The sequence below is a fragment of the Sus scrofa genome, chromosome 7 (assembly GCF_000003025.6).
Source record: "Sus scrofa isolate TJ Tabasco breed Duroc chromosome 7, Sscrofa11.1, whole genome shotgun sequence".
Taxonomy (NCBI): Eukaryota; Metazoa; Chordata; class Mammalia; order Artiodactyla; family Suidae; genus Sus; species Sus scrofa.
The window spans coordinates 107800768-107944946 of NC_010449.5; the positions used below are offsets into that span (position 1 = coordinate 107800768).

Sequence of the window (144179 nt, forward strand, 5' to 3'; positions counted from 1 at the left end):
ATACGCAAGGATCAAGAAACAGTTCCATAGCTGCAATTCACAATGCTCAGTCCATTATTCAAAACACATTGACATTATAAATATCCATTAATCTTGTTATTAATGATTCTAACTGACCCCCCACTGCAAATATTTAGATATACATTTTGACTAATTATTCTTCTTGTTAGCAATTGTTTAGTTTGAATCGCACTACTTTGAAATACATGCAATGTCTTTGTTAGTATGAAAGAGGAGAAACATTTAGAAGATAGAGGAGCAATAATAGGATCACTGATGAAAATGAACAAAATCACTCTTATAGGTTTTGGAAATACATGCTTCATTTTTCGTAAATGTAATATTAATTGTGACCTATTATTGGAATGCCCTCTATCTTAAGCTGTGGTTATGCATTATCTTGGATCCAGCTATACCCTCTTTCCTTGTGAAAAATTATGATTCTACTGTAAGATATAAAGTGTTCCATGTTGTCGATAAAAAGAGAAGATATCTTGCTTATTATATAAACTCCAACATTTGCCTTATTTGGCCAACATCTGGCCACCAAAGCCATGGCTTTTCCTGAAGTATAAATGAAAGGAGGAGGCAAAAGGCAAGAAATGAAATTTGTACTAAATTTACTGTATCTGAACCTTGCATAACAACTTGGAAACTGGGACTTACTATCCTTTTCTTCAACTAAATTGTAAAATTAATTATTAAAATATGCATTGATAGGTTTTTATACCAGTTTCACCCACAGAGCTATTTAAAATGGCATTGTTTGCATTCATTCTGCTGAGGTATTTGCTATTATAGCTAAAAAGATCTACAGTCCAATGGCTAGATGTGCTTTAAAACATTTCCATGAAAGAAAATATTAATTATTAAGTAAATAATAAAATATTTACACACAAGAGGATTTTAGAGACTTTGGAAGCTAAGTGTTATCAAAATATAACAAGGAACGTTGAACAGATTAATCCTCGTGAATGACCAATACTCTCTGATTCTTAGTTCCTGAGATGGCCTGGCTTTCTCCATTGTCTCTTAGTAGCACATTCATATGTGAAAAGACTTTGCCAATAGAATGTATAAATCTGTAAGAAGTAACACTGGCCTTTTAATCTCACCCAAAATATCCGTAAGAAGGATCGTCAGCATTTTTATATTCTAACTATAACTTCACGGCATGAGTTTCCAAAGGCAAATATAATGTGGACTATTATGGGATTCACATAAAGGATTTGACTTCTCCTGAGAAAGGAAACCCCCCTACCGTTCTTAATGGTGATGTGACTAGGACAAGCCACGTTTGGACTGTTTGAATACATATCCCCTTACTCCTGCCTGGTGGGATTCACAGTCACCCACCAGGCAGGGTTAACTAATGACTGAAATGAAATCCAGTCATTTGAGGAAATCTCAAAGGCTTCCTGGAGTTAGGTTGGGAAGATGTCACCAATGAAGGGACTGTGCTTTAGGCTTTTGCAATGTTTACAGGACCTATAACACAATGGAGCATGATTAATGAGGCTCTCCAAACTTGAGGCCAAGCATGGGACTTTGTACTTGTCACATCTGAAGATCAGTCCTGCATCCCCCTCCTAATATAAAAAATGTAAGCCAAAAGCTGATCATTTCCTCAAGGAGTTACCCTGGCTTTCATCCTCAAGCAAACTAAAGGGTTAAAGAGGAGACAGTCTCATTTTTAATAAGAATGACACCTTCGCTTAGGGACATGCTTTTCTCTTCGATACTCTTGCATTTACCACTTAATTCTCTGCTTACAAAATGATACATAGAAATTATTATTACCTATGTGATGAGACACCCGGGGCCTATGAAAGTTGAGCGGCTTTCCTAAATCCTCAGCTACTTAGGAACATATTTGATACCAGAACTCAGCCTGATTCTACTCCAAATAGACATGCAACATGCTCTTACATTTAAACACGTCTAGGAGGCATTGATAAAGAACTTGCCCAATTAAGAAATTCTCCCAATGCCCTACAAAACCTAGTCTTTTCCTAAAGTCTGAGAGTACATGATGTGAAAAATGAAAAATACATGTGCTATATAGCCATGATAAAATATTTTAAATATTTTTCATTGTATCACTTCAAGAAGCTGAACTCCACACCTTCAGGCTTGTGTTTTTCTGTCCATTCAAAGCTCACACCTCATTAGATGCGCTCATCCCCATCTCTCTGCCGTCTGGAATACTCTTGTAAACGGGTGATGGATGACCCAGGGCCCTGTAGATCTAGTCACAGTTCTAACCTCCTTCATTCTATCAACAGCTTCCCAAGGCCTGAAAAACAAGGTCTGCCTGGCCGTAAAAAGGCCATTAGAGAGCACACAAACTCCATTTCACCACCTCCAGTGGGCAAACTCCTGTTTGAGAAAAATGAACACAGAAATACCAGTCAGGGCCCATTTTCCACTGGGAGCAACCATGTCACTTGTGCTGAAGCACCTCATAGGAGGATTATAAACCTGTCCTTTGGATCCTTTTCTATTTTGAGGGTAGAGTATTTTTCTGGAGCATGTTCATCAGTGGTACCCAGAAAACTGTGTTGACAGTTTATCCCATTGTAAGAGACATGGCAGGCCCTTATTCATTTCTCTTTTCTTTTCTTGGCACACTAACTTTTTTTCAGATAATCTTCCTATTAAAATGACATATTTGTCTATTCCGGACATTAGAGTAGAAATCATGGAGAAACATCCTTAGTGGGCTTATTTATTTTCCGGTTGCTCACAGCTCTGGAGCTGTCATCATTTGAGAAAAGAAAGACTCTTGATCTGAGCTACTTGATGGACAAGATGTTGTCTTTATTTTACTTTTTTTTTTCCCTTTGGCAACTGATACTGTCTCTGACTTTCTTCTTAACCCATCTGTCTTGTGCTTTCTTGTTTTGCCAGAAAAAAGAAAAATTTGACATCCACACAAAATGATATTTATATTGCCTTAACTGGACAGAAAGAAAGAAGTTTCCTGATTGATGAATATCTGAAAGAATTAAACCGTTCAAGGGCTATGTTAAAAGAACTGGTAATCCTATTATGAAACATAGATTTTTATTAATAAAATATCATATTTCCTTGAGCCATAGTAAACAAATGTACTATGGATTGTAAAAAGAGAAGAATCTTTTGCAGAGGAATCTGGTAAGCAGAGAACTTAACACAGAAGCAGAAAATTCATTTGCCCATAGTGATTCATAGACCTTCTTAAATTTTTTTCCCGGAGATATCACTCGGTATTTTGTTTATTTTACTTTGGAATTTTACAGATCATGTGGGTAGATTTGCTAAATGACCTGCTGTTTTGAAGAAGTGGGAAGAAAGAATTGTTGAGGCTTGCATATTAGTTTACTGTTTCTAATACTCTCCTGTTCTTTATTTATCACTCCTAAGATATTTCAAGTCCTGTTTACTGGTGATGTACGAAGATCTAACATGAATATTTACAAGATTAAATATTCAATGTTAACATCAATCCTCTTAACTTTTAAAAAATAATTTTATTGAGATGTATTTGCATACTACATAATTCACTCTTTTCAAGTGTATGATTCAAGGATTATTTTAAATAAATTTACCAAGTTATGAATCCCTTCACCGTGAATCAATTTCAGAACATTTTTGTTACTGCATCGTGACCTTTCATGTACATTTACTGCCAATCTCCATTCCTTCTTCTCTCCCACAGTTCCTCTTCACCCTGGCAACTACTATTCTGATTTTTGTGTTAATAAACTTTGTCTTTTTTATATATTTCTATAAATTAAATCCTAGAGTAGAAAGTATCTTGAATATGGCTTATTTCACTGAATGAGCTATTTTTGAGGTTCATCCATGCCTTAGCATATATGCCTACTTCGTTCCTTTTTATCCCCAAATAGTGTTTCATTGCATGGATATGCCACAATTTGTCTACCATTCATCAGTTGATAGACATTTAGATTGCTTCCAATTTAGGATTATTACAAATAATGCTTCTAAGGACATTTATGTGAAAATATTTGTGAGAAAACATATTTTCCTTTCTCTTGGGTAGATATATCTAAGAGTGGGATTTCTAGGTCATAGGATAAATTTTTATTTAACTTTGAAAGAAACCTTTATATCAAACTGTTCTCCAAATTGGCTGTTAATTTTACATTCCCCTCAGCAATGGATGAGGCTTCCAAATTATTTACTTTCTCACCAACACTGGTTAATGTTTTAAGGTTTTATTACATTTTTTTTTGGGGGGGTGGCTGCCATTATAGTGAGAGTCAAGTAGTCTCACTGTAGTTTTGATTTGCATTTTCTTAATGATCCCAAGTCTCCTTTAGCTTATTATTATTGTTATTAATTATTATTATTTATTTTAATGGTCATACCTGTGGCATATAGAAGTTCCTGGGGCAGGGGTTGTATCCAGATCACTTAATGCCCTGTGCTGCCAGGGATCAAATCTGCACCTCCACAGCAGCCACCCAAACCACTGCAGTTGGGTTCTTAACCTACTGTGCCACAGCGAGAACTCTGAGGCTCCTTGAACTTTTATAAGCTTCCTTCTATAATCTTTAAGTCCATCTGCTTAGGACAGACATATAAGGAATATCCATATCTTTAAAGGAATGTGACTTTTAATTCACAGGCATTTAGAAAAAAATTAAATAACCTTAGGTTTTATTCAAAGAGACAAGAAAAAAAAATTCCCGCTGATAAGAGACTAAAATGTACAGTAGGTCAGTGAGCTAAATTCTAGACAGGCTTCAGGAGAACTGGTCCCACTGGTTCTGGGACATATGTGAGGGCTGGGGTGCTCTCAGGTCAAATGATTAATTTAGAAGTTGGTGAGGGATCAAGGCTCTACAAATGAAGGTATTCTTTATGTTGACTGCTTGCCTTTCACCAACTCAGATCTATAATCCATATTCTTATATCTGCTGTACTTAATAATCTAACACTAAACCTTTTATAAAGCATTAAGGTGAAAGGGAGAGGAAATCCCACTAGGTAAACATGAAAATAAAGCAGAATCCCTAAAAATAAAAATTAATACATAATTTGGACTTCCCCCTGTGGTGCAGTATGTTAAGAATCTGACTTCTGTGGCTTGGGTGACTGCAGAGGTGCCTTTTGATCCTGCACCTGGCACAGTGGGTTAAAGGATCCAGCATTGTAGGCATAGGTCACAGCTGCAGCGTGGATCCAATCCCTGGCCCGGGAACTTCCATATGCCATGGGTGTGGCCATAAAATTAAAAAAAAAATACATAATCCAAGAATAGAAATTTAGGTCTGTCTATGGCTTGACATTGCATGTGGGATTCACTAGACATCTCTACAAAATACCAAGGAATGGGAAGACCTTTCAAAATCAGACTCTTAATGACTTCTTTAGAGAAATGAGCCCTATGGCCTTTGTCAGTCTACAAATAAACTGGGAACCACAATGGCTCTTCAGTTTTTAGGAAGTAGAATTTAACCACTGATAAAGAGTAAACACCAAATGCTGGTAAACTCACATTCATGATACATGATTTTTCAGCTCTAGTGAGGAAGTGTTTCTTTAAAATTTTGTATTGTCAAATTTTATTGTTAATTTTACCTTTCAAAAATTTTTCAAGTGGAAAAGGAGGAACATGAAATCCTAGTTGTTCTAACTGAGTGAACAAATTAGATGACTAAATCTAGAAAACTCTAGCACTAAAATAATCCAACCATAAGATGAAAAAAGAAAAAAAAACTAAATAAATAGATCTCTTGAAAAACTTTACTTCTATTAGCTAAGTTGAGGAACTTTGGAAGAAACTTAGCCAACAATAGTCAGATAGAGAAAGACAAATATCATAGGATATCGCTTATATGTGAAATCTGATTTTTAAAAAGATACAAATGAGATTATTTACAAAACAGAAACAGACTTGCAAATTTCAAAATTGAATTTGTGATTTCCAAAGGGGAAACATGAGGGGGGAGGGGATAAATGAGGAGTTTGGGATTGACATCTATGCATTACTATATATAACATAACCAACAAGGACCTGCTGTATAGCACAGGGAACTACACCCAATATTCTGTAGTAACCTGTATGGGAAAAAATCTGAAAAAGAATAGAGATATATGGATTTCCCATCATGGCGCAGTGGAAATGAATCCGACTCGGAACCATGAGGTTGCAGGTTTGATCCCTGGCCTTACTCAGTGGGTTAAGGATCTGGCGTTGCTGTGGCTCTGGTGTAGGCCAGCAGCAACAGCTCAGATTAGACCCCTAGCCTGGGAACCTCCATATGCTGCCGGTGTGGCCCTAATAAAGACTAAAGACAAAAAAAAAAAAAAAAAAGAATAGAGATATATATCTATATCTGTATCTATATCTATCTATCTATCTATCTGTCTGTCTATCTATCTATCTATCTATCAGTGATTCACTTTACTCTACACCTGAAACAACACAACATTGTAAATCCACTATACTCCAATAATTTTTTTTTTAAATTAGCCAACAGAATTTTATGGGAATTTTGTAATGCTATAGTAAGAAGATAAGCCAAGAATTCCCTAGTTTGAGAAAGTTTTTTTTTGAGAAGTTCAACACTTAGTAGCAAACAGTAGTACCAGAAAGCATTGTTCAGAGCAACTTTGCAGAAACTCAGTAGCTTTGAATCTTTGAAGTTCTGAGACAAAGTTACTAGACAAGCAAACACTACAACAAAAGTAAAGTCCATGGCTTAAGGTTATACAGAGTAAAACGCATCTCACATTAAATTAAATTATGTCCTGGAAAACACAATAATTGTATAAATAATGAGAATGTGTTTTTATTTTGGAGCTATTTATAACATCTAATTTATTCTTTATATAGCTATCCTTGGAGGTTTTTGTTTTTGTTGTTGTTTTTGTTTGTTTTTTTAATGGTCCCACCCACAGTGACATATGGAAGTTCCAAAGCTGCAGCAATGCTGGAAACTTTAACCCACCACACCGGGCCTAGGGATCAAACTCTTGCCTCCTCAGTGACCTAATAAGCCTCCGCAGTCAGATTCTTAAGCCACCGCACCACAGCAGGGGGTCTTTGGTTTTACTTATTTGAGAGAAGAGAAACTGAGGCTTCAGGCAGTTAGTGATTTCCATGATAACACTGGAGTGGCTTGAAGTACCATCTTAGTCCAAGTTCAGGGCTTTTGCAATTATACAAAATTTAACATAGTATATTTGTTCTCATAAAAAGAGTCAGTCTCAAAAACTGTCTTTGTGTTTCTAAAGAATGCAATTTTATTTTTCTAATATATTAATAGATTGTAAGACTTGTACATATATATGTGTGTGTGTATATATGTATATGTATAGTGTATTGGGAAGTTTTTTTTGTGTGTGTGTATAAATATATATATATAAATATATATACACACATTCCAATTCAGAATCATATATACTCATTCAGCTGTTTGTATTTTAAGGTTAAAATGGCACTTCTCTCCTCATCAGTACTTCAGTCAGATATAGAAGGTTTAGTAATATTTTCTATGGTGCTTGTGACCAGGTTCAAATAAGTCCCTGGGTAGATCTTTCGTCTCTTCTTAAAATAACTTATGTCATTACATTGCCCCCCTACCTGTTAAAGAGGCATTTCCCTCACTTATTCTTCCCAGTGCTGTTGGAGAATGTTTGCTTCAAGTTTTTTGCCAGCTTCCCTTTGGAATAGAGAACCACTGCTTAACAAATGGCAGGTTCATGTAAGAGGAAATCTCCATGGTTTAACGTGCTTTTGTTTCCTGTCAGTATGTACCTTCTGTTTTTGTTCACGCATAATCATCTTGTAACCCTCATGGAAAGTCAAAGAAACTGAAGCTTGGGGGAATGGATATTTAAGCAACTATTTCCATGCTGACTTCCCCATTCTTGGCCCCCAGAGCTTCCCATGAGACAAGGGACTCTAGTTGGTACCTATGGCTGATATATGCAGAAAGCTGGATATAAAACAAGGCAGCAAAGTGCCCTCTAAAATCAACATATGATCAAAAAATCCTCTTCATCACTTGGATGAAGACTTTCTTCTGGAGAGAATCTGATTTCGAAGTAGTGAAAAACTTTGCATACATCTAAACTGTTATTTTTACCAAATGAATGTATAATTACTTACCTATGTGTCTCTATTAGACTGAGAGCAGGTTCATCACAGACCTGCTACCTGTTTTGTGCTTTCTACAAATGTCTGTTGGATGAATGGATGGACCACATACGGTAGCAGGTGTTTCACAATCAGAAGGGTATTCATTTCAGTGTCACCGAATCACATAAACTGAGCCACATGCACAGAAAGGGTGTCACACATTAGGGCAGGGAGTATTTTGTACTCCCTGCCCTAATGTGTGACACCACTTCTCCACACTCTGTTAACCACGGGTTTCCTTAAGGTGGTTCTCATCTTAGGAGACAGAATGCATGTCTCTCTACCTGCTGGAGGAGCTTGTTCATGAAATCCACAGGTGTTTTTTTTTGAATATTTACTAGAAGAATAGAAAAATAAGACCATTTCAATTCTTTGATGCCCTTAGATCTAGTCCAGAGAGAAAGATGAAAATAGCTACTATCGCTTTGAGGGAGAACTAAGTCAACATGACATGATCAGAAGAGGAGAGAGAAGAAGTCATGGATGTCACCTTACCATAGTGGAGTTGGAATCTGCCACCTGCTACCAGGTACCTGGGGCAATAAGGGTTGGGAAGAAAGGGGAAAATAAATACATACCCAAGAGGAGATCATTGAACACTTTCCTAAGGATATAGACTATAGGAGGATTTTCCTTGGAAGTTATTCCTGGATAAATTTCATATTTGGGGTGTTTACAAGCCACCTTAAATACTTATTTTGCCCATCTTAAAATTCTGAATTCACGAGGGTGATCAGGAACTACTGAGTCACTTCCAAACAACAGGGTATGGAAATGGACAAATAAATCTATAGTGGAAGAAACTTCGCACACAATACCTTAAACAGTGATGACTTTAGCATCAGTGATATCGTGCTGATATCTCAGACCACCTGATAGGATGTGATGAGAATGACACTCCACCTCCACGGTGTTCTTTCCCCCAACCCATAATTAGAGTCGAATCTGGAGTCCAGTCTGAGACAACATCAACCAAACCCAAACCGAGAGACAAAACACCTGACCATGGCTCATTCAACACTCTCAGGGTCATGAAAAATGTATAAGACTGAGGAATGGTCACAGAACATAGGACATATGATGGCTAAAGGCAACACAGTACCTTAGATGGAATCTTGAAACAGGAAAAGGACATTAGTGGGAAAACTGACAAAATAGGAATAAAGTCTGGAGTTTTGTTAATAGCAATGTAACAGTGTTGTTTTCTTCCTTTTGATAAATGCTCCAAGGTCATGTAAAATGTTAACATTAGGGGAAACAGGCTACATTTAGTATGATGTCATTTTCCTATGTTTTGAAGGCTGGGACTGTGTGATGTAATGATAATAGTATTAGCAATGACAACAACTAAAATTTCTAAAGCACCTTTATAAATACTGATTTATGATTCTATATATTATAAGGCTGGTAGAACAAGTATTTTTATGTCCATTTCATAGAAGAGTGAATGGTGGCTTGACGCTGAACTTACCCAGAATCAAAATTTTCAGTGCCTTGGGTTTAAACTGCAATCTGATGAATCCAAATCCAATGTTATTTTTCACTTTCACAAAGTATTAGAAAGCCAAGGTACATATGTACGTATAGATAGGGAACTGGACAGGAAACTGGAGGCAGGAGCTGGGGGGGAACGCTAAAATATTTGAGAAGGCAAACTTCAACTGAAGCAAAAATTCCATTGAAGATCTACATCCTAAGAATAAACTGATTTTCTGGTGTTTGAAGCTCACAGATTTGCTCTTTGTTTCTCTAGTTCTCTTTTCTTATGTGCTAGTGATAGTTTTCCTATAAAAATAAAGTAATCTAATTATCACAGTTTTGTGAGTTTGCAAAATCATTATCCTCTGGAGCCCCTGAACCACATTTACTATCCTTTTGCTTCCTCTGACCCCACCATTACACATTTCTAAAGCTGACTCATGGGTCATATGCCTAATAAATTTGTGCCAGTGATTCTGTTCACACCTTTAGTCCAATATTTTCCATACTTAAATTTCCTTGTCCTGATTTCAGTAGTTGCACAAATTGTCTTTAATAGGGAGTGCATCCACATGACATTGTTTTCTTATAATTAGAAAGAGCAATAGTGTTATATACAAATTCTGTACATCTGCAACCAAGCCCTCTCCCTTTCTCAGTCTTATTACATTTCCTGGAGCATAAATCAGAAAGCAAAATCTGTACAGGGTTCCATTTTGCCATTACACAAAAATGTATTCTTAAAGATGAAGTAATTATATTGTTATCTCAGATCAAGATTTCAAAGGAAGCACCTCACCTGGATCCCTATGTACACTTACACATACAAAAGTGGAAGTTTAAAAGCAGGTAGATGAGTATTTGCCCTAAAATGTGGTCTCCTGTGTTGATTCTGCAGCTTGAGGAGCTATTCCTATGCTTTGCTGCCACCTTGACAAACCAGAAGGATTTACAACGGAATTCTGCACCCAGAGGGCTGGAAACAGCGTTCCCATTGACTCGGTGGGCTGGCCTGGCTCAGAGATGCCTTTTAAATGGCTATTATGTAGCAGAGAGAAATTAGAACATCATCTATCCGGTGGATTTTCTCTATTTAGACATTTTCTCTATTTAAAATAACTCAATTTCTGCAAGATTCAAGTGAATGATTTTTAAAGGCTCCGTCTTTCTTTCTTTAGTCCGAAATGGAGAGGGAGAAAGAAGGAATCCTTGGAAGACTTCTGCTTTTGCGCTCTGGGCACTGTTCTCGCTCTTTTGGGTGTGACGGTGACAGCAGAGGAGCCCTGCTGTCAGTTTTCTCCTGTCTTAGCTTTCCTTCTGCGTCTGAGAGATGACTCGCTGCCTCCAACTCCAGTTAACTTCTTGGGAGTCCAGAGACTTGGTCGAAGATATTTACAAAATGCAAAGCATCTGGGTGGCCAAGGCGCTATTTTTTTTTTTTTTTAAACAGCTTCCAAAGAAACTGGGGAAATATTGCTGATTAAAATCCAGGGGCTTAAAGCTGACCTGATGCTTTCAACGTTGGGACTCAGATATATTTTCTGCATCGTCATTCTTGTTTGTCTTTAACCTGTTTATTTCCGTTCTAAGGCTCTCGCTCTCTCCCCCCCCCACCTCCACCCCCTTCCATACCCTCCACGTCTACCTCCTCTTTCACATCTTAATATCCCTCGCCCTCCATCTTCCGTTTTTTAAATCTTATTTGAATATGTGGTCCTTTGGCTTCTGCAGACATGGGGTGGGTGGGTGGCTGGGAGGCAACTTTCCTTGCGGTTTCATTTAAATTTGGCGTGAGTGGGTGGGTGCCTTCCACAATTCGTCTTGCACACGCAAAACAATTACAAGCTAGAGTTAGAATGAGCAGAGAGTTCCATGACTTCAAAGCACCCTCTAGGAAAGGAAATAATCCAGGGGTCCGGAGGGGCAGGGGAGGGAAAAGGAAAAAAAAAAAAAAAAGGAATAAAACCTAACTTCGCTGGCAACTCCAATAAATGTGGTAACTGTAGGCAAAAAATAGATTCCGAAGGCTGGGTCTGGTCCGGATGAAACGCTAGGGCTCCTTCCCATGCCGGAGTCTGGCGCTGGAAGCCTGCCACTGGCGTCTTGCCACGCGAGTGCCCCCAGACAGCAACACACCCACTGGAAACGCACGTGAACAAAGCTCTCGCCCCGGGAGCCGCCGCCTGCGGTTTCCTAGTCGATTACAGCTTCTCCAGGGAGTGCAGGGCGCACACAGGGTTAAGTCAGTTCCCTCCCCGGTAGGAGGGAGAGGCGGGGGAGGGGAAAAGCAGCTTACTGTCTCAGGGTGGGTACCTTGTAGTTAGTTGTACGTTCGAAACCTGTCGCCGTCACTTGTGAGTTTGGCATCTTCCACCGTCTCCTCAGAGGAACGAGGAGGGCTCGGAGATAACACCAGTGGCTGCAATCTCGGCGCTAGAAGCTCCGCGACTCCCGCCCCGGGTGCGTCTCTGGCCTTCGGCCCCCTGTGTCAAGGAGCAGGGAGGGAGCTCTGCGCCCGCCGCCTTGTCCACTAAGCCCCGGGATCAGGTTGGCAGTTTTCAACGATGGGCAAGAGGGACCTTGGCGGCGACCCCTAAAATAATACCATGCCCCGGGAGCCCCGCTACTGCCGAGCCAGCTTCTTCCCTTTCCACCTCCCCGACCCTGTCGGATTCGGATGAGCCCACTGAGAGGAGCCGCGCTCGCCAGGTAAAAAGGGGCTGAGGTACCAGGTGGAGTTTCCAGGAACCGCCCTGGCTGCCGCTCAGCGAGCACCACGCGGTTTTTTAAGGGGGATTTTTTTTTAAAATCAGGTCGTTGGGGGTGGAAGGATAGGCTTTATCTTACATCCAGGGGAAAAAAAAAAAGAAAAAAAAGACTGCTTAACCTCCCTCGATTTGGAGGAAGTCATTTGCAAGCCGAATATACCTCTTCTAAGGAGTTTTGTAACTGAGCTCTGGGTCAAAATGCAAATTAGCTAGCCCCCTGGAACATCGATCCTAAATTGGGGTTTCTAGATACACTAAGCTTGCCTGAATCCAACGTCTCAATCTCCCAGAATGAGTAACTTCTACGAGTAGCAATCCCCTCCTGCGCCCACTCCATCTGCTGTTAATGTCACCAGCGTTATTGTCAAGCAGTTGCGTCTAAAGCCCTCAGCCCGCCCCCTGCCCGCAAGCTGGGGTCCATTAGTGGCTAAGAAGATGCAGCGGGTGCCGGTTCGTTTTCCTTCGAGTAGGGGAAGGGGTTATTTCTCCCTAGACCAAGTCTTTCTCCAGTCCTGCTGTTCTTTAGTGGCCTGGCACTAAGCTCCTACCAGCGCGTCTTCTAAGCGCCCCAGCGGTGACTGCTGGAGAAACCCACCAGGCTGAACTGGGGTTGCGTTCTGCGCTCCGCGAGCATGGGATGCAGGAGGGGGCGGATTACGCCGTCCAGCAGTAAGTGTAGGAGCTAGGCCACAGCGAGGAGCGCAGGAGCCTCGCCTCGTCAGCTGCCACCGCGTCCCAGCGAGGGCTCTGAGATGCCTGGAAAAATCCCTCTGCCACGCTGATCGTTTCGGGTCTTGTCCCCGCGATTTCAGCGCCAGCGCGATCACTTCTGTTTTGTAATCAAGCCCAAGATCTAGTTGAGGTCGGGGCACTAATCAGGGAAAGGGAACATCAGGGAACAGAGGGACTGGGGCGGGTTTAACCCGCACTCGATGCCAGGGAAACTCCTGGAGCTCTTGGGGCTCCTGCCACGGCAGCTGCTGGTGGAGAAGGAGGGCACCGCTGCTGTCGTCGCTGGCGCTTTGCTCTTGGAACCTCCCATCAAGATGGCATTCACAGTCTGTCCCGGTCCAATTAACTCCCCCAACCTTCCGCCGCCTCCTCTGGATATTTATTAGTCACACGCTACATGTGGGGAGAAGAGCGGCATGTTACCTTTAAGTCAAAGCATTTCCCCAGCAAGCTTCTCAAAATGCAACAGGAACAGCGACCGGTGGGCACGACCCCAGGGGCGCGTAGGCGCCTGTGTGCACGCGTGTGCCAGCGTGCGTCTCGGGCTTGCGTCTGGGTGGATCCATGCGTGTTTTGTGCTCGGGAGGCAAATTGGGCATTTCTCCAAGTCTGCTTAACGCGTCTTAGGCGCTCAAAAACGTGAAGGCGATAGACACAACAGGGATGCGAAGGAAATAAAAACAATTAGGAAAGTGGCGCCAAGTGACTCAGACTTTAAACTGAGGACAGGGAAATTATCCCTAGCCAGTTGTGGACACCGCCCCTGCCTTACTATTCTGCTGCGATAGCCGAGTGGATCCTTAGGGAGTTGGTCCTGAGCTAGTTTCAAGCTCTCGGGTTGCTTCCCGCATGGCCCCACCGACGGCGCTTCTCAGCGCAGCGCTCGACGCGAACTCGCTCTCCCTCTTCTGTTCAGATTCAGCCTCTCTCCAGACTTGTTAAAACATGACAGCATTTTACTGGAGGCAGGAGGAGCGGCAATGAAATGAGAGGAGAAAACCAGAAGCTTAAAAAAAATTTTTTCCCAAGAAAGAAACGTGCACCTGGTTTTCTTACCTTGCTCTTTAACCTTTGCAAAGAGATTGTGAAGTGGAAAGGTAGCCTGTTATGCAAATCAGGCTCTTCCCCACCCGCCCCCGCTGTCAAACCTGTTTCCTGAATCTGAGGCTGAATTTGGTTGTTCCTCCTAATCAATAGGGAAAGTGAACAACGCTCTCTCTCCTTTCAGTGCCAGCGTGAAGGGAGAAAATGGGATGTTTAATATAATAGTTATATTAAACTTCAGATTATTTTCCCTTTTAAGTTATTTACGAAGGTTCGGGATGAGGAAAGTAGTGATGGGGTGGGGATGGGGGGAAAATCACCAAGGTTGCCTGCGTTTGAAATAACGCCATCTTGGTTGAGAGACTTGTTATATTTTGACCCTCTAATCTCAGGTTTCGATCACATCTCAGTGTCTCAGTAATAGATTTTCTGGTTTAGAAGTACGACCCCGGGCGTTCAGGGGGATATCAACTTTTGGCGCTCTGACGGTAGCACTACCCTTTGGAGTTGGGGGTGGGAGGGTGCAGAGTCAAGAGAGAGCGGAAAGCGTGCATGGTCCGGGTGGCATCCGGGCTGTTAGCCCCGGCGCCCGCTCAGCAACTCTCTTCAGGGAGGACAGGGTTAAAAGCCGAGTCTCACTTTGCCTCTTGGAAAGCTTTGGGTTGCAGCCGCGCCTCCCAAGCATTCTTTAAACCAGAAATGTGGGAGGGACTCGGAGAGGGAGGGAGTAGGGGAGGGAGGGAGAGAAAGAGGACTCGAGGAGGGGAGCGCGCCAGAGCGGGTGGGACGGAGGCAGAGAAGGAGCGCGGGAGCGGCGGAGGCGATCCCGCGAATTCATTACTGTAAACACCTCCTGGGGGTGTCAGGAGGGTGGGGTGGGAGCCGCGGCGTCTACATTAGCCCGGCCGGGTTGGACTGAGGCAGCAGTGAAGTCGGAGCCGCCTCCGGACCCACGCTGGGCGGGCTCTGCACTTGGAGAGAGCCCCGCGGCCGCCCCCGCGTACCCCGCGCAGCGCCCCAAGCCCGGCTCCGCTCAGTTGGCGCACAGGCGTCGGAGTCGCGCCCGCCCGGCTCTCTCGCAGCCCCCCGGGGTCCTCCGTCTCCGAGGGGCCCCGGCACCGCGGGGCTGCTTTCCGCCGCCTTCCCCGCCCGCCAGCCTTCTTTCGGGACTCGTGGGCTCAGTGGAGGCGGAGAGGGGGAGGCAGAGGAGGAGAGGAGGCGGGGGCCGCGGCGGCCGGAGCCGCGAGGAAGTGGCATGCCCGAGCCCTGGAGGCGGAGGTGGCGGAGGAAGGGGGAAGACGATGCCGCGGCTCAGTAGGGGAGGAAGGAGAGAGCGAGCTAGGCGAGCGGGGCGCCCGGGCGCCGGCCGGCTGCGGGGAGGCGCGTGCCGCTCTGAGGCTCCGGCCTCCGCTCCCCTGCGCCCCGACGCTGCGGGCGACAGGCCCGGGCTCCGGCAGCAGCCACCGTCCCCGCCGCCACCACCCGGAGGACCGAGCAAAAGTTTGGATCTGGGGGAGGACGCGGCGCTGAGAGGGCTTACCGCCAGGGCTCGAAGGAGACCTCGAGAACCTTCGCAGGTAACTCGCACCCCCAACCCTCTCCTTCTCTGCTCCTCTGCTGGGCTCCTGCTCCCTCCCAGAGCCTTTCCGGACGCTCGCCCGATCCCGCTGAAAGTAAGAGGGAGGCGAAGTTCAAGATCCCGCGGAAGGGCGTCTAGCACAGGGAGATCTATGGTATCGTTAGGGGATCCGAGGCGCGTCTGTGCGCCGGGTGGGCAGCTGTGCAGGGAGGCGCATCTCCCCCGGGAATGGGTGAGAACCCTCGGCCCCAGCTGGTGCCTCCTCTTGTAGCTCTCAGGAAATTTTGACTGTTTATTCAGTAGCTTTTAGTATTCTTCAGTCAAGGGGAATAATACCTAGATTTCACTCATTCCCACCTTCACCCTTCCGCTCTCTCACCCTTATTTAGTATCTTTAAAAAAAAAAAAAATGATACGAACCCACTCTTTCGCCCACTCAGTTTAGCTGGTGCAGGAAAGCAGATGGGGAGGGGAGTTGTGAACATTTCAAACAAAAGGGAAAATTTATCCTTTCCCTTTTTTAACATCCCCGGAGCCCTCCCCCCACCCCTTCCATTCACCTTCTGGCGTCATAAAATGGGAACTTTAGGAGTCATTTTGATTGAGGAGTGAGCTGGAAAGTGTTAACCATTGGTGGCGTGAATTTGCAGTGACCATTTGCCTGTGTATGTATGTCTGTGTAATTGTGGGGGTTAGTGGTGTTGCTGAGAAGCCAGTTTTTCTCCGTGGCCTAGCGCACGGTTATTTTGGGGGGGGGGGGGCAGTGAGTGGTCTTGTGTGTGCACCGAGGCAGGCACAGCCAAGAGAAGACAGTCAGGTTTCCTGAACAGCAGGCTTTCTTACGCTGGTAAAATAGCTCCTGCTTTTCGCTCCAGAGCAAAAGGATTCCAGCCCCAACTCCCCAACGTTCCCTTCCCCCCAGTCGGATTTGAGTTTCTAAGCAGCTCAACGTTTGCTGCTCTATCATCTTTATTATGATCATTATTTATTCACTTGGAAACTCATCGTGCCTTCTCTTATAAATGGAAATCAGCCTCGAAGAGCCTTTGATTAATTTTAGTGGAGGGAATCTCTTGTAAAGCTTACAGTAAGCTAATCAAGTGCTAGGCACAAATCCGTGTAAATGCTTGCGCAGGAGTGCAAGGTGCTGATTAGATTTCTTAACATGCTGCATTTGCTATGCAAAGCCTCTTCTAAATGGGAGCTATTGCTCCCCACTCCACTGGGAGACTCTTTAATCACATAGGGTCAGGGAGCTTTGGGGCACGTCCACTGGCTCACAGGCTTATTGCTAAATTTATTATGTCTAACTTCTCCCAGCCAAAAGCTAATATGAAGGCTACCCTCCATATCGGTGCCAATATTGTCTGTGGATTTAAGCGGTTTGACCTTATTAAATCACCAATGAAAGAATCCCCTAAACATTTTGAGGTAAATAGAAACAGGTTGGCATTTGTCCAGGAATTGTATTTGATTGTTGCAGTATGAATGTAAAATTTTAGGTCAGTATCTGAAGTGTCAGAACCGGACTTTTTTTTTTTTTTTTTTTTTTAAATCCCTGAGCAACATGCACCAGATACATAAGATCCACAGGCCACCATATTAGATGAGACTCAATCTTTGGATAATATGCATACCTTGAAAAGTTGCTTTTTTTCCCCTCACAATGTCACTAGTCCCTCCAATGCAACTTTTCTTCCTCCCCGCAGCAGAAGCCCCATAACAGGATAGGGTTAAACCATTTATGGATTTTTAATAATCTCTGGTGACAGTGCAACACCATACTGTCATGTTGAGTTGCAAATATCTGTGACTGGAGGAGGTTGGAAGATGAAATTTCAAACATTATTCTATGTCTCTGGCAGTAGGTACAAGAAATTGTAAAAGGAATTGAGCTAGCTGTACTGTAGCAGACCTATTAGAAACCTAGCATAGACGGAATGCTTTTTTTTTTTTTTTTTAATGCCCATGTCTTAATACTTCAGTAGTTTCATTGCAGTTTTAGAAATTCCAAGGGATGCTTTTAACAGAAGAAAATAAATTCCCAAGTGACACCGTGCTGGGCTGCCTTGTGGTCCCCAGAGCAGGCAGGGGTTTTTCCTGTATGCTAGGTTTCAGATGATGTGATCTTATCCAAGTTTGACTTTGACCGCCTGGATCTAATTTGAACCTCCTCTGATACCCGTTACATTTATATTCTGGCCTGCTGGAGAGTTTGATTTAGGATTTAGACCTATCTCCCGAAGGCAACCTTATATCTTCCCAGTTTGAAGCTGCGGTTTCAAGAAGTCTCAAGCATGTACAAGTGCAGAAGCCTTCTTCTGTAGAGACCCAGTGTGAACATTTGATCTAGTCTGACTCTTCAGCTTTGTGCTCTACAAGGAGGAATGGCCACTTCTGCGATCCACACTGTCTCAAGTTGAAAAACAGCAAGGGTGATGGGCAGCCCTCGGTTTGGCTCTGTTTAGAAGATTGAAAAAAGGTCAAGGTGATGTAATTTTCTTTCTCTTCAGGTCAGACCTTTCTGGATAACTGTCTTTTGGTATCTTTAATTTCAATTCAAGTTCATTTTTCACTGGATTACTTTACTCACGTTGAGGTTTCTGCCACAGTGATTCAAATTCAGGCCATTAGTGACCTCTGTCTGTGAGAAGTGAGCACATTGTTTTTCTTTCTTCTCATGAGCATCTACACATTATATGTGTGGAAGGGAACCCCAACAGCACTGTAGTTCTTTCTGAATATTTAGATTTTCGAACTTGATTTTTTCTAATACAGACTTCAGCATGGGTAATGATATTTAACAGTGGTAATAAAAATGTTACAGGCTAATAGGCTACTAAATGCTTATTCCATGTAGCATCTACAATATGATCCAGCATAAATAAAACACCAGTGCGATCCACTGCCAATGAAAGGATTGTACAGTCAAGTAGACTGATGTTTTGAGACTCACAATACTGCTGGATGTAAGTGAAGTTTTATTGCCCTGATGTGCTACCTAACAAGGGAAACTCGAGACATGCCCAGAACATATATGTGGGGAATGAGACTTCATAGTAGCTGTGCATATATGTCTTTAAATTCAGCTGTGCTTCTACTGTGAACTTATGGTACAGATCAAGGGTGAGGAGGGATCTGAGAGGGGTATCTTTAAACAGATGGTCTCTTAAGGAGACTTTTAAAATCTGATTCCTAATCCAGCTTTGTCTTCTGAGCGTTTTCAAATCGAAATTTCCATTTGAGTCGATTATCCTAAATGGTAATTGAAGACAAAGTTTACTGACTTTGCTAGGTGGGCGGATACCACTATCTGACATTTTCCAGATGGTTTTTGATCTCCTGGTATTTGGGGATATAGAATTTTTAGAAGGCTTTCTTTCTTTTCCCTTGGGCAGGTTTTATACCAAAGACATTTTAAAAGACCAATTATTACTATTATTATTAAAGTTATACAACTCTTATAATATCCCAACGTTCCTACTTTTCCCCACCCTCCAAATTGCTTTGCTTTTTAAAAAAATTATAGTTTTCTTCTAAAAGTACATGTTGAAGATGGGATTATCATTTTACTCCTTTCAGCATGTGACCTCCAATTAAATATCTGTTTGTAGTAAACCACACACACTCACATACACATCAAGGACCATTTTAAGACAGAGATCCTTTTCAAGGTTTTCAATATGTTTCTTTTTAAAGGGCTATGACACAAATATTGTAATAAAAATATCCTGTGTTCCGATGAATACAGAGACTTACTTCAGTCACATGGAACAGTAAAACACTGTATTAGCAAAATAATCAGTGGTATTTTCAGTACAGGGTCAAAATCTGTTAGAACCTTCATGGTTTTTTTTTCTTTCCTTGGTGAATTTTGCATCTACTGGTCTTTTTGGTTTTCTTTGATTCCTTCTGCTGTGGCTCTTTGAAGTGATTCAAAATTAAACAGTAGCTACTTTTTTAGGAAAATTCATCATGTTCTGTTCAGGATTCCAGAGGAGTTAATGATGCAGAAAAAGTCCTGTAAAACATCTTTCTAAAAGAAGGCCTTCTCTTGCAGGCTTCCCACTTACTGGCCTCCTGTACCATTTGCAGTGAATTGGAACTCCGTTATTTATTTATTTTTCAAATACCACCTTTAACTTAATTTAATGTGGGATGTGTTTCTGCAGAGGTCTAGAGCACCATGTGTTGCCTGCACAAAGCCGTGTCGTTTTTTTTTTTTTTTAGGGATCCGTCATAAGGGAAGGTCAAAGAAAATATCCTTGTATAATTTGGGAAGTCAAAAGGCCACATTCATGATTCTTAAACACCAATCAGTTGTTCTGCAGATACTCAAAAAGGGCACCCAGTTTTTTTCTCTGCAGTTCAGTGCTTGAAGACCTCAGCCATTTTTTGGTAGCATTCACAAAATAAATCTTCGGTGTTCTTACCCATTCCTCGCTCATTAGAACTGGGCAGTTTTTCTCCCTTTCTTTCCAGGTTGTCTTTAAGGGAAATGTGCAAGAAGCTTGGCAAAAGGTTCGCTCTTCCCCTCAGTTCACAGGTCACCTGTTATATTTCAGTTCCCTTTATTAGAGCTTTCAAGACACCGATAAAAGAATCTTCCATCTGACCCTTTTAAGAACCTGAGGGCTTTTGGATTGAAACCCACCAAAAAATATCAGGTCTCCAAGTTCATCGATGCTTTTAGGCCTCAGAACATTGAAACCTTTTCCACAGGGAGTAAAAGAACAGCAGCTCCTAAAATTGGTTCACAAATAGAGGGTCCGTGGAAGTCAACAGAGGTCATGTGGCTGAATGGAAAACATTAGACTCCTGTCAGTCCCTAAATAGGCCCACGTGCTGGTGTCACTCTTCGCCCAGCTGCCTGTGGGTGTCTCTTTCTTGAAAATCCAGGGCCAAAATAGCCTCTGCGATCGTCTCCTCTCCCCTTTTGCTCCAGAGCTTGGACTCAAATATTTTGAAGAAGGAAATACTGCAGGGACTTGTCATATTCCATGGAGATAGAAGATAAAGGGGAGGTGAAGTTTGGGGGAGTAGAGTGGATGAGCATTGGGCATCAAGGGCCTCTGGGAGGCCATTGATGTTAAAACAAGTTCATCTCCCTCATTCATGCCCCTCGTCCTTTAAGTGTCCTAAGTCTCACCTACAGGATTTCATTCATTCCTCACAAGGGCCTCTTAGGTGAGCTGAGCCTTCTGAGAAAGCCACACTCACCTCGCTTCTCAGTGGGTAACGGGAGCCAGAAACAAGTCGAAGCCTACCTGAGCCTGCACCGAGTCCTCCTTTAAACCACCTGGCTTTGGAGAAAGTAATGAACATGACATTTTATTTACCCAGATGGTAAATTCTGATACAGTTTAGAAGTTTCCTTCTTTGCAGATTCACCCAAAACGATCAGAGTCAGATTTTTAAAATTAAAACCATTAAAACACTGAAATCTAAAATATGGCCCAAATGAACCCATCTACAAAACAGAAACAGATTCACAGACATAGAGAACAGACGTGTGGTTACCACGTGGGAGGTGAGGGGAGGAATGAGATGAACGGGGAGTTTGGGGTTGGCAGATGTAAACTGTAACATTTAGAATGGGTAAGCAATGGGGTTCTAATGTATAGCATGGGAAACCACATCCCATCTCTTAGAATATAATGGGAGATGATGTAAAAAAAAAGAATATATACATGTGCGTGTGTGTCGGGGGGTCACTGGGTGACCGGGTCACCATGCTGTACAGAAGACATTGATAGAACACTATAAATCAACTATACTTTAATAAAAAATAAAAAGTATTGAAATCTTGTAAATATTTAGCATTGATAGCATTTCACTCTCTCACCCACGTTTTACTAAATGCATTTCTGCCAGTTACAATGAGGGTAATTTTATGAGACAGACTGTGATTTGGGACTGTTCGGTGATGGGGAATGAGAAATGGGTTGAGAATGAAGTTGTTTTGGAGGGAAGAAAAGATGTATTTTTGTAAAGAAACCCTACATTCTCATGTCAGCACCCTCCCTTCTACACTGATGACCTTGGACAAATTACTCCATCTTCTGGAGACTTAATTTCCTCTGTGCAGAGTTCAACAGGGTTGTGTGGGGTCAGATAAGATGAATGTGTGTGAAAATACCTTGATAACAATTCAGTCTTCTATTCCCATACAGAGGCATTATTCAAATTGATAACATTTATCACTGCAGGACTGTCATGTGCCAGGATACGTCTCAGTTTTATATAAAGAGAAGGGTAACCAAACACAGCGTCCTGCCCTCCAGGAGCTTTTGCTTTTCGTAGGTGCCCTGGGTTACCACCCAACCAGTAAAGTGTCTGTGGCTCTGCGTCACTTCCCCCCCTCATTGACTGGTGCATTATCTCTTTTTGTGTAGGTTGGCTCTGTGTTCATGCAGGTATTCTGATTAGGTGAATTGGGTGCAAGGGGCCACACCTTCCTTTCTTCGTGGTTTGGTTTGCCTTGATGTTGGAAACAGAATTTATCACAAATCGTTCCACGGAGGATCATTCGGGAGGAAAACCATCAATGTTCCCTGAGTTCCCTGAAGTCAGGTTGTTTCTTTTTGGCTGGCTTTTCTACCTTAGCCAGCCACGTTAACCTTTTGCAAAAACACAGTCATTACTAGACTCTGTGATGATTTTTCAGACTTTTCATTTTGCACAATAATGCAGGTCAGTGCAAAAGTCTATCTTCTCAGTAGTTTGGGAACCTCCTGAGCCCGTTACCAATAAATGGCCTCATTTATTAAGAAACAACATAATTGCCAAATCTCGGCCTTATTTTGACTCATTAGTGTCACAAAACCCTTGTGGAACAGTTTTTTTTTTTTTTTTTTTTGGCTGTACCTCAGGCCAAAGTCACACCTACAGGATTTCATTCATTCCTCATTCATTCCTGGGCCAAGGATGGAATCTGAACCACAGCAGTGACAACACTGGATCTTAACCCACTGAGCCACAGGGTTACTCCCTGGAACAGTTCTTGACAACTTATTTTTCCATGGTTTGTTCAGTTGTATTTTTGTGGTTGTCGAACCTGAGCTACTTCTAATTTTAAATGTTCTGAGAGTGAGCACATTTATTTCACTTCCCTGATTTGTGTACACATAGGCCCATTGTAAAGATTAATTTTTAATTGTTTTAAAGTTACTTGATGTATGCATATGCATACGTGAAGTGTGTATTTATAAAACAGATATTTGGGTCCTGCTTTTTGATCAGAAGAGAATCTTCCTATCAGTGATTTGAATGTATGGTTATTCTTTTCAATTCTGTATTTACTCTTTGCCCGTGTTAAAAAAGAAAATTTAAAGCTGTTTGGTATGTTAATGGTACAGTGTAAAGGATCAGGCCACAGAGCTGTATGTTTTCATTAATGATTTTATTTTTTCCATCATGGTTGACAGTGTTCTGTCAGTTTCTACTGTACAGCAGACTGACCCAGTCAGAACTATATTTTTACATGACAAATTACTTTCATCGTTCGGAGAAATTAATCTGAATACGTTTTGTTCCGGCAGTGCTGAATGATATAATATTTGAGAAAGAGAATGTTGGCAACTATCCCAAAGAGTTCTGCTAACAAAATGAGAAGACTCTGTAGATAGAAATGTAGAGACTTAGTATATGTTTGTGTGCATCTTTGAAACATGCAAATATATCTGTCTTAGATACTGTGGCATGGGAGTACAGCTGTAGCCTTCTGCTAGGTGCTGCAAATACAGGCCTTATGTCCCCAGTTGAATAGAGTGATGAGATAACCCAACTTATTTTTAATTGGAAAGTTTCTTTTCCAAATAGGTGTTAGGGAAGCTCTAAATAGTTAAAAACGCACATTGCTACGAGGTGACTCTGCTTTTGTGTGAATGGACTAGGAGGCAGCTATACTTTTGTACTCATGAAGGAGATATTGTTCTTGTAGAGGCAGAAGGCATCCAGCAGATGATGAGCTTTTTCATTCATTCAGGAGATATTTTGACCGATTACCAGGTACCACACATGGAGGAAGACCAAGGAGGCAAACAGAGGTGAGGCAGGCTCCCCCTGCTGAGCCCACCCAGGCTGGGGAGGAGAGAGAAGACAGAAGTCCTAACCTCATGGCAGTTGCTATTCTTTTTCTTTTCTTTTTTTAACAGCTGCACGCAAGGCATATGGAAGTTCCCAGGCCGTGGATGGAATCAGAACCGCAGCTGCGACCTACTTACACAGCTGCTGCAATGCCAGGTCCTTTAACCCAGTATGCGGGGCTGGAGATAGAACCCATGTCTCCGCAGTGACCTGACCAACTGCAGTTGGATTCTTAACCCACTGTGCCACAGCAGGAACTCCCTGCATGGCAGTTTCATAAGTGATGGAAGACAGTGCAGTCAGCCCTGATGACTGGGCCAGGAATACATAGTATTAATGAAAAGAGCTTTGCGTTTGAAGAGAGATGGTCTTGGGTTTTGATGCTGGCTCTGTCACTTGCTAGTTTTGTAAACTTGGGCACACTTTAAAATGTCTTGTAGTCTTTGCCTCCTCAAGTTGAAAAATGGGGAGGAAATTCTACTCACAGAGCTGTTCTTCTGAGGATTGAGATAATTACTTAAAACGTCTGCCTGTCTGGCACACAGTAGAGGTTTAATAAATGCTGACTGCAGAGCCTTCTCTCTCTGAAATGATAATGATTTCATTATGTTACTCTCCCCATCTACAAATACCTTCGCATTTCTCTGGAATCCCAAAGAAGGCTTTTGACCCCTTGATCCTGTTCACTAACAAGATACAGCCTCTTCCGAAAAAAATGACATTTTGTTATTCATGCACATACCCAAGCATGAAGAGGCCACCAGAGGAACTGGGCACCCCACGCAGTGGTGGAGTGAGGAGTAGTGGGGTTTAGTGTGGGCCCTTGGTGTGAGAGGGCACAGAGAGAAGGGACAGAGGACAGAAGAGAGGACTCATCTCAATTTGGGGAATCAGAAGGTGGTGTCAGCTGGATCCTGCCTAACTTGTAGTTTTTTCGGTCATGGAAAACAGAGCCTTGCCCCCCCCAAACACACACACCACCACCCCTACTCAGATCTGTGCACCCTTCCACGGGGACAGCACCTGCCACTTGCAGCAAATCCCATGTCTGGACAGTGCCACTGGACATAGTGAGCTGTGGTTATGATGTCTCTGCCGAGCTACAGAGATTTTTATCAGGGTGAATTTTAAGCACTTGCTTCACACAATTCATCTCACACGTGATTCTTGGCAGAGTCAAGAAAATATTTCATTGTAGAAGATTAACATGTAAATTGTTGTTACATTTCTGTAATGCTGCTTCTGTGCTTATAGAATGATCAGGCCTTGCTTGTATAAGAATAGATGTTCAAATCAGAAAACGATGCTCTTGGGTTATCATTTCTGTGTGGCAGTACTTCTTTCAGAAAGGCATTTTCAGTTCATTGAAGTTAGGGAGCGTCTTACTGCTTCTTTGTCACACACTTCTGAACAGCACTCAGAAGCACTGGTCGAAATACACAATACTGGGTTCATTTTCATTTATTATTTTGATTGCTTGTACCCCTAGTATATTTTTTGCATTCTACTCAACACCTGAGGTTTGTTTCTCTCTTTTATTTTTTTTTGACATGCTGAGTCTGTAAATTGATGAAGGAAAGTTGTATTTAACAAGATGTTAGATACCCTCAACTTCCAAGTTCAGAAACACAAAGGCTTTTTCTGTTAAAATAACATAATACATATGCCATATATATATATATATATATACACACACACACATACATACATATGTGTATAAAATCAATACATACATTGATTAATATACACATGTATCAATATATGCATTAATCAGTATATTTATTGAAGCAGAGAGAAGCAGGTACTAGAGTGAACTTTGCAAGCTCTTAATATCCTAGTAAGTAGCTTCTGAACAATCTACCCAACATGAAACAATAAGACTTTGTTTTTCTGCTTTAGAACATGTAGGAGAGATTAAAATTCTTTGGGAAATGATTTAAAATAATTTTTTTTTTTTTTACCCAAATAGGTAAGGAACAAGTCCAATAGTGCTGACAGCAATGGAATTTAAAGCTCAATTCTAATAATCTCTGAGTCCCAGAGGAATGCAAGGCAGACATCCGTTCAAGTCACAAGCTTGTAACTGGGGGTTTTACAAAGGTTGATTTTTTTACCATGTGCCAGGCACCATGCTAAGTTTTATGCTGAGCATTTGGGATAGTCTTTCAGAGGAGACCTCCTCCCTACTCACCAAGAAATCGGATGGATTGACCCAGAGTCGCCCTTTTCCAAACTTGACTCATCCATCTGAAGTAACTGGAGAAGCTGGCAATAAATCCAGGTTCCTGGGCCTGTGGCCTGGAGATCTTGATTTGTTAAGTCTGTGATGAAGCCTGGGAATGAGGGTGTTCAAAAGTTCCCAGGATTAGGGATCACCAACTGATCATTTTTAGAATTTCGTTTGACCTAGACACTCAGTGATTTTATACTTGTCTGGTTTAGAGTCATTTATTAATCTCTGAAAGTATTTTTTCTCTGTATTTTGCCACATAGGAAATATTGCTCCATTTAGCCCAGCTCTTCTAGAAGAACATGGAGAGGGACCAGATGTCAGGGCTGGTTTCACCCTTGGTCGCCATGGCCTCCTGGGTGCTTCTCCCACAGTCTATCAGTCCCCATGAAACCATGGTGCTATATCATTCTTGGCATCCCCAGTGTTAATTCCCTCAAAAGGCAAATCACACCATAGTACCAGTCCCCTGATGCTTGGATTCCCTGCTCCCCTGGATAAAGCCCATTCACACTTGGTGTCATGACAACCTGGGTCTCAAACTGTCACTCAGGCATCCTTCTCCAGCATACCTCCCCCACCGCACCATGTTCAATGATGGCAAGGCCTGGCTTCTTGATACTTAGCCTTTGCCGTACTCTTTACCCCTTACGTAGACCATCATCTGCTCACTCTCCCTTTGACAAATGCTTTTCCCTGAAGACTCCCAGTAATGGCACATTCCCTCCCAGTCAGAATGAAGCATTCCTTTCTCTGGGTTTCCATGGCCATTTGTTTGTCCCTTTGTTAGTCCCTTGTTGCTGTTGTGTTGTAAGGCACCTGTTCACTTGTCCGTCCTCTCCCAATGGACTCCAAGAACCTTGGCTCAGTCATCCCATCTCCCCATGGCTAATAATGTGCTCAGGGCTCCAGGTTCTGCATAAATGTAAGCAAATGAATAAGGACATAAATGTGCTGGACAATCCTGGAAAACAGGAAGATTCATAATCTGGAGAGAGGGGCTCTTTCCTCTTGAGCACCTTTTCTTTCCTATAGATTGGTTGCCCCATGGGGTAAAACTCCAGCCAGCACCACTCTGCCTTCCTCTAAGCAGGTTTGTCAGGCAAAAGCCTGCTGGTTAACCCAACTCTGATCAGCATCAAGCTCTCCAAACCACACGTCAGGCGCTTTCACACGCCACACGGGAAGATCTGTTTAAAGAAGACATAACTTCGCTTGATGAAATATCTGTCTTGGCACCGGGTGAGACCATCAGTTAAGTAGATGTTCACGCAGATGTGGTTTCCATAAAATGAGAAATTTAAGTCATAGTGTTCACTTTCCGTATCGTTCCTGGCAGAGTTAAAGCGAGCGAGCGAAACAAAGAACTTGTGACATTTGTATATTTGCGCTCTTTTTTTTCTTTTTGGTGCTCTTCGTTTTCATTTTGTTTATTTTATCTTAGGCACATCAGTCCCTGACGGAGATCTCTGAGACGAATGAGGGCCCCCCAGAAAGGAGAAAAGAAGACTAGAAATCCTAGATCCTTAATCAGTCTCCACAAAGCAGATCCACCCTTGTCCTTAGGGTTTGCACATTGAATACAGCAAGGAGAAGGTTACAGTAAATTCTGAACTTGCGTGGTTTAAATGTCATCATGATGGTGACCGATGCTGGACTTAAGTAAGGGCCTTTAAGGTGGCCAAGAAATGATTCTAACACCTTGATGCTTTCCTGCTGGATTGTCAGTTGATGGACAGAGGGGGCTGGCTTGCAGGTGGGGGATGTGTGCCCACATACAAACACACTCTGGTCCCTCCTCCCCTTTCTAGGCAGAGTTTTCAGTGGCTAAAAGGAGTGGAAGATGGTGGAACACATTTGATGTGTCCCCACCTCCACCCTTGGCCCGCTCTGGGCTGTCTGTACATTGGTGGCACTTTGCGTGACCCATGGGGTAACAGCTGAGGCGACTTTTGATCAGCTGCTCTGCTTGAATTCTAGGGGATCCTAACTCCGCCCTTAGGATCTTATAGGGTTAATTTATGGGGCTGTTTAGAAACAATATACTTTCCTAATTTTTTTTTTTTCTGTTCTTTTTACTTTTCAGGGCCCCACCCGTGGCATATGGAGGTTCCCAGGCTAGGGGTCAAGTTGGAGCTGTAGCTGCTGTCCTGCACCACAGCCACAGCAACACAGGATCTGAGCCACATCTGTGACCTACACCACAGCTCACGGCAACGCCAGATCCTTAACCCACTCGGCAAGGCCAGGGATCGAACCCACGTCCTCATGGATGCTAGTCGGGTTCGTTAACCACTGAGCCATGACGGGAACTCCTGCTTTCCTAATTCTTGAGTCACACCAAGTATTAGTAAGGCCAGGGATCAGTAATAATAGTAATAATAATTAACAGTAATTGTGTTGATTGTAGGTAAGTTCTACTTAGAGTGCTGCTTATGCCGTTCATGTATTTTATCATCTTTGAGTATTCACAGAAACCCTTGGTAGGAGGTCTTGGTTAGTAATATTGCTAATAAACCCATTTTACACCCAGGGAAACTGAAGTAGAGAATTCCTCAGGTTGCTTATTTTACCTTTGTAGCTGCTGTTAATTAGTTTTATAGGGTCAGGGAGCACTGGGTGATTTCCAAAATCCACTCTAAATTTATTTTTCCAAGCCTTAAAATCAAATTCTGAGAAGGTCCTCCTGTGGTGCAGAGAGTTAAGAACCTGACGTTGCCGCTGCAGCTGTGGCATTGGTCACAGCTGTAGGTGGGATTCAGTGCCTGGCCCAGGAACTTCCATTATGTCATGGGTGTGGCCAATACATAAATACATAATAAAATCAAGTTCTGGGGTCATTGTTCACTGTCTGCTGGGCACCCTGTGGTCCAGCTTTCCATGCTTGACGGTTTAAGAGAGAACTCCCTAAGACGTCATTGTTGCTCTTAGCCATTTTTGATTGGAAACAATTCCTGGGTCTGTTTGTGTATTTCTGGTAAATGGGAAGAGAGAGAAAAATATCGTAAATTGGGAAATAAGTGTGACAACTTTAATGTGTTTTCAGAACCAAAGAAAGTCCCTGGGGAAGTAGCTAGTGATTAAGGAGTCAGTTTTTGGAAAGCACCATTTCTTGTCTTTACCCTTTTACCAGCACTACTAATAAATAGTTAAATGCATTTATCTGAGATTCACCTCTTTTTCCCTGTGGAGGTGATAATGGACAATGGAGTGGCCAGAGGGCAGATAATAGCCTAGAATGAGAGGCTTCTGAGAGCCTGGAAATGATGGAGAATTGACTGTGTTATAAATAGGTCAGATACTCTCCTTTCCTAAATCTATGTAATTGCTCAGGCAGTAGACCCCGTTGGGTGAAAAAACGAACCAGAGGTGGGCTGTTTCACGTTGCTAATGTGAACGTGAGCACAGTGCTTGCAAGTCTTCACCCAGCTGAATTTGATTTTTGACAATCCCTCCCTTTTCACCCTTTCTGCTGATGCATTCCTTGCTGCATGCACCCGAGGTGTGCTTTATGAATCCAGGGATTGTAATTAAGGCCCTTCATTTATTTGTCCTTCCCGGTTCTGTATAAATATTATTCTGCCTAAATCAAATGATCCCTTGCTTCATTCTTCCATTTCCCTAGAGGCAGCAGACCGTGGCTATGTTCTTTTATCACTGTGTGCCCATTATCAGTCATGAAATTACGGTGGATGGGGCAGCATAAGATGATTTCAAAGTTGGATCAGTCTGGATGGGCTCCTTGATGGGGTTGTTTATGCTCAGGTGTGGTGGCAGCGTGGTGAGCAGCTCTCCAGCCAGTCAGCTCCATGACCACGTGAAAGCACCAGCTCTGTTTGGCTTTCCAATGAATTCTGTGTTATTTCTGTCTGTGACAGTGGGATCTAGCTGAATTGGGTGGAACCAAAAACACTTACCATCTGCTGTTTGCACCTGAGACGTGATCAGGGCACAGGAAAGAGACTGAAACATACCTGTGTTGGTCTTGCTGGAAATGGCTGCCTGCTCTGCCTGGACCACGTGCATTTCTCAAAGCGTGGCCTGGGACCCAGGGTCGCTCTTCTCTCTCCACTCTGAGCACTGAGCTCACTTGGATTTTCTGCAGGGGCTTCAGTGTTGGTATGTTTTATAATGAATAGTCATTCTAAGCAAGTCCTATTCTGTTGAATTCATATTTTTTTTTTTTAATGAAACAAAGTGGTATGCTGTTTAGGACCACTTGTTTGAGTTATCTTTGATGACTTCCTTTCCTTCATTTATATCTAACACTAGTTTTATGCATCTTTTAAAAATTCTGTCCTCTTTGCCCGTTCACTTTGGCTCTGTTGTAGTTAAACCCAAGTACCTCTCTCCCCCACTGGCCTGCACCCCGGCGGCTGCTCTTCCTCATTGCTGTGCTGATGATACGACTTTCCATCACTCACAGGTCAAGTCTCAACTTCTCAGCCTGACACTCAAGGTCATTCTTTCTGTAGCTTTCTCTTATCTTCCTAAAGAGACTTAACCTTCTCTTCTGAATTAAGTTTACTTTTATCTTTATATGAGTCTCATTGTGGTGTAAAATGTTACCTGGTGCTTTGTGTCCAATGTAAGTTCATTTAGGGCAAAGGCTGTGCCCAATAAATGTTCGAGGAGCTAAACTGAACTGACCACAACCTACTTCTGACACTTTTGGTGTGAGTGTGTAACTCCCTCTACATACATACATATAGCAAAAGTCTGTATCTCCCTCTGCATATACTACTTCTCATCATTTGAGCAAATTCAAATGAACAAAGTCTGCATAGATAACTCTTAATGTATTCAAATTTTGTCATCTAATAGAAGCTTCCTTTGTTCCCTCTGTGGAACACTTTGTCAAAGCAGTGCACTCTTGCTTTGAAAACAGGAAGGTAGAACATTCCAACAGCATCATGAGCCCTCTGTTTATATTTGTAAAATCTGTAGTCTTTCCAGGCCTCTAGGCAAGAGCAAATCAAAATAATCAGAGGCATTAGACTTGATTATGTTGAATTGGATTCTTATAACTGAGGCTTGATCGCCAAAATTAGTGGTGTGCTAGTTTATACTGAAAGAGATGCTTGCAATATTGCAAAACCATAGACTCCAGCTTGCTGGAATCTTTAAAGGCATCTGGATATTTTGAAAAATACAACAATCACATGCTTTTTCTTATCTCCATAATTGTATTCTTTTGAAAAGCGAGCTGTGTAAGGACAGGGGATGGGGGTAGATGGGAAGGCTGTGGTATTTGGATCCAGATGGGTGAATTTGAATCTGGTTCTGCCTCAGCCAGCTAGGGTAACCTGAACATGTTTTTTCATCTTAGTGTTTACTTCCTCCATTTTTAAATAAAGGAAAAATAACTCATATCTCATAGGATCACTGTGACTAATAGATTAGGTGGTGCCTGACACACAGTGAGTACTCGTAAGCTTTAGTTCTCTTCCCTTTTGCACTCCAGCTTGGAAGAACATGAATGCTGTGGTTTTTCTGCTATTTTTTTCCTGCCTAGATAAGGCAGTTCTATAATAGTGTGTCACTGTTTCCCCAAAGGATCCCTCTGTGGGCCCACGGTACCTCTTCCTCAGATTCTCCATAACAGTATTTCTGGGGTCCAAAAGAGGATACAATACCTTAGAAATAGTCATCACTTTATTTCAGTTAGGATACTTCCCATTGAAGCACTCTTAAAATCCCTTTGCTTTCTGGGAAAAAAAAAAAAAAGAAATCTTTCCAACAGTCTTACAGCCTCAAAAACAGTGGGTATCATGGATTATTAGAAAGGAATTACCCAAAGGGAATGCTCTTAAAACTGCCTGCAGAGGAGTCTGGCTTATCAATAGGCAGAAAAAAAGAATTTTTTGACTCAATTTCAGCTTGTCACTAAACGTGAAAATAGCAAAGCTCATAATATATTCTGTGGGGACGAGGCTGTGAGTGTTCCCACTAGTTGAAATTCTCAAGTAGGAGCTTCTAAGAATGAACATTAACTCTTCAAGAACCCTAGGGAATGTCTCTTAGGAAACAGGTAAGCAACAAAATGAAAGCTGTTACAAAGAGGAAGCAAAAAGGCCAATCAAGCACGTCATTTTATTGCAGACCACGTTGTGGAAAATAGAGTGGTTTGTGGGACACCTTTCACTGAGCATGAATGACCAATGTAATTAGAATTGGCTAATGAATATGTTTGCCTTTTCTTCCTGATATTAGTGTCACCCCAAGTTATGAAGCTGTTTTTCATATCCAAACCCCACAGCCATGCACAATTATATTTGCAGACTTATTTTCTGGTAAAAAGTCAATGTTGTTTCAGCTTCGCCTAGATTTCGGTGTCAAGACTTGTCTGCAGTTTGGAAACACATGTTAGAAGGTAAAGAAGGAATTTACATGATTTTTTTTTTCCTCTTAACAAACCAATATTAGAGCTTACCTTTGATTACACTTTTCTTTGTGGGGAAGTATTGATCTTCCTCTATAAACTAGTTTGGAAATTTGGCAGGGGTTTCATGGCGACATGGTAGCATTTTCTTTATTAGTGATTTTTCAAATAACGTGAATCATTATCGTGGTAGTTTAGCCTAAATTTGGCCTTCTATGACGGGTGTGAAAACAAGCCGGCTTGTCACTGCCCCCCTCTTGTTTCAAGATTCTTTATTTCTAGATAATTAGTGGGATTTCTAGGCAAATACATAGCAGATATTTTTATGAAGAAATGAGTATTCAGATGATTGTTCTTCCTTAATGATAGACTTATAAGTAATGAAATGTTGAGAGAAACCCCTCATTTTATTTAATGGTACTCTGGGTGAGCGTGATGCCACTTTTTCACCAGGACCCCTAAGAAGAAGATGAAAGGATCTGACACTGCAACTCCCATTTCTTTCTTTCTTCAAAATGTGGAGCACAGTGCTGACGGGGGACTGGGAGTTGGCATCTGTGAGATGTGGTGAACAGGACCTTTCGACCATAATTGAAGAGATATATAAAGAGTGGGAGTGTGTGGAAAAATTCGGAAACAGAGGTGGGGCAGAAGTTTAAGAGCACAGTGTGTCCCTGGCAGACATCACCTTCTAGAATCTACTTTTCTGTGCACAGTGACTCTTAGCCTTCTCCAGTGGGTAGTTATTGAGAAGTCATTTTATTTATTTAATTTGTCTTTTTGCCTTTTCTAGGGCCGCTCCCATGGCATATGGAGGTTCCCAGGCTAGGGGTTGAATCAGAGCTGTAGCCGCCAGCCTACGCCAGAGCCACAGCAACACGGGATCCAAGCCGCGTCTGCAACCTACACCACAGCTCACGGCTACGCCAGATCCTTAATCCACTGAGCAAGGCCAGGGATCGAACCTACCACCTCATGGTTCCTAGTCGGATTTGTTAACCACTGCGCCACGACGGGAACTCCTCCTGAGAACTCATTTTTAAAAAGAGCAGTTTGCTCTGTGCCTGTCATTCTCTGACTTACCTCTATAGAGCCAAAGTGGTAGCAGCAGATGCTCCAGTGTCCCCTCCACCTGTCGTGTGTAGCGGGAAGGAGTGGGAAGTGTCGGTCATAGGCACATCCAAACATGACTGCAGGTGGAGAGGATGTCAAGTACAGCATGGTGGCTCAGTGTGAGAATCAGCTGAGTCTGAGTTTGAATCCCAACTCTATTTTTACCTGACAGTGAAACTTGGGGCAAATTATACATTTCATCTCCACCTCTGGTATAAAATGAAGACATTCATAGTTTATAGAGTTGCTATAAAGATTAAGTGAAGTAAGTTATGCAAAATACTATGCATAGTAGGATCTTAGTATGTTGTTAGTTTTATGTGTGTTTGGCTAATTTCCACTGTTTCCTAAGTTCTGGAAGGAATGGTTGGGTGAGTACATATACATGGATAGATGCGTATGTATGTTCTGCCTTCAAATCCCTAAAAGTTTCCTTTTATTTTAGATTGCAGTGGGCCCAAATGGAATAAGTAAAGATTTAATGTAATTATTACCAGGGAGAAAGTGTGGCATGAAATGGAAACCTGAAGAAGGGAACCATTTTCCATAATCCTTTGTATTTTTTTTTTTTGTAATTCACATTTCTCTTATTTCTTAAAGCTTTCAGTTTGGTTATATCATATGACTTTCCTGTCTCCCTTAGTAGGTGGGGTATGTGCCATTATCAATACCTCCTAGAGTCCCAGAGAGGAGATTGAAATGGTGAAGGTCATGTCCCTTTCTGTTTTGTGTCCCTATGTACCAAAGAATCATCTTTTCAGCAGTTGGTGCCTTGGATTGGACTGGATAAGCAGTGTGGAGTAATCAAAAGATCAACAGGCTGGTGAGAAGAAGGTCTGAATTCTCGTTTTTGTGCAGTCTCCCCCAACCCCCCAAAAAAAACCTCTGATTTCTGTCAGATTATTCGACTTTCTTGACCTTGAGTTGATTCATTTGTTTAAGACTGAGCAGTTTCAGTAAATTTCAATTTCTTGGAAGTTAGGAACCTAGCATTGGTGGTTAGGAGTTAGGCTCCTTGTCTGCTTGGGTGTGCAGCTGCCTTCACTGCCTCACAGCCCTGCTGCCTAGACAAGGTGCTTCATCGATACAAGCCTCACTTTTCTCATCTGTGCAGTGGGAATAGCAAAATTAAAACCTTTAAAAAGTTACCATGAGGATTAAATAACCTAATACACATAGAGCATTTAGCATAGTACCTGATGCAGTTATGTGTTCAATAAAGATGAACAATGTGGCTTTTTCAAAAAACGGGATGGCAAGTACCACTGAAGTTTTTGAAAAGCAGTAGACATTAAGATGTCCCTGTGTTACTGACCCAGCAGCCCCAGTCATGCCCTTCAAAGTGACTAAGGTCAGAAGATCATGGAGGAACGTCCCTCAGGCCTCTTCAGTGAGAGATATGGTCCCTCCAGCTCCCTCTAGGAGCTCAGCCCATGTCCGACAACGATACTATTGATGATTCTGCCATGGGGTGGAGTTTCCTGGTGTAGGCAGATAAGACATGAAGACCTTGCGGTTTATGGTGCAGTTGGATGGCTGATCATGAAATCTTTGATGTGAGGGACCTATTCCAGAAATCCTTCCAGGAGGCCTGCGTTGCTGTAACTGATGAGTCTTGCATCTGGTGGATGCTTCTCCTCCTGCATTAAGTCTCTGAAAAATGTATCCGCCTGACCTCTAGACTGTTGGGGGAAGTGGCATTTCTGATGCAGTGCTCAGTCCAGGATGCTCCCATTAAGTTTTAACTATGGGATTTTTGATTTTTTATTTTTGGTAAATTTAATACTTTCAGGCACCACAAATAGTGAATAAGGCAGGGGATCGTGAGAAGCGGCCATCTTTCACCTGTTGGCTCTTTTCTTTTGATTCAGGTAAAATTGTACAGGTGCCTGCATGGGTCACCATTATGAAATACACACCTGCTCTCCTTGGCAGCATTCAGACAGGGCAAAAGGATGCAGTGGATAGTGCAGCGCTGAAGGTTTATTGGCCACAAAACATGGGGTCAAGATAAGATGTGATGGTAAGATCTTCTGAAGGATGCAGAGAGTGTAGGTAGTAGTGGCCAACTTTTGAACACATGCTCCCCAAGACCCATGAAGCTGTCTCTTCATTTTCCTCAGTGGGCTCTGCCACTGGGGTCCCTGAAGGGTCATTTCTGCTCGTTGAACCCCTGGGGATGACAGCTTCTGAATCATGTATTTATCCTCAGATTCCAGCACTGATCAGTGATATCATAGGGATTCAACCAATATTTGTGGCGGAAAGGAGTGTGGGAGGAGGAAGGAAGGAAAGATTGAGGGAGAAAGTAAAAAGGAAGGCGATTTCAGCTTAACCTCCAACAGGTGATTATAAGAAGTTTTGTCAGTGATGGTGGCAGTCCAGCATTGTAGTTTTGGAAAAAGAGCTTTTGGGTCCCATTGAAGACACAGGGTAACAGATGACTTTTGGGGTGCGTTATCACAGCTCTGCCTATCTGCTTCACATACTTGTCCTAACTACCATAAAGACAGCATAGATTGATTCAGTTTTATATTCATCAGCTTAAGAGGTAGGGCGGAGGGAGTTCCTGATGTAGCTCAGCAGAAACGAGTCGACTAGCATCCATGAGGACGCAGGTTCAATCCCTGACCTCACTCAGTGGGTTAAGGATCCGGCATTGCTGTGAGCTATGGTGTAGGTCACAGACACAGCTCAGATCTGGCATTGTTGTGGCTGTGGTGTAGGCCAGCAGCTATAGCTCTGATTCGATCCCTAGCCTGGGAACTTCTGTAAGCTGCAGGTATGACCCTAAAAAAGAAAAAAAAAATAGTAGGGCAGATATTTTCAAGTGTAATTTTGAGGGTTCTAATTGAAAGGGAAATCTCATCAGGAACAAGAAGACAAGTCTCCTTTCTTGTTTTCCTTCTCCTGTAGAAGAAAGGGTGAAACATTTTTTTTTTCCTTCCTCAAAGAGCTGAACTTATTAGAGGGATTTGTTATATTCTGCAAGACCCCACATATACTTAAGTTAAAAAAAAGATGCATGATTGAGCCAGCAATCAAAAAGTATTTATTGGAGACCCAAATACCCGAGTTCTAAGTACTAGTTTAGTGTTCTTCCTGGGAGATTTAATAAACTGTCATCTTGCAAAAGAAGGCATTTCGGAAGACAAACATTTGTCAGTGAGCGATTACAGGGTGCAGACGCCCTTCCTACAGAGTGGAAGTATTATGGGCTTCATTTCCTGATATATCAGTGCACCTAAGAAATACAGTCCCGGATGTACCACGTTTTCATTTTTTTTTCAAGGCTCGCCAGTGGCATACGGAAGATGCTGAGGTTTTATCAGACCACTTCTGTGTGGTTTGAATACCTATTTCTAATCTTCCACTTCTTTCCTTAACTGAATCCTGACTTTCCAGTGGAGCTGACAATGAATTCAACCCACCTAATCAGGCTGAGACTCTCTGTGTTAAAAGTGTGATATTTCTATTTGTAAACTTTAGTTCACTGATTTTGATCAAGCAGTCAGCATTGTGAATATGAGTGTGGCATTTAACCTAATCAAAGAATGGTTATGTTTCTTCAGCCAATCCTTTCTGAATTTTTTTTTAAAAAGGGAGCTGCTTGGAGTTTCCATCGTGGTGCAGTGGTTAATGAATCCGACTAGGAGCCACGAGGTTGCGGGTTCGATCCTTGGCCTTGCTCAGTGGGTTAAGGATCCAGCGTTGTTGTGAGCTGTGGTGTAGCTCGCAGATGTGGCTTGAATCCCGTGTTGCTGTGGCTCTGGTGTAGGCCGACGGCAACAGCTCCGATTCGACCCCAAGCCTGGGAACCTCCCTATGCCGAGGGAGTGGCCCTAGAAAAGGCAAAAAAGACAAAAATAAAAATAAAAATAAAAAGGGGGGGAGCTGCTGCTACAGATTTCCATCACCTCGGCCCGGTTAAAAGAACAGTTCTGCATCACTACTGGATGCTAAGTAAGACCTGACTCTGAGGTCCTTTTCTCCTGAAGGTGGGTTGCTGTCCGGTGGAGTCAGAGGGGGTTCTCTGTACCTGGTCAGCTTCTCATACCCTCACGCCTTGGGTATACATCACGCCCGAAGAATGCACTGATGCAGATTAAATACCTATAACATCATCTAATAATGCCTTTCTGATGGAGATAGGCATCATTCTCGTAATGTAATTTTGGTCCTTAGAGACTTGGTATGCAACTCAGAAATTTGATTTTACTCTTTGTGTAAAAGCTGTCTTTATTGAAGGAGAGAGAGAGAGAGGGAAAGTCTAAGAGTGACCAGGTATTGAAGACTTTTCTTACCACATTTCACAGTAGATTCTGATCTTGACCTCAGAGGCCAAAGAGGGGTAGTGTCCCTAATAAGCTTGCTGTACCTTCAGAAATGAACCAATCTGTACATCAGAATATGCTCAGATTACTGTGAGATGCTACAGGTCAGCAACCTAACTATTTCTTTCCTATCTAAAATCTTAGAATGACTGTTAAGGAGAGAAGAAAATGGGGAGAAACCCAACTATGAGACATCAGCAAGGTGATGAGTATAACACTTTAAATAATTAGAGGAAGAAATAAATAGAAAGGTGTATGCTTTTTTAAAAAAACTTTCTAGCAGTGAAATGTTAATACACTATAGATAGAAGGCATGTAGTTAAGAAATTTATTCTTAAGTCCATCAGTTCAGTCTTGTGAATATAGATGCTTTGTACTTGCGTAAAAACATCTGGAATATACAGATGATTCTCTCAAAATTAAATTGAAGCAATAATAGGCAGTTCTGTCCTGGACATTTACTTTGTTGTTGTTGTTGTTTTTAATTGGCATCCTAGAAACAACTGTATGGATGTCACCTGCAGTATTTGCATTCTAAGAGAATGCCCACGGGGCTGTCGGAAATTATGTGTACATGGGTGTGGGCATGGCTTAGTAATTTTATTGGTAAGAGCTTAATTTAGGTATTTTGCTTACCTTTTGGTGAGCTCTAACCTATATCCCAAATACCCTGCTTTTTTTCCTTTAAATTGGCCTTCAAGTGGTGCTCTATTAATTTTAAAATGTTAGTGATAAAATTCTATGGCTAAAAATATTGTAGCTTTAAAGACGGGTTCAGAGCTGCAGCTTGGTCTAGGGACCACACATGTTCCTTGGAGAGGATCCATTTTCAGCCCAGTATGTTGCATATGCTCTGCTCTGCAGGGGTGCACTGATGCTTAGAGGCAGTTGTAGAAAGTGATTCACCTAGTCCTGGAGCCTGCACTCCTTAGGGTTCAGACATCCCGTCTCTTCCTTGTACTTGGTGGCCCTAAATATATTACTTGTCTCTCTGTCCCTTAGTTTTCTCACCGAGAGCACGAAGATAATGTCTACTGAATAAAGTTGTTGGAAGGATTAAACGAATTAATATGAACAGTGTGCTTGGGACAGTGCCTGGCATGTGGTGTGTGCTCATTGAGTGTTAGTCATTACTCTTAGTTATAAATGATGTTTTACTAGCACAAGTTCTCTATCATTTATAACTGACCGAGTAAATGACTTTGTGAACTCTTCTTGTTTCCTAAGTGATACTCCCCCTGAAAAGCCCCACTGAGCCTCTTATTCATTTGGAATCATAAAACCTAACTTAGTGTTCTTTTTCAAAGCATTTTAGAAAATGCTTTGAAAAAGAATAGATCAACATTTTGTTTTGCAAATACTCAATTACTAGCTTGATGATTCCTTGAATGCAGAGTTCATATCATATCCATCTTAAAATAGCTCCACAACTCTTAACCAAGTATTAAATGAACTGATGAATAAATTTGCTTAAATGAGTTTGTCCTTCAGTTTATATCATTATGAAGATGAGGTATTATTAGTAAGGTACCTAGGTATTCAAACAGGAGATGGGCTGGTTACTGTCCCTACACAGACCCAGAAAGTATACAAGTAAAAACAGAACATAAAAGACACTTCTCAGAATAACTTGTGCATATCACTAGTTCATATTAGAAGGAAAATGACGGTTGTAGAAATAGTTGACCTGGAATTTTTTTTGGGGAATAAAGGATATCACTGACTTTTGTAGGAACTCTCTCTTCCTGTGTTCTAAGCACAGACCATAAGACTAAAGACTCCATGTAGTCTGGTAGTGTGTTTTGCTCTTGGAGTGTGTATGTCCTTTGTGTGTGTATGTGTGTGTTTTCAGTTAGGTTATGACGTCATTTTGTAAGCAGAACAAGAGGCTCGGAGCTCTCTTTGCCCCAAGGATTATACTCAAGTCTTTCAGGGAATTTGTATTTCACCCTGCAGCTTACATACCCTTACTTCAAAAGTGAATTTTAAAAATAAGTAAATGAGGAGTTCCCATTGTGGTGCAGCAGAAATGAACTGGCTAGGAACCATGAGGTTGCCGGTTTGATCCCGGGCCTCACTCAGTGAGTTAAGGATCCAGCGTTGCCATGAGCTGTGGTGTAGATCACAGATGCTCTTGGATCCAGCATTGCTGTGGCTCTGGCGTAGGCTGGTGGCTACAGCTCCCAGTAGACCCCTAGCCTGGGAACCTCCATATGCCGTAGGTGCGGCCCTACAAAGCAAAATTAAAATAAAATAAAATAAAATAAATAAAATAAAAATAAGTAAATGAAAACAAACAAAACAAACTGAGTAGGTAGAAAGAGAGAACTGGAGTCATGGCAAGGGGCAGGTGATCAGCTGATTTAAAAGGAGAAGTAAAACAATGGCCGATGTTCCTGGATAAATGTCGATATGCATTATTAAATGAAACAGTGGTAAAATATAGACTGTCAGAAGCATTTCTCTCCTAGAGACACAGGGAGAATTGAAATGCACTTTCAAAGGAGAAGTCTTTTTCAGCGTTTCTTCAATCATTTTCTGTTTGAAGCTTTAATTACAGTGCTCCTTGCTACCTCCTCCTTTCAGTTTAAAATCACATCGCAAAAGAGAGGGAAGATGCAATTGCTCAGATGAGCAGCAGGCATCAGTGTTGAGGTGTTTATTCACCAGGGAGTTCCTGCTACCTGATTCCCCTCTAGATCAACATTTTGTTTTGCAAATACTTTTGTATCTTGTATATTGGAGTGTTTCTTCAGAGTGATTGCTGTGATGCTGCTATTGCCAGAGCAGTTAACAGCCTTTGGGAAATAATGTAATCTGAACTAAGGGAACTAGTCCTTCCCATCACATTTTATGGATCTGGTAATGTGGGTGGCTAGTGGCTTCCTAAGAGTTTAGTGTCTTCATCGAAGAAACCTATATTGTGTTAAATATATTAAAGCATATTTATGTGGCCAGATAAGTACACACATAGGCGTACACACAGACAGGTACACATGCCTATGCCTACACATATACACCCACATATAATGTCATAGTTTCTCCTGCTGAAGATTTGGTTCCCAGCCCAGCTGACACATGCTTTTTGAATAGGAGCTCAGCCTAGCAGTACAGAGGTGCAGGGGACACAGCCTCTGCCTCAAGTTTTCAGGATCTGTTGATAGATGGACAAAAGGGCAAGCTGTGATAGTGGGGGGGGTCTGAAGCAGATTAGAAATTGGGCTCATTTCACCTCTGGGAACCTGGGAAGGCTCCACAAGGATGTCACCTTTGAGCTGATCTTCGATGAAGGCACAGGAATCAGCCAAGCAGATAAGCAGTTCAGGTCTACCAGGAGAAGTAAGGAATTACTTTGAGGCTAAAATTTACACCAAAATGGAATATGAGTTTTATTCTTTTGTTTCCAAATAGTTCAGCTGTCCTTGGAATGCACTGCCCGGAGGAAGGGGAGCCAGGGAGCTAAACCATAGTTGCAGATAGTAAAGAGTATATGTGATATTTAATACTTGTGTATGTATACATATATGTGCAAAATATTTGTACATTCAAGTGCAAATAATAAATACATTATTTATAAAATCATTTTACACCTTTTGTTTTTTTCTTTTTAACGTCTTAGCAGCTCAGCGAGTTAGAGGGATAGGATCTTTAGTTTTCAGGTAAGGAATGGGAGGCTCACAAAGTGCTGTCACTTGCATAGGATCATGTGATTCCTTTTCCCTCCAGGGATGTCTTGGGACTCGCTGCATCCCCAGGTCCATGCTGCCCATTGCCACTGTGAGGTTAGAGGGCAGGTGACAGGCTAGATCTGAGATCCTAGGCTCCCCTCCCCAGCGTCAGCAGCATATAGTGGCTTTCCTGTCTCCATCGCTCTCGCTTCATGTTGAATGATGTGAATCTTTCCAATTGTCTCAGGAAGCCCTTAATGCTTTGAGCAGAAATGTTGACTTTCTTGCAGCTTGGCCAGAGCTGCCCCCTTCTCTCCACAGGGATTTAAACAGATCTCTTTGTGTTGCTTCCTCATTTCTGTACCCCAAAGTGCTTCTGCTGGACAGCCAGTTTTGTCTGTCCCAGCTCTGACTCCTCAGAGGATGGGTAGGTTTATCCATTTCTATTTTGGGTTTTACATCTCTACCGAATGTGGGTCTGTACCCGCCTGAGTGTAACGACTTTGTTTTCCCTCATTTTTAGAGGTGAGACAGTGTGAACAGACAGTTCCTTGAAACAATATCCAGGATCAGGAAGCACGAAGGAGAAAAGCATCTTAACCCATCAGAATTAGAGATGATATCACACACACCAAAAACTGACTCCTAATAAAGACAGTCTTCACACATCAACTCTATGCTATGTGACAAGTAATTTGTAGCAGCTAAAAAAAAAAAAAAAGTGGTTCAAGAGAAGAAAATTGAAAGGTGCTAGATGCAGTGTGACTAGTCAGCCTGCTCTTGGGCTCTGAGATGCTTGCGAGACATTTTAAAAAGTAAATGAAGAATGTTCTTTTCTCTCCTTTTCTTCTACAATTAGATCTTTTTTGTCTATGAAAAAAAAATGCAGAAGAGCAATTATGCTGCTGACTTAATTACTCTCCTAATTATAATGATAACCTTGTCACATTATCATAATTCCCCACACAGAAAATGCAAGCTCCAAACTGCACCAATATTTGGTAATTTTACCTTGTTCATGGCTTGCTGTTGATGCAGAGAACAAGTACATTTTTTTTTTTTCCGCATGACTTCTCTGTTGCACGATAGATACTTCTTTGCCTCAGAAGCTGATAGTACATTCTGTCTAACGTGTGTGCCTCACCACCCGTGATTTCCGTGCCGCTTTTTAACATCTCCTCAGTTTCAGAAGCGATCTCCTGAGCAGTATGTAATTCTCCCCTGGCTCTTTGATGGTAATAGGAGCTGTGAGTGTCTGGAGAAGGCAGCGCACAGCCTGGGGTGAGAAAGTAGCTGTTTATCAAGGTATCTTCCCATCTCAGTTTCTGTTGTTGTAAAACGTTACTGTGCATGTTCTGTGAGATTATATCCGAGAGGAATTTGTCAGCCATTGTCAACATACTGTAAGGAATAAGGATGCGTAGTATTCTTGTCAACTTAATTTCATTCTGCATTGCTTTGCCCTCATTTTCAATGAGACTGACTACAGGGACACTTGTTTCATGGAGCCATCTGTTAGGTTATAGATTGTGCAGAATGAGTGCTAGGAATATACTAGAACATTCCCAGAATCCCAGCAGGTAGAAGACAGGCTTCCTGATACATGGGTCTCGCCTGCATGGAAATTCTTTCTCCAGTTATTACAGCAGATGATACTGTTGACAGCGAATAAAGTTGGGGAAAGGCGACCTAGTATATGATGATAATGTTGGAGGGAGATCACGTAGCCTCACGTCGGAAGCCTTTCCAGGTAGAATGGTAAATTTCTCTTATTTTACAATGTATAATAATGTAATCCTGAAAATCATCAGTTCTTTTGACAGCCCCAGCCTTGAGTAAAATTACAAAATTGTGTCAGTTGTGGTTCTTACTGTCTTTGTATGTTGTTGTCATTCAGCCTTAGTGCTCCTCCAATCCCAGAGACACCTATCCTCACTTCCGTGGGACACTTCCGTGGCCATATTTCTATTCTGTCCTCAAGCTCTTTCCAAGAAAACTGGTTTCAAGATAAGTTGGAACTCATTCCCGCTCTAGTGAATATGACTGACACCAATACTCAATATTTGTTTTTTGAAAGTTTTTATATTTTAAAACAGTAAGTAGAGCCTTGACCTAAAGGCAAATCCTTTCTGCAGTGAATGCTTGGAACAGCTACTGAACAGCCGGGAAGAATATTCAAGAATAGAAAGGCGTCATTTCCTTCTGAGAATTATCCCTCCCCCGGGCAGCTTCTGGAGTCCATCTGACTTAGGTTTCTCAAGGAACATTGCATTTCATATAGACATGGATATTTCCGAAATTCAAACCCAGAGTGATTGGAATGTTATGTAAACAGTGTGCATTGTGTTGTGTGATTCCTGGATGTTCATGCAGGACGTGTGGCAGTTGGCATCAAGACCACGTCTGAGAACAGTCTCTACCATTTTTTTTTTGGCTGTAAGGCAGTTTATTTGAGTTTTTGGAAACATAGTCTCCTCCTCTGTAAAGTAAGGTGAACAATACCAACTCATGGCTCTGTCCAGGGAATCAGATGAGGTGATAGAAACATGGAAGAGGGGGAGAAAGTAGATGGGGGTATGATGTCAGCGACTTGAGGCTAATTCCCAACGCTCAAAGCTCATCCCTATTCCACCCATTTCTTAAAAATCAAGATGCGAGCTTTCTAATTTATTTCATAATTGTCTTAAAGGTTGTGATGCTTTGGGGCATCAATTATTTCCCTGTTCTTTAGGGCATTCTTTAGGCAAAAACAGTTCAATAACAGGAAAGAATGCCATCACATGATTGCATCATGTTCTTCAAAATGAAATCTATTGATGGTTGAACAGTATAAACAACAAGGAAGATAATCGGTCAGAGAGACCCAGGGGAAATGGCCCAATGAAATTAAACCAAGGAAATTTTATACCGTGAGAGAAAATCAATGGACTGTAACAGAACCCTGCAAGAAGAGAGAAAGCTCTTGAGTCCCAGAGACCCAGAGGTGACTGAAAAGCTGTGTGGACTAGAATCTGGACTCCTTGGTTTGCTTTTTAAAGACTCTCAACTGTGTTAAGTATGAGGATAAATAATAAAAAACATTTTTAAATGTGTTTTTTTCTTACTTAAAGTTAGCCAGAAACATCTGGTAGAACATCTAGTCCTTAAGAGAAACATTTGCTGTTTTTTTTTTTTTTTAAGAATTATGGTTTTTTAGACAATGTTGTTCAATTTAATCATTGTATATGTATATGTTCATGTTCCTTTTTTTTTTTTTTTTTTTTTGCTGCACCCCCAGACGTTCCTGGGCCAGGGATCGAACCTGTGCCATAGTGGCAACCCAAGCCATTGCAATGACAATGCTGTGCCCTTAACTCACTGAACCACCAGGGAACGCCTAATGATTACAGAAGCCTTGTGAAATATGAACTATTACAGTTGTGCCCAGGTATCATAGCAGTTGCCTTTGTCACCAGGGTCATACAACCAGGAGGCTATTTGATTGGAATGGGACCAGTTCTGTGTGCTTCCAAAGTCTATGCTTTTCACAAATGCCAGATGCATTGAATGCCCCCGTCACTACTTCATTTGTGACTGACATGTTTCAGATCTTCGGTTACCTCCAAACCCTAGTACCTTATGTGATTTTGGGAAAGAAAAACAAGAACAGAGTCGGGCTTTTCTCTCAAAAGGTATGAAATAGTGCTTACATTTTGTCCTGGATGGAGGGTGTGTCTGATATTTGTATATGACTGCATAGGTGGTAGTTGACTCTAAATCTCCAGGAAGATAGTAGGGTTAAAAGGAAGATGGGGTTGACACAGATAATAATCCCAGCATGAAAAGGTCTTTAAAAAAAGGATTTCCTATGTTTGAATGGACAGCTGGATGTAAGGGCATGATGTTATCATGGGAAGTATAGGGCAGGCAGGAGGGTTCACTCTTCAGTGAATTGGGCTCATGTTTACATGGCAGAAAGCCAAAGTGGTAGTTGGCAACCTGTTCTTCTTTACCTGATCATGAAGACTGTTATGGCCACATGACTTTTTTTTTCATGTCTCATGGATTGATTTGGCTGTTGATTATGTATTGCTTGAGTTTGGAGGGATAGGTTTAGAAGCTTTAGTGGTTTTTTGTTTTTTGTTTTTTTTTTTAACCCTTTGGTGAGTACCAATTTGGGAGTGTTAACAGGAACTCTGGTTTTCCTTATTTTGGTACAAATCGATTACCTTAGAGATATACAAAATAATAAAAAATGAAACAAACAAAAGCCATCACTCCATGTTTAGATAATTAAGAGCCCAAATCGCTACATGTCTGTTGGGCCAAATGTGTTTATGGAAGATCTGTTTGAAGACATGTTAACTTTGGCAAAAGTGGCTGGTTTTCTGAGTGTGCCATTAGACTCATAGGTAACACAAAAAGAAAGTATATGGAAGTAAAGTTTTGTCATAGGAACCATTTTCCGTGTCTTTTTGTAGACATGAGTAACACTACTGCAGAAAAATACTCCTGTAGCTATCATGATGGACACAAATGATACGCAATTTAATGTAATAGTTCTTAAACTGGGCAGCTGTGCAAAATCAGCTTCTTCATCTATATGATGAGCATTATAATAGTGCTGATCTCAAGGGTTTTTGTAGTGATCAGGCTTGAGATTCTATCTAAAAGTGATTTGCAAGTTGAAGACAGTTATTCATGTATAAGTCCTAGTGGTGACTGTTATTCTGATTGTGTGAAGTGGTTCATACATTACGACATATTTCACGTGGCTTATCCTGTCTTGTCTTAAGTTCGTACAATAATATGCATTGAAATTTATTTCCTTTTGTTTAAATAAAATTGTTCTCCTATTTCCTGAATAGCCATGAATTAGTTCTCAATTGCATTCCTGGTCTTACCAGAAAACAAACAATTTAATTTTATAATTCAAGCAAGTCTTTGGCATTTAAAAATATTGCTTTCTCAATATTAAAGAGAATTCAAATTCTGGAATTGTTCAGATCTACCAAATTTATATGATGTAAAAAGGGAAATGGTTGAATATGCACTGGTTGTTTCATAGTGGAGATAATATATGTATCTTATGATCTCCTGTTTTATCTTGTTTCTCTCTTACCATTTCTATGACAGGAAGTAAAGAGTAGTGGAGTTATGAACTATGCCAGTCTTAGGAACAGAATTTACAAGATTTTATATAGAACATTCAAGGTACGAAGCCACAGAAATCCAAAAGTCTTATTTTAAACTAGACTTCCCCTACTGTCATTTCCATGTCTTTCAGGGATCTTAGGAAAAAGGAAATGGGATACCCTACTTCAAAAATTGTTTTGTTTGTTTGTGTTTTTATTGAGGTGAGGATAACAAAATTCTTCCTGGACCAAATGTCATGCAGCCCACAGTGTCATGTATTGTTTTTGCATAAGAGAAGTGATATTAATATTCGCAGGATGGATGGAGTTATAAAAATAGCTTTTGTCATAATATCACTTGTGTGCTATTACTTTTCTCGTAAGAACTCTGTCACATTCATTTGCAGTTAAAATGTGGCTATGAGACAAGTGGCTTCTGCAGTTGTTTTAATGGGCTGGGTGTAAAACAACGACCTTGATGGAGCGCTTCAGAGGGTCATATAGCATCTAAAATGCCAATAGTTTCTTAATCTGATGAACAGGAATATTACCACCTCTGCAGTACATGCCTAGCCAGCGACTGAATTTGTTTATTTTTTAAATTTTCAGATAATTTCAGGAACCAACCCCACAGAGATAGATTAAGATATAGATGCTTGAGAGTCCTTGTGCTCAGGTTATTGGTTTTAAACACAGGCTGTTAGCTTTTTTAAAAGGCTTGCTGTTTGAGGTTGTCATGCTCAAAAGACACTTGGAAATAGCATCACAAGACTCCTAGATTGAAAGAGCCATTGCAGATCATGAAGGAAAATGTACTTGACATGTGACACTGATGTATTCGTACCTATTGAATCCATGGGGCCTTGGGAAGGTTTAGAACCTCTAATGGAATTTATTACACAATGCCTACCAACCTGCCATATCTTAAGGGAGAAAAACCATTGCTTTGTTAGTCCTCCAGACAAAGACTTTACTACTTTCAGTAGAGGATGAATAAGCAAAATGCACCAGTTTTTGGAAGATGCTCCCCCACCCCTAATCACTAGAATAAGAACGATGGGTCTCTGCTTTCTGCCAGATCTTCTAGGCTGTGCTGACAAATTAATCAGGATAGGAAAATGTTAAGTTTAGGGAAATTTGCAAATGCTCCTGTACTAGCAGTAGTTTTCTCATGAATTATCCCAATGATTCATACGATAGAGACTAGAGGACAAAATAGGATGTACCCGGACAGAAATCCACTTTCCTGTTGGCACTTGCCCAGTTCACTCCGGTTGAGTGCGCTAAAGAGTGCACGTGCGTCAACAAGCAACAGTCTCTAGATTTATCACAGGGAACAAAAATCAAAGTATTGTGGCCCAAGTACTCTGAGGAGCCATCATGGGTCAAGGAGGACAGTATTCACTGCATGAATTATTATTATTGTTGTTGTTGTTATTATTATCACCACGTTCAAGAGAATCATTTTGATTTTTCAGCCTTTAGGATAACGCTTGGTAAATTCTCAAGTCTCAGCCTAAAGGAACTGCCCCCACCGCTTCCATGATGTGTGTGTGTATGTGTGTGTGTGTTTAAGATGGGTATGTCTTCGTTATTTTGGGAAAATTCAGTCTTTAGTGTTGTTCCATATGCATGGTAGGCTATTCAGAGTTTATATTCCTAGCCTAGTTGTAAGGAGAAAAAAATGTCATCTGGTGGCTGAGAAATAGTTGCAACGTGGCATCCTATCAAATCTTTGGCATGACTGAAAAGGAACAGATCCCTTCAATGTATCAGCTTTCCAGGCATGAGCCAAGTGTAAACATTTTTCAGTTTGGTCGTTTGTGAATTAGTCATAAGGAAAAAACAGTCCATTTCTGCCAGATGAAGGGTCGCACAGTGCAGCACTTTAGCAGTATTAATATTTGTATTGTGACCAAAAAGTGAAAAGAGTGTCCACAGGTCACCAGCATTTCTCATGATTCAACCATCGTCGTTGGAAGTTGGAGGAAGGACACATCTATTGGAACCTATTTAAACGAAAAAATGTGTGGATGCCTGCACTCCGTGGCAGTCTTTTTTAAGGGAGCAAGAGAAGGTGTGTGCAAACACAGCCATAAATTGGGAGCCGGATAGTGGATTTGAACTTTTCGGAAGTGGTTGGACCCAGCCCAGTTCAACTGCCGCATGTGCCAGGTCCCCTCAGAACTGCCATGAATACCTGGGCAGTGTCTTGAGCATCATGGTACTCCCATGGTTGGTTTGATGCCTGCACGTAGTAGAAACGCCAAAGGTATTTGGAAGCCCAGAGCTTCCTTCCACATACTTCGTCTCTTAGACCAAAACAGAACTTTCCAAGAAGACGCACGCTGTCCATATGTCATATGTGTGTTTGCCCTGTTGCCACGTTATGTGGATTAAGAGCGTGGATTCTGGAGCCAGACCCACTGTCTGAGTTCATAACTCAGGCTTGTCACTTACTTGCCTAGGAGCCTGGGCAAGGTCCGTTATCACTCTGCCTCAGTATCTTTCTCTATGCAATGCAGACAATGATGTTATCTGCTTGTAGGGTTGTGGTGAGAATCGAATGACTTAATATCTGTACAGCGCTGGGAAGGGAGCCTAGCACAGGGCAAATGACTGAATACATTTTGTTTTCCTGCAAAGATCAGGGGAAGGTTCAGTTAAGGTCTGTGAACAGCCCAACTTACCCTCCTCTTCACAGGTGGATTGCAGAAGGCTTGTGCCGTTTCTCTGTAGAGCAAGGGGTCTTACTCCTTACTCAGAGATTAGCCATCTCTGTCCTCCTCGTGGTGGGTCCTTCGAGAAGGTACCCCTTTCCTTTCTTTACAGGGGGACAAGGAAATGAAAAAGCAGTAGGTGCTGCCTCTATTTGTAGAACCTCGTTGACCTGGGGAAGGAGGGCGCTGGGGGAGGACTGTGGGCCTTTGAGGCAGAGCACCTGGTTTTTGTTCCAGGCCTGCCCGCAGCAGGTCACTCAGTTTCTTACTGAATGGAGTTTCTCTGCCCTGCTCGGACAATGGAAGGGCTTACTGTGAGGTGGCTGAATGCTGTAATTAAAAAGGTGTGAGGGAGGCAGTGGTACCCAGACCATGGTCATTGCTAGGTCTGTGTCCAACTGAATTTAATTTTCCTTCCTGTATAGTATAGACTGAGATTTTCCTTACAAATAATGCTCACATTCAGGAAGCCTGGAGCAGTTCTGCATCAAATGGCATAAAAGACAGTGATTGAGCTCCACAGTAGCTTACCTGCCACTTCTTTTGTCTTTTCTTTGTTTCCATGAACTTCCTGAGGGATCCAGGGTCCTGATCCTGCCCTCCCTCCCCCCTCCATTAATGAGGGTGACTCACTGTGGAGACGCTCCTTGGCTGCTCCCTCCTCCTAGTTTTGGGCTCTTTACCTTTCTCCTTTTAGTTAGTTGACCTTTTGACATCCATTTTCATGGTCTGTAGAGTGGAGAAGCCTCTGATGACTTCCGAGGTTAGTGGGCATGTGATGGAAGTGTCTAGCACAGTGCCTGGTATGTACTAATGGCCTCTCTCTGTTTCTCGTTCTTTCCATCCCCTCCCATCCTCTCAGCCTGTTGTTTTAAGGATTTTCGGGTCCATCTTTTTATCTTAGAAATTCCAGCTGTGATACTAATTGATGACTAAATCTTATCGCAATAAATAGTAACATTGTGACAATAACTTCCCAGCAGAAATAACCCATCGCTGAAAAGAAGGGCTGTATCCATGGTGGGCTTTATGGACATCATGAAAAGGAAGGACTGTACTCGTGGCGGGCCTTTTGGACATTGTGGCAAACCATTGAGGGCTCTGTGGGGAAAAAGGAGGGCACTTCAACCACTAGAGGGGATAATCCTTTTGCCTTTGAGCCGTGTTCTTGGATTTCCTCTGGAAAGAAAAGAGGAACTACGTCTGCCCAAAGCACTCTGTCATTACCCCCCATCCTTAGCAGCAGACCCTCTGTTAAGATGACCCCTGTCAAGGCAGGTTTCCCTTTTCTAGGCTGGAAGGAGACTGGGGCCCAACCAAGGTCTTCTGGTTTCCTGGACTGACTACGAAATGGCATCAGGGGCAATAAGGAATGTGGAACCCACTGTGGTGTCCTCTGTGCTAGATGGCAGACCAGAGCAGGGCAAGGGCAGCAGGAGGATGAGATAATTTCCTGTAGCCAAAACCACCCTGAACACATTTAACTTAGTTCTTAGAAAGAAACATTACAGCATAGTGACCCAGTCTTATATGAGTGTGTGCGTGTGTGTGTGTGTGCGCGTATGTGTATACACGTATATGCTTTTTCTCAGACTGTCTTCCATCATGTTCTATCCCAAGAGATTGGATATAGATCCCTGTGCTGTACCCAGTAGGACCTCCTTGCTTATCCATTCCAAATGTAATAATTTGCATCTCCAGCAGAAATTGGCACAACATTGTAAATCAACTATAATTTAAAAATATATTAAAAATAGGGGAGTTCCCGTCGTGGCGCAGTGGTTAACGAATCTGACTAGGAACCATGAGGTCGCGGGTTCGGTCCCTGCCCTTGCTCAGTGGGTTAACGATCCGGCGTTGCCGTGAGCTGTGGTGTAGGTTGCAGACGTGGCTCGGATCCGGCGTTGCTGTGGCTCTGGTGTAGGCTGGTGGCTACAGCTCCGATTCAACCCCTAGCCTGGGAACCTCCATATGCCGTGGAAGCGGCCCAAGAGATAGCAACAACAACAACAACAAAAGACAAAAGACAAAAAAATAAAAATAAAAAAAAATATATTAAAAATAAAATTAAAAATAAAAATATATTATTCAGAAAGCAAGCAAGCCAGAAAGAAAAACAGTAGAAACAAAGATTGAGTAGGAATCAGGACGTTGCGCGTGTACCATGGACTTCTAATAAAATTCTGTAGACAGACACAGAAAGGAGGGTGTTTGAAGAATTTCACGAAGTGTATTTTGTCTCTGAGCCCTTTGGTTGCCACAGTTTGTTTGGATTTTATCAGAGCTACTAAAAAAATACATTTATCTTGCTGAACACCAATGAGGCAACGCCAGAATACCAATCTTGCAATAATGTTATTAAAGCATCCCCCCCCCCATGCCTTTGGAAAGATTTCGCATTAGCAATAAAAATCCTCACGAGTGCTGTCGTTACCAAGATGTCTTCTTTTAAAAGTTTGGGCTGGTTCAATTTTGAGATCATGCTAATTAAATGTGACAGAGAGTCTTAGTGGCATTTATAGGATGTTGGTATGTCCATTTCATCTGCTACTGTATTCTTTAAACAGGCTTTCTCCAAATGGGCATATCATCTTTCAACCTTAGAAAAAAATCAAGAACAGGAAATGACAAGCTTTCACACCAAATAAGACCATGTATCACTACCAGCCCTGTTCTTAGCTTCCGATATTGACAGCCATCACCCAGGACAGTAGAGTTGTCATTTTGACCTAAATTATACCTTGGCACCTTTAAAGGTATTCTCTTGTTCCAATGCCAAGTTTGCATTGAATATTGAAGGTGAAAGCCTTTAGTTCTCCTAGGTTTCAAACTCCAACTGCAGGTTGGAATCCATGTGCGGCTGTTGTAAACCATGTGGTAGATACATAGAACATTGAATGTGTAATAACTGAACGCTTTCCATTGTAGGCATTAGGATTCATAGTTTTACTTTCTTACCTCAACCTAACCACAGTAGTGAAAGAGCACAATGAATTCACATTTAGAGGTTAATTGTTTTCTAAAACATTGCAGAGATGTGCTTTGATGTAGTGCATTTAATGAAAGAGCAGAGAGTGAAGGGCAAGGTTTTAAGGAATTCTTTATGCTTCTGTTTTCCCTTCACTTTTCATTATTTCCTTGAAAACAGCTCTGGTATCTTCACGTAGTCCATTATGCTTATTTTCATTGCACTCTGCAATGAGTGAAGAGGTTAGATTTTTGAAGCATTTGTTGCTTCAAATGTGTGCAAGACCCATCTCTTAGGCAAGTATCTGTTTATGGCTCTCAGTAGTACTGTGATTGGGTGGTATGAGGTAGTTACAGTGTATCTTGGGCTCTGGTGACATTCTAAGGATTTGGAACCCAGGGCTTTTCTTCATCTAATTTGTTCAAGGCTGAAATTATTTAAAGTAGATACGCTTTTATTTCATCACAGGATGCTGTCTGCTAAGGTTTTTCTCTAGAAGAGTACGTAATTTTAAAAGACAGCAGGATGTTAGCTTAGGGTTGACTATAATGTATTTCTATTCTAAAATCTCTTTTAAAATGGAAACTATCACCCTCTTCATATATATTAGTTTCATAAACTTTAACACACTTATAAATATACATTTTTAACAAAAAGGGAACTTCTGTTATGGCTCAATGGTAACAAACCTGACTTGTATCCATGAGGATGTGAGTTTGATCCTTGGCCTTGCTCACTGGGTTAAGGATCTGTGGTTGCCATGAGCTGTGGTGTAGGTGGCAGATGCAGCTCGGATCTGGCATTGCTCTGGCTGTGGTGTAGGCCAGCAGCCGCAGCTCCAGTTTGACCCCTACCTGGGAACTTCCATATGCTGTGGGTGCAGCCCTAAAAAGAAGAAAGAAAAAGAAACATTAGGAGGCCAAATAGTGCCTAGTATGAGATTTTACTTCAGTGGTACATGTTTGGCAGTTTAAAAAGTATAACCCCATGGATGGGGTGATTGATGGGGACATGAGGAAGGATGGTTTATCTAATCTCTGGGCTCTTCCCTTTCATTGACATGTGAAAAGCTTATATCACAGATTGGTTAAAAAAAGAGAATCAAAGGTAGTCATTAATCATCTGGTATTGACTATTTCCTTGACTTTCTTAGCATCGTGGAGTGGGAAGAATTATGACAAGGCTGACTGGGGTGAGTCCACTGGGGCAGAGCCATGGAGGGGCTCTCCTCTGACTCAGTGCATTTGATATTCAAAGACCACAGTTGGCATCTTCTTTCTTATCAAGTGTCTCTTTTTTTAAATTTTATTTTTATTAGAGTGCAGTTGATTTACAGTATTGTGTCAATTTCTGCTGTATAGCACAGTGACCCAGTCATTCTTTTTCTCATACTGTCTTCCATCGTGTTCCATCCCAAAAGATTGAACATAGTTCCCTGTGCTATACAGTAGGACCTCATTCATTATCCATTCTAAATGTAATAGTGTCATTTATTAACCCCAAACTCCCAGTCCATCCCACTCCTTCCCCTTCTCCCCCTTGGCAACCACAAGTCTGTTCTCTGTGTCCATGCGTCTGTTTCTGTTTCGTAGTGACTCTTGATTTGGCTTGCCGAAGTTCTTAGAGCCTTCTGTTTCCAAGGCAGCCAGGTAAACCACGTGTCCAGAGATGCCATTGTTTTGCAGTCAGTAAAATGGAAATATGTGTGTGTGTGTGTTTGTGTGTGTGCGGAGCAGGGCATGCTAGTGCCAATTTCTTAGGACTTTATATAATCTACAATCAATTTTATCTAATCTATGCAATCCCAAATCTTTTTTGAGTGGAGTCTTGAGAATGATTATTTTATTATAGGACAGTGGTTTAGTCCTGAAGCACCCAATAAAATGTTGAGAATCACAGGCCTAAAAAGCAATGGTCCAATTTTTGTGCCTGACATTGAGTACTGCAAACAACATGGATCCTGTGCTATATAATCCCAAAGTCATCACTTAGCCCTATGTTTTCTCATTTCTGTGGCTATCCTTGTATCTTAAACCTAGGATTTCCTCTTCTCTGCTTATCTAAATCCTACTTTCAAGGCCAATCTCAACTGGCTTATCTTCCATGAAGAATTCCCAGCCTCTTTTAACCCAGGCAGTTCCCTTTTCCTCTGAGCTCATCCTCATTGTTATCAGTTCCAGAACATGTCTGACTGTTCATCAGCTATTCATCAACTGCCTTTGTATTTTATGTTGTCCTTTTGTTGTTGTTATTCAGCCTTATTCACCATCATTTCCATTAGCTTCTTTCTCAAGCAGATGTGTGCTCTATCCCCAACTAAGACATGGCGATCAGGGCAGAAGGTCTTAGAATGTTTCGTATTATCTGCATCAATTAATTGAGTCCCTTGTTCTTGCTGGGGTTCTTTTTAAGTATATATTGGTTCATTGATTATAACACAGTTATGTGCAGACCGTAAGTAGGTTTTGATACTCTTTTCTAGTTCATTTCTCCTGCATGTGGCTAGGCACAGAGTTTGTGGCTGAGTATTGGCAAATATATGCAGATGGTCTGACCCATTGCACCCACAGAAATGCACACTCTTGCTTCTCCTTTTTCCCATGTAGTGAGCAGATGCTGTGCCCTATGCTATGTGCTTCACACACATTCATTTATTGAATCCTTACAGGCCCTTTCTGAGTTAGCTGTGTTACATTTGCCAGATGCCTAAAGAGCTCAGAGAGTTTGAATAACCTGCTCTAGGTCTCAGGGCCAGTCAAGATGGAACTTGGATTTGAATGTAGGTCTGAGTAAGTCTCAAGAGAGAGCTCTCATCCCTACTTTCCACCTTACTGAATTTCTGCTGCATGCAGATCCATGCTTCCATGCTAGCTTTCCAGTTCCTGACCTTCCTAATCACTGATTAGCCACAGTTTTTATGGTAAAGCCTTTCTTTGGCTGAGTCATCCTTTTGGTTGTTTGGACCTCATAGTTAGTGACCCAGGATTGTCAAACATAGCTTCCTTGCAAAGGCAGTCATTATGAATTGTACATGGAAGGATGGGTGGGGAGTTATTGTAACTGGCTAGTGTATTGCCGAGAAGAAATTCTGCTGATGGTAAGTAAAGGAAACACTTCCTCCTCCATCATTCCTATGCTTCACAGACAACACACACACACACACACACACACACACACACACACACACACACACAGCATATCCTTGGAAGCAAACAGTAATTGAGCTTTCTTTTTGGTGAAGAACGATTAGATTTTCCTTTACTTGCTTTTAAGGCTTTGCTAGCATTTATTGATACAGTGAAGAAGCAGCTTACACTTGTTGAGATAATTCTTGATTCAAATGTAGATTTCTTGATGTAGATTGTGATTGGACCGTTACATGGTAGCAAAGGAGTTTACACATTAGCTAAGGGTAGAGGAATGTCTCAGCTCCTTCTGTTGGGTGTGCCAACACTTTCAGCTGTTCAAGAAACAGGATGTAAGGAGGAATTGTTTAGACATGACAGCCTGGGGTGAATTCTGGCATCAGGTGTCAGAGATTCTATTCTTGCTTGCGCCTTTGGATTGCTTATTCAGAGTGAATGATTTTCCCTGTGTCCTCATGTGGGTAATGAGGAAGTGGTCCGTGACGGTATTTTCTTAACCAGGATTTCGGTTTATGTTATCTCCTTTTGACATTCTCAAGTTAACCCTATCTTAAGATTTAAGACATCTGAGCCCCCTCTAAAGCCCTAATGGAGTGATTTGAACCATCAAAGAAGCCTGGCTTCCTGTGTCTTCCTCAATATTTTTATTAGTCTAGGTTAAAATAGACGTTCTCAAGTGTGTATGCATCTAGATGCATCTGAAAACTTGTAAATACAGTGATACCTGGCCCACAGGAGACCTGATCGCTCAGGGAGGGGCTCAGGAATCTGCATTTTCTAAGAGCTCCACAGGAGACCATGAAGGACACTAGAGATTAAGGACCTCTGGTTGTACCCTTGACCAGTGCAACAGTAGTTCATTGGAAATTTGCTCATACCTGCTTGATTGTTCTATTATAGGATTAATAGATAAAACAAAAATGCAGGATGCCAGGTTAGGTTAAATTTGAATTTCTGATAAATAGTGAATATTTGTTTGCCAGCATAGGTCCCATGCACTATTCATATCTGATTTTATTTTACGTGGCAGCCTTTTGTGCTGTAAAAAGCCAGAATAGTCTTGGTTCCGTCACGAGTGTTAATACCAGGGGTCAAAAAGGATCCTGAGACAACAAGAGGTTCGTGGAGGCTTTGATACTGCTCGTTAACTTTGTCTTGAAACTTTCGAGGACATTATGTTAGAAAGAAATTTGAATATGCCTTTTTTATCTTTCATTCATTTTTTTGTCCCTTTATGCTGCATTTTGCCAATGCTGCATTCACTTTTATCCCTAAAATAAATTGAAGCCCTTTTATTTTTAAGTGCCAAGGAATCTAGCCACACGGCTCCTATTAAACCATCACTTCATGAGGAAATTTGTTCCAACGTTTCTCTTGTGGCTACAGCTACCTTCTCCTAAATTGCAGAACTTTATTTTGATGAGACTTGCGAGGAATCTAAGACCTCCCCATTGACTACTTTGTTGTCTTCCCAAATAGTTATTCTTCCAAATGGAATATTTTCCACTGCCTCTGAATTGTGCCTCTGAAATTACCCAAGACATACCAGCTAAGGTAGGAAATGAAACCCTTGACCCTGTTCAAGAGCAGACCAGGTCGTGGCCAACACCACAAGTTTCACTTTCACTGCAATTGATCTCCAGGTACCACCCACACTTAGTATAGGCTGACACAGCAGAAAAGACCTGTGGCCATTAGGTCAGCACATATTTTCACTTTGGCTTTTATTGAATAAGTTATCAGATGTGGTTTTTCTGTGCTCTTAATGGGCACACTTGTCTTGTGAATATGGCATTACTAGCACAGAGCCCCTAATAGGTGGTTGTGATTGCCAAGGAAACAGTTCAGCTGACTGGACCCAAGCTTTTCATCATCTGAAGGTTGTTTATTCCCAACCTTTGATCTGGGGCATTTTTACCATCTCAATGAGTTCTAGAAACCTGGACTCAAATGATCCTACACAGTCCTTGGGTCTAAACAGCCTGAGGTCCATATTGAGTGGGTACATCTGCTATTTCTGGGTACCTTGGAGCAGAGTGCGCGTGGGTAGAACCAGGGATTCTGTGATTTAGAACCCCATTTCCCACTTTCTGGGATTGATGACAGTTTATTCTTTTTCTTTTTATAGCCAAACCCATGGCATATGGAAGAAAGCAGGCCAGGGGTCAAGACAGAGCTGTAGCTGCAGGCTTCGCCACAGCCACAGCACCACCAACACCGGATCCGAGCCGCATCTGTGACCTGCCCCACAGCTCGCAGCAACACTGCTTCCCTAACCCACTGAGTGAGGCCAGGGATCAAACCCGCCTCCTCATATAGACAACATCGGGTCCTTCACCCACTGAGCCACAACGGGAGCTCCAACCATTTATTCTTATTGAAGTACTTCTTCAAGTTCAACAAATATATGCCAATATCTCTGTGTCCCCCTCAAAACATTATTTCAGAATGGACAGAAGGGTTCTGCAGCTTAAGAAAGGAATGTGTCTTCAGATTGATTCACCTTTTTTTTGTTAAGCATGTGTAAGTTAGGCCACAGGTGGGGAAATGAAAGTTCTCCGCCCTGGGATGGGACAGACACCTCCGGCTCCAGCATGGCAAATCCCCTGCAAAGGGTAGCTAAATGGAGCAAAGAGAGATGAACACTTTGGATTCCTGAGGCTTTGAACCAGAGTTTACAGCCTGTATGGAAAACCATACCCCAGACTATACTTCTTCCCACAGGGCAGACGGGCTAATGAATGAACGACTTGCAGCAGCAATTTCAAGCCTCTCTAAGAGCTGCAGAGAGCGAGCGGGTGCAGGAGGGAAGACAGAATGAGGCCTCCTTTGTTCCACGTGAGCCACCTTCTAGTCATAGTTCCGCTGCTAAGCGCCTGTACTTTGGAGCGTCAAATTGTTCATCTGTAAAGCAGTGATAATACCACTACTTGGCGGGGCTAGCCAGAAGATTAAAGCCAGTAATATATGTTAAGGGCTTAGCACAGTGTCTGGGAGGGACATGGCTTTCAAGGAGTTCAGCAAACCTTAATTCTCTCTTGCCTGGAAAACTATTTGCGAGGGCATATTCGAGACTTGGCAAGAACGCTTATTGCACCGAGGCTTTAAGTGATTATTCACGACCCTGTGTATTTATACTCTGAGCTTCCTCTGATTAATAATCTACCACTGAGGTCACCAGTGACCAATCTTGAGCTAAACTGATCTTTTTTCTTGCAATCTGGGCTGTATTTGAAACTCTGGCTGTGAGAGGCAGTCTCAGAAACTCATGACCAAACCCTCAGTCATCCGGATTGCTTTCAGATTTGCTGCTGTGTGAATTATCTGTATTTTCTTCTTTTCCTTTGGGGACAAAAGCATGTATTTTCCTCACCGTGGCTTCGAATGCCTCAAAGTATTTGGCTGTTTTCCTCTATTTGGGCATAGAGGCAGGGATGTTATAATTTGTCTAAAAGTATTTACTGTTTCCCAACAGCAGAGAGAGTGCCTTACATTTAGAAAGTGCTAAAACATTATCATTGTTTTGGGTTCAGTGCTTGCAAACTCAGAATATTCCATGTTATTAAAAGCTTTCAACACCTTCTTTTCTTTCTTTGAAAAATAATCAGCATATAGCCTCTAGCATTCTTTCCAGGAAGACCAAAGACTGTGTTTTCTAACTTCTGAAAACCAAATTCCTAAAGCAATGGCAGCACAAACAGCTTGTACCTTTTGCAAGTACGCTAACAAGTCATGTATTGGTTTTGTTTCCAGATGCATTTCAGATTTGCAGCTCTCCATATTCAAACTAATTGCTTGCTTGATGGTAGAAATACTTTTGCATCTGAGAAAGGGCATCATCGACAGCCTTCCAGAATGTTCCAGATATACCTCCAGGAGCACTGACACACTGCTCAGAGAGAGCTGCTGACGGTCAGTCCGAATCCTTGACACGAAATTCACACAATGCCCGCATGTTTTATATGTCTGTCTAGAAAAAATGAAAAGCCAGCTCTGTCCATGTGAGCTCCTGATCTTAAATACAGTTATGCCTCTAAATATAGCTCAGGACATTTGTCAGTGAACTGCGAAGCTCTTGTTAAAAATAAAATGGAAACTCAAATCTCAAAATAAATAAGGAGCGATTTGTAACACATTGCCTGTTTTTCATTTGGGTCTGGCAAATCTGAGGCCTGTGGAATGCCGTTGTGGGTGACCCCATTTAAATAATTATTCAAAGGCTCTTGAATCTGCTGTCTCCTTTTGCTGTTGGTGTAGAAAACTACAAAGCTGAATCGATTCTTTTAAAATGTATTTTTATATTTTGTCAATAGGTATAAAAAGGGAGGAGAGGAAGTGAAATGATTCATTTTAAATGACGTATGAATCCATTTTCTCCTGCAATGCTCTTACAGAACTCCTGTTGACATTAAGGGGAGTCAGTGCATGGAGAGGAGAATTCTAGTCACAAGCCCAGTGCTGCTGTCTTTAAAAAGAGATGTACAGATTTTTATTAATTCTCTGCAGCCGCGCTCCCCGTTGAGATTCTGCTTTCTAGCCAGGGTACCATTTTTCAGTTTATTAGCCTCTGAGGACCGTGCCCTGCCTTCAGTATGCATGTTCTATATCGACTGCTGTCAACAGGACTTGGCTGAGATGGTCAAGGACAGACTTGTGCCTTTTCTCAGCAAAAATGGCAACCACTGCCCTGAGAGAGTTTGTCACACTGTGAGTTGAGGAGGAAAGGGCCAGAGAGTTTGAATATCGCTTGTGGTGTTGCCTATTTTATCTATACACAAAAGCACACCAATTTGTTCATTAAAAAAAATATATATACATGGGCATCTATTTCTTTTTCCCTTCCATTCTATGTGTAACCAGAAAGCTCCTAAAACATTCCACTACAGCAGCTTTTGTGATTTATGCCAGGAAAAAAAAAAAAAAAAATCCACAGGCACGCCGTGTTAACTAGGCAGTGTAAAAGCATATTGCAAACATTATTATCAGATGAGAACATCTTTATAAGTCCATAATCATTTTGAATAATAATGGCAGCAGTAACAAGGATAACCGATGGATGATAAACCAAGAATGGATGGCTAAGTGGCTGTCTCTAAGAAGTCACCTTGTAAATCAGAGGCAGAGCTGAAGGGAAGGAGGGAGGCATTGGCCTGACTTCCAGGCAGAGCCTCCAGCCCCGGTCAGGAACAAAGAAAATAGATGCTGCAGCAAAGTCGGGGAACGTGAGGGTTGAGGAATGTAGCAAACTGTTTTAAGAAAGTTTTTGGCTCTTTCACCTCTTTAGTTTATATAGCTCAATACAGCAATACAGGAGCATTCTTTTGCAAGTATCACTTCAGGTTATTGACATGCTCAAAATCACAGACAGCTTTATTGGAGGGTGACCTACGGCTGCCTTGCCATTGCGGGAATAAATTGAGTCTCAGTGACATCTGGACAGCCATCCTTGCCCCCTAAATCCAGTCTCGCTCTCCGATACCTGGGATCTTCTTGCAAACCTGGAATCTGAATAGCAGAAACACATCCCTCCCAGTTGGAATCTCTTCCCTTTTGATCTGCCCTGGCAGCCTTGATAGAAATCAACTTTTGGAAACACTTTGAATTCTTTTTTTTTCTTTTTCTTTTCTTTTTTTTTTTTTTTTTTTTTTTTTGAGCTGACCAACCTCTGAAGTGACTCTCCACTCCTCCACCTTCCCGAGGAATAAGGTCCCCCTTCCAGCTGGCCTGAGTGAACCTCTTGCTTCCCCCTCCCACCCCAGCCGCCTTTGAAGTCAGAGGATGCTATACAGTGGCTGATGGGAGCAGGGAGGTGGAGGGGAGGAATGAGGGCCGGCTGAAATCCATGTTGCTCCCTGCAATTCCAGGTTTCTCCTTCTCTGTCTTTCTAAAATACATATTTACTTTTATTTTGAAAGGCGTATCTTCTCTTGGCGAAAGCAAAGACAGAATTATTCCTGGGTTTGAAGAACACCACCAGAGTCAGCCTGTTTATGCAGAGTTGACTGTAACCAGCAGCTGCCACCCAAGCCACTCGTGCCAGGACTTGGAAATTGGAAGGACACCCATTCCATGTAGGCTTAGGTTTTTTCAGGAGGGGAGGAAAGCTGGGAGGTATCAGAAAGTGTATAAATGAATCCTGAGGCTCGCTCTTCCCTCGTATCTCATTTTCCAGCTCCTTGGAGAAAGTTACCTCTCAGAACCTCAATTTTCCTTATCTGTAAAATGGAAATGAAACTCTTAGCTCACGAGGTTGTTTGGAAGACTGAAGGATGTAGTATTCTTAAGCCCTTTATGTAGTTTTCAGTTCATCGAACCTTTGTCGTTATCAGGATCCTATTTATGGCACAGTACATTTCTGTTGAATATGTATAGATAGGGCTGTAGAGGATAAAAATGGACAGAGTTCTCTTTGAAAGTAACACCACTGGAGTAATAATGAATCTTGTTGTGTAAATATGCATCAATAGCGACATGCCGGATTAGTGGAGGGTGGTTATTCAATGTATATGTCTCCCGTTGGGATTTCCTAAAACCAGTAGGCATTGAAAAGGATGCCTGGGTCCCCTGTAGATTCGTCCTTGAACATCCACCAGTCTGGTCTGGGTTGTCTCCGTTTCATCACTCAGATTTGCATCTTGTCTTTCTTTCTGTTTTTAGTTGTTTGGATTTCTCCCAAAGTATTTGTGGCTAAAATTCCTTTTTGGACTCTGCGCTGCCTTTTTTACATAAGCTTTGGATTGGAATCAATAGAATGTCAAGATGCCAGGCACATTCAGCCTAATAGCAGGTGGGTGTCTGCTGGACAGTGTGCCTGCTTTGCCTGACAGTAGCAAATTTAGGCCAGAATTAATGAGCCGAGGAAGATAGTGTTGGAGTGGCAGGATTTGTGCAGGGTTTTCAAAAGTAATTTCATTTTCTCCTTCTAATGGGTTGTGTTTACGGCAGAAATATGTGCATTCATCTTTGTATGTGTGTGTGTATGTTTATTATAACATGGAACTGATTTATTCTTGGAAAATAATATCTACACAGCCCGAAAAATCTGGCTCATGTACCTAAATAGAATTTTGTTTAAGTTAACAGTGTGTTTCTGTCTGTTTCATGATCCAGGAGAAGAACACATTCAAATACCAAGTGAATCACTGAAGTTTTTGTTTATGCTTGTTAGGATCCATTCCTGTTGTATTTGGGGCTAATGTCTGAAAACAGTAGGTCCACAGAAGGAGGTCACCTGAGGTGGTGGGGGAAGAAATGGGGCTGTGTGGTCAGACACTACATTTGAATTTTGCTTCTGCTGCTTAGAGGATGTTTAGCATTGAGCAAACCTCCTGCCTTTTGATTTTCTTTTTCCTCTGGAGTAAAACACAATTACATGCGGAAAGGCAGGGAAAGTTTCTGGTGTACGTCTTATGCGTCCCTAAGTGGTACTTGCCAGCTCACCAGTAGAAATGGAAGACCATAGCAATGGTTCTGCTTTCTTCCACGTTTCTGCTTCAGCTGCTTTTGTTTTTCACACCCTGTATCTTGCAACAGGCTTTCTCCTGTTTCTGCTTTTCATTTCAAATATAAACTCTGGAACCCAGGCCTTCTAATCCTTGACCACAAGTGCCCTTTAAATTCAGGAGACCTCCCACAGTGGGGATGATGTTAACCATTCTGATCTAGATTTGGGCAGGGGATGAATAAAATGGAAATGAGGCTTATGCAAATCAGCTTTCCATTTGTTTGGAGATGGTCCGGAGGCCGCTGCAGCCGTCATGGATTATTCCAGGATTCTAGAACAGAGCAGGCAGTGCTTTGAATGACAAGCTCGTGGCTTCACTTGGCTCATTATAGGATGCCACTTACCCCCAGGGAAGACTGGCCTCTATATTTTGTGGTCAAAGAAAGGAAAACAATAGTTTGACAGTACCATTGAATCCTAGTTCAAAGGGTTTAGAAAATTCTACCACGTCTCCACTTCTTGGAACAAATGGTGGTTGTTCTCACCCTTGGTTTAGAGTGGGCATTCATGGTAACGTTAGCCTTGAAGATTGACCCCAGGATGAAGGCTTCATTTTCTTCTCCAGCGAAAGGTTGAGGAGTCTCCTTGTGCAGTGGTGACATTACATATATTTTATAAAGTTTGCTTTACAATAGCCATTATTTTTAAATTTATAGAAATAGATTTTAAAAATAATGAAATTCTTGATTTTTATTCAGAAAAAAAATGTGTGTGTTTGGGAGGGTGCAGGTTTGAGGATAGTGTCCAAAAGTTCCATTGCCACATTTCCCTTGAAGGAGAAAAGATCTTGTATTTGGGGAGTTCCCGTCGTGGCACAGTGGTTACCGAATCCGACTAGGAACCATGAGGTTGCAGGTTCGATCCCTGGCCTTGCTCAGTGGGTTAACGCCTTGCTCAGTGGGTTAATGATCCGGCGTTGCCGTGAGCTGTGGTGTAGGTTGCAGACGCGGCTCGGATCTGGCGTTGTTGTGGCTGTGGTGTAGGCTGGAGACTACAGCCCCGATACGACCCCTAGCCTGGGAACCTCCATATGCCATGGGAAGCGGCCCTGGAAAAGGCAAAAAGACAAAAAAAAAACAAAACAAAAAACTTGTATTTGGGGTCAGTCTGCAGTGTTGTTTGCCCATATCTTGTCTCCAATTAGGATGTGTGACAAATAAGTTCCTGTCATTTCATTTCAATTTGGGGTCATAGCCTTTGAAGGGATGAGGCCTTGGTTAAGGAGGACAGCTATACCTGTGGACACAGAGGCACTTTGGCTTTAACCGAAGTGTTTCCTTGTGAGGGGCATGCTTTTCTTTCCATGGCATTCGTCATGTACATTGCCTGCTTTTTCTTGGGGCGGCGCGGGGGGGGAAATATGGCAAGTGGGAAGCAGTATTGATCCAATCCGATAGTGGAAAGAGCACCAGCACTGGAGGAAAGACTAATCTTAGATATTTGTTTGATCATTCTTTTTATGAATCTAAGCTTTCATGTTTCTAAATTGTACAAAAAGAAATTTCTCTGCCATCTTAAAGAAGAAGCTATTTGGAGTTCCCACTGCAGCATAGTGGGTTAAGGAACAGACTCACAGGCATAGAAAACAGACTTGTGGTTGCCAGCGGGGAGGGAGGAGGAAGTGGGATGGACTGGGAGTTTGGGGTGAGTAGATGTAGAATGGATAAGCAATGAGGTCCTCCCGAACTATATCCAATCACTTAGTATAGAACATGAAGGAATATACTATGAGTTAAAATATGGATGTATCTGTATGACTGGGTCACTTTACAGCAGAAATTGGCACAGCATTGTTAAATCAGCTATATTTTAATGATGATGATGATGATAATAATAAATCCGATTGTAATGGCTTGGGTCACTGCGGAGGCACAGGTTTGATCCCCAGCTGGTGCAGTGGGTTAGAGGAGCCACCGCTGTTCAGATCAGTCCCTGGCACTTGGGAATTTCCATATCCCATGGGTGCGGCCACTAAAAAAATAAAAAATAAAAAAAATAAAAGAGGGCACTGTAACTCAGTAACTCTAACAATGGAGTATATTTACTTAGTGACAGCTACCATCCCATGCTCTATGTGAGGTGCCAGATTTAGGATATGCTGCTTAGGCTCTGATGAAGATCTACAGGCTAGCGGTGATAAAGCGAAAAAATGAGTTTTGAAATTCTGTTCAACAGCAAGATGAGCCTTTTTTGAATACATATACAACCTGGCCTTATGGTTATGTGACGTGCGTGTGTCCAGGGTCATCACAGTTTGTTTTGATTTAAGAACCTCTATGAAGGTGAAGAAAGCTTGAGTTGGGGAGATAAGGAGGAGGGAGACAGACTTAGAGAGGTCGTCTTAGCCCCGCTCCATTTTCAGTGGCCTTTATGTTGTTTGAGGCAGCGTAGCGAAGTGGTTGAGAAGTACAGAATAAGCTCAACCTGGATTGAAATGTTGGCACTTATTAGTATTGATCTTGGTTAATTATCTAACCTCCGTGGGCTCAGTTCCTTCCTCGGTGCAATGCGAGTGACAAGAGAACCAAGTTGTAATGCTACTGCACAAATTAAATGAAAATATCTTAAGTAAGATGTCTAACACGTAGTTCGGCACTCAGCAGATAAATCATAGCTGTTGTTATAATCATTACTAGGATACGTAGAAAGGAGATGATACTTAGTCCTATCTTATGCTGTCCTCGTGGGCATTACATGTGAGAGTTCTGCCTAAATTTGTCCTTCAAAGAAAGTGCTCAATGCAGTCTAGCTGTTTTTATTTTTTAATTTTTATTTATTTCTATTTATTTATTTATTTTTTAGGGCCCTCTCGTGTCATATGGAGAGTCCCAGGCTAGGGGTTCAACTGGATCTGCGGCTGCCAGCCTGTGCCACAGCCACAGCAACGCTGGATCCGAGCCATGCCTGTGACCCACACCACAGCTCACGGCAATGCCGGAGCCTTAACCCACTGAGCAAGGCCAGGGGTCGAACCCACAACCTCATGGTTCTTAGTCGGATTCATTTCCACTGCACCACAACAGGAACTCCTATTTTTTTTTTTAGTTTTATTGGAATATAGTTGACTTACAAAGTTGTGTTAATTTCATAGATGTTTTTATGAACATGGGGTGAAAGCACCTAATTCTGAGAGAAGTTAAGTAATAGCTATGAAAAAGGACATCCTTTTATAGGGGTCTGTGTATGTTAGATACATTTTATTGCTTTAGTGTATATTTCCATCATATTCTGCATACTTTGTCACAATAACAGTTGCACATTGTTTCAGTGCCCAACCTCGGATGTCAAAAAAGCTAAGCTTCTTCCCTCCTCCCCTCTCCCTACCTTATTGAAAGTAGGGAACCATCTGAAAGAAAACCCAGAGAAAACGCCCACGTGAGGAATGAAGTTGTCCTTGTGAAGGGTTCAGGCTCTAGGAACTGTGTGCAGAAAATCATTGAACGATAATCTCTCTAAGATTCTGAAAATTGCTGGGAGGGATCAGCTCTGAAGGTTAGACTGTCCCAGTAATTCCAGGAGGAAATACTTCAGGGATGTTTATTTATTGGAAATTAATTTTAATTCGTTTCATTTTGTTTGTCTTACTACTTAAAGAAGCAGAGGTAGTGAGAAAGAATCTGTCCATTGTGTTAAATCAAAACTCAAATACTTTTTTTTTTTTCCTTTTTAGGGCCACACCCACAGCATGTGGAAGTTTCCAGGTTAGGAGTCCAATCAGAGCAACAATTGCTGGCCTGCACCACAGCCACAGCAACGTGGGATCTGAGCTGCGTCTGTGACCTATACCACAGCTCACAGCACAATGCCAGATCCCTGACCCACCGAGCAAGGCCAGAGTTTGAACCCACATCCTCGTGGATACGAGTCGAGTAGGATTCACTTCCTCTGGGCCACAACAGTAACTGCTAAAGAAATACACCATTTGAAATCCTTGCTGTGCGAAGACTGGAGTGGGCAGAGTTCTCCGATAGTGGCCCTCAAGGAGTTAACCCATGGAGCAATGGAGGGGCACTCTGTCCCAGGAAGAGGATTCAAATGTGGGCTAAAGCAATGAATTTGGGGGAGTGGAACACCCCCATTTTGGCAACTTCAGCTTGAAGCCCTCTGTACACCCAGTATCGGGCAGTAAATGCTGAGGGGAGAAGCTCCAAACACATCCCAGGGGGCCTCCAGAATAAAGTCAGGATCTGAGCTCCTGGCTCACTTAAAGACTATTTCCTGAAGGCATTGTTCAAGGAGGAAAACATAACTTACTTTATAAAACAGGCACGAGGCATGTTGATTGTACTCCTCTGGTCCCAGCCACCTCCTGAAGAATCAGGGAGAAGGAAGAGAAAAATGAGCCTTTTCTAAGCTAATCAGAATGTGACAAAGGCTCTCTGGATGTTTTAAGAACAGGAGGTGATTGGCATTTTTTTTTTTTTTTTTTTTTTTTTTTTTTTTTGTGATGGATGGGCTCCTGGGTGCCCTGGTTTGTCTTTATCCCTGCAATAGGATTTATTTATTTATCACTCCAGGAATGTGGGCTGTCCTTCCTCTTTACCTGCAAGCTTTCAGTCTTAGGAAGACTCTGATTAAATTGCTCCATTGTGTTAACCTCTGTATTTAAGCACTGGTGAACTAGGGCTCTTCAGCTACTTGCCTCACAAAATTCAAGCCTTGATTAGTATTTGCATAGAACTAGGAAATGGCTTTTAGGAACGATGTACCAGGCCTTATGGTGTATTGACTTAGGGCACAGCACTCATTGCCTCCTTTAAATAATAAGTAGGAGAAATTACTCGAAAAAATAAGCTGAAGGTATCAATGAGAAAAATGTGGGGGCCAATTAAAGTCATGAAAGGCCTTTTTTATGATGTCTTAATTTTGTATTTCTGCCAAGCAGCAGCCATTCTGTGCCTAGGTTGACTGGACACAGTCAGACTTGGAGGTTCTTCCTTAGACGTTTCTGCAGCTCTCTCTCTCCTTCCTGTCTTTCAAGGCAGGACAATATGCCCTCCAGAGCCACAGGGGACAGACATTCTTCTCTGGGCTCCCGTGCAGTCCTGCCTGGGTTCAGCAGAGAATCACTTACTGTGTGGGAGCTGGCCTCCGCCGCAGATGCCTGCTGACCCAGGGCTCTGAGTGGTGCTGAAAGCTGCTTTATGAGCTTTGCAAAGTCGGTGTGCATGCCTGCAGCTGCACGTCTGGGAGAGGATATGGAGGGTGGGGGTGGGGGCGGGGAGCAGTTCAGCCCTCCCTGGCCCTACCTTAGGCAGGCCTTCTGTGTGGGAGCTATATGAGGCTTTTGTACTCCTGCTAACTTGTCCTTGCAAATAGGGCAGCATCCAATAAAGCAGGGCAGGGGCTGGGCTTAAGGGGGAGCTTGGTAGAGGCAATGATGAAGATTTGAGAGGGCTGAGGAAAGGCCAGAGGCAAATGAGGGCCTCTGTGCGAGGTGGAAGGGTATGTAACTTAGAGCCAGGTAATGTGGTTAGCCTTCTAACCATGGCCGCCGATGGCGGGTGTGACCTTGAACCCTGGTTTCCATATTTGTAAAATGGTGGTCCAAATATCTAGCTCCAAGTGGAGATGCGATTGAGGGGGATAATGCTTGTCAAGTTATCTGTCATCAACACTCAATAAGCATCTTCAGCCTGTCAGCCTTTCCAAGACACCCTCCTCAGGCCTGACTGAGTTGAAAGAGCAAGATGTTACTCAAATGTTCCATTTCTCTTACTCTTTTTACTTCTTGGTTTATGCAGATGGTCATTTTCGGGCAATATTTGTATTATCAGTCTGTTAACACTGCCCTCCCCACTCAAAGGAGGCTCAACCATGTTCAGTTAAAATGAGAATCCTAAAATTATCCCCATCTGGAAAATGAGAACCTTTTTATTTCTGATTACAGGTGCAAGGTGAGCTTATTTGTAGACAATTTGGAAACTCCAAAAGTAAAGAGTAAAATAGCCATCAGTTATAATCTCAGTACACAGAGAGAATCATTGCGCGTGTGTGTGTGTGTGTGTGTGTGTGTGTGTGTGTGTATGTGTTGTCAGAGGTCTTGTGTGTGTGTGTGTGTGTGCGCGTGTGAGAGATAAATGCATGAGAGTATGTATGGTGGGTATTTTATTAAGTGTCAGATTAATATAAGCTCTGGATTCTGAAACATAAAAGTTTGTTGAGATTGAGGATGGATGAAGTTTATTTTCTTCATTCTAGATTTATCTAAATTGTAAGAAATTTGACAATTCCATCTTGTTCTGGAACCTGCCGCAAGGTCTAGGTGAAGAGCTGGCAAACCAAGGATGATGGGTGGGTACATTTCCCCCCACACACACTTTTATTGAGGATAACTGACAAATATAAATGAAATTCATTTTCCTTTCTTGATGTTCTTCAGGGTGCCAGTGCTTCAGCCCCACTGGTAGTCAGTGATAATGATTACAAATATTTTTACGTTGTTTATCTTCTTTGCATGGGTTCTACATGCCATACACACATACGTAGTTAATACGTGTATACACATATGTGCTAGTTAACATATATATATATAAATGTATGCTATATATGTATGTGTGTACCTATATATATGTACGTATATGATTTGATTCTTTTTACAGAAGAGGAAGATGAAGCACAGAGAGGTCAAGTAACTTGCCCACACATCACACAGCCTTTAACAGTGGAGCCCAGCTTCAACTCCAGAGGCTGTGGAGCTTGCGTTTATCTGTTCTGCCTACTGTATTGATAACACTGATGTTAATGAAGGAGCCTAGAGTTTCAGTTATGCAAAATGAGTAAGAGATCTGTTGTACAATATTGTGCCCATATTAACAATTCTGTGTTATACACTAAAAAATTTGTTGAGAGTAGTCTCGCTAAGTGTTCTTACCACAATAAAATACAGTTTTAAAAAATAAATGAAATGATGCCCCAAATCAGTGTTTTACAATCCCGGTAAACTCACCTTTATGTGCCCATCCTTCTTCAGTATAAAAATTGAAACTATATGTGTTTCATTTATATATAATATATCAAAGTAAAAAGGGGTCTTTGTTTAACATTTTTTTTTAAACAGTTGATGTTAGAACACTAATCAGGCAAATTCTCATGAGCATGGTGGACATGGAATCAATTTAGTAATGGCCCATCATTTGCACAGTGGGCCTCTGATATTTCTCGAAGTCAGAGGAAAAATGTTCAAATCCAAAAGATCAGCAAAGGAAGGTAAGCTGGTTCTCTTGGAGTTGAGGTGAATCAAGGAAACTCCCAGGTGGCATGTGAGTGTTAAAAGAAGTAAAGGATTTTGTTTTTTGTTTTTTATTTTTGTAATCAGCTTTCTTTCATAGATCAATATTCTCCAGTGTGGCCATAGGGAAATCTACACTATTTTGTATAAACCTTATCTCACTTGCTATTCGGCCTTGGTTGTCTCAGAAAAGGTGTTGTAATTTTCAGTTTTATCATCAAATGAGGAAGCTCAGTTTTGCTTTGTTTTCAAAATGATATTTAAAAAAAAAACGCATTTACATTGTCTCAGCACTTCAGGAAATGGGCACGAGTAGATCTTATCCTTGAAACTGCTTTGTCATCTAGTTTGTAGCTGGCTAAGGAATGAAAAAGAAGCAGAGCTTATCTTGGTCAGTCTAATTGACCCAGACAGCAGACACCAATGTGCCAACATTTCCAAAGAACTCCCAAGGAGGAGCTGAGCTACTTCTGCTGTCCGAGATTTTCCAGATTTGTTTTGTTTGCTCATTTGATATATAATCTTGTGGTTTCTGGCTCTTTTCACCACCTAAAGTAGGAAAACATATTCAATTCTTAGGTCATTTTAACTAGAACTTGCTTTTTTAGGTTCTAACTATTTCAACAAATTAGAGGACCTGACTGTGGAATTTTTTTTTTTTTTAAGTGAGCACTTTGGTGTTATCAACCCAACCACAGGTTCAGCAGACAAATGCAAACTCACTCTTTAGATGTGGTCACAGTTGACAGTTCAAAAGAATGAAATCAAAACCCTTAAGACTTGAAATAAAAAATCATTCTTGGAATAAGAGCTCGTATTTCAAAGATGCTATTAAAGTAACAATAATTTTAAACATTCCTTTTAGCATAAATTCTCCTTACTAATAACTCTATCCACAAAACTATAAGGCTGTATTGTCTCAATCATCCTTTTAGGGAGATCTGTGGATTCTCATAAGATAAATGATGAGGAATGTTTTGGGAGGTTGTTGGTTTTAGCTTCCTTTTTTATAGGTGGTGATGGGATTAGATTAAATTATTCCAGAAGGAATCAAATGTGACTGATTCTGAATTTTATTTTATTTATTTATTTATTTATTTATTTATTTATTTGTCTTTTTGCTATTTCTTTGGGCCACTCCCGCAGCATATGGAGGTTCCCAGGCTAGGGATTGAATTGGAGCTGCAGCCCCCGACCTACGCCAGAGCCACAGCAATGCAGGATCTGAGCCAGGTCTGTCATCTACACCACAGCTTACAGCAACGCCGGATCGTTAACCCACTGAGCAAGGGCAGGGATTGAACCCACAACCTCATGGTTCCTAGTCGGATTCGTTAACCACTGCGCCACGACGGGAACTCCTGAATTTTATTTTTTAATACTATCATACTAGCATGATTATTATTGGGCCCTCTTATGTATTTTCCTTTCTGTATGTGCTAAGTGCAAGACATGGCTTTATTTTTTTAATAAAAATCATAAAAATACTTCCACTTCTATAAGCTTCCAGTAACACGATGAAGTCCTTTGCTGGAATTATCTCTTGCGGTACCCCCACCCATTCATCTTTCAAGATAGGTACTGTTGTATTATTAATAATAGTATTACACAATAAGAAGACTTGGATTTCCAGAAGTTTCAATAACTTGCTCAAAGTTGTATCCCTAGTTCAGGGTTTCTCAGCTGTAGCACTACCGTCAGCGCGAACTGAATAGCTCTTTTTTTTGTGGGACGCTGTACTCTGTAGGAAATTGAGCAGCATTTATGGTCTCATCCGTGGTCCCTCCCTACTAAATGCCAGTTGCACCCCCAGCCATGACTATTAAAAAGTCTCCAATATTGCCAAATATCCCTAGGCAGGGGAGGCAAAATGGCCCTTCTGAAAACCACTGCACTACTTATATGGCAGAACTTGGGAAAGTCTTAGACTAATTCTTTTCCTCTTAACTCTGACTGCACGTTGCCTCTTCCTGTTCATACAGCACATAGCTACAGCTGTAAGCTCTTGTCTCTTTCTCTCCCTCTCTCTTTCTTCTGAACGTAGTTTTAGCCCTTAGAGAGTGATCATTAATGTTGCTTGTTCATCTCAGTGATGGGCTAAGTGCATTGACAGACACCTTTCTATTCTTTTGTGGGTGTAGTCAGCTAAAATGGTATAGGGTCTACACATCCTGAAGGCAATAGCGTACGTATAACAGCCTGGATGAAGAACCATTTGGTGTTTAATTGCTCATCTCTCTTCCCTGCTGAGTGTGTGTTTGAGATATGCAGCCATCATGTGTTCATTGAGTCAGACTCTTGCTGTTTCCTCTGAATTGCTGAGCAGGCTTGAGCAAATCACTGAGTCATGTTTCCTCTTTTTTTTTTTTTTTTTCCTTTTTGAAAAAATGAGAACCATCATTCTATGACAATGCCTCTTACCTTTCACTTTGGAGAGTGGTGTGTTAACTGCAGAACACTTTGAAAGGGAAAATTCTGAGACATCCAGGTCATTGAAAAATAAATGTAATTTTTGAAAAATAAAAGTATCATTCACTGAGATAACCTTCAAGATGAAATAGTTCATTTGTCAGCCATCGATGTATAAAATACTATACGAAGAAAGCCAAGAGGTAGCCACATATACCTTTCCTAAGCTGACATTGGTTTTGGTTTTCTCAGGCTTAGACACTTTCTCAGGCTTCATAGCTGAGGATCTGGATAAATACGAAACCATTCTGGAGAAAGGTAATCAAAGCACACAGTCAGGGGTGGTGTCATCTCTTTGTTTCACAGAAGCTGAGGACACATCTTGCCCTCTGTCACTGTGTTTGAAGTGCATTTTTGTCCGTGGGAGTTCATTCCTAGGTTAGAAAGTCTGCCATAGAAAGGTGTTGGGACTCTGAGGAGCTGAAACACACAGTTACACAGGAAAGGGACAGACCACAACCCTCCCCTTTGCTTGAACAAGTCATAGGCCAGGTTTCAGTAGCTCTGGGAAGGTAATTTAGGTGAACGCTTAGGTGATCAGAAATCCTATCACCTTGGACCTCCAAAAGACCCATCAAATTGTTTTTGCCAAGGAGCACATCAAATACCTGAGACAAATCTTTATAAATCTAGGTTAGCAGGCAAGTAAGTGGTTCTTTTTAATTGCTTTTGATTTATTGAGTGACAAGTGTACACGAGTACCTAATTTATAAAAGAGGTAGAGTTTTGTTTGCTGAATATATAGCATTTTTATTGCTTAATAAATATCTCATGAGCTAAGCCCTGATTCTTATGGATGTGGAAAATAAAGGGGCATTATGTTTACATAGAAAGCTATATAAATTTAATGCACATTTATCTTAGTGTTTTAAACACATGTAACAGTCAAGAAATGAATGATTCATTCCAATAAATTGAAATAACCGAGTGAATTGCAAATGGATTTTTTAAAGTGTCAAATTAAATATTTCTCTTTGTAGTAGTTGATTTCATCCTGTCTGGAGGGGTCAATCAAAATAGATACGACTCAGAGAGAACAAAAATAAGTGTTGTTTTTAACGACAACAGCAACAACGATAGGATAAAGACAAAGACGGCTTTCTTATTTCTTAGCGATACTTGATATAGCGTGTGATGATGGAAGACAAAACAGAAAAGGAAGGAGAGGGCCCTAGAGAAGGAGAGAGGTAGCTTCTCCTTTTTTCCTTCCCTCTACCTCTCAGTAACCACATCCCTGGTGTCTCACCCAGTCATAAAGCAATTGGGCAGCAAATTATAGGACACACAGTAAATGGAGACTTCCATCTTCCTGATTCTTTCTTTATCAGGTAAGAGGAATCAGTACACCCTTTCCCCTTTTGGTGATAAAAGGGCATCAGCTCTGAAAATAAATGGAATCTGGTGTATAAAAGAAATACTGGCATGACTTGCTCGATCAAAAACTAACCACGAAATTCTGCACCTGTTCATGCAGGATGTCATGCCAAATGCTGTGGGAGATCCCGTCCTGCAGAACTCGCTACCTCGGCTGTCCCATGAGCACAAAGCTTTCTTTGTAGTTATTCCATGCTATTTGCAAATTACGTAAATATTTTGCATAATATTTTCAAATCAGTGGGTGGAAAATACCCAAAATACAACTTTATCTACTCTACACTAAATCTCAATTCACATCTGGATATGGGTAACATTTTCTTTTCCTCTTATGCTGCATAATTGCCACGGGGTTACATTCTGTTCTTTTAAGTACTTAGGATAAATGTTTCTTCAGAAGAAAGGAAAAAAAAGATATTTGCCTTGATGTCTATATTCTATCTCTAGATTAATTTTTCATTTTCTGAGTATGGCTTTTGAATGCTTAATTAGTGAGTTTTTAGACTTTACCTGAAATTTCTAAATTTTTCTATGGTGTCTGTGTGGCCCATGCTGTGCTTCTTTTGAAATTCCATGAAGCATGGCCAGTGCATGCATCGCATACTTGTGATATTCAAACTCTTTTTTACCTCTTCTGACTGCATGGCCAGTAGGTTAATTTAAGGCTTGCCATACCTTTCATATTTTTAAATACAACTGAAACACTGTTGATGTGACAAGATAAAAATGTATTCAGTCAAAATCAGTAGGTGCCAGTGGGTTTTCAATATGCCATGTATTTTCTGGGGATTGGAACCAAGGAATATTTATAGTTTAACTAGGAACCAGTTAATAATGTTTTATAGATTATGAGCTGTTTACATCATTGCCAACCCTTAACTGTTTCTTTTTGGTTATTTAGCATTATTTACACAGCTTAGTTACCTGATTTGTTTGTTTGTTTTGAATCGAAAGAATTTTACACCTGGCGTTAAAGCATCTCAACATTTGAGTTTTAAAAATAATATTTTAAAAGTTCCTTGAAAGAATTTTACACCTGGTTCAAAATCTTAAGATGTCTCAACACTGGATTTTTAAAAATAACATTTTAAAAATTTCTATTCACCTTATATACTGTGGATCCTATCATTTGTCTGCTTATTTAGAACTTTCCAGTCACAAGTATCTGTTAATAATGGGTTTTCAAAATCATCTAAAAACAATATCATTTAATATTATGTATATACTAGTTAAATATTAATACTTAAACAGTCTTAAGCAAACAAGTAATGACACTTTTTAACAGTAAGTAGATGATCACAATTGTTTTTAACCTAAAATAATTTACCTAAGCTAAAGTTTAAACTTTTGAACAATAATGAGGTTTTCGTCTGCTCAAATTTTGGTCTTCTGAATATTTTAATGAGCCAATTCTAGCTTTAAGCTCCTCTAAAAAAGTAGTTTCTCTAAAAAAAAAAAAAAAATCAAATTGCCTCTGGTAGAGCTAGACAATTCAGCAGTCACATGAAAAATAGACTAGGTTCTGTCTTGATGTGACCAAGATGAGCCTCTTCCTCTGGATGAGAACATCAAACCTGAACTGATGAGAGGAGATGCAGCAGCTGGATGCCCTGCCCCCAGCACCAGCCCACTGTCTGTTCCCCGTCAGTGTGGCTTCCTTCCTTTGGATCCCCAGGGCTTTTCTTCAGATAAGAATATATTTTACAATAAAAGTTTATCTTGATTGGAAGGGGCCTTCGAATACTAATAAGCTCTGAAAATGGGACAATGATGTTGATGTCTAATTTAGAATAAGTGCAGAGGAGGTGTCTTTAAAAGGAGATAGCAAAGGAATAATAGGAGAAAAAAAAATCCCACAAACTACCCTCTGTATGTCACCAGGTCAAACTTCACCCTAAGGAAAGTTACAGGTCTGTTCGTGAAAGTCACGCTTTTGCAGGAGATTGGAAACGCAGGTGGTGGTGGAGTGACTATGCGTGGGTGCAAGGGTCTTGCTCAGGTCTGGTCTGTATTTCAAGTTTGCCCTCCACGAAGGGAGAAAAGGAAAAATGGGACTGTGCCCACTACAACTGAGGAGGATTCAGGCTTTGTTGTGTATGGTTTGGAGAGTGCGTGCATGCCTATCTTTCCAGTGTGGCGATGTGTGTGTGCACGTGTGTGAGCAGAGTTTCTGTGAATCACTTCCCCCAGGGTACCCCTATGTCCTGCCCTTCCCTCCTGCAAGTCTCAGCACAAATGCCTTATGTAAAATTGCATCCACTCTGTCCTTCACCTCACCCCCTAAACATGTGGGAATGTCCGCCCTGAGCTCTAAAAGAAGTTGGACATTAAGAGTTGTCCCCATCTCAGTCCTTTTCAGGAGGCTTTTATCTTTTGGCATGTTTGATTCTAAGTCTTCCTGTTCAGTTTTCACAGAATCCTGATAAGATCTAAATTTTTCTTGATAGTTCCATACACATCCCTGGTAGGGGAGACAGAGGGTGTGTCAGAATGACCCTGGGTTTTGGGAATCGCATCATCCTTGGTTCAAGAGCCAATGTTTACAGTCTGTGTGAATTGGAACAAATTATTTCACTTTTCATGCATTTAGATTTTTAAAAAAATCTCAAAATTGAGTTAGTCGTGGTGACCTACATGGGTTTATGAGGATTCGTGGTAAGATGTAGCGCAATGCCTGACAAGGTGCTCAGCCTTGAGAACGCCTTCGTAGTCAGCAGACACATTTCAAATGCATAGCCATGCTTGTTTATTTCTGTATGTGTATATGCACCTCGCTATGAGAAATCAGGGATTTCTTTCAAAGATAGGGAAGAAAGAACCTTTTGATGTCCATATGAAAAGAGCTTAGGAATTACTGTCCTGCTGTTATCTGAGGTATAAGTGCCTTCCATGTTCAAATAGCGTCAATAGGATTAATATTCAGAATTTTCTTTGAAGTCCTAATACAGAAAGGCCTGGAAGTGCAATCCATAGCTATTTGCATAGGGGGATAAGTTCTCAATATCAGGTAACCGGCCTGGTGGGACAACTAGGCCATATCTGACTTGCTGTATTTTCTTGTATTCACCTGTGTATTCCCATGGTGTCGTGAAGCAGGTTTAGAACGGTTCGGTGGACAGGCCAGAGGTGAGCATGCGCCTTGTGTGCCCTGTCGCCTGGATCCCACTTCTCTCTGTCCCCCAGGGAGGGTTTGGAGGGCTTGGAGATTTCTGCTGTCGGATCTGGGCTTTTGCTCATTCATCTTCCGACAGGCTTGTGGCTGCCTCTCTCAGGAAATTACAGTTCATTTTTTTGACTCTTCAGGAAGGGCCTTTTCAAATACTGGCGTCCAACAAACAAACAATCTCTGCCTGCACAGGGCAGTGAGGCTGCCTCTCACCCAGGGGCCAGGAAACAGACGCCTCTGAACTTTCACCGCGTTTGTTTTCACACGTTATCTTCTCCTCCAGATCTGGAGACTGACATAGAACCTGTCCTCATGGATTTAGGTGGGGTCAGTTAAATAATCACCAGCCCTCATCTTCGCAAGGAGCCTAAAATGCATCAGACGTTTCTGCAAATGTTAAAACAGTTGAACACACACTTTTCATGTCTTTTTTTTGTTTTTTCTTTTTCTTTTTTTGTTTTTTGAGTTGCTCCAGCACATTTGTTTGCTGTTTGTCATGTTTATACCTTGTAGAACCATGGACCAAAACAAAGATTAGACAGGAACACAAGACAGGCTTTTTTTTTCTTTTTTTTGGAAGCAACTTTTTTTTTTTTTTTTTTTTAAAGTGGGAATAGGTCTTTCATGTGAGAATATATTTTCTGGATTTGTCCAATGTGCAAATAGATAAAAGAACTTCAGATTTTAGAAACCAAAGTAACTGAGCCCATCATCTTTTGGAAGCCTTTTTTTTTTTTTTTTTTTTTTTTTTTTTCTTTTAAGCTCTTTCTGCCTATCACCATAGTACCTGGGAGGATTCAGCTGTTTCATAGGTGAGTAGTTACCATGCAGCTGCACAGATCAGAACATGCTAGCAGGGCCTTGTTATGCGATGTATTGACTTTCAATTGATTTTAAGCACACTTTAAATGGTAATGAGAACTCTGAGCTGGGAGATGGCATATGGCTTTAACAATTTGATTCTCAGAAAGCAAGCAAACATTTAAAATGATAGAGTTTCATGAGAGTGAAACTCAAGGTGAAACCAGAGCAGTTGAATGACAGAAACTATTTCTCCCCTCGCTATTATTATTGGCTATGCCTTTACTATATTGTGTTGTGTTTATAGGGCAAAGAAGTAAAGAGGAAAACCAGAATTGGCTATGGAAGTTCATATCAAATTAACTATGACATAAGGCTTTGCTCGAAAGGTATGACTTTTGGTGCTTTTGCACTCCAGTCATCCTTGCCAGCAAAATTTAATATGAAAAGTCAATTAAAATATAATAAGGAAAAATGTAGTTCAAGGAGCTGGAAAATGAGAGAAAATGTGTCAGGGCATGAAAGAAAGATGAAAAGAAATATTAGCTATTTAGGCATGAACTACATTTATGTATATATAGTACTCAGTACATAGTCTCTTATTAACCGATATAAATATGTGAGTAAATGAGGTGAGTCATTTGGAGATATTTGATCTCTTTATGGGAAAAGACTTGGAGGTGCCATCCCTCATTTGTTTTCTTTATTTGTTCTACTGGATTTTGCTGGCTGCCATTCCCTGCTAAATGACAAAAGCCTATGGGGTTATTTTTTTTTGCACTATTTTCATAGCTAGAAGTGAAAGCTGGGGATACCAAAATGCAGTTGACTTTAGGATATTTAGAGGATTTAAAAAGAGCTTGTGAGAAGTCCAGTGTGTTCTCAAAGACATCCTGGTTCTTCTGCACTTCAGTTACTTCTGCAGAAATTAAAAGACATTGGTGAATTTATACAGTAAGATGTGTGGCTTTAAATTATCTCCTGATAGAGTGTTACTGCTGAGTGGGACGACTTTTACACCAGTAAAATTGACTTATTTGCAGTCATAAACATAATTGTCTACAGTTGGGAAATGAACCCTTGATCTCCTGAGTTTTAGACTCTCTTTATTGGCTTCTCTACATATGACACTATTTCAGTTCAGTTGTTTCATTCAAAACTGTTAACTTAGTTACTTCATATAGACACAGCCCAAGTCGAATAATGAAAATAATGATCACCATTTATTGAGCGTTTACTCCATTCAGGCCATTTACTAAGTAAAAGCTTTGCCTAAATGCTCTCTTTTAATCTTTACAACCATGTTGTTAGGGAGTTTTGGATTAGAGAAGTTAATTGATTTACTGAATATTGGCCACAGCTCATTAATGGCAAAGAGAGTGTTCAGACACACAAGTCTGTCTGACTGCCTTTATTCATCCTGGAATTGAGCAGGTTTCTTAATTGAATGAAGATATTCTACTGAAATTCTGAATCTCCTTAGATTTTTCAGGTGATTTTTGCTTGCAGTGCACAGATGTTAGTTACAAGAAACCAGGTACTGGAACCAGAATCAAGAAACCAAGTCTTTGTCATCCTCATCAATACTTTATTTCAACTCTGTTCACCATAGGGCTTGGCATCTGCTGGCAATGTTCAGATGTTCTGAGAAGTTCCCTCCAATCTTAAAGCCACTTCTCAATTGGACCCAATGGGTAGCCCTCCATCCCTGAGACTCATGGGGTTTTCATGCTGAAAGAGACCATAGGCTTTATAAAAACATGCTTCCTGTTGTGGTTTTAATAGGAAGACCCAGAAAATGAAATAACTTTCTCCAAGGCCACACATCCAGTTAAAGACAAAACCAAGACAAAGACCCAGGTCTCAAATCCATGGATTTACTTCTTTCAACTATTTAGACAGCTTCTTGTTAAAAAGTAGTGCTGAGTAATAGATTTAATCATATACAAGTTTTATGCAGCTATGCATTAGGCTAAAATAAAGAAATATTTTATGTTTGTTTTATATTCAGATGACAAATGCAAAGAGCTTTTGACTCCATGAAATACTCCTGACTCCATGGACTAAAAATATTTTCCAGGGTCATAGATGACCATATTCTGGATACTTTTCCTTAGACTATCTCAAGACTAGTCTTAATAACTACCATCAAATTGATGGTTACCATAGATACAATGCATTGCTATTCCTAATTCTGAAAGTTATTCTGTAGGTTGATACTATTGTTCCTATTCACAGGAGAAAACCAGGACTCAGTAAAGTTAAATGGCTTTCACAATGTCATACAGCTACCCAAGAGAATATTTAGGAATTGAACTCTGGTTTCACTAACTGTAAAGTTTATATCTTCCTTTCCATACCACATTGGACCAACAAAATTAAAATTAAAGATTAATGATTCAGTTTTAACACTTGAAGAATTATCAAGGAGGTTTTTAATGCCCTCTTTAATTCCATGCAAAACAAAATTAATCCCTCCTTCTTAAATTGCCCCGTAGACATTCAATTTAATCATTCATTCATCTTTGCTTTCTTTCATCAGCGAGTTAACAAATGAATGAATATTTTACAAATGAGGAAACCAGGTTACAGGAAGTCGAAGTAACTTCCTCAAGGTCATAAGCCAGGACGTGGTAAATCTGGGATTTAAATCAAAGACTCAAGTAAAAAGTTAGACTGCATCCAGCTATGGAAAAGTTTAAATGACATTATCCTCGCAGGCAGTAGAAATAAAGTTTGGAGTAGGGTAATAGAATGATACTTTCAAGATATTCATCTGTAAGTAGTGAGAGCAGCAAGAAAAGAGAGACGGGATGGGAGGCAAGGAGAGACATGAGGCAAGTTCACTTAAGCGTCTTCGTGGGATTAGCAGTAAATGTGTGACGAGGGAGGTTTAGAGTAAGATGTGACCTCAAACAGGGACTCACTTGGGCGGTTAGTGAGGAGGAAGTAGGAAACAGTGGTGACCTCTTCGCTGTGGGTAACTGTGAGGAGGCTGCTGCCACTGGTCAAAATGAAGAAGTCAGAAGAAGATCCTGAGAGATTTGGTTCGAAGTTCCAGATGGAGAAATGATTGTTCATGTCCCTGGGTATAGAGATGTGGTCTCTAATCAGGTGTTAGAACTGGGCTGAAGATGTGGGATCCAGCTTTATAAGATTAAAGCAGTAACATTTCATCTTGCATCAAAGAGAAGGTGCATGAGAACAGAACTGCAAGGAGTGTCTACGTTTAGGGGTCAGGAAGAAAACGGATGGGGTCTGGTTACCAAAGGGGACAGGTCCGGAGAGGGGTGGATTGAGGGTTGAGGTTGGCATCTGCACACTGTGTTATATGGAATGACTGGCCAACAGGGACCTGCTGTATAGCACAGGGAATCCTACCGAAGATTCTATGATTGGAAAAGAATATGAAAAAGAATGGATGTGGGTTGATGTATAGCTGAGTCACTTTGTTGTACAGCTAAAATTATCACAACATTGTAAATCCACTATACTTGAATAAAACCTGAAGAAATGAAAAAAAGAAAAAAAGAATGAGGTTAGAAAAGCAAGAGGAAGACTGCCAGGATGTCAGAGAAACGATGTAGGGGAGAGTTTAGGGAAAGGAAAAGTGGCCATGAGTATCATTACTTGCAGAGAAGTTAAGGAACATTGAAAAAGACCATTCGATTTTGGATTATGAGATCATAAAGTGGACTTTTTAGAGAGAAATTTCAAAAGTATTTCAGATAGTGTAGGCTGGATTCTAAGGAGCCAGAGAGTAAGAAATAGAGATAATAGAACTTATTAGAATTCACGGAGAAAGATGGAGGGACGTTTGGTGGACTCCCAGTGCTGGGAACAAGCGTTCGGAGTAGTGGGGACCTGCTCGTCTTTGTCATCAGAGAAGATCTAGTTTGAGGTCAAGTCCTGCATCATGCTGTACATTGCCTCATCCACCCTGGGTCCTTATTAAATGTTTGTTGAATGACCAATTTTATCAAACCAGGAATATAGATATGACCCTCACTTTATCTATTCAAAAAGCATGCTCTCAGGGGGCATAGTCTTTAAGGCATTAGCCTGCCGTGGTCCCCTTTGCCTGGCAAAGCAATAAATCTATCTTTTCCTCCTTCGGGGAGAAAAAGAAAAGTGTTCTCTCACTTCAATGGGAACGGTTCTGTAGCAGAGAGGAGGATGGGGAGGAGGTTGGAGGAAGGGCATAAGGTTAACTTCGGAAAGAAGACGTTTCGGCTGACGGTCAGGCAGGAGTCAGGGCTCAGCAAGGTGTTGAGAATGCAGGTACAGAGTCAGAAGCGCCGAAGGGAGTTCAGGATGAGATTGGAGGGAAGCAAAAGGTGGGAGAGACCCACTGACAGGTTGTGGCGGTGAACTGCCAGCCCAGAACCATCGGGGCTGGTTTGAACTTGCCATTGGCTCAGGGACCATTGTTGAGCCATTTTTGTCAGCATTGCTTACAAGCCCTTTTGAACTTTCAATGACACAGCGTGATCCTAATAAAGAGGTCCCAGAGCACAGCCAGGCTGCCAGGACTAAAATTATGCCCAACATCACCAATTCCCCAGAGAGACCGTGGCCTCTGGGTAATAGAAGCCAGCAGGCTGCTCTAGCCTGCCATTCTGGAGAACGTTAGGCTGCAGTGAATGAATGGCCTGGGGAGAAAAGCCCTAAAGCTCTTCCCACCCCACAGGGAAGAGCACAACTCTGAGATCAGAACGCCAGGACTTAGACCCCAGCCTGGCTACCTGCTGTCTACATAAGCTTGAGTAAATCTCTGGAACTGCCTGAGCTTTAGTTTTTTTGCAAAATGGGGCCAATGACAGACTTTTTTTAGTCTGTCATAGTGAAGAGCATATGAATTGCATGGGAGAGGACTTTGTAAATTTTAAATTCTATGCAAATATTAGTTTTTTTTTTTAATTATCTTGGTAAAGCCACAGATATGTGAATGGCTAAGAAAGAGTACTAGCAGAAGGACTGCCAGTATTGTATCTGGCACACAGTACTCAGAAATGGGAGATGTGTCTTTGAGTCCACCAAGGAGTGTTTTGAATACCAGGCTGTGCAGACATTGCTCTGGGAAGTCAGGTAGAAGAGTTCATTGTCAGTGACGGAGGAAGGCCCTTTCTGCAATAGAGACTTAAAAAAAAAAGGAGTTCCTGTTGGGGCTTGGTGGTAATAAACCTCACTAGTAACCACGCCAATGCAGGTTCTATCCCTGGCCTCGCTCAGTGGGTTAAGGATCAGGTGTTGCTGTGAGCCGTGGTATAGGTCGCAGACACAGCTCGGACCTGGCATTGCTGTGGCTATGGTATAGGCTGGCATTGCTGTGGCTATGGTGTATAGCTCTGATTTGACTCCTACCCTGGGAACTTACATATGTCTCAGGTGTGCCCCTAAAAAGAAAAAAAATTCTGAAGTTTGTTATTACATACTTGTTTATAGTAAATGGTAGTGAAGTGTGTTTTGTGAGTACAAATGTATTTTGTGTATATATATACACACACACAATTCTGTAATGCATGTAAAAATTCACATGTGTTGTATGATACATACATAACTACATCACTTTCTCTGCTCTTTCCTACAAAGCTGTCTTTTCAAACAATGATACATCCATTCCAGTTTCTCTAAGTAACCATCTGGCTAAAACTACCTTGGCGTAGTCTCCAGGCTTGCATCTAGAGTTACCATTGCAGAATCATTCCTGGTCTACTCCTGACTTTTCTTCCCGCCCACCTTCTCCCCTGGAAGGGGGATGACGTTTCCGATTTCATTACAGCACCTGTAGCTCAGAGAATAAATTGGAGAAATCAGGATTGATTATTTTCTGGGCTCTCTTTGTCTTCATCAGGGTTTTCTCCAAACCAAGTTAGAGTTTTCAAAGCGAGAGTAGCTTAAGGGGGCTCTATATTCAGTACAGAAAACTCTGATTTGGCAAAAGCTCCAGTTATTACAGAAAGTGAAATGGAAAAGGTGGGCATAAGTTTGCTTTAAGAACCTTACTTTCACATCACATTATTTGCTCTGTAGCTGAATCCATCTGGCAACTTATTTATTAGGAAAACAAGTTGCTAGAATGTCCTAAGTGGATGACGTATCAGTTGATGCTTGTGAATTCTGTGTGGGGACCCTTCATTCTGGTTTAAAATAAAACGAATAACCACTTTTAAGATATATTGCAGAGGAAATTTATTGTAACTCTAGATCAGTGATCATTTCTGTGCTTGGGTTTATTTTGGGGAGTGGGGGGGTTGTGAGGTGGTTTTCTTCTTTACAACTCCCTGGGGAGATAGAAAGGGAACTAATCTCAGATGCCGCTTTCCTTTTATTTCCAATCAAATATTCCCTTGCTGTTCTGCTCAGATATAATTTTATTGCTACCTCTAGTCATGGCATTTATGACCTTCTGCCTTCAATTTTTCATTTGTCCATCTTCCTTGTCTTCCTGTCGCCTACATAACATGCAGGCAAAGACTTGAACTGATTTATTTCTGAATTCCCTGAGGGCACTTAGTATGAGCCCTTCACTTAGTATGTGGTTATTTAGAATCTGCTGTAGTTGGTCCAGTAAGTTAAACGCCAGAGAACAGTAAATAGAGGCAACTTTGCTTGTATCTGTTGGGAAGCGTCAAGTTGAGGTTCTAGGCATTGATTATTAGGAAGGGGTGGGGGGAGACTTGTATCATAATTCTTTCTAGAATACCGGCATTGACTGAATAACTGATAAGCTCAAAACCAGCATATAAAAAAAAATGTCCCTCTTATTGTTCCTTGATGAGTGATGCTTTCTGCTGAGGACAAGATAAGGACAGATAAATGACTTCTGATAGAAAACGAAGCATCTACTCTTTATTTTTCTTCTCTTTTCTTTTTTTTTGTTGTCAAATCTTGGCAGGTAATTGAAACCTGGATAAAGAATGAAGAAGGGATCAGAGATTAAAATTGTTCATATTTCTGGGTAACAAAAGATGACTTTTCATTGTGTTTCGATGGGCCCATTTAACAATACGAAAACATACCGCTTTGGTTGAAACCGGCATCTGTTGCTTTCTTTAATATTATTTCCATTAACTCAAGGCTTTCAAAGCCAATCCTACTAAATTCATCCTGTCCTGTGTTCTTAGTTTTTAAAAACACTTTTGTGGAGTTTTTCGGCCGATATTTGGGGGTGGGGTGGGATGGGTGGGAAGGGAGTTAAGGATGTGTGATGGGATACCCAAGAAGAGAAGTGAAATGCCTGTATTAAAGCCACATTCAGGGGGAAAGTCCTGATTTCCTAACTCTTACCCAGATCCTCCTTCACTTGCCCCTTATCTTGTGTGTTTTCCACATATTTATCTGTTCCCTGGAAATCTTCTCTAATGTGCACATTTTATTTATGCAACCATATTGTACATTTTTTAAGGAGGCAGATCATAACTTTGACTTCTTTTGACCTCTCACCACCAGGCCCAGTCTTTGAACATTAGTATTCACAGTGGGTCACCCTTTAAGGATTAATGATTGCTGTGGGCAGCATTTGTTTGCACAAATTGCTGTGGGCAAAGAAATAGAGAGAGAGATGGAAAACTCCACCAAAAGAAAAAAAAAAAAAAAAAAAGCAGCAGCAAGATGAAGAAGCCTAAGGATTGTTTTTTTAAAACTGTGAAGAATTTTTTTTGTTGTCCTTCCTGTTTTTGAAATTGGACTAATGGTAGAGGGAAGAAAAGGATGGGATACACTAAATTGCTCTGAATAGTGGCAGTTCAGAGCAGTCCCAGAGAAATACCTTCAGAGAGGGCTTAGGAAAGGGGAAGAAATTAGTCCTTCCTGCGGTGTGTGCATAGAGGGGGTGAGATGGGGGTGGGTAGGAGAGGAAATAGGAAGCCCACAGCGGCCTCTCAGCCTCTCCTGGTTAGCAAAGCCGGGGCTTTTTGACGCAGAAGGTTCAGAATCACCCCAGGTCACAAAGACGACACCGCTAAGAATTCATAGCCCTTTGGGGGCCTAACTGCAGTGCACTTGATAAATAATTCAAGGAGTCAGAAGTGCTTGGGTATGGAAGACTTTAACTCTGCTTTTTCATCTTTTCCTTTAATATCACCCAGGCCCTCCTTTCCATCTGATTAAAATCTCAGTCTCTCCCTCCCTCTCCGTCTGCTTCCTTCTCTCTGTCGCACCTCTCTGTCTCTAACCCTGTACCACTCTCTCTATCTGTAGCTCTTTTTCCTCAAGAAGGACCATTTAGGAAGCCCTGGGTTTTGTTTTACGCATCTGATAACTTACAGATAGTGCTGGAAGTAGGGAGATTCGTGTATTTTGATAATGGTAACTCTCTCACTGGGTGGTGCTCTGCACTTGGGCTTAATGTGTTACCTCCCAATAAGTTACACATGTTCCAGGCTTTAGGGCTGAAAGAAACACATTAGGCATTTGAAAATGTATATAACATAAGCGTTATCTAATATCAGACTTAATTGGGATAGTAATTTCAGTTAAATTAAGAAGTCATAAAAATACTTAAGAACTGATACATACATACACAACCATTTAAAAGGACACTAGGAGTTCCTGTCATGGCTCACCGGTTAACAAACCCGACTAGCATCCACGAGGACACGGGTTCGATCCCTGACTATGCTCAGTGGGTTAAGGATCTGGCATTGCCATGAACTGTGGTGTAGGTTGCATATGAAGCTTGGATCCCGAGGTGCTGTGGCTGTGGTGTAGGCCGGCCACTGCAGCTCTGATTGGACCCCTAGCCTGGGAACCTCCGTATGCCACAATGTGGCCCGAAAAATTAAAAAAAAAAAAAGACACTAATTTGCCAATCCTTGGATGTAAGTTCCAGATTATTGCCTGCATGTGGAACCACTGATTGTATTAATACTGTTTTCCCTCCCCAAATGCATCAACTTTGATTTCCAGTTTGCTTTCTTATATTGGAATACAGTTATTCGGGCACCTGGAGCGTAATCTGAGTGAAGAATCGTTCCAGATTTCTCAGTTGCTGTCCTCTCCTTACCCACATGTGCCCTGACTTGCCAGCAGCTTTAACTGCCTTGTCTTTAATGATTTTTTTCTTGGCCATTCAGGTACTCATTTCATACAATAATTCCTTTTTGTTCCCCTATTTCACTGCATTACCATAGTGTTTCTTCTTATAAAATTGCTGTACAAAAATATACTCCCCTTGATCTTAGCCAAAAGGCCGAGAAGCGATACGACACAAAAATATAGTTGGAGTAATAGTTTGGAACTCTTGGTAAGAGCGCGACAGTCAAAAGCATGTGTGGAGATGCCAGAAGATTATCTGAGCAGCTGCAAATGCCCACGATGTGCTGGGTGGCAGTCAGTGCCTTTCATGAGGACATGAGACCATGGAACTTTCTGGTATGTGGATGACATGGAATATTGGGAAGAAACCTTCTGTCACAGATATCCCAGCTACCGTGTGTTTGAGCTATGTCATCCTGGGAAAATTACTTAAACTGTCAGGCCTCAGTTTCTGTGTCACTTACAGTGGTAATATGATAAGAATAAGAATAAGAAAACATGTGTCACAGGCTTGCCATAAGTATTTGATGAGTTGGTAACTCTTAAGCACATGGTTGTCCATTTCAGTTTCACATGACACTCAGTACCTGTGAACTCTTATTCTCATTTCCTTGTTTGGTAGTCTGTGACAGTGTCTCTCATACTTTTTGTCATTATCGTCCCCCTAGGGAGATTGCTTAGATCTTTTTTCCCTAAAGATCTTATTCCCTCATTTTAATACCATAGGTATTCTGTATTTATGGACTGTGGCCACTTGGAGGGTCATAAGCTATCATAATAGCTATGGCTGTCCTCTCCTTTCCCTAAGGGCTCACTTTTCACTCCTTTGGGGAGAGCATTGCCCTGGTTGAGTGCATGACCTGTTGTATTTCACATGATTGTGTTTCTCCCCAACCCAAAGCATCAGGGTACTGTGTAAGAATGGGGTTGGCTCTTTATAATATGGGATTGAGCAAGTTTCAACCCGAGAGTGATGTCCCCTTACCCCGTGGATATTTCTGTCCTGAGACAAGTACTTTGTTAATGAATTAAAGGTATGGAGTCATTATTTGTTGGCCTGAAAAGTGGGAGGTGAGTGGGTTCCTGGAACTACCAGGAGCATGACCATAGCCCCTGGGAAAAGAAAACTTTCAGATCCAAGAATGAGAAATCCTACGGGGAGGCCCAGAAGCTGAAATGAGGTTTAAAGTGGACATTTGAAGAAAGACTTGCCCTCAGTGTACAAACAAGTCTGCTTTGTAATTTTGTTCAGAGAATGGGTTGTAAGTGAGCTGTTTTTTGTTTCTGTTTTTGTTTTGTTTTGCTTCGCTTTTTACAGCCTCACCCTCGGCATATGGAAGTTCTCAGGGCATATGGAAGTTCTCAGGCTAGGGGTTGAATCAGAGCTACAGCTGCCGGCCTACACCACAGCCACAGCAACTCGGGATCTGAGCCTCATCTTCGAGCTACAAGGTGACGCCAGATCGCCAACCCACTGAACAAGGCCAGGGATCGAACCTGTATCCTCACAGATACGAGTCAGATTCATTTACACTGTGCCGTGACAGGAGCTCCCAGTTTTCATTTTTATTTATGTTTTTGCTTTTTATGGCCGCACCTGTGACACAAAAATTCCCAGGCTGGGAGTCGAGTCTGAGCTGCAACTGCCAGCCTATGTCACAGCCACAACCATGCAGGATCTGAGCCATGTGTTCGAGCTACACTACAGCTCATGGCTCATGGCAACCCCAGATCCTTAACCTACTGAGCGAGCGAGGCCAGGGATCGAACCCATTTCTTCATGGAGACTCGTCGGGTTCATTACCCATGTGCCACCACAGGAACTCCTAGGTGAGCTGTTCTTAGTCACCTGTCTTAACGTATCTTCGTTTTCCACTGTATGATGAGTTATTGAACTGAGTCTATTTCTGTATTCGCCTGCTTGGGCTGCCATAACAAAATACCACATCCCGAGTGGCTTAAACAATGGACATTTATGTTTTCACGGTTCTGGAGGCTAGAAGATCAAAATCAAGATGTCATCAGAGTAGGGAGGCCTCCCTTCCTGGCTTGTAAGGGGTTGTTTTCTCCCCGGGTCACCATACGGTCTTCCCGCCGGGTGTGTCTGTGTCCTGTAAATCTCCTCTTCTCACAAGGACACCAGTCACATTAGATTAGAGCCTACCACGATGACCTCATTTAAACTTAATGCTTCTTTAAAGACCCTGCGTCCAAAGACAGCCACATTCCCAGGTACTGGGAATTAGATCTTTGACATTTGAGTTTGAGGAGATGCGATTCAGTTCTTAACAATCCATGACCTGGGTTTTGAGTACTGAGTTTTCAAATGACAAATGACTGAATGGATTTTTATTTATATATTTCGCTCTTTGTAGAATTAGCAATTCTAGCAAGACTTGTGAGTTATTAATAAGTTTCTTAAAATTTTTGTATTTCCATCACCCCAAAGTTATGCTTAGGGGATAAAATACCAAGAGGATGTTCATAGCTATTTGGAAACGATGCACCTGTTTTCTCTTCATGGAGGAAGGTCCTCTCATCATGTGAAGAGCCCCTGCCATCAGCAGGTGTGCCCCCAAAACATTTGCAGCCCCCTGAGCCAGAGTTAGTGAGAGGACAGCCATAGAGCTAATCTTTGACAAGCTCTCAGTCTTCTTAACAGATTGTTTATAAAGTGTGGACAGTTGTCCTACCCCTGACTGATCTGCCTTTCAGGATGTCATGGAAGGCCGAGCAAATTTGACTTTAAAAGTCTCAAACTCCAGGGGTTCCTCTTGTGGCTCAGAGGGTTATAAACCCAACTAGCATCCATGAGGACAAGGGTTCAATCCCTGGCCTTACTTAGTGGGTTAAGGATCCTGCGTTGTCATGAGTTGCAATGTAGGTCTCAGACGTGGCTCCGATGCGGTGTTGCTGTGGCTGTGGCTGTGGCTGTGGCTGGCAGCTTCAGCTCCAGTTTGACCCTTAACCTGGGAATTTCCATGCCATGGGTTTGGCTCTAAAAAACAAACAAACAAAAAAACCAAAAAACCAAAACTCCAAGTCCACCGGCTCTGCATAGAAAGCAGTATAGAGAGAACTGCTCTCAAACCACAGGGGTTTCACTCCAGACCATAGGGGCTTTTCCCACACATGCCAGCTCTGCACCCTCACCCAGATAAGTGGGCCTAGAGATGTCAGAATGTCAATAGGACAGACCCAGGAAAGAAGCCCACTCAGAACCCAGGAGAAGGTTTGGGGCAGGAAATTCTGGACCCTGGCTACAAAAAGCATAGCCCAAAAGAAGCTGTACAGTCTTCAGATGGTCATGCTGTTTGGACCTGTGTGCTTCTTGCCTCGATGGGGTAGGAGTGGGGGTGCAGGTCTCAGCCTGAGGGTGCCCCTGTGGTCAGTTTCAGCTCCTTCAGGAACTCCCCTTCATTTTGAAATGACCCCCTTACTCTGATTTCCTTGAAGAGTAGGCAAGAGGGTCAGGGGGACAGAACCTTCTGAGAAAACATGGGGGGCCAGGATCAGCCACATTCAAAGGTAGCCAATGGAAGTGACTGTTTCACCTGGAAATTCACTTCACTAAGTCCTGACCCTAAATAGCGACAGTTTCTGCCCCTGTAAATCCCCCAACTTAGCAACTGCTCTCCTTGTGAGTAGACTTAGGTCTGAAAGCGTGTGAACAGATTTCAGGTAACAGCAGAGAATGCACAGGCTCACCTGCAGAGAGCAGGGCAGAGATGCCACCACCGCATGCTCAGGTGAGACAGCACAGCATCTCATAAATGACACAGCCTTGACAAACCCTGGAAGGACCTAGCAATGCCTCTGTCACTAGGGTCACAAAAAGCCACTTTTTCAAAATTACCTATGGTGGTTTGCCAGGCTATGCTCATAGCCTCAAAAAAAAAAAAAAAAAAAAAAAAAAAAGCCAAAGCTTTTCTTCACTACATAGAATAATCTATAGGTAGGGACCAGTGTACCTGCTAGGGAACAGCAGGTGGTCTGCGCCTTTCCCAGTGGAAGGGACACGACACAGAGCAAGGTGACAGGCTTCAGCACTCTCGACCTAGAAGGGGGGAGAGCCTCCTCATTAATTACACAGTTGTCTTTATGCAGCGTGGGTACCTCACTTTGTCCTCGAGGTTCTTTACTCGAAGCTGTATTTCTTTATTATTTATACAGCAGCTATTTCCAAAGAGAATTTAAGACAGATGACGACAAGGGAGTTGGGGGTGAGGGGACGGTATTTGAGAGGCTCTCTGAAACGGGACATTTGAAGAGGAAATTCTGCTGGGAGTGTGGTACTTGCTTTTCCTTCCCCAGCTCCTCTTCTGGATAAAATGTCCTCTTCTACTTTATCATTACTCCCTCTCCCCCGAACATCTTTCCATTTTTTTTGCTGCAGAGACCCAGGCTGTCCCTTTCCATCTTTCCCATCCGTCATGGTACCCTCCCTGCCCGAGTCCATTTAACTGCAGGCTCTCTTGCCCATTGTCTTCAGAATAAAACCCAAGTGGCTGGTGAAAGCCTTAAGGCCCTGCATGGCCAGGCCTATCAGAACCCTTGACCCCCACTCATGTCATTCCTCGCAAAATGTCCCCAGCCCCCTTGGTCTTTTAGTTCCTGGAAGAGATCAGACTCTTCTTCCTTTCTGCCTTTGCACCTGCTCTTGCCAAGACCTGGACTGTTGCATTAGCCTCTTTCCTCCCATGCACCATCCTCCCCTTGTCCTGGCTGCCCCACGGATAGCAGCGGCTTATCCTTTGGGAATCCCATTCTTCAGTTCTTGCCCCCATATCTAAACCAACACGTGTGCAGCCTCCCCATATTTTCTCTCACACTTCTTTGTGTCTCTCATGACATTGCTCATAATTTTATCATTTCCCGTCTCAAGTTTGTAGTTTTTGTTTGACGTTTCATTTCTGTCGTGCTGTGGAAACATAATCACCTTCCGGACTGGGGGGACTTTGTCTTGTCATCTCCACCTCCCAAGGGCCTTGCACGGTGTCAGGCGCAGAGTAGCTGCTCAATACTTGTTGGACGGATCAATGCATGAGAAATACTAGCTTTAGGGAAAAGTCTGATATACTTAACTTGATTTAGAATGTCTGCCAAGATTCTTTGGATTTCTGGACAGGGTAGCATTCTAGTCCAAAGAAATTAGTTTATAATTATAAAATTAGAAGTGTCAGGGAACTGGTGGAAAAAGGGGTTTTTAAGGAAACAGAGATCTGTTGGGAAACCATGTCCCATTAAGTAAATGGCTGCCCCCCCACGTGTCCTTTTCCTTGTTCTATTACTTGAGTGTTTTGTCTAATAAGAGAAAACAGGCCTGCCATTTAGATGTAATGATTTATTATGTAAACCTTCTTCGACCCACTCTGATACTTCCAAGGACCAGGGGGCTCTGCCTTTCAATCAAGCGTGAAAATATAGCTAAGGAAGGAATTAGTAATCTGATCTGATTTCAAACATACGATGCTCCCCTCATCAATCTCAGTCTTTAAAATCGGCTCTATCATCCCAAACTTCACATTCCTCTCTAAAGCTTGAGTTTCTAGTTTTATTTTACAAGTGGAGATAGGAAATCTTTTCTGAACAACCATTAAAGTAGCCGAGACAAAGATTAAAAGCCATTCAAAATTTTCTTCTCATGTGACTTCTGTGTGTGTGTGTGTGTGTGTGTTTTACTGGGATCATCTTACAGCTGTGGTGCCTCCCTCTGGTGCCAGCTATGTGCACACGGGTCTGGTGACATAGACTGAATCAGACTGTAGCTTTACTTTCCTTACTGAAAAAGAAAGAAAGGAGGAGGGAGGGAAAGAGGAAGAGAGGGAGGGAGGAAGGAAAGAAGTTATCATATTCTCCTGATTTTTCTTTTTTTGATGGAAGCTCTTTCTTTTTGAAACAAAGAATTAAGTGTTTGAAATTGATTGGCAGTGTGTATCTAAGAGAATATAAACTTTTTTTTTCTTTCTTTCTTTCTTTCTTTTTTTTTTTTTTTTTTTTTTTTTGCCTTTTTTACTGTGGAAGTTCCCAGGCTAGGGGTCAAATCAGGAGCTGTCGCTGTCAGCCTATAGCACAGCCACAGCAACTCAGTATCCAAGCCACGTCTCATGGCAACGCCAGATTCCCAACCCACTGAGTGAGGCCAGGGATCGAACCCACACCCTCATGGATACTAGTCAGATTCGTTTCTACTGCGCCACAATGGGAACTTGAGAAAATAAACTTTTTGCATGTGGGGTAAAGTTGGAAACCCACAGTGTTCATAAATGAAACCCAGGCTCTGACTGTGTTTAAACCTATAAAAGGAATGGCTCATATGTTTAAATTCATCAGTATTTGGGGAAATTTCCAAATTCATTCAAGTGAGAAAAGCCACCAATATAGATTTCTTTAAAGGTACTTTTGAAAATCTGGTGTGTGTGTGTGTGTGTGTGTGTGTGTGTGTGTTTAAATTATTTTCCTTTGGCTTGTTCCTTCTGTGCAGTGTGTAACCACACTGGATACGGCACCGATGCCTCTCATCTGGGTCTTATTTTATGTCTTAGAAATCACTTGATTTAATCTTAACTCACATCTGGTCATGTTCTAGGGCAGGGGTTGGGGGAAGAACGTCCTTGGGAGGAGGAGAGGGTCAAGGATGAGAAATAATCATCTTTCTTCTGTTTCTTGTCCCTTCTCATCCCCTACAATCCAGAAATAGTCCCTTGAACATAGCCTGACACTTCTGCATGACAGGTGTTCTGAAGATGAGAAGGTACATTGTAAAAACTTATTTATTCGGTGAGGAAATTTTATACCATTTACATTCAGAGCCATCCCTATTGTACCGAAATAGGCCTAAGCAATGAAGTTTTCATTTTTTAAGACTCAAAACCAGATAACTCACCTGGAAATACACACTATGTAATTTCATTTCACGCGCCTAATCAATATCGCTGCCTGAAATCTGTATCCTCCTTGTGAAGGAGACACAAGATTTTCTGTTTCATTATGTATATTACCTATGGGGTACAGTATTTTGGTGGGAAAAAAGGCCATGTTTGTAGTTTTGGATTTTGTTTATTTTTTTTTCATAAGCATTTTTACAGCTCTCAACGATACTGGCCTATTTTGTGGGAATTCTAACTATGTGGAGTGGTAAAGTGATGTGCAATTAAATTAAAACCCAGTTGAACTGTCATGTTGAATGTATGTAAATATTTATAAGCTGTTAGTATCTATGAGTGCAAACACAGTTTTTGCTGCGGCAAACCCTAAAGACTTACCTGAATTCAGGTCATAACCACTTTAGAACTGAGGCGTTAGGCACCTAGTGCGATCAGGCATGCCTTTCATCAAACAGAGTTTGTAGTAATAGATCAGACTGACCTTCTTTCAATAGTATTCTTGCCGAAGAAGAGCAGAGAGTTGGAAGTTAGTTTGTAAAGCAAGAACAGTGCGGTAGTAATTACAATTATTTCCTCTGTGCGTGTTCTGTGTCTTTTACTAAGGTCATCTCATTTCGTTGTGCTTGGGGACTGTTTACCCATCAATCTCTCCAGTTAGGTTAGTGTAGCAGAAAACCCTTAAAGCCTGTTCTGAAATATTATCCCGGTGATTCCTTGTGGGACCTCAGATGGAAGATGTTGAAGGGTTTTTACAGACTGCCTCTTCAAACAAAGTAATCATCCGAAGGTCGTTCTTTGATTTGTCCATTTATTCCACACACACTTCTTGAATGCCTGCCACGTGCTGTCCAGGCTCTGGGGAGACAACAGTGAGTGAAAGCAGAGCAGCCTCTGGCTGTGTGGAGTTCACAGGGTGGCAGAACACAGGTTAGAAGCAAAGCCCTGCAGCCCAGGCTTGAGTTCAAATCCATCCCTGTCACTTCTCTGCTGATCCGCCTTGGAGAAGCTCCTTAACTTGGATCCTCCGTTCCCTCTGTGGAGGTAATGATCATATAAAATGCATGGTTTTATTATGAGTCAGTGTATGTAAGGTTCTTCTGGAGTATCTAAAACTATAAATGCTAAGTTGGAATTGCTCTTGAAACACCGAAGTGATCAAGTCACATGGGGGCTTGAATGTACAGGGAAGGAGCTGAGAGGTTGGAGGTCCATTTGCATGTAGGATCACGTAAGCTTGAGGCTTGGATGCCATTTCTTACAAAGGGAAGTGGAGAAGGGTTTCTGCACCCAACCTTAGTGAACTCACATTGAATGACTGCATCGAAGAGGGAGAGCTTCCTCTTTCTCTTACCAAAGAGGAAATGGCAAGAGGAGTAGGCAGAAAACCAGCAGACTGATGTCATAGCAAGGAAGGAGAATGTTTCAAGAAAGGCATGCCCAAGTCTAAATGAGGTCGTGAGCTTAAATAGGAGGAAGACGGGCAAAAGGAAGCCCGATGGATTTTCCAGTCCAGGGCTGAGTGTTAAAAGTGAGAGAAGCATGTGGGGAGGGGAAGGGTCAGAAACTAGTGTGGCGTGTGGTAAAGTGGGATGGATGTGGGGTGAGAAAATAGGGATGTCGATGATGGACAATTCTTTCCAGTAATTTGGCTAAAGGGAGAGAAACATGGGAATAGTTGGAGGGAGGACTTGGGGGTCAAAGGGATTTTTTCTAGTGGAAAATATTGGGGACTGTTTAAAAGTGGATCCAGTTTGAGGCAGAGGGATCATGCACACTCGGAAGGGGGAGGTTGTTGTCTTCTCAGAGGCCTATAGAGCAAGGGCTCTGAGGAGGAGACGATGTGATTAACCTGTAAAGAAGAGAGAGTGCTTGCAGATGAAGGTAGACGTGAATATTTGGCAGCAGCAAGAGGTGGGAGGGAGTTCCCTTCATAGCTCAGTGGTTAACAAACCTGACCAGGATCCATGAAGATGTGGGTTCAATCCCTGGCCTCCCTCAGTGGGTTAAGGATCTGGCGTTATGGTGAGCTGTAGGATAGGTTGCTTGGATCTTGCGTTGCTGTGGCTGTGGTGTAGGCCTGTGGCTACAGCTCCAATTTGACCCTAGCCTGGGAACTTCCAAATGCCGCAGGTGCAGCCCTAAAAAAGCAAAAACAAACAAACAAAACAAGAAGGGAGATCCTGTCTGATGCCTTCTGTTTATCTTCAGACTAAAGTCAGGTTGTCTGCAGAGTAAAAGGAAAAGGCTTGGAGATCTAGGAGGAAGATTGATGTCACCTTTGAGGGGAAGGGAGAGGACACTTTCCAGAGGAGTGTAATAGGACTGCTAGATGGGGTGAGGTCTCACTTTAGGGGCTTGCGTACTTAAGGCGGACCTAGTCTATGCTGTTAGGTGACTTTCTCTTTGGGAATCTGAATCTCAGGTGGGGTGAGATTGGGAAGTATTTGCTTGATTGGATTGGGAAGTATTTGTTTGATTGATGCAGTGAAAGAATAGGGGGTAAGGGACCCTGAGGTGTTGGCAGAACTTTTGAAATGGTAGATTGTATACCCTAAACTGACAAGGGGAGAAATGTGATGTTGCGGGCAGAGCGCTGTTTTTCATCCATGAAAACTGAGTTGCAATTCTGTCTCTAGGATAAACTACCGTTTGAACTGGTATAAGTCACAGATTTCCCCAAGCGAGTTTCCTCATTTGTCAATTAGGGCTAATAAGGACTTATTTCTCATAGCTCTGTAGGCAGTCCACAAGACTAGCCGTGGCTAGCACTCAGTAGGTGGTTGACTATTTGGCTGAATCTCAACTCAGGGTGGAAATGTACAGAAGCCTGGTGGGGAATAATGTGAGTATAGTTATTGGTTTACTCCTTCTCTTGAATGATCAAGAACTGTTTAAACATTAAGCCAGACCTTTTGTTCTAGCCCTGCATAGCTTGCCTTCCTGAAAAGGAAGAGAGGGGAGGGGTGTGGAAACAGGATGAATTCTCATTCATCGACTCCAGGTCGATGCTGGCAGGTTGCACTTGGGCACATGGCTGGTTGGGGGACAGAATGGAAAGGGACATAAATATTCAGAATGAGCACTGCCTGTTTGAGTTATAGGGTGGAAAAGGGAAGGAGGAACCTTTCAGACTTTCAGGTGTCAGGTGCTCTTATGGGGTTGCCTGGCCACAGTCTCTTGCAGAGAAAAAGCAGATGTAGCCAGTTTTCCCCCAAATTACAGTTTGGGGGCTTACTGATCCCACTTTCTACACATTTTTTTTTCTACTCAGAGTTTAAGGAACTCATGACACCTTCAGCATCTCATTTAATTAGTATACACAAGGGTGCCAAATCCTGGACAGCTGGCATTTAGTTTTATCCCTCCAACAGCTTTTCTTCCAGTGGCCCCACATAAAGACCTCCCCAAGGTGGAGAACGTGGTGGCAGCAAACTTGGGGCTCTTTACGTGAAAGAGGCCAGGAGACTTTGTTGTCTGTCTTGCTACCAACTTATCAGTAGCTATCAAGTCCTTTAGACGCCTCCATTCCTTGGCAGCTTGCGGCTGCCCATCTGCTGGGCAGCCCTCCATGGCCTATTGCTGCTGAGCCCTGGAGTATGTGAGGAGAGCAGATAACGGGTTCTGTGATGTAATTACTCTTTACTTATGCACCAGTCCAGCTTGGAAGTGTTAACCCACCTTTTTGTTTTTCTTTTTACAGCCACACCTACAGTGTATGGAAGTTCCAAGGCTAGGGGTTGAACAGGGAGCTGCAGCTACAGCCTATGCCACAGCCATAGCAGTGCTAGATCCAAGATGCATCTGCGTCCTATACTGCATCTTGCAGCAGCACCAGATCCTTAATCCACTGAGAGAGGCCAGGGAGTGAATCCTCAAAGAGACAACATCAGGTCCTTAACCTGCTGAGCCACAATGGGAACTCCTCATTACCTACTTTAAACGCCAGGCTAATTTTGTAAATTTGAACAGTGAGGTGGAGCTTTAGTTTCTGCAGGGAAGTGGGTATTGGCCTTAATGCCGTTATAACTAATACCATTCATAAAATTATACATGAAGCTTTCATTTTCATGCTGAAAATGCGTAATACCAGTGTCTGTCCATACCGTGTCAGTGGCTTTGGGCAAATTACTTTATCTCTATGGTCTTCATTTGAGGTTGATATAAATCTTGCCTGTGGGTTGTTGTGGGATTAGATGAAATGAAACATATTAACATGCTTTGGAATTACAAAGAGCCTTATGCAAATAGTTTTTTGATCTGGCATGAACCTTGACTCAATACCAAGGGCCATGTCCTAGTTATCTTTCTAGGAACCAGCTCCATGCCTGGTTGGGAATGGGCATTTCCCACTATTTCTCACCTATTTGCCCAGCTGTACTTCGTGCTGGTCAGATCACTGTGAGTCTTATTTTTGATTCTGGGCAACGCATATCAAGAAAAGCATTACCAACGAAGGCATCGGCATTGCTAAGATTCTGGAGCAAACAAAAGAAAAGAGACATTTACACAGGAAAGGAGAAGGTCTCAGAGACTCAGTGAATATCTCCACATATTTGCCAGGGTTGATGGATGGAAAGTTGTATGTGTGCATTTCCAGTGGAAAAACATAGGGAACGAAAGTGGAAGGAAAATAAAATTTGATGAGTTCGAAAGAACCACCTCCGTACTAAGTTAATCACAAAAGCTCCCTGGAATGGGGGACTTTTTAAAAGTATTATTTTAATGCTAATAATAGGAATGACCAACACATGATGAGTGTATGTTTTCCATGTGTTAGGTAACATTTTAAGTGATTTTTGTGTGATGTGTAGTCCTGCAACAACCATACGAAATCAATGCTCTCATTTTCCCCATTTTGCACCTGAGTTAACTGGGGCATAGGGAGATGAGTAATGTGCCCAAGTCAACACAGCTAGTGAGTGGGGAAGCTGTCCAGGCCAACTGTCCCCAGACTCTGGCTCTTGCTCTTTACACCCTCTCTACTTTGTCTTAAAATCACAACTTATCACATGCCTACTTGGCGCTTTTAGTTACCTTATATTACACTACATCTAGTCAAGCACTACATCTAGTCTTCTCAGCAATTTTGCAAGCATGGCTTATTATCCCCTCTTGAGATGAAAAAAGTGAAGTTCCGAGAGGTTAAGCCAAGCTCCCTTTGTCAAGCTGTTAATGGGTGTGAGCTAAGCCCAGACCAAATTCTGACTCTGAACCCTTGGCTCTTTCCATGGCCCCTGATCTCTACCTTTCCTTTCCTGGTTTGATCAGAAGAGAGAAGGACCAGCTGTATCCATGTCCTGCAAGGATCTCCTGAGAGTGAGTGTCTGGATAGTCAAACCCTGAAGTGATTGATCATCAGACACACCCTGGGAAAATTGACAAAATGTACCTGCTTGACATTCTTTAAAGACCTCTCTAACCAGAATCTACAGGGATGGGACCCAGAAACCTTAATTTTTCATCATCTTCCCTAGGGGTTTTTGATGACCCTTGGGGATGGGGAATTACTGGATAAGATGATGGGAAAATGTCTCCCAAAGGTCAGAGTCTAAGAAATCAGCTATTTTTTAATGCCTGAGCCAAGATGTGGTCACAGTGTGGTTGAGCAAATGAATGAATGTATGAATGATTGAACTACCTCCCTTTGAAATTGTTTAAAAAGTGTATAGACATGGCCTGTAGGGGGTTTGATCCTTTATGGAATACATACATACATACATATACATATATTTTTATTGGTGCTATCTCAATAAAATTCTTCTCTATTACTCTCTGTTCACCACTGGGCTTACTAAATACCCTGAAGACTCAGGCTTGCAGTCCTAGATTATGCAGATTTATATGAACCCAGGGAATGGTCAGTGGGAGCTCCCTCATGGATTGAGAGCAGCATAAGGCAATAATAAGGTGTCCTTAATGTTTATGCCATTGACTTTATAACTTCAGTTGCTTCTTCTAAACTTACCCCTATTATTTAAAACAACTTCACTGGAAACCTCGTGAAGATGACGCTTCAAATGTGTTAGAGAATTTTGTGCTTGTCAGGAGAATAGCTTTTTCTTCTTCTTCCTCTTCTTTTTCTTCTTTTTCTTTTTTGGTCCAATTTTAATGTTTTCAATTCTAGACTGACTAGAGCCAGAAGATTCACCTGTTTAAATAATGTGTTCCTTTCTTTCCTTCCCTCCTTCTCTCCCGCTTCTCTTCTTTCTCTCTCTCTGATTTAGCAAAGAAAAATATTTGTCTTATGAGAAACTTCAAGGGCCTTGGTAGAGCTTCAGGGAAGGGGATGGTAAAATGGTTTCAAGTTAGGGGGTAGCTATTGCTATCTTTTCCCCCAAATTCCTCTGCTAATCCCCATGTCTTGGCCAGCTAACTATAGACCTCTCCTGATTGTTGTAGGAACAGTATTTATAACCTATCTTGAGGGATGTGGAAATGTGCACAAGATCTATAAATTGCTTTACTGTTTCCAGATTGTAACAAAGACATTTGTAGGGTAGTTGGGCCTATGAATTCTGCACCTCTGTGTCTCCAGAAGCTCTAAATCTGCTGTATTTAGGGAAACTTTTCTAGTGGACTCCCTCTTCAGGTTAGCTTTCTCACTTCTATCACTTCTCATGATATGCTGTCCTGGCATAATCCAGCCAAAGCCAAAACCATTAAGATTCGATTAAGTTTGTCCTAATGTCATATTATGCAATTAGCAATGCTTATTGACAATTTCTATTTTCTGTACTATGAAATTTTTTTTTAATTTTTTTAGGGCTGCACCCATGACATATGGAAGTTCCCAGGCTAGGGGTTGAATTGGAGCTATAGCGTACACCTATGCCACAGCAACGCCAGATTCTAGCTGAGTCTGCAACCTACACTGCAGCAATGCCAGATCCTTAACTCAACTGAGCTAGGTCGGGGATCAAACCCGTGTCCTCATGGATCCTATTCGGATTTGTTACCGCTGAGCCACAGTGGGAACTCCCTATATTATGATTTTGAAAGTCTGAGTTTATTAAGCTCTCCTGAAATACAGGCTACTGGAATTAATTTAAAAAAAAACAAAAACAAAAAACTTTTTAGGTAGCTCTAGGAGAGAAACACTTTGCAGAAAGCTTTTCCATGATTTATGTCCTTTGAGTCTCAGTTCCTGTGAAAAGAGTTAAATTAAAGTAGCCTGGCATAACTGCTCCTCTTACTGTCATCTTTAACAGACAGGCAGGGCCAGGCTCTTGCTGTCTCCAAAGAGCATTCGCTGCATGTTGATTTGCACTCAGGCTTTTGAAACTCTGTTTTCTCCTTTAAATGAAAATTTCTGCTTTTACCTAGCACCTTCCCTTAAGCCATTCTTCATGATCTCTCATTTCCTAAAGGGGAGGCATATTCGGTGCAGTATTCAAACAAATAGGAAAGAAAGAAGAAGAAAAACACAACTGTTGTTTTCCATATTTGAAATTCATCTTGAAATTACAGCAAAACCTTCTTATTCCCAACTTTTAAAGACATAAATGAAATAGCTAATGATTTTGATGGGTTGTTTGTTATCTTCCAGAGACCGGGTTACCTGAGTGGGAAACACAGAGTTGGGGGAAAGTGCTTTGCAGTCAATGTTTTGTCCCTTTTCTGAGCCAGGCTGGCGCTCACCTCCTGATCCACATGACAACTGTCCATGAGTAGAACTTCTAGAATCTCTTCCCAGGCTTGCACCTTCCCATCCTTCAAATCCTCACAGAGCTAATCCTTCCCCTGCTGTGTTTTTCCTGAAACACTATGGACTAGTTTAGCACTTTTACAGGGGTCCCTAAATCCCTGACACCCCGAGTTTGGAATTCTTTACACAGTACCGCAATTCCCCGCTTATTCATTTCTTCCCCTCATTGTACTTCTAAGACTCACAAAGGCAAAAGCCACCTCAGTTGTGCATGATGGTATCTTCATTCTAGTACCCAATAGATGTTGGCTGAATAAATGACTGAAAACATACCGCATTTTCATGCTTTTTTTTATGTCTGTGGCACAAAGCATTTTTAGGCTCTGTTGATTAAAAAGATGTCTTCAATTTCCTCTGTAAAATCAGGATAAAAATACTGACCTTCAAAGGAACTCATGAGATGACATAGGTCAGTGGTTCTCAACTGGGGACATTCTGCCTCCTCAGGGGACATGCACATGGCAGTGTCTGAAGACGTCTTTGGATGCTCACGGCAGCTCCACAGCAAAAGAATGATGTGGCTCAAAATTTGGATAGTGCTGATGGGGAGAAATCCTGGACTAAGCGTAAGAACAGAGAGCTCAGCAGGTCAAAGGTGACTTTATTTTACTCTACATTTTGGAGTTCACCTTTTTGGAGATCATTAACAATAAGTACACAGAGAATAGCGGCTTATATTTAGTACATTTTTGGCATGTGTCAGGCACTATATAAGCTTTTCACAAATGTTAGCCTATTTAATCCTCTCAACAGGGCTGTTGAGTTAGGAGCTATTGTCTCCTCATTTGTCACCTAAGGAGGCTAAGACTTAAGAGGTTAAGTAATTTTTCCATAGCCCCACAGCTCTGAAGTGCCGGAGTTGGGATGAAAACTCAGGGGTTCAGCTTTTGGCTATTATACTATACTACTCTCTGTGTAAGTACAGCCTCTATTTTAGGGCCTAAAAGGATTTCTCCCTTTTGTATTTAGTAGGAATTACAGCTGCAAACATGGAGGAGATTTTAGCCGACTTAAAATTTGAAAAATCATTATTGCCTAGATGGTTGCAGTTTTACACTTGCTCTAATTTGAACAAAGATACAGTCTATTGGCTGATGTAATAGGTAGGCTGTTGTCTATCCAAGGATTAGAACAAGTCTACGCTGTGCTGTTATTTTGCGGGGTTCCCAAGAAGCACAAAGAAACCCTGAGAGTTTGTTTTCATTCGAAATCGAACTTGTCATAGCTGATCAACACAACGTGCTCTAGCTGGGGTTTTTCTCCTATTGAGGAGGATAAACAGTGACAGTTCGCCCCATGTAATCCTATTAGGCGCTTTCTTCGGGATCACATCCTCTTCTTATGTAATTATACAAGAGCCACTCATAAGTAAAATACACCTGCCGGAGAGCAAGGCCTCAGGCAAAGACTTGGCTGATAGGGCTGCTGCTCTCCTTATAGAGGACACAGCGGAGGCAAGTGGAAGCTTTGTAATTTGATGCACAGTGAGTCTCCAGGTCCATCCTTGGGTACTTTGTTAGCACCCCGTCGTTATTGCCTTGAGGCTGTTCCCTGAAAAACTCTCTAAATATGTGCTGCCATCCTTAAGCATTGGCTAGTTGTTTCTGGGGCCTTAAAACTCAGCTTGTGGAGTTCCCATTGTGGCTCCATAGGTGAAGAACCCAACATACTGTCTGTGAGGATGCAGGTTCAATCCCTGGCCTCACTCAGTAGGTTAAAGATCTGGCCTTGATGTGGCTGCAGAGGAGGTCACAGATGTGGCTCAGATTAGGTGTTGCTGTGGCTGTGGCATAGGCCTGCAGCTGCACTCCAATTTGACCCCTAGCCAGGGAACTTCCAAATAGTGAAATAAAAAGGAAAAGAAAAAGAAAGGGAAAAAATAAAACAAACAAACAAAAAAACCTCGGCTTGTAAATGCAGTTAAGAAGCATCTATCCTTTTTACAAAGGAACTCAAAGACTCTGGGGCAGCTGTTTATCACCCTTGGGAAATTCTTTTCTTTATGTGCTGCTATCACACTTTGAAGATTCCTGTGGAAAACTCAGAAATGTGCTAGATTCTATTCTTTCAGTCTCACTTTCCTACATGCTTTGAAGAGTACATGCTAATGGCACTGTTATTGTGTGGGGTTCCCAAGGAGCACAAAGAAACTGAGCAAGGCCTGAGATCAAACCTTCGTCCTCATGGATCCTAGTCAGATTCCTTTCCACTGAGCCATGACAGGAACTCCAAAGTGGGCCCTTTTCATTACAAATAACTCTTTAAGCTCCTACTGGACATTCGTGCTTGTCATTCAGACATACATTTTCAAGGGTCTGTTGAGGCCAAGTGATGTAGTTAGCCATTGTGTTACTCTACCTATAAGATGTCACTTACCTAAGATGTGATTTGAGACCATTTCCTGGGGACAAAAGTGATTCCTATGGCTTATGCTTTTACTCTTCTCAAATGAGTCATTTCACATGCTCTTGCATTGATTTTACATTTAATAAATGAAAACATTTGAATGATTAACTTGGACGGAACTGTGTTTAGGGCTGTGCTTCTCTCAAATTTTAAAGTGCACCCCATAGGCTCTTGTTAATATGCAAATTTTGTGCTTCCAACAACTTCCCAGGTCAGGTTCATGCTATTGGACCAAAGATCACACTTGAGTCGCAGGCAGTTAGGGAATGTTGAAAATTTGAAACCTGAGCTAGGGATGGCATCGAGCTGGTGCAATTATCTCACTTTTCCTGCACTACCCTACATATCATTATAAATTATTCTTTCAGCGTATAGGGAGATTTTTGCTAGAGGGGATGGCTCCCGTTCAATGACAAAACATAAATTTGTAAATTTCAACAAATTAAGTAATGTTCGATTTTTAATAAAGTATTGCATCCATCTGTTTTGCCTAGAAAGAGACTCCCTACACTCCCTTCTCTTTTTTTAAGGTTTCCGAACAATAAAAAAAAAATGAATATTACCATTTCTGGTCATCTAAGGGATTTTTCAGATGGCTCACAATCTTTTAATTTGAAGAACAAATTTACAATATTCTGGACACTTAAATAGCAATTACAATCTTTTTTTCTTTTTAAATTACGTTTCTCAAGATAGCTTAGGGAACAATCTCAAATAGCTCCTCTGTGCTTTTAGATATGTTGTTTCCATCACTATGTATTGGTGAGAATTAAGAGTTGCCCAGCTTGCCGTGTCCTGTCATGTTAGCTTATTTTGTAGGGAAATCAAATGTGGCACCTTTCAATTAACTTCTTTACTTCTCTAATCTAAAAATAGATGAAGTAGTTTTGGAGCAAAAAGGTTTGATTACTATCTGCAGATTGCCTTGACTTCCCCAATGGTGTCTTCTCTCATTTTGAAATTTGCTGAAAGTCCTTTTCTTTTCTTTTTTTTTTTTTTGAAGTAGAAAAGCACATGCCGATGGGAGGAAGGTTGAGTTGTTGAAAAATAATTTATTCCCAGTCATGAGCTTGTGTTGTCACCTCTCAAAGGAATCACAGGGATGTTTCTCACCTATTTCTGGAGGTCTCAAAAGAGGGCATCAGTGGTGATGTGTCATGGACCAAAGTTTGGTCATTCTCATTGATGACTCCAGTTGGAGCTACTTGGGCGGCAGACAAAGATGAGGAGGCAGGGAGTGGGGAAGAAAAGAGAAGTCTTCTCTCTGCCTTCACCTGCACTTCTGTGCATGACCTTTCAACTGCTTCATCACGGTGTCAGATCAAAAGGGTGCATCTTTCTCTATAACTTTCCCAGTCCCCATTTTGCATTTGTTGATAACTGGAAAGAATGTCACCTTTTTTCCGCCTTACATTGGACTCATTGCTCAGGCACTCATGTCATCTTGAAATCTGTGACCGGCTGCTTTTGCAGGTCAGCATTGATTCAGTGGCTTCAGCCCTGTGCCCTGTGTGCCTCTCTGTTTGGAGATGCAAATCCATCTGAAAGAGAAGGTACTGACTGGCATGTGAAAGTCACAATATAATCACTGATAGTGAGAGATCACAATAAGATTTTCTTTTGATGATAAAGATCATGGAATCATTTTCATTTCTTGAATACCCTTTCCACTGAATGATTGTTATTTCACATATAACCTAATGCTAACTCCCTACCTCTGGGCATTTAGTCCCTGTCCCAGCATTCTTGAAAGGCTTACGGTCAGATCAGCATTTGATCCATTCGCCACCCTTAACTGACTTCTTTCTCTCTACTTTCCTACCACAGATTGCAGCTTAAGCTTAACCACAAAGTTCATAGGCTGATCCGCACTGACCTGACCGAGCACCGAAGAAGAGATTCGGCCTGTCCAGTTGTGCCCCCGTTGACCGCAGCTAACTTGGCTTCACTTGTTGCCTGGGTGGAAAACTCTTCTCTGTTGAAATTTTTTTTTGCACATGGAGGACACTAGCAAAGAGGGCCACACAGGCTGATAAAGACCAGAGACCACAGGAAGATTCGGTGACCGTGGGCCTTGGAGACTTTGCCTCTAGGTGGAGTTCTGGACTTTGACGGAACCCCGTTCGGTCATCTTGGTGGTTCTCTCTGGGGTTTTTTGGTTTTGTTTTTTCTTGCTTTGCCTTTTCCCCACCACCTTGCATTTCATTGGTGTACTTCAGAAAATGGGCCGACAGACCACCCGGGGGCCCAGCCAGGGGGCTTTCTTCCTGAAAGCTTGGCTTCTCCTTTCCCTGGGGCTCTCCTCACAAGTGTCGCAACTGCTGGCGTGCCCCAGCGTGTGCCGCTGCGACAGGAACTTTGTCTACTGTAACGAGCGAAGCTTGACCTCAGTGCCTCTTGGAATCCCGGAGGGCGTCACTGTACTCTACCTCCACAACAACCAAATTAATAATGCTGGGTTTCCTGCCGAGCTGCACAGTGTCCAGTCGGTGCACACCGTCTACCTGTACGGCAACCAGCTGGATGAATTCCCTATGAACCTCCCCAAGAACGTCCGAGTCCTCCACCTGCAGGAAAACAACATTCAGACCATTTCACGGGCGGCCCTGGCCCAGCTCTTGAAGCTGGAGGAGCTCCACCTGGATGACAACTCCATCTCCACCGTGGGGGTGGAAGACGGGGCCTTCCGGGAGGCCATTAGCCTCAAACTGTTATTTCTGTCCAAGAATCACCTGAGCAGCGTGCCTGTTGGGCTTCCGGTGGACTTACAGGAGCTGAGAGTGGATGAGAACCGCATTGCTGTCATATCGGACATGGCCTTTCAGAACCTCACGAGCCTGGAGCGGCTGATCGTGGACGGAAACCTCCTGACCAACAAGGGCATCGCCGAGGGCACCTTCAGCCATCTCACCAAGCTCAAGGAGTTTTCCATCGTGCGGAATTCGCTCTCCCACCCGCCTCCCGACCTCCCGGGGACGCATCTGATCAGGCTCTACCTGCAGGACAACCAGATCAACCACATCCCCTTGACGGCCTTCTCCAACCTCCGGAAGCTGGAACGGCTGGACATATCCAACAACCAGCTGCGCGTGTTGACTCAAGGGGTCTTTGACAACCTCTCCAACCTGAAGCAGCTCACGGCTCGGAATAACCCTTGGTTCTGTGACTGCAGCATCAAATGGGTCACGGAATGGCTCAAACACATCCCGGCATCTCTCAACGTGCGAGGCTTCATGTGCCAAGGTCCTGAGCAGGTCCGGGGGATGGCGGTCCGGGAGTTGAATCTGAATCTCTTGTCCTGTCCCACCACCACCCCCGGCCTGCCTCGCGTCACCCTGGCCCCAAGTCCAGCTTCTCCCCCCACTCAGCCTCCCACGCTCTCTGTCCCCACCCTGAGCAGAAGCTCTACGCCGGTGACTCCAACGGCGTCAAAAGTCCCCACGCATCCTGACTGGGATGGCAGAGATCGAGTGACGCCACCCCTTTCTGACCGGGTTCAGCTGTCTATCCATTTCGTGAATGACACTTCCATTCAAGTCAGCTGGCTCTCTGTCTTTACGGTGATGGCGTACAAACTCACGTGGGTGAAAATGGGCCACAGTTTGGTAGGGGGCATCGTTCAGGAACGCATCGTCAGTGGTGAGAAGCAGCATTTGAGCCTGGTGAACCTAGAGCCCAGATCCACGTATCGGATTTGTTTAGTGCCGCTGGATGCTTTTAACTACCGAGCCGTGGAAGACACCATTTGTTCGGAGGCCACCACCCATGCCTCCTACCTGAACAATGGCAGCAACACTGCTTCCAGCCACGAGCAGACGACTTCCCACAGCATGGGCTCCCCTTTTCTGCTGGCAGGCCTGATCGGGGGCGCCGTGATCTTTGTGCTTGTGGTCCTGCTCAGCGTCTTTTGCTGGCACATGCACAAGAAGGGGCGCTACACTTCCCAGAAGTGGAAATACAACCGAGGCCGGCGGAAAGATGACTATTGTGAGGCAGGCACCAAGAAGGACAACTCCATCCTGGAGATGACAGAAACCAGCTTTCAGATCGTCTCCTTAAATAACGATCAGCTCCTTAAAGGAGATTTCAGACTGCAGCCCATTTACACCCCAAATGGGGGCATTAATTACACAGACTGCCATATCCCCAACAACATGCGATACTGCAACAGCAGTGTGCCAGACCTGGAGCACTGCCATACGTGACAGCCAGAGGGCCAGCGTTCCAAAGGCGGACAGTAAGACTCTCGAGAACACACACGTGTGTGCACATAAAGACACGCGAATTACATTTGATAAATGTTACACAGATGCATTTGTGCATTTGAATACTCTGTAATTTATACGGTGTACTATATAATGGGATTTAAAAAAAAAGTGCTATCTTTTCTATTCCAAGTTAATTACAAACAGTTTTGTAACTCTTTGCTTTTTAAATCTTAAAAAAAAAAAATAGTTGCTGAAGTACTGTACAGGGTTGTACGATGAGAACCCAATGCCAAGGTGAAAGAACAAGTGATTCTTCCTCTTGATATGTATTCACAACTTTGCTGTTGAAGCTTCAGAATAAATTCCTTTCCTCGAGTTGGCGGTCAGATGAAAGGGCAGGTTAAGATAGACTCATCAGGGTGGGATAAGTAATATGTGTAAAAAAAAAAATAAATGCCCCCAGATCTCTTCATGCTATTTCTATTCTTCCTGGTCTGGAAGAAAAGTGAAAACTTCTAGAATATATTAGGAAAGGAAGCAGTCACCCTGATCTGACCCACGACAGGAAATGTAGGAAGCATCTCGAGGAAATCAGTTCCTGTGAGATAAGTTAACCCAGGCTGGCAGAATCAAGAACATGAGATGAGATCTGAAAAGACCTTAACACCCAGGGGTTGGCTTTCTAACTGGGAACTTGAAGAATCACGCTTCATGCTCCCCGACCCTATGTGAAACAGAGACCAGAGACTGATTTCAGTCATCTTTGGGGGCAGGTAGGATGTCCCAGCAAGAAAAGTCCCTTTAAAAGCATTACCCTTCAAATTATACATCAGGTTGAATCACATTCAACAGAGATATATTCTAGAATACTTTTTTTAGAAGAGGCTAATAAAATAATGGGAAGAATTATATTGAATGGAATTATTTTTGATAATGAGAATTATTTGAGTAGATTCACTGCAGCTATATCAACATGATATTTACACCAACAAGGGATCCATGTTTGGAATATACTAAACCTGTTATCGAGAAATTATTGATACCATTTAGACATAAGCAAGTGACCAGTGGTTCTGCTATATTCTATCAACTAACTTTTTTAGCATCATGTTGAAATAGCTTGAATTAATACCTTTATCCCCTTGGAAATTCTTGTCTTCCAATCACCTCACGTATATTTTCATAATTAGCTGTTTATGCTCCATTTGTTTTTTTTCCCCCTCTGCTCAAAATTCAAAAGAAAATGATGGACGCCAGTCTTGGTTGCACAAAATGTCCACACACACTTTAAGATGTATACTAATTTTCCCTGCTAACAATTCTGTAAGGACACATCAAAGCTGGCAAAATGATTATTTTTTAAAAAAAGCAATACCAAGTTTCCACCTTGAACTGTCTTTGATCCCCTTCCATGTTTTAAATTTCATTTATTCCTTTTCAATTGTGGATGTTCCTCTTTTTTTGGGAATGGTGGAGGGATAATCAATCATATATTAACAGGATAACAGATGAAAATGAACAAGTCAGAGAGTGAAGGCCTGTTCCCCTAATCTCGGCAGGGCAAGGCATAGAGCAGAGGGCACAGAGAAAAGGGGCATCCAGGCTTAATTCTAGATATTTTCGAAGCAATGTCTGTCTTCAGAAAACATGTATCATTTACTCCTTTCTGTCTCTTAGATGTAGAAGGGCTATCGATCACATACATACATACATTTAAAAAATACACCCTTGGAAAATTCTTTTTAAAATCAAATTTAAGCACTTCATTCTGTGTTACATATTTCCTGAGTCACTGGTCATTATTTTAGGGACCTATGAAGTTAATGTCACAGTCCTTTTGCTTTGTTTTTCTCTGTCCCTCTTACTTTTAACAAAATAGAACTGTGATGTGTCTTCTTTGTAAAAGTTTAGGTATAAAATGCTATGCAAGTTTTACTTTATAGTAAGAGATTTATTTTCTTCAATAATATATCCCCTGCTCATATGTTTTAATCTCCCTTGTCCCTCAGAATAAACAGAACATATAACTGAAGTTATAATGTTATAGACACAAGAATCAAAACTGTGCAGTCAAGCTGAAATTAGCTACGAATTCATTTGAGTTAATTCTAAAGTGACTTTGGTTTCCATTTTAGTCTGTGAGCTGGGTTTGTTTGGGTTGTTGCTTTTTTAAAGCGAGGTCCACGCCGTGAAGAAATGAGACAATCTGTGAAGGTGATCAGCATAGCAGTAAGCAATCCAAATGCAGGACAATGACATGGGGCTTTATGTATTTAACTGGATAGTTCCTTTCCACTGTCCTTTTCTCCTTGGCTGTGTAGATAAAATTATGTGTTCAAATGATGGTACTTTGACTTTGATTTTTGAGGGTTCTTTCCTTTTATCCACAAAATAACCATTCTCATTTATTTGTGTTGTGTGTTTAACCTCCAGCAGGCTATTTGGCTGCTGAAAACAAACATCTTTGCTTTAAGCCAAGAAGACCAAGGTTGGAGAGGTTTCTATAATGTCTTATAGGATTCACAGAATTATCTGGGGCTTAAGTCCTATAATGGAGACCTAGTCAAGTGAAATGTTTAGGATGATCTGAAATAGTTCCTTTGCTAGAAGGCATTCCTGAGGAGATAGAACCTAGTTTAGGCTTAATTCTGATCTTGTGCACCACATGGCAAAGACTGCTAAAATTAAGATCAGTCTCCCATTTGTAATAGCATATCTGGGGCTCTTACCTACACCAGGATAGAAAGCACATCATGAAATTTGTAAATGTCTTGTGTGTCTTAGGAAAACTGCTGAACAACCATCAGTGGTGGATTATGCTTTGATCGGCATTTTTGTCATGAGAATGTATTTTGCTGATATATCGACTCAGCTGTCTATTTTGGACCTCTCTGGCTGTCATGATTATGTTTTTTGAGATTAGTTAAGAGTCAGAGTTGAAGGTGCAGGACAATACCATGAACAATACTTATTGGTTTATCATGAAATTGATGCTGCCTGACCAAATGAGGTGACTTCAGGTCATATGTGACCACTTTCAGAGCGAGGTAACTGTCACTGTGCAGAGGAAATTCCAAAAGGAAAAGGCACAGCTGCCATCACACAGATATTATTGAGCATTCTTAATACCCGGGGTTGTCATTAATAACTTACTTATTTGGAGAGATGTGTTTGAGCATGCAGAAGCCCTGCACTTCCCTCAAAACTGTAGAATGCATTAAGAGCCCATCACATGGGACAATCAAAGGTAGAAACAAAAAGGATGTTCCCCTGCATATTTTTCTTGTATATGAAGTAGAAAACATTCTACCTGGTGAGAAATAATACAGTTTCTAGTTATCTGGATGTTTGTTGAAAATACATTAGATATATTCCCTGAGATTTAAAAAAACAAAACAAAAAACAGTATAACATGACCAGTCTGGTTAAAAGGGTTGAATAAAACAGCTAGTATTATGGCTCCGTTTCCTACTGCTGCAGATGTGAATGGTCTTGGTCATTCCACAGGAGTCAGAACTTCCTTCCCCACTGAGGAGGAACAGCTTTTCGTGTTGTGAGCAGAGCCTCCACTCCAAACACAAGGCAGTGTGGTTGCTAGCCCCAGGGAGCAGGTGGCTTGATTAGCAAACCTCACCTGCAGAATCCATTGCAACTTTCAACAGTGAAGTGATCCATTTCCATTACTACTTTATTTATAGCATTTTTCTCTACTCTATAAAGGGAAGACATTGACTTTCACTGGAGAACGGGAGAATGATGGTGTTCCTTGTGACTTCTCCAACTTTATGGCAAAGTGAAGCAGAGAAGAGCACCCCCCCAAGGAAAGAGATCCATGCACAAGATACCCCCCAACTCCTTTCATTGTTAGTCTTGTCCAACTTTGCCTGATACTCTTTTTTTAAAATAAAAATATTCACGTAGGAATCAGTAGCTTACCTCCTTCTCCAATTTCTTCAGTGGGGTTGAAAGACACTTGCTGATAATGAAGAATGCTTATTACTGATGGTGGGGAGAAAGTTTTGTGCATGTGGGATACAGTCATTATAACAAAAAAAATCAGATTCTTTGGCTCTAGTTTTTGTGTTTTCTTTTTCTAGCCGCACACACACCAGAAGAGCACAAAGCAAGACCATCACAATAGGTATTTTTAAGCTAGCGTAAAACACACACTTGCATACACACACACACACACACACACACGCACGCACGCACGCACGCACCATACTGGGGCATTTGTAAAGACATGCGTAGAATGTAAGATTTAGAACTTACAAGGGGAAGGCGTTGCCACTTTGTGTCCTTCCTAGGACCAGTATGCATTCACCGAAAGTAAATCTTGATTTTTTTATTGTTTGAGCTATATGTTGACTTGCTTCTGGTTTATGTGTAGTGTGTTCTCACTGGCGGGGGACAGCAAGGGGCTGGAAGATTCTGCATCACACATCCTCTGAGACCCACCGTGATCACACACTTTGTTGACTACAAACTTCACTCTACACTATACAGTACTTTGTTGATATATTCAGTAAAGGCTTATTTTAAAAAGAAACCACATTGTGTTTATCTGAGTAAGTTCCTTGGGACACTGCCAATCCTTGTTTTGTTCATGTCAAAGCGAAATGAGGGCCGTTTCCTGATGGAGGACGATGGTAAGAATGAAGGAGGTAATGGGATTTTTCATTTTCTCTTACCTGGGAGATGACGTCTGTGTTTTAAAGCCATTGGACCCTTTTTGTGGGAAGGGTTTATATGAAATCTTCATGTTCTTTTCTATTTCCTGACTCAATTGTGTGTTCCTGAATATCTTTTGAATATGCACACATACATTGAGCATATTATTTTGTGTTTGTGAAACCTGTGTTGTTTAGAATATAGATAAATATCAATGTAGTTATCTCATCAGAATAATGTTTTTCCCTATTTCATAATATAAATTCTTGGCTTTAAATGTCAATTTTCCTTAAGAATTCTCATGGTACTTTCTATTTCAGAATTGTTTATAGCTCACCCACTCATACTTTCAATGAGCACTCATGATAATGTATTTATTCATATGCTCAAGTTCAACTTGAGATTAACCTCCTGATTTTCCAGAACCCCTTTCTCTAACTCCTCTTGGCCATTTCACTTACAATGTATTTGACAGAAACTGAATCAGGAAATAAAATCATGACACTTCAGTTACCAGTATTAATGATTTGCAGAATGTCTGTTGGAGAATTAACTATGAAAGACAGTGGTAACAGGGGATTCATAGTACCTTTGGGAGATCTTATGTAAAATAGTATCTATGTGTTCTTGGCTACTTTTGCCAAAAGTTACAAACTTTATGGAGACCAGACCCTTAGTCAAGGAATAAATTTCATTCAAAAAGTTTTATGAAACTCTTTCGACTCAGTTCCAAGCACTGGTCTGAATTCAAAGATTTCACAGAAGAAGAAGAAGAAGAAAAAAATACAGTCCCAGCTAAATCAAATGTATCTTCTACCCCACCATGTTCCTAAAGATTGTTGCTCCAATGTATTTACTCCTCATCTATTTTTGACAAAGTACTTTCTGAGGTTCTATTGGGATTCAGAGAAAAAATATGGCTCTGCTGCTAAGAAGCCCACAGATTGGGTAATAAATGTCTTTCTACTGCATTTCAGTGTCTCAGAACCCATATAATAACCTTACATTCCCTCGTTAAATTCCACAGAGTGTCTGAAATGACAAAAGAGATGTACATAAATGTTGGTAAATTTGATAATGCATCAAATTTATATATTAGAGAGAGATATTAGATGATCTTGATGTTTAATAGATGAAACAAAGTGAGAGTGCCTTGATAAAATCAGAACTCAACAGAATTAAATTTTCAAATTTTCACCACATAATTGAAAATTTGGGGACAACATCTTAAATTCCCATTGAGACCCAGCATGGAAGTCAGTCCAAAATAATGGTGATAATAGCACCTGACTCTAGGGACTCTTCTGAAATGTTTTCTTGCCTCTTAATAATTAGACTAGACTTAAAACTGACTACCCTTCAGGACAAATTTTTAGTGCTGAAGATTTTCAAAGATAGAGATACCACAGCTTCACTCACTGGAGGCATACATGGATTGTTGTTGGTGACAAAGAAAGTGCATATTTTTACAATTTTTACAAAATGTCCATGTCTTTGAACTCCCTTGGTCATTCATTCCTACATTTTAATAGTAGTTTAAATAATTTTTTTGATTACTTGATGCCTACACATCGATTTGATTTGAAAGCTTCAGATGGAATCAAGTATGTACACATCTCCAGAGCCGAGAGAATGATGAAAAAGGCTTCGGTCAGGTTATTTTTAGTAATGAATTTGCTTCATACTTGAGAGGTTGCTCTAAGTATTTTGTAAATCCTGCTGAAGATGCTCATATGTCAGAATCTATTAGGGTGTTAGCAAACTGGTTTCTTGGTTTACGCCTTTTTTCTCAAACAAATAGAGATAGTGTGCTTGAAAGGGTATTCTACAAGCTCTATTTCATTAGTTATACAGATAATTAAGGACAGACAATTTTTAGTGTTAAACTCCAAACCAGATGTCATTTTAGCACACACACCAAGAGATGATCCCACTTGTCCATTTCCTTTGTATGAAGCCTGAACTAAATGAAGATTTCAATTTACTCTTAGGGGGATTCTTAGCATTTGACATAATAAACCTCCATAATGCTTTCCAAACCCAAAGGAAAGCAGAGGGTCAGGAAAAAAAAATTGCCATTTTTTTCCTAATCAAATAGAAAAGTGTGATCAATCACAGAGTCTGCTGAACTCACTGGTTTGGATAGTATGAGCTTCTGTTAGTTTAGTTTTGTTTTCATTCAACAAATATTTGCTGAGGCCTGATAAGTTTGGGTGCTGAGTGAGACAGTTTTCCAGGAGACTTAACTTTGCATCATCAGAAATCTTTCCTGGCAGCTTCTGGTATTCAACACATGGCCCCGCCTCTTCCCACCTCTTTGACTTCTTGGAGCTCTCAGGAACCTATATTTAAATCATCAGCTAACCATCCTAGTTGCAGCAGTTACATGCTTCCTCAAAAGTGTTTTCTTCTCTCAGTTTCTGAACATGGTTAAGATCCTTCCTCTAATCTGCTCCCACTTCAACCTTGCTTACGTACAAAGGATAATCTATAAAGAATACCTGACGTGATGCTTTCTCAATTTCAAAATATTCCATGACCATTCCTTTGAGAGATAAATCAAACTCCTGTGTGATGCATATGTCTTTCCACATATTATTCCCTGGTACTCCTGACCAGTATTTCTTCCTCAATCATTATGTACTCTAGATTAGACATATATTTTAAATGAACTAACGAATGAAAATCTTTCAGCATGTCTCCAAGAGATCTCAAGCTCCTTGTCTGGTGAGATGAGCCTCCTTCAAGATACAAATCAAATGCCCCTCCCTCCAACACTTGGAAAACTTCTTAAATCACACCTGTCCATGAACTGACCCCTCTCTGAAGTAAATCTAAGTTTATTTTTATTTGTGCCACCTGCATACTGTAATTGTTTCATGTCTGTACTCTGGGTCCCTGGAGACGAACATGTATCCTGTCAACTGTTATATCTCATCCCATGCTGGGTACGGTGTGCAGCCCCTGGCATGTGCCCCATACATGCTCTCTGGGAAAGAGTGATTGGAGTATAGCCCTGTGGTGACAACAGGCTCCCTGTGGAATCAGCCCTTGATGCATAGCAGCACCTCAGATAATAGCTACCCTGTCAATCTGTGGCTGGATGATTTTTGTTTTAAGCCTCAGAAAAAGCTGTAGAATTGTAAATTACGCAGAATAAGCTTTGTTCAAATGCCACGATGGAAAACAAAACATACACTTTCTTTAAAATCTCTTGGTTACCCATTACTGCTTTTTACAGAAAATTTGGCATTTGTGATTATCTGATAGTCACACATTTATCTGATTTGAAAGCTCAAGATGGACTCAAGATATGTTTCCCCCCACAGGAAACACTGAGGAAACTATTAAAGTGATTTGAAGAATATCCTTTTTTATAGTTGACACACAACTTTCAATCTGAGCCAGCTTGCAAAAGGCAGATAAAAAGGGATCTTGCAACAAAATGTCACCATCATGCAAAGTGCGCTAAGTATGGGTAGACACAAAGTCAAAGTCAAACATTCTGACAGTTTGCTAGTCCAAAGGAATTCTTCACAGGTAAAAAGCAGAGGTAGCTTTCTTGTTTGTTTCCATCAGCAACATCAAAAAGCACAGTCATTATTCACTGTGTCATATCCTATATCAAAAATTTAGCATCTATCATTTAAAGGTTCACATTGTATTATCTTGATTATTACTGTAAGAATAAATAGCCTCTCCCAGAAATGGTATTCCCATAAAGAAAGATGCAATGGAGAATGGTGTTTATTCAGAACTCAGACTTGAATCAAGTTGACTTATTGTGGAAACCTACCTCAGCCCCTGACTTGTCCACAAGCCTGCCTTGTTAATAATTCACACTTTAGGATCATCATTTTCTTTTACCCTAAAGACAGACAGTGAAGACTAACACATATGGTGGCTGTCAGAATTGAAGGCATGTACAGCAGTTAACACATTATTTGGGTGGGACTGAGCAAATGAATCAAGCACCACGTATGTTTTAGGCAAACACAATTCACAAGCATGCGGTGACATATTGCAACTTTATATGATGAAACCAAGCTTTGTCAGTATTAAGATCAGAATTATATGTAGGAATCATCAATGTAGAGGTAGTTAGCATCCAAAATTCCACATAACTGTGTGCAGCTGTTATCAGGACAAGTTTGACAGGGAATTTTCCATTTCCTCTATTCTTTTTCTCTGGAACAGTTAAGGAACATGAGATCCCTAGGATAACATAGAATGATAACAGGTTCTCTGTCTCTTGGTGCATGGGAGCCACTGAAGAGCACTGTTGAATGGAAAGAGAATAGACTTCTTTGTAATATAGTGTATTGCCTCTCTCAGCCAGAGAGCACCAGTAGGCATGGTTTTTGCTGAAAATTAATTCAGGAAATATATCAAATGGGTGAGTATCAGAATGAATGTTCAGAAGAAATTGCGAAATTGAAACACTTAAAAAAATAAAGAAATAACTTTCTGTTTCAGAAGTATGTAATGTTAAATGACATAGTTTTATTTCATTCTATTATATTGCAAACCCCAGCATCTATATCCACACTTGACTGTTGGCGGGGATGGTAGCAACCCAATGGAAGAGTCTTTTAATGGCTCTGCAATGCAGACGTGATAGTCTACCAGCTATCACAGAGGTACTTCTTAAAATCAATACCATTCTTGATTTTGTAATCTGGTTGTAATTAAGAAACAAGCATCCTCTTCAGCTGGGTTGTGTTTTGTTTTGTTTTGTTTTTCCTTCTGTATGTTTCTACTCATGGTAGTTAAAATAGTCTCAAAGCAGTTTACTCACTGGGATCTATATTAGCATTATTTTCCTTGTACTATTATCTATCCTTAATCAATAAATACAGAAGGTCAGATATTCAGATGCTAAGGGAAAAACATATTTTCTATTCTAGTCCTTGGCTGCAGAGCTTAATTGGTTTCAGGGCAATTCTTTGACAGACATAAGTCAGTACTACCATTCCCATGATCTATAGCCAATTTCTATTCTGTTTGGGCCATTGCCTATTTTGATAGATTGGTCCCAGCTCTTTCTATTGTTAAATATTTTACATAGTGGCCCTTGTTAGTTGGAATACAGTATGCTCCTCTAGTACATCTGAAGTAAGGGAACAAGTATAATGGAGGCCAATCACAACTGATAGAGACCAGCAGTTTCCATACAGCCTTTTCATTGGATGAGGAGCTAAATTATTGCAACATGCTGGATCCCTTTCATTCTTAGTTGAAAACTATTTAGAGCTAGATTCATCCTTGCTCAAACCTATATTAACCTTGGGCTTTGGACAGGTTATACTTCATTGTTCTCATCAGTACAAAGGGTTATACAAAACTTACCTCACTCAGTAACAATATAGCATCATGTCTGATACATACCAATTGATCAATAAATGTCAGTAATTTTTTGAAAATACATGGATTAATGTATAAAAGTTGGGATCTGTGTCTCCCCTGGGTCTCAAGTAAGACCATTCATCTCTCTGTCTTTTTCTTAGGTTTGAAAGCATCACAGCTTTGTTGATGTCTTAAGTTCTCTTAAACTTAAAATTCTAGGTCTCATCCTTGTTAATTTTTCATGAAGTTTAGTTTTATTTAATTGAGCTGCTTTATGTTCTATGATCTTATGCCTTTTAGAAAGATGTGTATGGACTGTAAAACAGGAAGCATTCAAACCCTTAGATTTGTTAACTTTGTCGTAAAGACTGACATGTCCCCCCATTAGTTACAAAAATAGTAAATTTGATATATTTGAGAAACAACAGGCACCATCATTAAAAGCAGAAGTTGCAGAATTTCAAAGAACTCCCAGTTTGCACCTGTGTGATATTATTTCATGTCCCTGAACCTCAGTTTTTTCATATATGACATAGGGTACTAAAACTTATGAGTGGTCAATGAGATAATTTGTCTCCAGTGTTCAGCGCAGTGACTGGGATTCATTCAAACCCATTAAGACTGAAAAATTACAAATACATAAAAAGAGAAGCAAATGGAACAAAACTCATTAGTTCAATTACCTTGCCTTCAAAACAGGGAAATTCAAGCAATATTACTAAGCAAACATAAAAAAAAAATACTTTATTTCAATAAAAAGTATCAAAGATAAATTTCCCTATAATAAATAATTGCACAAAGCAGGTTGTTTCTTAAAATATTGAATAAATAGCCTATGTAATAGCTATTAAACTTTAAATATCCAACAGAAAATGAATTATGGAATGACTACCCAGGAAAACAATAACTGATAAATATGATTTATTTTAGATGACATAGAACAGATGTTAATACTGACTCTGCTATTTCTTATCTTTAAACTTTGAAAAAGTATATAGTTATTGTCTTAAAAAAAAGGATGAGCATTTATTTATTTATTTATTTTTATTTTATAATGATTTTTATTTTTTCCATCATATGATGATCAGGCTAAAGCAAGGAGTTACAGGAACGGGTTAACATACTTAAAAAAACAGGGCAACCGTAAATCAAAACCAAACATTACATTCACAAAAACTAAAAAGAAAAGTACTCAAGCATAAAATAAGTGGAAACCATTCAACCAAAAAAAGAAAGAAAGAAAGGAGAAACACAGAATCAACTGGAAAACAAGGTTTAAAATGGAAATAAATACATATCTATAAATAATTGCTTTAAATGTCAATGGACTGAATGCGCCAATCAAAAGACACAGAGTGGCAGATTGAATATAAAGCAAAAACCTACAATCTGCTGCCTATAAGAGACTCACCTGAGGGCAAAGGACCCATACAGATTAAAAGTGAGGGGATGGGAAAAGATATTTCATGCCAATAGACAAGATAGGAAAGCAAGAGTTGCAATACTCATATCATACAAAATAGACATTAAAATGAAGGCCATAAAGAAAGACAAATAAGGACACTATTTAATGGTAAAAGGATCCAGTCAAGAAGAGGATATTATAATCGTCAATATATATGCCCCTAATATAGGAGCACCCAGGTACTAACAAATACTAATAGACACAAAATGAGAAATTGATGGGAATACAATAATAGTGGGAGACTTTATCACCCCACTCACATCAATGGACAGATCCTCTAGACAGAAAATCAATAAGGCAACAGAGATCCTAAATGACACAATAGAAAAGCTAGACTTAACATTTTCAGGACATTACATCCAAAAAAATTAGAATACACATTCTTCTCAAATGCACATAGAACATTCTCAAGGATCAATCACATATAGGGGCACAAAGCTAACCTCAACAAATTTAAAAGTGTAGAAATTATTTCAAGTTTCTTCTCTGACCAAAAAGGCATGAATGCAAATGAGAGAAAACTAACTACATGGAGACTAAAAAACATGCTACTAAAAAAACCAGTGGGTCAATGAGAAAATCAAGAAGGAAATTAAAAAATACCTTGAGACAAATGATAATGAAGACACAACCACTCAAAATCTATGGAATGTCACAAAAGCAGTGCTCAGAGGAAAATTCACAGCAATACAGGCCTTCCTCAAAAAAAGAAGAAAGATCTCAAATTGACAACTTATCCCACCACCTATATGAATTAGAAAAAGAAGAACAAAACCTAAAGTCAGCAGAAGGAAGGAAATCATAAAGATCAGAGAGGAAATCAATAAAATAGAGATTCAAAAAACGATAGAAAAATCAATAAAACCAAGAACTGGTTCTTCGAAAAGGTAAACAAAATTGACAAACCTCTGGCTGGACTCACCAAGAAGAGGAGAGAAAAAAACCCAAATAAACAAAATAAAAAACGAAAAAGGAGAAAACACAACGGATACTGCAGAAATACAAAAAACCATAAGAGAATACTATAAACAACTGTATGCCAACAAATTTGACAACTTAGAAGAAATGGACAAATTTCTAGGAACTTACAGACTGACAAAACTGAATCAAGAAGAAATAGATCAACTGAACAGATAGATCACTGGAAATGAAATTGAATATGTCATAAAAACACTCCCTACAAATAACAGTCCAGAACCAGATGGCCTCACAGGTGAATTCTACCAAATATACAAAGAGGAATTTATACCCATCCTCCTTAAACTTTTTCAAAAGGTTGAAGAAGGAGGAACACTCCCAAAGACATTCTATGAGGCCACCATCACCCTAACACCAAAACCAGACAAAGATACCACCAAAAAAAAAGAAAACTATAGACCAACATCTTTGATGAATATAGACGCAAAAATTCTCAGCAAAATTTTAGCCAACTTAATCCAACAACATATAAAAAAGGTCATACGCCACGACCAAGTGGGATTAATCCCGGGTTCACAAGGATGGTTCAACATATGCAAATCAATCAAGGTCATACACCACATTAACAAAAGAAAAGTTAAAAAAAAAACCACAGTATCATCTTAATAGATGCAAAAAAGAATTTGTTGGGCAAAATCCAACATCCATTCATGATAAAAACTCTTACCAAAGTGGGTATAGAGAGGGAACATACCTTAACTTAATAAAAGCCATTTACATCAAACCCACAGCAAGTATGATTCTCTATGGAGAAAAGCTGAAAGCCTTCCCACTAAAATCTGGAATAAGACAAGGATGCCCACTCTCACCACTTTTATTCAACATAGTATTGGAAGTCCTAGCCACCGCAATCAAACAAAAGAAATATAAATATCCAAATTGGAAGAGAAGAGGTAAAATTGTCACTGTATGCAGATGACATACTATATATAGAAAACCCTAATGACACAACCCAAAAACCACTTGAACTGATCAACAAATTCAGCAAAATAGCAGGATATAAGATTAACATTCAGAAATCAGTCTCATTTCTGTATACTAACAATGACATATTAGAAAAGGAATACAAAAATACAATACCTTTTAAAATTTCACCCAAAAAAGTCAAATACCTGGGAATAAACATGACCAAGGAGGTGAAAGATTTATATGCTGAGAACTATAAAACATTAATCAATGAAATTTGAGAGCATGAGCATTTAGAATAATTAGAAATTATTTCTTTTGGGGACCTTCAATATACTTATAAAACCACTGCTTAACAGGTAACAACAAGATGTTAATTTCAAAATGGTTAGCCTTGAAGTGGTTGCCTAAGAATCTCTGGCAGGAAATAATAGCTTCATTTGATTGCATCATACACCTGAATTTAATAATGATAGCTTGTTTTATTAAAGATATTTATATGATACAGACCTTCCAATAATTTATAACAGGCTAGTGATTGACATTTTATTATTGTTATTATTATTTATTTATTTTTTTGTCTTTTTGCTATTTCTTGGGCTGCTCCCGTGGCATATGGAAGTTCCCAGGCTAGGGGTCGAATCGGAGCTGGTAGCCACTGACCTACGCCAGAGACACGGCAACTCGGGATCCAAGCCGAGTCTGCAACCTACACCACTGCTCACGGCAATGACGGATCCTTAACCCACTGAACAAGGCCAGGGATCGAACCTGCAACCTCATGGTCCCTAGTCGGATTCCTTAACCACTGAGCCATGACAGGAACTCCCTATTTTTTTCTTTTTTAAGACCATACCTGTGGCATATGGAAGTTCCTAGGCCAGGGGTCGAACCGGAGCTGCAGCTGCCAGACTACCCACAGCCACAGCAACCCAGATCTAGCCGCATCTGTGGCTTATGACACCATAGCTTGTAGCAATGTGGGATCCTTAACCCACTGAGGGAGGCCAGGGTTGCAACTTACATCCTCATGGATACTAGTTGGGTTCCTAACAGGTCAAGCCACAAGGGGAACTCCATGACTGACATTTTAAATGAATGGTTGAAAAGTGACCCTTAGGACTCAGAATGAAGTATTGAAGTATCCCTCTCTATTCACCTTTCTTACAACCTCTTATTTTTGATTCTCACTTGTTAGCTCTTCATTATGAAATTTAAAAATTTTCTTTAATCCTAGAAAGGGAATTAAATAAAATGTAGCCAAATTAGAAAAGTAATTAGTTTTTTATATTCCCTAAGTACTATGCTCCCTGTATAAAGGACCAAAATAGCTTTTAAAAATAATTTATCCAAGTGAATATTAAAATATTATTTAAATTTTTTTAAACATTAAAATTCTGTCTGGCAGTTCACGAACATCCTCAATACTGCTTAAATACAAGAGAATCAAAGATGAAGTCACCTCAGGGAAAAAAAATTCTTATTAATCTTAACTAATTTTCCATGGTGAGAGAAATTCAAAATTTCAGAGACATGCTTTTGAAATCATTTATTTTAGTAAAGGGAGATTTTACTAGTGAAAGAATTACTATAAAGTGAGTCTGTTAAAAAGTTAATGTAACCTGAAAAGTAAGAAATAAACTAGCATAGAGAAGAGAAGAGAGTTTCTGCAACATTGCTAACAGTTGAACAGGCAAAAACATACACACAAAAATAAAATTAAAATATGAAAAGACATACTTTTACCAAAATGTCATTAAAGTGCAGGAAGGAAATTGTAGTGTGACACACCATATTTTTTTTTTTTTTAGGGAAAAAGAAGGAACACGTTTTGTGGACATAGGAATAAATATATTTAAACATATAAATAATTTGTGTCATGGGTACAAGTTAAAATAATCAGGGTTAGTTTAGAAAATATGAAAAAATTATATATAGACCAAGAATTTATTAACAGCATGAACATGCAATTTAAAATATTAACCCTCCAAGTAAAAGAAAGTTAAACTGCTATTATTAAAAGTTATTTCAAGAACCCCCATGGCATAAGATGGTGGAAATAGCATTGGCTTTGGAGTTTAAATATTATTTCCATTATTAACCAGCTATATTCCCCAGCCAAATAACTAACCTCTTTAATATTTAGTTTTTTATCTTTAAATGGTATGATGAAAGCATCTACCACAGTGTTGGTATGAGAGTTTATTTAAAGTTACCAACAGAGTGCCTAGTTCATTGCAGTTGCTTAGCTGTAAGGACATCCAATTTCTTAGCTTTTTTGTTTTTTTTTTTTGGTCATCTTTTTGCCTTTTTGCCATTCCTTGGGCCACTACTGCGGCATATGGAGGGTCCCAGGCTAGGGATCGAATCTGAGCTGTAGCCACAGGCCTACACCACAGCACACAGTTCACGGCTGGATCCTTAACCCACTGAGTAAGGCCAGGGATCAAACCCAAAACCTCATGGTTCCTAGTTGGATTCGTTAACCACTGAGCCATGACGGGAACTCCTTCTTCGTTGTTATTTTCAGCCTCTTTTCTTTCCTTTGCTGTCAATTCTGGTAGAACTAAGTGCTTTCCTGTACTCCTGTGATAAATATATATATCTCAGTCTTCCCTTCCTCGAGATCCTCTGACAAAGAGATGCTATCTCAGGTGTCCAGGAGTGAGGTAGCTTTGAGTGAGGACCCATCAATCCTGCCATATTTTGGGTATGCGAATCTATTGCTTCAATTAAATTAAAATTTAAAATATAGTGGTTTCCTTTGGTGCTTCTGTGGATGTGTCTGGAGAGCTGGTGAAGCACATCCTTTTGCAACTTTTTCATGGTGAAGCATATCTTTTTGCAAATTTTTCATGATGTAATCTCATGACAATAAGGTTAACTATAAGCATCCCCATGGCTATGTCATTTCAAAGAAGCTTAAATTCTCTGTTGTTCTTAGTCTTTGTTCTATCATCATCCTCTCTACTTGGAATTGCCATCAGTGTCTTCATGCCTTTGATTCCAGGCATCATTACCAAAATGAGTACCTGTAACCTAGAGTTTTAAGAAGTGAAGGGTTTACTAGCCATTATGAAGGGGGTTGGGAATATTTGTAAAGGATAGGACAAGAGACAACTGAATGTGGACGGAGAGTGGAGAAATGGAAGCGTTTGGAGCACAGGCCATTAGGATAGACAGCTACCAGGAGAAATCCCAAATGTAGGAGCAACATTACAGAAAGCAAGCTATGTCTGTGTGGTTGGAATTCCAAAAAGTGCTCTCATGCTATTGGTCAAAAGCTTGAGGCTGAAGAGAAAGTATTCACCTCTATCATCTTCTCCAGGCCACCCTTACCTGATGACTGATGACCATGGAGGTAGGACGTCTGAGCATCTTATTCCAATTTGGATCAGCTCTAAAAGATTCACCATCTTGCAAATTGGCTGCTGGCTCAGTTTAGGGGCTTCAGCTAAGATTTCATAAGGGCTTCACTTCTCCCTCTACCTTGTCCCTCTTTCTTTCCCATTCCTTCCACAGGTGTTAATCTCAAGAACCCTTCCAAATAAGCTTCTTGCATGCTAATCTGCCATGCTTCCCTGGAAACCCAACCTGCCATAGCTACTTCATAGTTCTGCTCAAGGTTTAACTTTCACTGCAGAGAGGACTATAATTTTATGAGGGTGTGAGACCAAGCTTAAAGCAGTTCCCTACCTGTTGGACAATGTAAAGTAAAATTAACTTCATGTTATAACCTCTGACGATTTAATTCTGTGCATTTAAATGATGCATACATAAACATATATGAGGCCCACAATTTGCTACATGTTTGTGGTTAAATTATTTTTGTTAATAATTATTTAACCTTTCACCTTCTCCGATGATTGCCAAGTGTTAAAGGAATAACCCTAATACACCCTAAAAATGAACATTAAAAAACACAAAGTACAAAACCCAAAAGTAGTTAATATTCAATTCTTTGAAGCCAAGTGATACCAAGTTTATCAATTCTTTTTGAAAATAAAAATGTCTCAGAAAAAGACAATGAAAATGATTGTTTTGTTAAGACAAATGTCTCCTATGGAGAGATAAAAACCAAACTGAAACCAAAAGAATTTCCAGACCAGGCAGTCTCTACTCTGCAACATTTTTCTCTTATGATCCTTTTATTCTAACTATCCCAGCTGGATCCCCCAGATTTTGGCTAGAAGCTGGGAAAGTGGTGCCTCTCATTCACCACTGCCCTGTTTCATTTTTCCAGTCATAATACTCCTTGGCAAATTCAGTTAACTGGATGGCAAGTTGTTTATGAGCACGCCTTCTCATTAAGGTGACAAAATCTTGACAGGAGTAAGAGCAAGTTGAATTCCCTTTTTATGAAGTGGCTTATACTTTTAAAGCAAGCAACCCTTCTTCAAAACAGTTTACCCACATGGGCAAAAAGAGGATGGGTATCAAAGACCATCAAGTAGTCAAGGCACCACATTTACTTTCCACAGCAATATTAAGTAGGTGTTTCCATTGTGATGCAGCGGAAAGGAATCCGACTAGGAACCATGAAGTTATGGGTTCGATCCCTGGCCTCACTCAGTGGGTTAAGGATCTGGCATTGCCGTGAGAGTGGTATAGGTCACAGATGTGGCTCGGATCCCGAGTTGCTGTGGCTGTGGTGTAGGCCAGCAGCTACAGCTCCAATTCAACCCCTAGCCTGGGAACCTCCATGTGCCATGGGTGTGACCCTAAAAAGCAAAAAAAAAAAAAAAAAAAAAAAAAAACAAGAAACAAAAAACCATAGTAAGTAGATGAAGGAGTCCCACCAGTAATTCTGAGACTTTTGGCTACTTACTTTTTAATGCACCCAAAGAATGATAGTAATGAAAGGTTTGTTTCAACCTTATTGGAGAGTGTTTGCTCAAATTAGAGTGTGTATTGAGAGAATTCATATTTTTAGACAGTTGGTATCATTGAGTACTTCAGCCGTTTTAAAGACGAGATAAATGAAGCCCTTCAAAATGGGTTTGGGGTGGACTATTCTGCACATAAAGTCAAGGAAATCTAGAAATGACCAATCTGAGTACTTTATTTCCAAAACTTGTGTTTTATCAGGATAGCAAAGCACGTCCTGCTGGCTATATTTAGCGTCATGCAATTACGATTTTTAATGCAGATCATGATCCACATTCCCTGGGGAAGTAAAATTTAGTCACCAAAGTATATAGAGCAAATATTAGCTATCTTGAGAAATTTTTTTTGTTTAATCCTTAGGAAAGCTACTGAGCGCTCTTTCTCCAGAAGTAAATTAGAAGAGGCAGAATTCATTAATAATAGTAATAATAAAGACTAAGTTCTCTCATAAAGTCTTTGCCATTACAGCATCCCTTGCTACCATAAATTTCCTACTTTTTAATAAAAGTGCCTTGTGAATACTACTATGTCGATACACACGTTCCAGATTCTAACTGGTCAGGCTCCGTCTTTTCTATTAGAGTGTAGCATCTCTGCAAAGAAAGGTAAGCCACTTGGTAAACACTTCCATAGAAGCTGCCTCCTACTCCCTCTCGCAAATAGCTTGAGAGAACCAGTGCGAATATTTCTAAAGCGTAGATCCCACCTGAGGCTCTTCTGCAGCACAGCCGAGGTGCCTGTGTGGAAATCCTGACCTGGATTTTTACCAGTCATGTGACCCGAGGCAAGTTGCTCAAATCCCAGTCACGATTTCCTTGCAGATTTCGTGTAAGTACTGGATGAGTTTAAATACATAGAAAGCATGTATGACATCGACTGCAGTTCTCCACAACCTATGTGGCAACCTTCTAATCCTTCCCATAATCTATTTAGTCTATGATTTATTTCTGCTAAAACCCACTGAAGTAAAACTAATACTAAAGAAGGCTTCTTAAAAAACATAACAATCTCCAAGGATAAAAGAAGAGAAAAATAGAGTTTCACTCAGGGGTGGCAAGCTGTGAGGGTCAAATTTTTTAGACAAAGACCTAAATGTGGCTGATTGGTTTGGTAGTTGTCATTCTCAATTTATTAGATACCTTTCTTTCTGGAAGGAGTCAATCCTATTTACTGGACGCCTTTGTATCTAGGGTTCTATAGGCGAATGAGGCTCTGCGAGTTTTGTGTGCACTTATATAACATTTTCAAGGCCTCAGTGAAGTGGAAATTATCTGTCTTTTGATGTCTGGGCTTACTTGTAAGTCAGGCAAGGTAACCATAATCAGTGTTCCAGTGTCTGCTCACTAACTTCACTGAGATCAAGAGGCAGCATCAGGAGAGCCCTGCTTTTTGGATAAAGGCCATGCTGGAATGTCCTTGAATAACACAGTTTAAGTAATGGCCCTGGATTTCTTTCCCCAGCCCCTCATCCCTAGGCTCTTTCACTGTTTTGTACATAACGCATATGTGTATCAAATCCTCTCCTGCTTAAACTAACAGAAATCATTTCCATTTCTTGTATTTTATCCTGTTGGATGAACTATTTGATTCCAAAACCAGTTGCAGATCTATTTAACTCAATAATATACATTTGGGAGTTTCTGCTGTGGATCATAGGGTTACGAACCTGAAATCATCTCCATGAGGATGAGGGTACCATCCCTGGCCTGCTCAGTGGGTTTAGGATCTGGCATTGCCACAATCTGCAGGGTAGGTCGCAGATGTGGCTCCGATCCAGTGTTGCTGTGGCTGTGGTATAGGCCAGCAGCTACAGCTCCGATTAGACCCCTATCCTGGGAACTTCCATCAGCCACAAGTGTGGCCCTAAAAGAAGAAATAAAAAAGAATAGAATATAAATTTGGTTTTGGCTGCCTAACCTGGATGAGTATGAAAGAGGAGACTTTTTATTTCATAACAAAGCATTGCTAATTCTTGGCTTGCAGTGAAAAAAACCAGCTACATAAATTATTACCTGACCTGGAAAGAAGTACCTATTAAAACCAAGGTTCTGTAATTTCTCCAATAGAATTTTATGGTAGGAATATAAATATAATAATTGTAGGGTAGGCTGGCTCTCTCTGACGGGCCTTAGGATAGCAGAGAAAGAAAACAACAAACTCAGAGTTTTAAATACTTTGCTCAAGGCAAGTCAGGTGCTCAGGGAACATCCATGACTACGTCTCAACGATCTTTCATATCTCGTAGCTTTAGGGTGGCAGTTGGAAAAAAAAAAAGAAGGTACACAGCATTCGATCTGGTTTGTTGCTGAATTGTAATGCAGGCCGAATTACAGCCTCATCAGTCCTCCTCTGTGTAAGTTACAGATGTGGTTGAGAAAGATCGAGAGCCCAGAGAATTTGAATAGAAACATTTGGTGAATTTAGATTATGTAACCATGCTGAATGTCCACCTCCACTGAGCCTTCCTTGCCAGCAGAGGCCCCCTAGTCCCCATTTTATTAGGTTGGAGAGCTAACTCACTAGACATAACTCAAGTACAATTTCTCCTCATAGTCTGACTTTACCACTTCACTGCCTCTAGATTTAGAATTGGTTCCTAGGGTATGAATAGAGGTCAAACACCAAGTGTGGAACAGAAGGAAAAAAAACCTTAAACATTAAGAAAAAATGACAATAGTTTATTCATTTTTATCAGCAGAAACCTGGGAAATATGTATGGCTGCACTAAATAGGAAAAATCATCAACATATTGGGCCAAATGAATCGATATGGCTGCACGTACCAGTGTCTGCATCTAATGTGCTTGCTCAAGAAGCCAAGAGTGCTTATACCTGTTTGCTAGATTGGTTGACTGAAACCTGGACTCTGTGGCAGTTCACTCCGAGTGAAGTTAAGATGAAATACATTCCTTGGCATATTTGTAGAATCTGAGACTTGAAGGGATCAGAACATAGGAGCGATTTATCCTGTGACTCACATTACCTTCCAATTATATCACCTAAGCTAGTCTGGAGTGTATTTCTTTTACCAAGGCATTTAGCAGTAGGTGGATGAGGACTTTCCTCTCTTGGAAACAGATGAAGGTGTAGATGTTGCCCTTGAAATGGGTTCCATGTTTAATTAGAAATGATGGAATCCTAGAGTGAAGAGCAAACAACAGCATTTGTTACCTGGTATAGGCGGACAGAATGATAAGCATCAAGAGGATAGTAATAGGAAAATGGTTTAACCCATTTTCAAGGACTGGATAATTACTCATCATAACTTTATGAATAAAATAGATGCTCAATTAGATTAACTTGCATTAAATTGTACAACTGAAAAAAATGGCCCATGTGTGTCAAAAGGAAGTCTGGCTCAAATTATCACGATGGAGTGTCACAGCCACTTACCCAATTCCCAGACTTAAGGTGTCAGGGCAGTTATTTCTATGATATGCCCACTCAACTTGCCTCTTTCAGGCATGAAGAAGGTGACTGACTATGTTTTGGGAAAGAGAAGATTAATGTAAGCATAACCAGGTGGTGACTTCGATGCTACTGTTGTGGAAGATGTTGTCTCTACTGGAACAATATCAACTGGGCTGTGATATCTCATAGCTATTAATCTAGATTTTTTTTTTATCTTACTAGGCAAAGAACACCAAAATGGACTGCTTTCACCTTAATATTTTTCATTGCAATATTATAAATAACTCCTAGGGCCCTTGATTTTCTCACCATACCAGATGTCACACAGGTCTGTTATTTCATGACATCAAATGATTTTTCAGTCTTTTAGAAAGAGGGGAGTAAATTATATCCTAGATAGGTTGGTAATTCATATAAATTCCAGAAAATAGAAGAACTCACCCCACCCCCTGCCCATGATGACCTGCCATCTTTTTCACATTTCTGGGAGTTCAGTGGGACATATCTTGATATCTCATCCAAAGAAATAGGCCCAGTGTTTTGGGGTAGGTTTCTTGCATGTTTGAAAGCAACATGTACTCTTTTGGAATGTGCTTCTCCAATTCTTTTACCAAGTAATCACTATGACTGTGAGGCTTCAGTTTGTTTCAGAACAAGAGTAGACTCTTCAGCTTATCCAGACTGTAGTGCAAGCAGTTCTTTCTGCCTCTTGGTCATAAAGATTCAGCAATTTCAGTAGTGCCTAAGGCGTTAGAGGCAGATGGCCGTGCAGGGCGGAAAATCTTGCAAATCTGATAGGAGATTAATAATGTAGACCTTTGGGGTTTTAAAGCAAAATCATGTCTTCTTCTTGAAATTATCAATCTCTTTTTGATGAAAAGATCCTTTTACTAATAGATGCTGAGGAAGGCCAAACACTTGACCACTGGACCCCCAAATGGTCAGGCAACCATGATTATCGTGTTTTTTGTTTTCCTTTTTTATTCAATAAACCGTAAAGTTGAGCTTGGGCAACAGAACACCTACATCAAATGGAAACTGAATATATAAGATTGGCTGAATGGGAGTTCCTGTCGTGGCTCAGTGGTTAACGAATCAGACTAAGAACCATGAGGTTGCGTGTTTGATTCCCGGCCTCGATCAGTGGGTTGAGGATCCGGCGTTGCTGTTAGCTATGGTGTAGGTCAAAGATGCAGCTTGGATCTGGCGTTGCTGTGGCTCTGGTGTAGGCCAGCAGCAGCAGCTCCAATTAGACCGCTAGCCTGGGAACCTCCATATGCTGCAGGAGTGGCCCTAGAAAAGACAAAAAAAAAAAAAAAAAAAAAAAAGATTGGCTGAATGCTCAAATTTTTTACTTGAACATTTTTTACCCTTTCAATGGATTTTATTTTGCTGCATTACCACTTCAGTCATACCTATTTCCCAGAAAAACTGTTTTGAAGAGAAAACTTCCAATGCACAGATCTTTGAGTGGCATATTTGCTTGCTCCCTTTGCTTGGAAACAAAGGTTGCCCGAAGTATGGGTGCAGTTTGGAGGATTGATAATATGGAAGTATGTGGAAGAGGTATTTAGAAGGGCCTTTTAGGACTGTCAGAACCTATGTAAATGTTAATGGCCCAAGTGATTTCTCTTTAGAAGACATTTGTAGTTGAGGAATCTCTCAATGATAGCATGAATACAATGACCTATTATATGAATGTCAATTATTATTATTTTTTTCCCCACCAGCTACCTTCCTTTGCTTGCTCAATGGAGTCATGAATAAAGAGTTTGTGACAGCAAAAATGTAAGTTAAACACACATTTAACAACACGGCTTATTTGGTATGGCCAATTTTGAGAACCCAAACTGCCAGCTTCAGGGATAAATGCCAATACTCACATTGCCCTAGTCGCTGGGGATCTATCTGATGACAGGTGATGTCATGAGATTCCTTCCATGGAAAGGGCCACCATTCATTTACAATAGACAATTATTCTGCATATAGATTTGCCTTTTTTGTGACTGACCATGCCTCTGCATCTGTTGATTTACTTAATGGGATATCATCAAATTGACCCATGTGACACTGTTTTTGAACAGTGAATTCTTTCACAGGACGAAGACTTTAAAAAATGAACTCAAATCAATAGGCTTCACTTGCGCATCATGTGGCACAAGCTACCTATAACAACCGGTCTTTTAAGACAGTGTGGTAAACCAAAGAAGACTCAGTTATAGCACCACTTGGGAGAAGATTCACCTGAAGGTTGAAGGCACTGTCCTTCGTAGTAAGATATATGATCTGAATTTGTGACCAACACATGGCACTTTTTGCTTTTTTCTTTTTGTCTTTTCTTTAGGGCCACAACCAGGGCATATGGATGTTCCCAGGCTAGAAGTCGAATAGAAGCTATAGCCAATGCCTACAACACAACTGCAGCAATGTGGGATCTGAGCCATGTCCGTGACCTACACCACAGCTTACACCAATGCTGGATCCTTAACCCACTGAGCAAGGCCAGGAATCAAACCCACATCCTCATAGATACTAGTTGGGTTCTTTACACTGAGCCACGATAGGAACTCCCATTCTATTGTTAAATATCATGGGGGAGATTACCTTAAGTTTCCCAGAGGTCTTTGGACAAAGAGGTTTACAGATCAAATTAAGAAGTTCAAATCAGGTGGCTTATTCAACTGGAAACAAATGAAGAGAAGTAAGGGGAAAGAGCTGGGGTCAGATAATACTCTTCCTAGAATCAGGTACAAGTGGGCTGGATGGGATATAGTATTTAATCTTCAGTCAAACATATTTGTAGATTCTGCCTCTTGAATGGATGGATTGGCCTTCAGCCTTCCCATCTGATGACATGGTTATAAAGATCAGAGTTGAGGTTAAGGAAGGGCTCTTAAGGTTTGGAAGTTGTCCAGAGCCCACATACTCCATTTAGGATACAAAAAAACATGTACACCTGGCTGAATCCATAGCTTGCCAATTACTGAAAGAGAAGCTGTGGATTTCATTGGAATTTATGGGGCACAGGAAACATGGGTTTGACATGAGTGTCACTAATGTTTAGTTGATCCACAACCTCATAAATTTTGAGTACTTCACATGTTTTATGTGCATATCATGTGGTGAGAATACTTGGTGCCTCAGGTGTCTCATGTATATTCAGTATACTATAAATGTTTGGTGGCTCTTGGTCTTCCCATCCTTTTATGTTTATGTTTAGTACACACAAGACATACTTGCCTTATCTATGCTTAATGTGTCTCATAGGTTACTAACTTGCACATCTTATGGGTTTTTGCATTTCTTATAGCAGAATTGAATATTGTCTAGCAATATGGCATATGCAAATCATGCCAACATGTATGTCTAAAAACCAGGAGATGGAACTGGGAGAGGAGACATTTATCTTTCACCTAGAGATCATTCACAATATTAATCTCTACCTCCATATGACTTTGGACTATGATGGATCAGAGCACTTAATTCTCAAAGGAGGAGCACCTCCCCTTCAAGATGACATAATAGTGATTCCCATTAGGTTACTATTGGATAACTTGCTGTTTCCATGACACCGAGCCAATAGGCACTTAACTGCATTGACTGAGATGATTGATTCTGATTATCAAAGAAAAATAGACTTGTTCTACAAAGCAGAGAGATGTACAGGTGAACGCAAAGCACTCTAGGATTACTTCTTACTACTTCCATACCCTTTTGTCAAAAGTTAAGTAGGGAATAATAACAACCCAATACAGGCAGAAACATTAAGAGGAAAGAACCCTCAGGAATGAGTATTTGGGTCCCCTACTGAGCAAAGAACACTGACCAGTCACAATGCTGGTGTGGAGCAGAGGAATGGGAAGTACGTGGAATGGGAAGAGGATAAAAGGTACTATAAACAACAATTGTGATTTTGTGACCAGCTGCAGAACAGGGAGTTGATAACCACTTGCCTTTGCTTCCTTGTTCTGTCGTGTGTTTATTATCTTTCCTTTTTATATTTTTCCCCTACAATTTTATATAAATTGTGAGGTTTATAATTTGCTCCTCAAATTGCAGACAATCAGGTTAGAAATTTCACTGGAGCTGAGGGATGATGGTAGCTGAGCTACAGTGACAGTGACTGATAACATTTGGGGAGAGGATAAACCTATGTTATTTGCCTAGGGGGTAATTTCTACATGTTAGACAGCTGCATGTTGCAATTCCTCTTTTTTTTTTAAAGTTATAGTCTTGAGTAGCTGAAAGATGCATTGTACCGATGTAGCTAATTGACACTCAGTATTCATTCCCATATCCTACTGGATTCCATCTTGTACTAAAGAAACTATAAGCTTAAAATGCTTTTCTGGAGTTCCCGTCATGGTGCAGTGGAAACAAACTCGACTGGGAACCATGAAGTTGAGGGTTTGATCCCTGGCCTCGCTCAGTAGGTTAAGGATCTGCTATGAGCTGTGGTGTAGGTCTCAGATGCAGCTCAGATCCTGCTTTGCTGTGGCTGTGGTGTAGGCTGTAGCTCTGATTTGACCCCTAGCCTGGGAACCTCCATGTGCCATGGGTGTGGCCCTAAAAAGACAAAACAAAACAAAAAAAAAACAAAAAACCAAACAAACAAACAATGAAAAAAAACAAAAACAGTGGAGCCGGATTCTTCCTACAACTGGAATATGTAGGCTGAAGGACCAGACTCAAGGATGAGACTTATTTGAAAAGAGGTCTCGAGAGTTCCCACTGTGGCTCAGTAGGTTAAGAACCGTACATAGTGTCCATGAGGATGAGGGCCCAATCTCTGGCCTTGCTCAGAAGGTTAAAGATCTGGTATCGCCACAAGATGCAGTATAGGTCTCAGGTACAGCTCAGATCCAGCATTGCTGTGGCATAGGCATGCAGCTGCAGCACCAATTTTAGCCCTATCCTGGAAACTAGGTATAATTGAAGTGTCAATGCAGTAAAATAAAGTCCATTGAAATGGTAAAAAATTACAAATGTTAGCATTCAGCCACTTTTTATATTCAACTTCTACTTGGGTATTTTGTTGCCCAAGCTCAACTTTATGGTCGGTTTATAAAAAAGAAAACATGATAATCATGGTTGCGTGACCACTTGAGGGTCCAGTGGTTAGGTTTGGCCTTTTCTAGCATCTGTTAGCAAAAAGAGATTAGGAGTTCCTGTTGTGGCTCAGTGGGTTAAGGATCTGAGGTCTCTGTGAGGATGCTGTGAGGATGCAGGTTCAATCCCTGGCCTGGCTCAGGGGGTTAAGCATCCGACATGGCAGTAAGTTGCAGAGTAGGCCGTAGCTGCAGCTCCAATTCGACCTCAAGCCTAGGAATTTCCATATGCCACAGGTGTGGCCTTAAAAAGAAGAAGAAGAAGAAGAAAAAAAGGACGCAGAGAACGCAGTCTAAATTTTAATCAAGGAGAAATACCATCACAAATATATTCTATAATTTGAAAAAAATGATTAATTTTTTTGAATGAATAGATTTCCATGTGCAAGCAGGTAGAGAATTTGCATTTCTCTTTTGGGACTTAGCAGTTCCTTTGAACTTAGAGCACCTATGCAGTATATCTGGCCCACAGGCAATGTTCCACAACTGATGTGGACCGAACTCCTGTTCTCTGGGGGCGTGTCCTACTGTCCCTGCCCACATCCCCATCACCTCAATGTGACAGGATGGCCCTGAAGTCTGGCTACAGACTCATACATGTAAAAGTATACATTTTAGACATAATGTAAGATTCTGAAAATGTATTAATTATTAATTTTCTATTCTTCTCTTTCCTCCAGAAAGCCCCAATGTATTTATTTTGGGTAACACTTTACTTGAGCAAAAATCACTTGACCCAAATTTTGATGATTTAATAGCTCATATTGGAAGAATTAGCCTGAAGCAGATGACAAAATCTGTTGTAGATGCTGTAACTCCTATTTGCATCCATTGGTCCTTTGGTTTATGTGCTTTAATAATTTGAAAAACAAGAAGATAATCAGGAACCAAGACAGATATGTATGTCTCGAAGGCAGAACTTAATTCAAAATTGTACAAAATGTTTTGTCAGATGAACTCCTTAACCACATTTGTTATCAGTGCCACAAAATATAATTGGATTAAGTGTTTGAATAATGTGCAAGGATGGTGTCAGATTGATCTTAGCAAACAGAAAGCTCAACATCAGAAACTGAATTCTGTTTCTAACACACTGGTTTTAGGTGAAAGATTTTAAGATGAATTCTTTCACAATGAAATTTCTCGTATTGTCTACACTTTCCTTCATTATGAAATTTAATGAATTATATCATTTTTCTTGTGTCAACTTTGAGTTCTTCATTTACTTAAATTGTGTCAACAATTTCAAAGAAGAGATCACATTTTGGGTAGAAGCCATAATTCATTTATTTTAAAATATATACCTCATACACATGTGGAATATTTTCTCATATTCTGTGGAAGAATGTAGTATTTCTGTACTAGCTGATCATACAGTGTGTTGCTTTATGTCCTTATTGCTTCACTATTTTATTTTTTATTAGAAAAATATTCCTGTTGAACCACACAGGAAAGTAAAGGGAGTGATAGAACATTCATGTACTCATCAGCTACATGTGATGTAAAGAGTATTCTAAATTTGTTTCTGACTTACTTCAGACTCTCATCCTGAGTGAAGTAAGTCAGAAACAGAAGGACAAACACCATATGATATCACTTATACCTGGAATCTAATATACAGTACAAATGAACCTTTCCATAGAAAAGAAACTCAAGGACTTGGAGAATAGACTTGTGGTTGCCAAGGAGGAGGGGGAGGGAATGGGATGGACTGGGAATTTGGGGTGAATAGATGAGGACTCTTGCCTTTGGAATGGATTAACAATGAGATCCTGCTGTGTAGCATTGGGAACTATGTCTAGCCTTTTATGATGGAGCATGATAATGTGAGAAAAAGAATATATATATGTATGTGTAACTGGCTCCCCATGCTGTATGGTGGAAAAGTAACAGAACACCATAAACCAGCTATAATGGGAAAAAAAATTATATCTATCTATCTATCTATCTATCTATCTATATATATATATATATATATATAAAAGAAGGTATTTGTGTAGCATGTTGATTTTACTTTAAGTCTGGTTCAAAAGTGGCATATGTGCTCTAATTAAATAAGGCTGAAAAAAATAAATAGTATTCTAAATTTGACTCAGATTTTTAAAAATTATTTTACATTTTTAAATTATAATTGATTTACAATGTTGTGCCAATTTCTGCTGTACAACAGTGACCCAGTCACACATCTATACATATGTATATATACATTCCCTTTCTTTCATTATCTTCCACCATGATGTATCCCAAGGGACTGGATAGAGTTCCCTGTGCTATAGAGTAGGACCTCATTGCTCATCCATTGTAAATGTAACAATTTGCATCTACTTACCCCAAGCTCCCAGTCCATCCCACTCCCTCCTCCTACCCCCTTGGCAACCACAAGTCTTTCCTCCACGTCTGTGAGTCTATTTCTCTTTTGTAGATAGGTTCATTTATGCCTTATTTTAGATGCCATATATAAGTGATCGGATCTTTTATTCACTAACAAAATTACAAATGTAGTTGAAGCCTTGTGTCCCTTACCTATCACACTAGCCCCTTTCCTTTCTCAAATATTTACCTTTGTTCACATGTACAAGTAAACCAGATGTAGTGTTTTTTACATTTTAAATTTATACCTAAGTGGTTTTATAGTCTCAATCAGTCTGCACTTTGCTTTTTTATGCCCTATACCATATTTGTGAAATGTCTCCGTGTTGTTTTCATTTCCTTGTTTTCAATACAGGATAGTATTTTACTGTGCAAATATAACATTTAACAAATATATAAAAATTCAAATTTTACTTTAGCATATTGATGAACATTTTAGCTGTTTTAGATTTCTCAGTATCATAAAACCTCTTTCAGTGAACATCCTGTTAATCTCTCTTATCATGTATGAGAATTCCTTAAGCATATATATCTAGGATTTGAATTGCTAGATGAAACACTCAATTTTCATCTTTAGGTTTAGTAGATACTACCAAATTGCTCTCCAAAGTGTTTATACAAATTTTAATTACCACCGGTATTGTATAAGAGTTCTCATTTCCACATCCTTGCTATTTCCTATTGTAAAACATTTAAATGTTGTCTATCTTAGGAATGGAAATGGTCTCTCCTTTTGATTTTAATTTGCATTTCCCTGATTCCTAGTATGTTTGAGCTTCTTTTTATTTATTTATTATCTGTTCATGAATTTTGTTTCTTTTTTTTCATTGGTTCAAGTTCTCTATACATGCTAAATAGGAAACAATAGCTTGCTATAATCTCCCCAGTAATTTTTAATTTTTTTTCCTTTGTAAGCAATACATTTCCCTCTAAGTACTAATTTAGCTGCCTCTCTCAATTTTTAGTATGCAATTTTAAATTAATATTCAGCTCTTAAACTTTTCTACTTTGACTGATATATCTTCTTTGATCCATACATTATCTGGAATGTTTCAATTTTTTTTTTTGCTTTATGTATATCTTTAATTACTTATTCTTAATTTATTTTCATTTAAGTTGGGGAATATGACCTGGAAAATATCAGTTCTTTAGTATTTATCGTGACTTGTTTTATGACTATGTAATTTGGTCAGTTGCTTACAATAAGTGTTTGTTTTCTAATTTGTCTACAGGATTCTATATAACTCCATTACACTGAGATAATATTACCTCATTTTATCTCTTACCACTTTTTATTTTGCCTGCCTGGTCTATCAATTATTGGGATAATATATTAAATGACTGTGCATCATGATTTTGACTCTATGTTGTTCAATGGGTAGATTTTAGAATAGTTATGTATTTTGGTGGGATTCTCATTTTAGAATTATGTATGACCCATTTAATTTCTCAGAGGGAAATTTTGCTTTATTGCCTTAAACTCTGTTTTAATTGCTATTAATCTATTTATACCAGCTTTTCTTTTCTTGTTTTCTTCCTTACTTTTAGTCTTTCCATGTCCTTCTGCTTAAACTGTGTCTCTTATAAGGAAGCTTTCCCCACCCCCAACTGATTTGGAAGATACATATTTCTACTCCTCTTAATGTCTTCCTGAAAAATCTCAGCATGCATATTTGCCTTAAAGTCTAAAATTAGTGCTTTCTTGTTTCTCCTAAATAATAAAAGGAATTTCAAATATATAATTGTCCTTTATCACCTGCCAACTTACATACACTTTCCCAACTAGGGCTGGGAGCTCACATACACTACATCTTAAAAAAGACTTCTATATTAAATATGGGGTTTAAAACAACACCAAGAACATAAGCTAGATTGAGACAATTCACCTTAAGTCAGCTCTTTATAGGGAAAGCAACCACCAAAGAATATCAATTATTCCTTAGACATGAGGACAAAAATAATATTTTGTTTTGTATGTTTGATGTTGCTGAAGACTCCTTCTTAAATATGTTATTTAAAGCTGGTTAGGGATTTCCCACTGTGGCACAATGTGTTAAGAATCTGACTGCAGTAGCTTGGTTGTTGCAGAGATATAGGTTCAATCCCCAGCCATTGCAGTGTGTTGTTGCAGCTGTGGTGTAACCTGCAGCTGCAGCTTGGGTTCAAGGATTCAATTCTGGCCCAGAAACTTCCATATGCCATGGGTGCAGCCATAAAACAGTACTACTACTACCACTTCTAAAGTCAGCTAGAATTCTGTTTGAATGACCTTATTAGCTCAGAAGATATTTCAGTGATTTTTCCTGATATATTATTTGGAGATTATTTATTTGTTTGTTTTTTGGCCATGTCTGTTGCATGTGGAAGTTCCTGGGCCAGGGATCGAACCTGGGCACAGTTCCAACCAGAGCTACTGCAGTGACAACACTGGATCCTTAACCTACTGTGCCAAAAGTGAACTCCTGGAGACGCTTTCAATAGCCATGTTGGATGCTCTTGTGGGCAGTAACGTTTATATTGGGGAGCAGATATTTTCTGATTGTTAAGGAAAAGAGTTCTATTTTCTGACATGCTTCCTTTTTATTAAAGAATGTACAATATATAGGAAGGTTTCTTTTGGCAAATAAGTTTATTTTCTACCTTGAAGTGGGTTTTACCTTTTTGTTGTTACAGAAAATATTTCCTCAGATTTTTCTTCTTATAATGCTCTTCATCTGATTAAACAAACAAACAAAAAAAAAGTCTTTTTATTTTCAGGCTCTAGATCTCCTAATAAAATATTATAAAACTTTAGAAAACTGAAGAAGAGCTCATGGCTTTTATTCTACAACTTAAATATAATCTTCCTCTCTTATGGAGCCAATTCTAAGATGTGAACATTTGGCTTTTTGTTCATGTTAAGTTATATCAAATTACACTATGTTGTATATCTGAAACTAATATAATATTGTATGTCAACTATAGTTCAATGAAAAATTAAAAAGGTAAAAAAGTCCTATCAAATCCAGTTTCTCAAAGTGAATACATAACTAAACAGCATAAAAATACATGTAGTGATTTACAAAAACCTAGAAATCACAAACAAATTTGGTGTTTTTAGTATTTTGAACAGTTTCTGCTTTACTAATCTCTCCAACTGTTTTTTTTTTTTTTTTTTTTTGTCTTTTTTTTGCTATTTCTTGGGCCGCTCCTGCAACATATGGAGGTTCCCAGGCTAGGGGTCCAATCAGAGCTGTAGCCACCGGCCTACGCCAGAGCCACAGCAACGCAGGATCCGAGCCGCGTCTGCAACCTACACCACAGCTCACGGCAATGCCGGATCCTTAACCCACTGAGCAAGGGCAGGGACCGAACATGCAACCTCATGGTTCCTAGTCGGATTCGCTAACCACTGCACCACGACAGGAACTCCTCTCCAACTATTTTTTAACAAAAGAAAGAAATTAAAAATATTCTTAGGATATTAATCGACATCATAGCCCCTAAAATCACTTAACCCTGAAATTGTGAAAATTTTAGCCCTTTGATTTGGTCTGAGGAATTTCATATTCCATATAGTACATGGAAGTTGCCTTTAACCACATGAGAACAATTAGGAGAAAGTACAAAGTTTTAACCTAAGTTAGCTGATACACAATGACTGAGATAATGGTCATTACCTACGACAGAGAGAGAATAGCAAATGAGTTCCAGACATTTATAGTGATGCATCTTAATTTGAAACATAATTTTAAAAATAAATACTTTCAATTGGTGATCCACTCGAGGACCTGAATAGATAGGCAGGAGAAATTCTCCGAGTCATATATACAAGTGCATCTTTTAAACAAAGTTGTAAAAAATAAAGAAAGAAAAAGGAAAGGAAAAAAGAAAACTGCAACCCTACCCACAGAACAGTTTTGCCAGGGAACAGATGTAACTTGGAAAGCTACCAACTTGGTCATCCTAGATGACAAATCTTCTGTTGGCATCAGTGGAGTGCCATTTGGCTAGTCATGCCTGGGTGAAGAATATCCGGAGATTCAATGTCTAGTCACAGAGGATGCCCCATTAAGTCATTTAAACCAAACTTCCTAGCAAGTGATCTCTAGAATCTCAATTTAACTGTATCCTTTGGCGATTTAAGAAAAACTAGCAAAGTTAAAAATGCTTCGGCTGGGGGATCTATTAGTATTCTCACAGCGCTCCTCAAACTTGCTGCCTTTTCCTAGAAGCACATGAAAGAAACTCAGATCCAGGTATGCTGTGTTCCCTTCACCAAAGCCACCTTGGAGAGAGACACCTGGACTTTATTAAGAGTTCAGCCACAGAGTAACTTCGATTGAGTCACTTAACCTCTGTGCTTTTCTAAGAGCCATCCCTGGCCTGTGTTGCAGGGATGTTTTTGAGAATAAGCCCACGTGTACGAATCCTTCTCCGTGTGGTGTCATTAGAGAGACTGGGGGACTGAGGAGCTGGCGAGCTAAAAAAAGAAAAAAAAAATGAATGAGGAAAAAAAAAAAAACAAAAACTGATGCCTATTTTTCTTCTAAACTGAAGAACAGAGAAACTGTACCCTTATCATTCATGATACTGAGAGTCGGTTTCCAAAATTTTCTCTCTGGAGTTTCCCTCATGGTGCAGTGGAAAGGAATCCGACTAGGAACCATGAGATTGCAGGTTTGATCCCCGCCTCGCTCAGTGGGTTAAGGATCTGGTGTTGCTGTGAACACCAGTAACTGTAGCTCCAATTAGACCCCCTAGCCTGGGAACCTTCATATGCCATGAGTGCGGCCCTTATAAAAAGCAAAAAAAAAACCCAAATTTTCTCTCTCGTCTCATATTAATGTTAATTCGCTATTAACCAATTGAGTGTCTGATTTTTCAAAGCCATCTGATGAAAATCAGAATGGTTTCATTTAATACAAAGGTTGTGAACATTAAAACCAATGAAAAAATCCTTGACATATATGTTTGTGCCAAATATTATTCTGATGGGTTTCTATTGAGATGGCTGCAATGAAGACACCAGCTCTTTGGTCTGGCTCTTTCTATGAATAATAGCATAGATTTGAGGCAGCTACGAACATTTCAGGGGATTAATTGGTAAATCACTTTTTTCTCTGCAACTAATTATAATATGTATTTGTTGTTGAAAATCTAAAGAACTCATAAAGTATGAAATAAAAATTACCCATGTCTCATCAACCAAAGCTAACCAATGTCTCCATTTTCATATCTGAGTGTATATTCTTTTTTAAAAAAATTAAGTTGGGATAATCCATGTAGACGAAAAACTTATTTTCTCAGAATTTACTTTATGAGCATAATATTCTGTTTTATTGATGTACCAACATTTATTTAACCAATGGTCCAAAGAAGGATATTGAGATTATTTTTTTCAATATGATATATAAAGCAACATGTTCCCCTTTTTGCTTGTACACTTTGAATCACTGAGAAAGTTGGGCAAAGGAATGGATAGTTTTAAACTTTTGTTTCATGTTGTTACATTCTCTCAACAGTTTGTGCTAATTTACAGATTTCCCTGCAGTATATGAAAACCCTGATTTCACGATTTCATGCTGGCCTCATCAACACATTGTTAATATAACAGGGTTGGCCATGTTGCTGATGTCTTCTTGGTAAAATCATAGAACAGACTTCAACCAGATGTTAAAATAACACCTGGCTATTAACAACAGTTAAACAAATTGAAGAAACGTCGTCTTTAAACTCAATCCTGAAAGCTCTTCCTCAACATTTGAAAAGCTTCAGGCAATAGAAGAGGAAAGAATGCATTAATTTGAACCCAGGGGTCCATATGCTCCCTACAAATCAGACCCATTAGCTTTGCTTACCTTATGGTTTGGCTATCATGTGGAAAGCATCTTGACTGCAAAGGAGAGATAAAAGTGTACATTAAAAATACATTGTACCTTATCTCACGGAAGCAGGTGAAGAAGCTTTCATTCTTTAAGCTGGCAGGCTCTACTTTTTGTTACCTGCGTTTAATAGGGTCTCAACACAAATGCCAGCAACATGCGATCTGCGCGTGCTCTTCCAGGACCAGTGTCTGCCATCTGCCAGGGCTAAATGCAACTGCTCAGCCCTCGCCTCCTGCCCTTGAAACTTGACGATTGGAATTTAATTACATGGTGATATGATTAAATCAACGAGATTGAAAGGTTAAAGCTAATGTTCCTGGAGGTGAAGCGGTGCTGGGGATGCACACTCCCTCCTGGCATGTCAGAGCAGGGGAAGCAAGTAACGTGCTCTTCTTGGGGTGACACTGATTTTGTTTTATTAAATGTTGAGCTGATTGGGAAAGAATTACAAAGTCTTGGGTCCAGAAAATGAATTTGAAAGCTTTTTTTTTTTCCTTAAGTCAAAGTTGCTCAAGCTATATTCCCCCCTGGACTTCCCCCCCCCGCCCCAATTTAGCTCTTTGATTCCTCTGAGTTATTTTGAGAGTCTGGAACATATTGTCTGAAAGTTAAGGGATTATAGAGGCCAAAGGGAATCTGGGACTCGTTTTCAATAGACGTGTTGTCTCTATCTTACCTCCAACATTTCAGTGCAGTGCGATTCCAACAATTCGGTGCTGGTCTCTGCATCAAAATAGATACTTTCTGAGGGACTGTGACCTTGATAGTGACATTCAGCATTCTTTTCAGAGGACTCATCAGAAATCAGCCAATGAGGAGAGATAGAAGTTGCAAAGGATCTACTGGATTTTATTGTTT

At 40.9% G+C, this 144179-nt stretch overlaps 1 protein-coding gene across 5 annotated transcripts; it reads left to right on the forward strand.

The window, feature by feature from the left end:
• FLRT2 (fibronectin leucine rich transmembrane protein 2) lies at positions 11587-112239 on the forward strand. Of its 5 annotated transcripts, none has more exons than XM_021099587.1 (2): positions 11587-12346; positions 105933-112239. In XM_021099587.1, the coding sequence occupies exon 2, from the start codon at positions 106328-106330 to the stop codon at positions 108308-108310; it is 1983 nt and encodes a 660-aa protein (XP_020955246.1). In that variant the 5' UTR covers positions 11587-12346; positions 105933-106327; the 3' UTR covers positions 108311-112239. The 5 variants fall into 5 exon arrangements, with proteins under 5 accessions (XP_020955246.1, XP_020955245.1, XP_020955247.1 ...); XM_021099586.1 differs by lacking the exon at positions 11587-12346 and adding an exon at positions 14924-15758; XM_021099588.1 differs by lacking the exon at positions 11587-12346 and adding an exon at positions 57789-58361.

Coding starts and splice junctions, on each gene's coding strand:
- FLRT2 (XM_021099587.1), top strand. CDS start 106,328: ATGGGCCGACAGACCACCCGGGGGCCCAGCCAGGGGGCTTTCTTCCTG.